The sequence below is a fragment of the Manduca sexta genome, chromosome 9 (assembly GCF_014839805.1).
Source record: "Manduca sexta isolate Smith_Timp_Sample1 chromosome 9, JHU_Msex_v1.0, whole genome shotgun sequence".
Lineage (NCBI taxonomy): Eukaryota > Metazoa > Arthropoda > Insecta > Lepidoptera > Sphingidae > Manduca > Manduca sexta.
Window position 1 is genome coordinate 4258376 of NC_051123.1, and position 144179 is coordinate 4402554.

General features: G+C 35.9%; 10 protein-coding genes across 11 annotated transcripts in view; 7 read left to right on the forward strand and 3 right to left on the reverse strand.

Moving 5' to 3' along the window:
- Window positions 1-10356, reverse strand: part of LOC115447474 (fatty acid-binding protein, muscle) — an 11132-nt gene extending 776 nt beyond the window's left edge. The window contains exons 1-3 of the mRNA XM_030174515.2: window positions 10195-10356; window positions 6346-6515; window positions 5459-5569 (exon numbers count right to left, since the gene is read on the reverse strand). Coding sequence (XP_030030375.1) covers window positions 5459-5569; window positions 6346-6515; window positions 10195-10267 — 354 coding nt within the window. The 5' untranslated portion in view covers window positions 10268-10356. The remainder of the gene's footprint in view (window positions 1-5458; window positions 5570-6345; window positions 6516-10194) is intronic.
- Window positions 10357-15028: 4672 nt separating this feature from the next.
- Window positions 15029-27795, reverse strand: LOC115447472 (luciferin 4-monooxygenase). Its single transcript, XM_030174514.1, has 12 exons — window positions 27695-27795; window positions 27151-27324; window positions 25912-26119; window positions 25271-25469; window positions 24638-24760; window positions 21868-22042; window positions 19916-20056; window positions 18356-18481; window positions 17956-18039; window positions 17158-17304; window positions 16229-16394; window positions 15029-15160 (listed from the first exon to the last, which is right to left on the reverse strand). The coding sequence occupies exons 2-12, from the start codon at window positions 27304-27306 to the stop codon at window positions 15033-15035; spliced, it is 1653 nt and encodes a 550-aa protein (XP_030030374.1). The 5' UTR covers window positions 27307-27324; window positions 27695-27795; the 3' UTR covers window positions 15029-15032.
- Window positions 27796-34432: 6637 nt separating this feature from the next.
- Window positions 34433-41929, forward strand: LOC115447475 (luciferin 4-monooxygenase). The gene is made up of 11 exons (XM_030174516.2): window positions 34433-34691; window positions 35287-35494; window positions 36117-36330; window positions 36780-36902; window positions 37468-37642; window positions 38180-38317; window positions 38523-38648; window positions 39214-39297; window positions 40412-40558; window positions 40917-41082; window positions 41700-41929. The coding sequence occupies exons 1-11, from the start codon at window positions 34533-34535 to the stop codon at window positions 41825-41827; spliced, it is 1668 nt and encodes a 555-aa protein (XP_030030376.1). The 5' UTR covers window positions 34433-34532; the 3' UTR covers window positions 41828-41929.
- Window positions 41930-47406: 5477 nt separating this feature from the next.
- Window positions 47407-67433, forward strand: LOC115447464 (luciferin 4-monooxygenase). Its single transcript, XM_030174506.2, has 13 exons — window positions 47407-47549; window positions 47664-47760; window positions 60121-60277; window positions 60604-60811; window positions 61547-61742; window positions 62470-62592; window positions 63502-63676; window positions 64079-64219; window positions 64380-64505; window positions 64883-64963; window positions 65374-65517; window positions 65900-66065; window positions 66834-67433. Exons 3-13 carry the CDS (start codon window positions 60125-60127, stop codon window positions 66959-66961), a joined length of 1641 nt encoding a protein of 546 aa, XP_030030366.1. The 5' UTR covers window positions 47407-47549; window positions 47664-47760; window positions 60121-60124; the 3' UTR covers window positions 66962-67433.
- A 1453-nt stretch (window positions 67434-68886) lies between these two features.
- On the forward strand, window positions 68887-80089 carry LOC115447462 (luciferin 4-monooxygenase). The gene is made up of 11 exons (XM_030174504.2): window positions 68887-69084; window positions 69681-69888; window positions 71094-71292; window positions 71467-71589; window positions 71782-71956; window positions 73188-73328; window positions 74660-74785; window positions 75363-75446; window positions 76350-76493; window positions 76957-77122; window positions 79562-80089. The coding sequence occupies exons 1-11, from the start codon at window positions 68923-68925 to the stop codon at window positions 79687-79689; spliced, it is 1656 nt and encodes a 551-aa protein (XP_030030364.2). The 5' UTR covers window positions 68887-68922; the 3' UTR covers window positions 79690-80089.
- A 3142-nt stretch (window positions 80090-83231) lies between these two features.
- Window positions 83232-93514, forward strand: LOC119188827 (luciferin 4-monooxygenase-like). The gene is made up of 11 exons (XM_037436839.1): window positions 83232-83469; window positions 83819-83984; window positions 85655-85862; window positions 86773-87094; window positions 88602-88776; window positions 88896-89036; window positions 89152-89277; window positions 90751-90834; window positions 91169-91312; window positions 92853-93018; window positions 93296-93514. Exons 1-11 carry the CDS (start codon window positions 83456-83458, stop codon window positions 93421-93423), a joined length of 1674 nt encoding a protein of 557 aa, XP_037292736.1. The 5' UTR covers window positions 83232-83455; the 3' UTR covers window positions 93424-93514.
- Window positions 93515-96298: 2784 nt separating this feature from the next.
- LOC115447463 (luciferin 4-monooxygenase) lies at window positions 96299-106093 on the forward strand. The gene is made up of 11 exons (XM_030174505.2): window positions 96299-96425; window positions 96686-96851; window positions 98257-98464; window positions 99200-99521; window positions 102716-102890; window positions 103462-103602; window positions 104378-104503; window positions 104734-104817; window positions 105183-105326; window positions 105590-105755; window positions 105890-106093. Exons 1-11 carry the CDS (start codon window positions 96412-96414, stop codon window positions 106015-106017), a joined length of 1674 nt encoding a protein of 557 aa, XP_030030365.2. The 5' UTR covers window positions 96299-96411; the 3' UTR covers window positions 106018-106093.
- Window positions 106094-110272: 4179 nt separating this feature from the next.
- Window positions 110273-118970, forward strand: LOC115447465 (luciferin 4-monooxygenase-like). The gene is made up of 12 exons (XM_037436840.1): window positions 110273-110625; window positions 111483-111645; window positions 112238-112445; window positions 112756-112954; window positions 113507-113629; window positions 114285-114459; window positions 114727-114867; window positions 115632-115757; window positions 116503-116586; window positions 116709-116852; window positions 117556-117721; window positions 118802-118970. Exons 1-12 carry the CDS (start codon window positions 110612-110614, stop codon window positions 118927-118929), a joined length of 1671 nt encoding a protein of 556 aa, XP_037292737.1. The 5' UTR covers window positions 110273-110611; the 3' UTR covers window positions 118930-118970.
- A 7276-nt stretch (window positions 118971-126246) lies between these two features.
- LOC115454350 (luciferin 4-monooxygenase-like) lies at window positions 126247-138214 on the forward strand. The gene is made up of 12 exons (XM_037436842.1): window positions 126247-126367; window positions 132262-132418; window positions 132939-133146; window positions 133506-133704; window positions 134193-134315; window positions 134570-134744; window positions 135628-135768; window positions 136012-136137; window positions 136742-136825; window positions 136979-137122; window positions 137477-137642; window positions 138057-138214. Exons 1-12 carry the CDS (start codon window positions 126351-126353, stop codon window positions 138182-138184), a joined length of 1668 nt encoding a protein of 555 aa, XP_037292739.1. The 5' UTR covers window positions 126247-126350; the 3' UTR covers window positions 138185-138214.
- An 891-nt stretch (window positions 138215-139105) lies between these two features.
- The window catches only part of LOC115447466, a 10787-nt gene continuing 5713 nt past the window's right edge, over window positions 139106-144179 (reverse strand). Inside the window, exons 3-8 of one of the 2 annotated variants that reach the window (XR_003939017.2) lie at window positions 143035-144179; window positions 141921-142009; window positions 141782-141850; window positions 140374-140507; window positions 139908-140056; window positions 139106-139305 (exon numbers count right to left, since the gene is read on the reverse strand). The exon at window positions 143035-144179 is cut by the window's right edge and continues 3335 nt beyond it. Coding sequence is in view for 1 of the 2 variants with exons in the window: in XM_030174508.2 (XP_030030368.2) it covers window positions 139237-139305; window positions 139908-140056; window positions 140374-140507; window positions 143035-144179 (1497 nt within the window). In the remaining variant the exon portion in view is untranslated. The remainder of the gene's footprint in view (window positions 139306-139907; window positions 140057-140373; window positions 140508-141781; window positions 141851-141920; window positions 142010-143034) is intronic. The other variant, XM_030174508.2, reaches the window with a different exon arrangement.

Here is a 144179-nt window from a genome sequence, read left to right on the forward strand (position 1 = left end):
AAATAATAACAAGAAATGTAAGTTACATTAAGAATAGAGCATAATTTTTTGATGCTTCGTTAAAAAATACTAAGGATTCATAGAAAGCAAGAACACTTTTTTTATTACCTCCGATGGCAGACTAGTTTAACGACCATTATAATGGTTAGTGGTTAGTAATGCCTACGGGCACAGCCATGCCTAGCGTAAAATACTTTTTTTTTAACTTGTTTTGTAAATGGCAAATCATGACGCCGAGAAAACAACACCGTGGAACGAAGTTGACAGAGTCTTACTGATAAACTTGTTTTAGTGTTAAGAGGTGGTTAAGAATTGCTCAAATAGTTGTCAAAAACTTCTCCGGTTGCGTAGTATAAACCTTAGGAAGAGGCAAGATGGTGTGTTTGGACTTGCAGCTGATCGAGTAAATTTGTATTTTAACTAAGCATAGCTTTACGAAAAGTTTATAAGTAAGACAGATAGTAGTTATTAACGGACTCTCGTAGTAAACGACGGAAGGAACGACCGAACACGTGTGAACCGACTTTAAATACTAGGACAGCATATTGCGATAAGAGGGTGCGATACCACAGTTTAAATAAAATGCATAAGGGAAATCACCAGTAAAATCAGTATACCAAAACAGTATTTGAATAAATTATTTAGGCCAGATCCAAGATAAAACTGGTGGTCTAGATACAGGATTTATTCTAAAACTAATAAATATTAAACCTATTATGAAAATTAATACACCTTTATTTAATATAAATTAAATCTATTACAGATATTTTCTCAAAACAAACACTGAGGGTATAACGAACGTATAATTAAAGGAATAGTTAATTCGCTAGATAATTTCATACTAGGAAGTAGCAGTTGGTCATTCTCATAAATGTTACTTGCTTTAATTGTATGCATTAGAAAACGAAACAGTTAGATTCCTAGATATTAATTAACAATGAATTAACAATATACTGAATACTAGTTCGATTCTTGTAATTTGATTATACTAGCTTTTGCTCGCTGCTTCCTCAGCGTGAAAAAGTTTTTCCGAGATAAAAGTCCCGCTATATATTTTCCCGGGATAAAATGTAGCCCAGATCCTTCCCAGAAACTTAATCTATATCCATACCAAATTTCATCGAAATCGGTTCAGTATTAATTCTTTCCTAATTCTTTCGTATTCCAAAATTACACTTATTAATTACTATCAAGAATACATAAGTACATCTGGTTGATTATAACATTAGTTATCAACTTTAAAAACTACGCTTAAATTAAGTACACTAATTACATCTACCAATCCGCTCAGATTTTTATCTAAATAGGAAGACGTTATTTCCGTCTTGTTTTTAGTCACTTCAATTAGCATTGGTCAAACTACCTATCGCATAAATATTCAAACAAATATTGTAAATGAATTCGTATATGGTGAAATAAATTGACTGCCTTGGTGGCGTAGTTGTACTGCATGCGCGGTATGACAGCGCTCTGAGGCCCTGGGTTCGAATCCCGGGTCGGACAAAGTGATATTTGGGTTTTTCTGCTCAGTATCAGCCCGGAGTCTGGAATTTGTGCCCGATATGGCGATAGGCTCGTCCCCTATCATATCGTGGGACGGAACATACACACTTTGCGAAAATTAGGTGGCCCTGGTTGTGCCTCTGCATACCCCTTCGGGGATAAATGCGTGATGTTCTGGGTGTGAAATAAATTATGTCCAAAAATATGACGAAAATAGGCGACATTTCGAATATACAAATGGCTGTTACGTAAACTATCGTATGTAAAAAATTGCAATTTTCAGTATTTAGCGTTTCGTTATCTAGGTACTGTTTAGGTACTACCAAACGCATTAAAAATTAAAACCAATAAAAATGTACAAATCTTCATTTATTATTATTTTTTTAGTCGGGAGTAGAAAGTCTTAAGACTACCTAGATGAATGTCTACAGGTTCAAATTCAAAAGGTACCTCTGACTTTTCTGTGTATTCTTTGTGAATTAACGATTGCTTTAATGGTGATAGAAACATCGTGACGAAGACCCCATACCAGAGAAGTTCTCCATAAGGAAACCTAACTAGATTTTCTAACAAATCTTTGTTATCTGATTCAGACGTTCATAAGCCCTTATCAGTTTTTTTTTGTATTGATTCATAGTTTTTATTTAAAGCACATCTAGATAAATGATAAAAATTTGATTTCGATACCATCGGAATCACCTGATGGTTCATAAATTCATTAAAATGTTTGATAGTTAAAATCATTTGTAGCGGAATGTATACGTAGCCGCCACTGTAGAGGAACAGATGGTTGTGCTCCTTTATTGAAGGGAAAGATTTTCAGTCAGGCAGATGCAGCACCTGACTTGCCGCGGCACCTCTGATGGTTCCTATTTTGAGTTGCTATATATACCGAGCAAATTCTGCTATCGCAAGTCAGAACCGTCTATCGCCATCTAGTGTTATTATTGAGCATTATTTCCTAATTGTTAATATTCATGTAGTTCCAGTGATGTTGACGAGATGGCGGTGTATACACTAATTGTACAGCCACAAATTTATTGCCCTTTTTCGACAAACGATTAAAATTTCAAAATAAAATTTAACATATTTACAGAAGAGTATTATTTATTCTTGACAATGATCCAAAGGTTGCAATTGGAATTTGAGCGGCAAAATTTAGTAAAATGTTTCATTTAAGTATCCAAGAGGTGTTTTTGAATCCTTTAAATGGGTGTCACATTTTAGTGAAAGAATATTATAAAAGTTGCTACGTCACTCACAAATCCAAATAATATATTATCGTCTTAGATTAAAATTATATAGATAGATATATCTATTATCAACATATTGCCATTATATTATACCTGCACATCGTAGCGCCATGAAGATAATATAATTTTATAGCTCATATATATTTTTATATCAAATTTTACTTACTGAAATACATATAATTTAAAAGTTTAAAGATACTAAATAATTTGATTTATGTGATCATAAAAATATAAGCACCATGTCATTAAATCAAAATTCTAGATTATTTCAAAATTAAAGTAACTTGTATATACCTAAATACTGTATTATAGCTAATATATTGACATGGATCCTAGCTCCATTGACATATATTCTACCGACAGACACGAACGTCCATATAAACTATTTGTTCAAAATCTGGAGTTAGAACTAAGTTCGCTGCAGCGCTAAAACATCAATCGCCGTCTAACCAAAGTTTTTAAACATGCAGTGCTAAAGCGCTTTAAATAGCGTATAAGTGAAATGGCACCCAAAACGAGATTGCAAACTTAAGTTGAACACAGTGAGTGTTCGGAACGCTAAATGTAGTAGATACGTAATACATATCGACGGTTGAGAGCAATCCTGGATTTGTAAAAAAGCCGTATAGACCGCGGCTTATGGGCGACAGATTTCATCGTATCATTAATCATTTGTTTATTTAACTTTAGTACCTTCCATAACACAAACAAATGGAAAATTATTAAGTACTAGCGACCCGCCCCGGCTACGCATGGGTGCAATGCTGATACTAAATACACTACACAAAAACTGTGAACGTTGTATATAAAAACATAGCGGTCCGCTCTGGCTTCGCACGGGTATAACAAAATAACAGTATTTCTCCACTATTTAATGGATGTTATTATACATATAAACCTTCCTCTTGAATAACTCTATCTATTAAAAAAAAACGCATCAAAATCCGTTGCGTAGTTTTAAAGATTTAAACATACAAAGGGACATAGGGACAGAGAAAGCGACTTTGTTTTATACTATGTAGTGATTTTAGAAACCTACATACATACATAAACCTACCTACATGGGGCGGCGGAAATAATGTGGCCTACACTCATAAAAAATATAAATCCGGCACTGGTTGATAGGCTAATTGTCCTAAGTGACATTCTTTTCGAAAAATTTTAATTACATTAAAAAACATAGAAAAAAGTGCTGTTTTTAATATGTATGCAACTGAGTGTCGAAAAAAATGGCGCTTAAGTATAATGCGATATGAAAAATCGCGGAACATACATGGGGGTGATTCGGATACCCCCTTAGGGTAAAAAATGTCGCTTAAGTATAATGCGATATGAAAAATCGCGGAACATACATGGGGGTGATTCGGATACCCCCCTTGGGGTAAAAAATGTCGCTTAAGTATAATGCGATATGAAAAATCGCGGAACATACATGGGGGTGATTCGGATACCCCCCTTGGGGTAAAAAATGTCGCTTAAGTATAATGCGATATGAAAAATCGCGGAACATACATGGGGGTGATTCGGATACCCCCTTAGGGTAAAAAATGTCGCTTAAGTATAATGCGATATGAAAAATCGCGGAACATACATGGGGGTGATTCGGATACCCCCCTTGGGGTAAAGAAGGTCGCTTAAGTATAATGCGATATGAAAAATCGCGGAACATACATGGGGGTGATTCGGATACCCCCCTTGGGGTAAAGAAGGTCGCTTAAGTATAATGCGATATGAAAAATCGCGGAACATACATGGGGGTGATTCGGATACTCCCCTTGGGGTAAAGAAGGTCGCTTAAGTATAATGCGATATGAAAAATCGCGGAACACATATGGGGGTGATTCGGATACCCCCCTTGGGGTAAAGAAGGTCGCTTAAGTATAATGCGATATGAAAAATCGCGGAACACATATGGGGGTGATTCGGATACCCCCCTTGGGGTAAAAAGGTCGCTTAACTATAATGCGATATGAAAAATCGCGGAACATACATGGGGGTGATTCGGATATCCCCCTTGGGGTAAAAAAGGTCGCTTAAGTATAATGCGATATGAAAAATCGCGGAACATACATGGGGGTGATTCGGATATCCCCCTTGGAGTAAAAAATGTCGCTTAAGTATAATGCGATATGAAAAATCGCGGAACATACATGGGGGTGATTCGGATACCCCCCGTGCGATAAAAAATGTCGCTTAAGTATAATGCGATATGAAAAATCGCGGAACATACACGGGGGTGATTCGGATAGCCGAAGGGGTGCTCTATCTCTGGACCTCCGCTTGACACTACTTTCTGGGACACCCTGTATATCGCAGACTGGGTCCGAATATTTTGTTTCTTTTCACTACGTTTTAATTCCCTTAATCGCCTATTTATCGTATGTGTTTAGCTTGTTATTAGATAAGGAAGTTGATATTTTTGGCGCATCGATAAATAAATTCAGAAGATAGTGTTTTAAGTGTCGTTAGCGGATATCTTTGCCCACAATTATGTTTTTTTTTTTCTTTTCTTCTCTATCTGTTTTGTGAGAGTATGATTAGTTGCTTTTATTGGGCATGTTGTGTTCACATATTTTGGGTTTTACACAGCAACATTATGATTGTACATTAAAAGTAATTTTTAAATTGTAACTTTTTGTTACAGCCAGTATTGTGATACATTAATAAAAACAAAACTAAATAATATAAATATTCAATCTTACCACAGTCATTAATTCCGGTGTGAAATGTCGCACGTGGGTCGATTTACGTCCATTGTCTTCTATTTGAACTTGTATTAATTTATCGCCATCCAACGTCATTACTGACTTCACCTGGAATTGTATATGACTATAATTATTACACAGTCGCGTTACTTTAACATCGATCTTCTACGCGCACATTTAAAGTAGGTATTTCATTGACCAACGACCCAATTATCCGATCACTAGCAAGCTATTCGAATGTAAAGCCAGGTTCGGATGGGCAAGAAAACTTGTAGAAATTGACTTCTGCAAGCGATTTTCAACGACGAATGAGAGATCAACGAGCAACGATTACATCTCGGCAGTCGACACAATTATGCCGGCCAGTTGAAACCGGGTATACACAGGTGATCTTGAACGCGACACACTTACGTGGGCCACTATGGTCGGTTTTAACACCTTGACGGTAGTCGCTATCCGAGCAGATATAATATATATCCTACCGTCAGCAAAGCAACGGCTAGGTCTGCCATGTAATATAAAATCTCATAATTTCCAGTACCTAAATACATACATAACATCACGCATTTATCCCCGAAGGGGTATGCAGAGGCGCAACTAGGGCACCCACTTTTCGCCAAGTATGTTCCGTCCCATGATGCGATAGGGGGCGAGCCTATCGCCATATCGGGCACAAATTCCAGACTCCGGGCTGATACTGAGCAGAAAAACCCAAATATCAGTACCTAAATATCCTCGAAAATTTAAAATCTTGAACTCATAAAATAATATGAATGCCCATATTTTGTAGAATTATGGGTAATAAGATTCCAATCTTTTCTAGTCCAAAGGCAGTCACTTGTCTCCTGAGGAAAGCGAAATAAGAAATGCTATTTAATATATACCTTAACACCATCAGCTCTCTCTTCAACAAACTCCTCGCCTAATTTGAAAGAGAACTTCATAGTTTTGAAGGTAGTTGCCATGGTATAAGTATACACTCCATCATCATCACGCGTTAACTCGCAGACGGGGCTGACAGAGATCGCAGTTTTACGAGATATCAGACCAATTTCTGGAAAAAGAAACAACAAAATTCAAGATTATAGTCAAATTCGTCAGAAACTATGATTTAGACTTGAATGTAATTTTATTGTCACCCTTTAGTCTTCAATCAGTTCTTCAGTTTTTTTGATTATTCATAGCACGCAGTCTTTAGTCTTAGAGATAATGTACCTTTGTATTAGTGAAAGAATTTTTAACATCTGGTCAACTTTCGAGATTACTTTAATCTAAACATTGGCACTTAGAACTTCTCTATACAAAGCATAATCAAATCTGAAGTTTTTGTATACCTTTTTGATTACCTAATAAAATAAGATAAATAGCCATTTGATGGTAAATATTCTGGTTAATCACAAACTCTAGCGGTTCAAGAATTTTATGAGACGGAGTACTTTCGGCACTACTGCGTTCATCAATCTAATATAAGATGCTATATTCATCATGATTATCCTCAGCCTCTGGATGCCTACTACTGAACATAGCCCTCCCCTCAACATTTCCAGACCAACCCGTTAAAAGCGTTCAGCGAGTTTTTGCGACCTGTATCAGGAGCCTTATTCTCTGTTATTTTGACAATACGTAACAAGCAGTCCCGGATCTTAATTTTTTTGGAGACGGATCGAAATCTGGATACTGCCGCTCCCGAACACCTATATTTTTAACTTTGTCATCATCATCATTTCGCGCTCCGCGGGAAAGAATTATTTATGTGTGTAATGTTCACAACAACAAAACATATTAAAAATAATCCATAATGTGATATTGTAATGTTCTGGATGTCTCAGTAGTCAAAGTTGACCCCGGCTTGCCTTCCTATAGATCCGGGGCTGGTAACAAGTTCCTAACGCTCCACGTCGCGTTTAAGGCAAAAGAAATTGGCATACGAAATACAATCCCTCTAATTTCCCGAAGACAACGTGACACGGTTGTGTTACCAGTCTTTTTATTATTGTGGCTCGGAAAAGTGGACTTACTGCACGTGATGTTAAGCGAAGTGAATTCCAAAGAAAGTGCCAACCGGCCAAAGATACAAGCATCCCCGGACAGCCGACAAGAGTTTTACAATGCCATAGAGGATAATGCCGGAGGTTCGTCCACCTAGCCATAATCCCAGTATTATATTGGTTATACCATTGACGTATAATCTATAGACACGAACATCCATATAAACTATTTGTTCAAATACTGAACTAAAATGGCAAACAAAACGTCACTGTGGTAACCTATTTATTCACTTGAACAACAAATAATTTTACTTATTTTACTAATATTTTTTATTCACATCCAGGTTTACAATTGGACTCGAGTTCTTATATTATGAGCATCACTTCATACATAACCCCACGCTGTCAATGTTGAAAAACTGAAATCAGGTGTACGGATTGCAGTACAGTTGAGTCGAACAAAATGAGGGTATAGAACTCCGTATCTAGTACGCAGTACAACGATGGTTATAACCTTTATAACTGTTTACGCTGCTTTAGCGGCAGAAATCGATAATGCACTAAGAAGTTCCGACTTATGGAAGTAGACCACAGCAAGTTCGTTACAATACTCTATCTATAAAATGATTACGAAATCTATAAAGGACCGTTATAAAACTATTTTTGGTCAGCGAAATCTATTACGGAGCTATATTAGGACTGTTTCACAAATAGATTTGATGTGGGCCAAGGAGGCAATTATTTTACCGCAAAAATATTCCATTGCCAGTTTTTTCTGCTGTCTTGCGTTTTTCCATTATAATAATGTTATGGTATTATATCACTTGTTTTTTAAGGTGTTAGGCTCATATTAATGTGACGACGGCAACAAATTTTTAATGTGATTGTGGTATTGACTTGATGGATCTTAAGCGCATATTATAATGACCTCGGCAATATTTTTTTTTATTACACGTAATATCACGATGAGGATAATTGCTTTAATATGTTATTTAATAAAATATACGGCTGATGCAGGCTATATCTTTTGAACAGATAAAAACACGCGATTTTGATACGTGTTTTTAGCTCGTTAAAAGCTATTGCACCTCAGCAGAACCACGTTTGCTGGCTTGAGGATCCTTGTATCTTCCACCTCGGCTGGAGCTAAAAGGTTCATTAACTCATACTATTCCCACATAATTAAACTGTGGTATACTTTGCGAGCATACATGTTTGCACCTTCCTACAACTTGGGGTCCTTAAAGTGTAGCGTAGCAATTAAGTAGGCCGGCATAATTGCGACTGCCCGGGGATGTGTTTATTTCGGTCGGCATTATTTTTCTGAGTTTCACTTCACTTGACAGAGGCCACTTTGTCGAGCTATTGATAATAAAAAAAAATATTCACACTTTCTACTCGTTCTAATATACCTATGTAGGTACAAAGCATCTTTGCTAACTAAAAATCTCCTATAAGGCTTTGTGCATAGTGGTCGGGAAATATCACAACCTCGTAGTTTACAGCACGTCTTAATATGGTTTGAAGTATTTAACTATCGTGTGCATAAGCCCTTATACTTTATAACGCAGAATCTAAAGCCGCACGCACCGTAACATAACTGGTTTCAAACCTAACTGGTTGACTCTAACTCGCTTCGGATGACTAGGCCTAGAAAAAACATTATACAACCGTTTATAACAATAGCGATCTTAATAAGGTATATAGAGAGTAGGTTTTGCAACGACATCTGCATATCCTTGCATAATACAAATGCAATCCGTATTAAAAACAATTTTCCTTGCGATGTTTTCCTTGACATGTGTTATAAAATATGATAGAGATAATTAAGAACTACACTTTTGTCATAACTGCAGCGATTTCGTCACGAAAGGCAACTCGAGGTTGCGGTTCGCGAATATTAGGCCGAATGGGCCGATGTCCTTTGCATTTATAGTTCACAAATCATTATTTAAGACAAACGGCCAATTTTAAAATCGAAAATCTAAAAATCATAACTTAAAACAAAAACAGTAAATTTAAAAACCGTAAAAATTCTAATAATTTAGTGATTTTTGCGACTTATTTTTCACGTTCATTGATTAATCTAAAATTATTTGATTTTGGGTATTTTGTGGACTTCCTGGGCGCTTAAAGCTAAACACTTTGTATTTTTACTGACGTAAGTGTATCTGTTGTACAATAGAATAATTTAATTCGTTACCACATCAATTACCATAATTAGTTTGTATAGTATTTATAAAGAACCAATTAACATGTTTAAATAAAAACCATACTAGTAATAAACCTAATAAGTATATTCAACTAAATTGAAATAAACCACTAGACAATTGATTTATAGCTTGTAGTAATTATTTATTAATATGTAATACACATCCGTTGTATATTTATAAACACATGATTTTCGTAAATAAATACAATTTAATTTTAATAATTCATCCACTAACCGCCAATTCCAATAAATGATTCCAATAGCTATTTTTCAATCTATAGTAAAAATAGACCTATCAAAACAAAGGTTTTTTGACATTATTAAAATGGCGGTAAACTGAAGCTACATTATCTCTGAGTCCTAAAAAACAAACTCAAAATATAACTTCAACATAGATGAAGGCTTCGATAATACATAGTCTATCAACAATAGAGACCATAAAATAATTTACGGAACTGATAAAGTTAACAATAAAAAAATAAAATTACATTAAAGATAATGTTATTTATCTGCAAATTACTGCTAAAACTCACCGATAAAACTCATATATTCTTCAAAATTTTCCGACGACTTCAATTTGTATTTCAAGCCTAAGTATTGGTCCATTTTGACGCACACAAGTCCACGTTAGAACGGTTCGAGTGTAAATAACATTTGCTAGAAAACAAGTCAATGCGGAAAATTACGCGCCAAATAATTTATACAGTATGATGTAGGAAGGAGGACTTTAATTAACGCCTTATACAGTTGTTTCGAGTTACAAATATTGAAACTAATCGTTCAATAGTTGGGCTATAAGTTAGAATTTTAAAATAAATTATAAATTACATTAGAATTAATATATGGTAACGAATTACCATGACAGTGAATTTTATGAATGTTAAAAGTTGTTTAAGTATTCATTGGATTGTAACTGTACCAGTACAAAGATCGTGTTCTTCCTGACTTTGTACCATATTTTTGAATAACTATATACTATTAATGTGTAATATTTTAATAAATTTCTGAGGCTGCATTTACTATAGAGTTTTGAGTGCAATGTGAAAATATTACTTATTTTTCCAACCACTCATATATGCAATTTAGAATGCTATTCCCTACGTTCGTAAGAAAAAGTCACAAATTATACTCCTATATTATTTAGTTTATTTTCAGAGTGCGCCACACCCAGGTTTTCAACAGACTTGAATAGTTTTCAATATTTAATTTTGTAAAGTATTTTATGTGTAACAGGAAGTAATACCAAAAATAAATTCTTCTGTGAAATCAGCATCAAAATTGATTGAAAAATAAAGCAGCTATTCATATTTGAAATATTGTTGTGAGCGAATGTGGGAATGGGGGACATGGTGGGATTATCGCGCTATCTCTTTCTCACGCACGTATCGTTCTGGTCGGTGATGTCACAGTTTGCTGTTATTTGATATCTACCCTTTCCACTAAATGACAAAACTGTACAATACTTATTTATTATTGCGTGGATTTTGAAAATAATTTTTCTGTTAGGTTTCGGACGACATACATTCTTAATAAATGTATTTAAAAATATAGTTAACTACTTTATTGCAGTAAGAACAAAAAAAATTCAAGTCGAATTGATAACCTCCTTTTTTGAAGTCGGTTAATAATAATGCTACTTAATTCTTGTGATTTAACATAGTAACAAATAATCCTGGTGTTAAATAATATCAGTAACGTTGCCGATAAGATATTGAAAATAATCGCGTTCGTTAATTTTTAAATGGCTTTAGGTCTTAAAATATCTTAATATTATTTTAATACCAAATACTTTTAATTTATGCTTCCAAAAATATGATGGTATAATATACATAATATTGTCTTTTGCTCGTGGCTCCGTCCGCTTGAAAAAGTTTTTCCCCAATAAAATTCCTGCTTTGTATTTTCCTAGGATAAAATGGAGTCTATATTTTTAAGTAAGACTGCAGCAATACGTAGATGAAAAGTAGATTCAATTCTACGCAGTAGTTTTTGCGTGATACGTGTACAAACATACATACAGACTGATAAAATGTTTTATAACTGTTTAGGCTTTTGTTGGTATAATAAAGAATTCTATCTAAAATAAAATTAAATTTCTTTAACATGTAGACATGAGTATGTTACAATTTTATTATATTATGTTTAAGTTAAATATTAAAGTGGGGTACAGGTTACAAATTGGTAGCCCAGAGACTCAAAAAGAAATAGAGGTAGGAGAACTTGTAGATGGGAGGACAAAATTAAAAGAACGACGGAACTGTATTGACAAATAGTGACCGTAGACAGACCTCATTGGAAAAAGTTGGAGGAGACCTTTGCGATGAGGCAAACTGAGCTACATGATTCTTAGCTATAATTGAAAATTTGTTTCTATAGCTTGTAAACATCTTTGTAATGGGCTCGGTTAATAAAGGCTATTTTATTTATTACATTACTTAAAGAAAAAATAGTTTTCTGCAAGATAATGGTACCACATCGTAAACTATCCCGAATGGTATGTATTTTTCCGGTCAAAATAACCTTCAATTTCTTATGTTAAGATTTACGCGCAAATAAACACGGAATCTTAATTCGAAAGATAAACATAAATAAAAAAGCGTACACACCTAAAGAAGATTAAATTGGAATCATGTTTTATAATCGCTTCGCCATACCTGGACTACTTTAGTCCATTGTGGTATCTTAAAAAAATACAGCATGTTTAAAAATAATGATGGCGGTTCAAGAAAATATTTCCTGTCAATTGAACAATGGGATAGCATTGACACAAAACATAAATTAAAGGTTACGCGCGTTCAATTGCGTCCCTTCACTTTGTGATGGTCATTTGATGGTGTTTAAGGGTGAAGGGATGTAAGATGTCTATTAACCTGCATTGTCACTTTGCCTTTGATATCAACGCTTGAATGGCAACCATATCTAAGCGACAATCATTGAACTGCTAAGTAAAGCGATTTAAAATGTTGATAATAATAAAATTCATAGCAATTCAGCTGTTTAGGTCTATAAAATTAAAGTCTAATAATATAAAATTGTCCTAATGAAACAAAACCAAGACCAAATGACGCAGAAAAGTCGTATATAATGTTTTGTAGCTATAAGTTTGAGTATATTTAAGTCTATAAAAATTGATCCGTTTGAGCGGATCGCGACGCGTTCCTCCCTTTATCTTTATTAAGATTAAATATATCTTCATAGTCTTTCATTTATATAATGTGCAATATAAAATGCAATGATAACATGTCCTTAGTTATATAAGCGACTTTATTTAAGTAATAATTAAATGTTTTTATGGATCTTAATTTCTAATAAGCGCAATTATGTTTAAGTGCATAAAGCATTTAATTTTTTATGATTGACTATTTTATAACTATCCGAACAAACCAGTAATGAAATAGATTTTTTGGGAATCTTAGAACGCCATATGTGGCGATTATATAAGATCTAGACGTAGTTTTAGATTCTCAAAAGTGATTGCGATTAGTTCTACGTACACAAATATAGATCACGCCTTTATCCTTGAAGTGATGAGCAAACGTGCAACCAGGGCACCTATGTTACCTGTATCTTCCATTTCATGATGTGATAGGGGGCGAGCCAACGCCATACCGGGCCACCTCGAAGTAATTCTTGTGCGCTCGGTCTCCGTACTAAATGCAAGCCCATGCACGGAGGACATTTGTCACGGCCCTAGGCACACAATTAAGTGTGTATACCTCATGGTTGCAAATTCATATTAAGGCATATAAGGGCTCGCGAAGAGTTCCTTAGTAGCCAGCCTTCTCTCTCCGCCCATCCAAAGATGGTTCCTCGTCCTTTCCCCACACTTCATTCCCATCTATCCCTTCACAGTTTCCTCCAGGACCGTGCAGTCGCCAAGCCGAGGAGAACCAGTATACCGTTCGCAGGTTTCCCTTGGTGTTGACTACGGGGACCGATCTCCAAAAAAAAAAGCGCCATATTGGGCACACATTCCTGATTCCGGACTGATATTGTGTACATGATTGCTCGCTTGGGTTCCCACTAGGACCTTCTCAGAAGGAGATATTAGGCAGGCAAGCGGTCGTGTTTAACTATACCGTTTGTGTTATTTGCTTTGAATTGGGTTGCATTGGGGCAAGAGTAGTATGATGGCAATGACATTATCTAAAAGTTTGCTATTAAAACTACAGCAGGAATTGTTGAGATATCTTTATTAAAGTATTTACTACAACAATTTAAGTCTATTACTAATTAAATTAATAAATACGCATTTTATAACTTAAAATAATTATTCCGGCCTAGCTTAGTGCCAATTTCATATCTTAATGTCTAATATTTATTTCTAAAACGTTGAGTAATTCAGGTTTCAGAGATGCAATAATTGGTAAATAACTATGCTATCGTTATTTTTGTTCTAGGTAAGACTTGGTCTATAATTATAATATGTGCCACAATCTCGGCTTAAAATAAATCTCTTAACAAAACCAAACGCCTAGTTCATTAGTGTTAAAAGTTATTCTGAGGTTATTAATATATATTTTAAATATCTTTGCTATAAACTATTAACATAATCATAATAAACATTGATTTAAAATACTGCAATGAACTTTATTTTATGCTTAGATTAATTTGCTGGTGGTAGGATATTTTTTACAAGATGTTTAAACCCGCTATAGTAGCCCATGTAAGTGTGTCGCGTTCCGGGATCAGCTTGCGTACATCCTGTTCCAACAGGCCGGCATAATTATGTTAATTGTCGACGGGTAATCATCTCTCGTCAGACGACATTCTATTGGACCCCACTTCACTTACCATCAGGTGCATTGGGGTCACTTAGTCGTGCACGTACAAAAAAAGCGACAAACTAATAATATTTATGTGAGCCAATATTTCTTATAATAGTTCCATACGGATTTAAACCTTCCCACACCTTTTATCAATAAACGTCTAACCAGCATTTAAGTAATTATTGTTTTGTTGCTATTAAACATAATATTCATTGCTGAACATCGAAATATATGTACTACGTATTAGATTTGGTGTTCCGAACATTCACTGTGTTCAACTGAATTGAACTGTCATCCATTCAAACTTATTTTAATATGGTGTCAATATTGATGCTTGTGATTGTGTTCGAAGTGCCACTCATAATACAAAAACGCGAGTCTAAGTGCAAACCTGGATGTGAATAAAAAATATTAGTCAAATAAGTAAAATTATTTGTTGTTCAAGTGAATAAATAAGTTATAACAGTGACGTTTTGGTTGCTATTTTAGTTCAGATGTTTAACAAATAGTTTATATGGACGTTCGTGTCTATAGAATATACGTCAATGGTGCAAACACTGATTACTTTAAACACTTAAATAATAGTTAAAGGTAATGATTTTCTATTCCCTATCCATAGTAAGCACCATTTCTTTGAGCTTCCTGCGATGCACTTTAGTTGACGCCGTCATTGGGATCTCGTTCACAAAGATGACTCCTCCACGAAGCGCCTTTGCATCAGACAGAGTTTCTATAATCATACGAAAATATTAGTAAAGAATTTATAAGAAAATAAAGTTAAATATACAACGAAATAAAACTAGTTTTTTGGATTTTATCGTGCTTTTTCATACATATTTTAATTTTCTTCTTACGTTTCGAAGACTTTGTAACATTCATGTTCACGGCGCGGCGCAGCCTGAGGTGTTAGTTGTCCGAAAATATGAAATAATTTTAAAATGTACGTAGATATTGTAACTTTGACTTTTCAAACGACCATCGATTGAAAAAATGGTGATAAAATCCGAAAAATAGTTTTATTCGTCTAACAATTACGTGAATATAGGAAATATTTATAATAATATAAAAACAAAATAAAAATATAGTGAAACTTTGGAGGCGTTGCGTTAACATTGTAATGCTTCGTTTGAATTTTACACATAAATTTGCAAATAAATACTACTCATCATCCAATCTCCGCAAATTCGTGTTAATTATCTTTATGTATAATACAAAAGTCATAATATTAATATTTCAAAAAAAAACAATTTGTAAGAAATCTCAAGAAATTACAACATAAAAACAAAACAAATTGGTTCACTACGATCTCCAAACCTTTTAAGGCGATACCTCAAGGTCCATTTTCATACATTTTGTTTCACCTTTAATCTGGGTAACTAAACAAGTATTGGCAAGTAAAGAATTTAAATTCACGTCTAGTTAATTTAATATGACGAAATTTTAAAGGCAGAAATATCCATGATTATTAATTATTTTTACGTTTTTCTTTCAACTGCGAGGACTAATCACTAACTAGACGTGAATTTAAATTCTTTACTTGCCAATACTTGTTTAGTTACCCAGATTAAAGGTGAAACAAAATGTATGAAAATGGACCTTGAGGTATCGCCTTAAGTCAACAATAGACCAAGAGTTATTCTGGCAATGAGTCTTGATAAGTCGTCATCATCAACAACCTTAGTCTTGCAATGAGTGTTCAAAAGTCAATATTCATCATTAACTACATATTTACTCATTTGTTCATCGTCAACGCCTTCTGTTACAAAATAATCATCTGCATGATCCTTTGCTATGTTACCTTTGACTAAATTCTTTATTTCTTGCGCAGTAACTGTTTGCTCTGGTTTAATAACAACACTCGCGACGGGCAAGTCTCCACATTCAGGATCTGGTATTCCTGACACTGCCGCGTCCAGGACTGCTGGATGCTCCCTGATCACTGTTTCTAATTCCACTGGGGATATCTGAAATAAAATATTGGATTTAAAACGCTTTATATCCGATTCATACTGATTGAATGTGGAAGTAACTCTGCTATGCTTTCACGGTTTAAGTACTAAATGGATTTCCAAAAATTCAGCGTGAAGGAAATTTAAACCGCAAGGGATATGAGCTACTTTAAGGTAACAAAGATAATTCTACGTGGGGTAAGTTGCAATTCTCTGGTATATATAATGTTCATAGGCTGCGAGGAATATAGCTTGCCATCAAGTGACTTCCTTACCGTCGACCACAACTATCTGTAATTAATAATACGCAATGTACTTATTATCTTGGAAAATACACATTTTTCTAACTTACTGAAATAAAAAAAAAAAACTTTCGAGTGCCTTCTTTGAATTGAACAGAATTGAATCCCGGATGGGGTATAAAATAATAGCGAATGGGTTTTTCCATCTTAAAATTTACTCGTTTGCAGCTCAAAGTCAGGAAGTTGGCGGTGTGACACTCCCGTGCCTTGGAAAGCACGTAAAGCCGTTGATCCGGTCATGTTGGATTGTCGTCTCACCGGAGTGTAAGAGTGAAGGAACAGAGAGTGCACCTGTGCATAGCGCACACACTTGTGCACTATAATATCTCCTGCGTACGTGGCTGATCTCTGTGGAGATTGACCACCGTGGCCGAAATTCAACTAGGAAGAAATTAATCGTTCTAACTTTAACTTGATCGAAGCCACAAGCAAAGATTTGTCATAAATAAAATAAAAACATTACTAAAGATATTCACTTGGTAACTTTTATATTTCAACAATAACTTAATGCGTTCGACAAAGAAGAAGTTCCAATTTTCATCTCTATAGAAAGTGTCTCCAGTTTTGAACCAACGGTCTTCAGCGAATGTTTCTTCTGTAGCCCCTGGGTTTTTGTAGTATTCCTGGAAGAATATAATATATAATATCAGCCCTGTATTATATACCTACTGTCCCATTGATGGGCGCGGGCCACCTCACTACTGAGAGGGATTCGGCCTTAATCCACCACGCTGGGCTTAATGCGGATTCAAACACCCTCAAAATTGCTATAGAGAACTTCTCAGGTATGCAGGTTTATTCACGATGTTTTCCTTCACTTTTGAAGCAAGCGATAATTCAGAAAGAATACACACATAATTTTAGAAAAATCAGAGGTGTGTGTTCCCTTTGGTATTTGAACCTACGGACATTCGTCTCGGCAGCCCGTTCCACAGCCCACTAGGCTATTGTCACTATTCCTAGATGTATGTGTAACAGTAAATAAGTAAGGGATTCAACTGGAAATACATAAAAAATGATTGTATATAAAGAGTCGCAACATGTAGCTTTGTAATATATTCATAAAAAATATGTCATAAGTTTGCATTATGTTGTATCCCGCTAACACAACAGACTATTTGATATAACATATATTTATATTGATTTATGGCGCGCAGCAACGCAAATACCTAATTAAAAATGAAGGAAGGATGAGTATGAATTTGCTTATCGTTAGTTTACTTTTGTAGTGGTTTTGAAACTACAAAAATCTATTAGAACTATTAAATGTGTACCTTAAAAATTCCAGGCCCTTTCATCCACAACTCTCCTGTTACATTTGGTTCGTAAATGTCTTCCATTGTCTCAACGTTGATCAACTAAAACAAAAAATAATATGGGTAGTGAATCAAACCAATAAATGTCTTACCCACTCGTCCTCACATTCTGACATAAAAAGAAGATATTAAAGAATTTGCCGTTGAACTATGTTCAACAGTCTACTGTTGAACATAGCTCATCAAACTCAATCACCAGCTACAAATCTATCGTAGCTGGTGATTACAATGATGATGATGGTGATGATGATGATGATGGTGATGATGATGATAATGATGGTGATGATGATGACGGTGATGATGATGACGGTGATGGTAATGATGATGATGATGATAGTGGTGGTGGTGATAAACTTACTCGATACTGGTAACAACCCAAAGGTTTCCCGCAAGAGCCTGGCGGCGCGTTGTCTGCATGGAAACCAGTGCATGCTAGCTCAGTCATGCCAAACGTATTGATTATTTCTGAGTCTGGTGCTACGTTCTGGAATATAAAGAAATATGAATAATAAGTGCTCAGTATCAGCCCGGAGTCTGGAATTTGTGCCCGATATGGCGATAGGCTTGCCCCCTATCACATCATGGGACGGAATATACTTGGCGAAAAGTGGGTGCCTTAGTTGCGCCTCTGCATACCCCTTCGGGGATAAAATGCGTGATGTTATGTATGTATGTATGTATGTAAGTGTTATTTATTGATATCTATAAATTCACGTATTTATTGTTTGGTGAAGTCGCTGATAGATTGTTGATAATAACCATAATATAAAAGAAGAATAAAGGAGTTTAGGAGAGATTAAAAAATACACGTGGTTAGAACTGTTCTATGACTTGGTAATCACGTATTTAAAATGGAATGCGTGAATGTAAAATGTTTGTTATGGGCTAAGTAGGTAAACGAGCCAACGATCCGCTTGATGGTAAACAGCAGTCTATGGACTTTTGCAATACCGAGGGAATCGCCAAGCTTCTGTCTACCGAGGGGTGAGCACTCTTTAAGCCTGCTTTATCGAAAGATAGGTGAACTCCTATGCAGGGAGATCATTCCATAGTTTGCATGTTCGCGGTGAAAAATACACTGATTTACATCACGCATAACCGTTAAATTAATGTAAGTGAATTTTTTAAAATTATTTTTTTATTTATTTATTTATACATATATTATAACACCATAACAGTTGATACTATTGCGATGTTATACAGATTTAATCTTAACAATTTATTTCAATACATTCATGAGCTATTTCAGTAAATTCTGACAGATTACATATAAATATATGCAAATTCTGGGATATAGTATTATATTTGACATAGGCCAAGTATTAAATTAAGAGAAACATTATTTTAAAATTATTTCAAATATGGTTATTAAAATAAAACTGTCGATTTAGTAATTCCTGAGATTAGCACTCTCAAACAAACTCTTCAGCTTTATATATTAGTATAAATTTATTCTCTACTACTAGCTTAATTATTTCTAAAATTGTGTATCTTATAAAGGGAAATGTAATTTCTTTTGTGAATACAGTTTCTTTAACCATATTTTTATCCGAGGTTGATGAACAATGAATATTTGTACCTACTATACTGCCGTGCTAAGCTCAGAAGCGGTATTTCAAAAAACATCAAAATCTTGATTTTTATGTCTTCAGATAGCCATCCAATGAGAATACCTAAATAACGGTATTTTGATTAGAACTTGTTAAAAAAACAACCTTAAAAGGGAAGCTCTATCTCAGTTTTACATAATATAAAACTATATTTACAAAACTTAGATTATCTAGAAATAAGATTTCCCTGACATACGGCTTTTGCGCTTAGCACGGCAGTATAGATAAAAAGAATATTCGCGCAACTAAACTGCAAGCAATGATTTACAATAAATACCCTCCAAAATCTTTACTTAAACTTTGTGTACCTGAAGGACATCAACAAGGACCTGGGGCACAGCACTGCCTCCCAGCATGATCTGTTCAAGGCAGGTGAAGTCGCACTGCTCCCGATCCCCTGGTTTCAGTAGTGTTGTCATCACTGTAGGGCTAAATATTGTGTAAGAAGGCTGTAATGAAGATGAAAATACAATTTTTAAAGTAACTGTATGCAGAGATTTTTTTTTTTTTATTATTTTGATGAACAACACGAGCTTGCCGTTCGCCTGATGGTAAGCGATACAACCGCCCATAAAAAGTAGAAACACCATCCAACACCTTGAATTACAAAGTATTATTTGGTATTCCACTGCGCTCGCTATCCTGAGACTCATTTTGTCCAGCAGTTACACTGGCTACCATGTCCTTCAAACCCGAACACAACAGTGAATGTTACTTAGCGTTGAAAAAGACATTGCGGTGGTACCTACCCAGAAGAACTTTCATATATGAGAGACATACCACTAGTTGAGAATATATGAGAATGAATACCAAATCTAAGAATGGGCTCGCCCTTTAATGATTACACGAGGTTTGTGATCGAACATATCAAGCTGCCTACCCCTGGGAAGGAGAAAAGCGTGATGAAGAGTGTGGTTGTTAACATTATAGATATTGTATGTGATAGCTATTCATAAATATTGATGAAGTACGAGAACTGTTGTCCTCAATATATTCACTTATGACAGTTCAAGAAAATAATATGACATTATTATAATAATAAAAAATACATAAATCACTACAGACATTAATTGTTTATGTTTATTTATTTAAATTAATATATTCTTCTAGGAGTTACACCCAAGGCGATAATAATTACATTTTAATATACCCAATTCAGATACATATAGTTATGTATAGGTATTTCATATAGTCGACGCATTATTAGTGAGAGTTTCTATAGCTACCCTTATGAATTCCAGCAGTATATAATTAAAGATTGTTGACGTGAAAGTTGCATCAAAATTAATAATGTCACGTCGGGTTGACAAGTGAGAGAAGAGTCATGCTATTGGGATTAATAGGGAAGAAGTCAGAAGAGTTAAACTAAATTAATATTACTGTCAGCTATAAAAGTAGATTAACAAATTCATAACTTTAAATGATCTTTACATTTTAAACTTGAAATATTTTTTTTCTTTCTGTGACTTAAAAATCCGTTTTGAATGTGTAGGAATACCAACGTTGGTAAGAATATAAATTTGTAACAACGATTTAAAATTCGATTTCTTTTTACATAATAACGTATATATATAATATATATATATTATTTTGTCAATTCTTATTATATTATTTCTACACGCTAAATAACCTTTTTATTAGGTTACTAATGGCTTGGCTTGTGTGGTAAATCCCGTGATGATGACAGGGCTTCGCAATTTAATTTATCAGTAAAAAATAAATATAATATTTACTCGGAAAAATAATAAGATTCATATGAGACAATATAATTAAAATAAAGTAATATCGAGGGCATTAAAAATAATTATATTTTGAATTTGTTCAACTACTAATGTGGGTTACTGTACATCATATAAATTTAGTATTAGAGCTATACTTAATGCTGCCTTTAACCGTCCAAATACCCAAAAGATTGTCAGTAGCCAAGACCGCAATCTTTACGACGCCCATTTTTTGAAATCTCTCCAGACTTTCGCTTCCACCAACGACAGTATGAAAAGACCTCCGTCCCCTATACCTGGTACCAACTATATTCGATAATACTTCTGCATCAGCAAACCTGCAACCCCTGTTACATTAAATTCACAAACCACATCTCATCAGCCTACAACTGTCCACTGCTGAACATATGCCTCCCCTAGAGCGCACCACATTACTCGTTCCTCCGCTCTCCTCATCCAGCGTCACCGGCAATCCTGCGAATGTCTTCGGACCAGCGGGTCGGAGGTCGTCTTACGCTACGCTTACTGAAACCACATACTTTATAAGTATTGATGAGATGGTAAGCATGTTGCTGCGTGACGATTTGTGAGGACTGCAAGCGTGGGTACTTCAGCGTCACTGTCCCCAGGTAATGCAAGATTGCAGTCAGCCATTGGATTGGAGCGCCGATGAGCGCCAACCGCGTTGGTCTTGGGAACGTGAATGATCTTGACCTGAATAATAGTAATGATATATTCAAAATGCTTGCGAAATATCGTTAATACTTAATAATCTGGAACACAAGTTTTGGATTATGTTAAAAATGTTTGTTAGAAGTAAATTCATAAATAGCTGAACTGAATTGCGGAAATGGTTATAAAGTGGTAAACTATAACTGATCGGAATTGGAGAGAATGTTTATCTCTATATGGTAGCAAGTCCCGCATAATTTAACTTAATATAATAGTGAAAACACACAAAAGAGAAGGAGTACCATAATTACCAATAAACAACAATGATTCTATTCATTGTGGTGTTTTCGTATGATTGATTCCATCGGATAGCTACCGTACACAATGTGTTAAAACCCGGCATATAAGTGTGTCGTGTTCTGGGATCAGCCCGTGTATATCAGATTCCAACAGGCCGGCATAATTGTCTCGACTGTTAAGGGGGTAATCATCACTCGTCAGTCGACATTCTATTGAACCCTATTCCACTCACCATCAGCGGTAGAGTCACTCATCCTACCACCAGCAAATTGTCTACTTCACATCCTACTCAACAGTGAGTTTCCTTTATTGATACGGCCTGAATCAAAATTGGGCTAAATCCTGTTTTGTAAGTACATTATCACAGAATTAATCAAAACAATACAATGTCAAAATAACTTTTTTTATCGTGTTATATCCGCTTGATATCATTCCAATTTCAAATCACGGTGATTATGATAATATTTAAAAATAAGTTTTACGGAACATTTTAATCGATTTTAAAGTGTATAATTATATAATATATCTTTATTACTATCATATCTATTGTAAATTTAACGGCGAACGCAGACGGACGCATATTATAATTATTAACTTTTAAACTTAAATTATAATTTAAAATATATACGTACGTACATCATTGAAAATACGAATTTCACAACCACAAACTATAGTGTTATCTGCATTGAAATGTTTTTATATTCAAAGATGGTGCCCATATACGATAATATTAAGAAAGGAAGATATGTCATAATACAACAGATCAAACAAAAAAGAATTCCGTACGCACACATACACATTCTTTTACATTTCATTTCAAATGACGAATGTCGGTTGCCGGCAGACCGCCAAATTCAATAAAAGATCCCAAACGCTTTTTTCGATCTATCTTAAAAATGGACCAATCAGAACAAAGTATTTTTGACATGTTCACAAACGAGTTATTCTGATTGGTTCAATCTCGGAATCGGATTAAACATTGAAATTGGTATCGTTATTTTAAAACCTATAAACGGTCGCCTACTTTCCGCGCTATCATCAAAATATTAAGTACATTGATTATCACGTTTACATAATATCACTGATACGTTAATGAGGTATGAAATAATTTGTTGTTATTGTAAACGAAATCAAATAGGTAAAACGAGAGATACAGTTTTTGTTTGGAGAGTTAGTATCATTTAATTTATAGGTTACTTGGCGTTATTTTTACCAACGCCTTAGACGAGTTGCAAACGTTCTATTCTATTCTCTTTCTACATTTTTCTTTTCTATTCGTTCGAATTTAATGGTCACTTATTGTTAGGATATATATTTTTTTGTTATTTTAACTTTAACGATTGTAGAAAGGCGTCTTGCCTCTGTTGTGAAAGTCAAGTCCCAGGAAAAATATCTCTTGACACTCGGAACATGCCGGCTTGTATAATTGCTGGTGGAAGGATATATTTTATTCACCCAGATAGCGACCACCATACACAAGGTGTTAAAACCCGCCATAGTGGCCCACGAAATGTCTCGCGTTCTGCGATCAGCCCGGGTATATCCCGTTCTAAGAGGCCGGCATAACTGTGTCGACTGCCGAGGTGTAATCATCTCAAATAAGTCGAAAATTTATCGGATCCCACTCCACTTACCATCGGGTGTATTGAGGTAAATTTGCTGTGCACATTTAAAAAAGAAATGCCACACAATAGGGTACCGGACTCATTTTTTTTCTTTACTATTATCAAATATTTACAAAATATAAATAATAACACAGAAGGAATTATTAAATTCCGGTAAGAAATCAACAAGTTATAAGTCTTTGAATTTCGGTGGAAGGGGTAATTAACAAGAAACAGAAAAGAGACGAAATACCCTCATGTGACGTCATCGGGAATTACGACGCGTGCGAAAGAAAGAGATGAAGCGATATACCCACATCGCGCCCACTTCTGCACATTACAATATTTTAAATATCAATTACTCGTTCATTTCTGAACCAATTTTTATGTAGTTTTCGCAGGGGTGCTTCTTTTTTGTATTATTAACCATTACACATAGAATAATATACAAAATCAAGCATAGGCCGGTCCCCTATTAATGTACCTAATTCAAATTTTTGTTGTTTTTGCGGTTTATGGATTGTCTTGTTGCTTACCATCACGCGAGCGATTTGGTCATGTCGTCATTAATATGAAAACATACGCAATTCCTCTATAAGTGTTAGAGTAATGGTCGGTCATTTTCAATATTAAGTGAAGTTTCTGATCACCAGCTTAGCTTTTGTTAAACAAATTATCATAATTGAAGTAGTATAGATAGGTAATTGAAAATTAAGGTTACCTGTTTACTTACCAAATATAGGGTATGGTTATAGCAAAGTTCTTGTACGTGACCGCTGCGGCTTTTGGTAGGCCTGTTGTTCCGCTGGTAGCTATCAGAAATCCAACAGTTTCTTCTGGATCAAAATCACTTGCCCTGAAAATTTATGAGTTTAATAACACAATAGCGGCGATAGCCTAGTTGGGAGTGGAACAGATTACCAAAACAATTGTTTGCAAGTTTAAAACCCAAAGGCATACACCTCTAACTTTTCTAGAGTTATGTGTGTATTCTTTGTGAATTATCGCTTGCTTTAAGGGGGAAAACATCGAGAGAAAACATATACTTGAGAAGTTTTCTGTAAGTACTTTGGGTATGAGAAATCTGCCAACCGCACTAGGTCTGCGCGGTGGACTAAGGCCTAATCTCTCTCAGTAGTAGAGGAGACACATGGCCAGTAGCGAGATAGTATATAATACAGGGTTGATTTTATTTTATATTTAAATAATACAATGTATAGCATAAATATAGTACTTAATAATAGCATTTTATTAATATTAAGCCAAAATGACCAAAAAATGTTAGGATTTTTGCAAAAACGCATAAACAGAAATGAACAGTTCATTGAACATTTCTCTACCATTATGGGTAAAATGAAAATAATACCTAAACTCTTCGATAGGGCTGTCGTCGCCATACTTCACCAGGAATTCAGAAAAGCTGCACAGGTAGTCTCCCTTGTCGAACGTCACGATTACAGCATTTAAAGCCAGGTCGTTAAGGACCAGTTGTATCACTGGTGCTTTGTCGCTCTGGCAAAAGATTATTTTAGGGTTGTCTACACCGAAGGTGTCTCGTAGTTCCTCTGTAATATTAATCGTTTAAATACTTTGATGTTTGAGGAATTGATGGACATAATGATGAAGAAGATGAGGTACATATATCTACTCTATTCTGTCTGACTGTAGAATATAATTTATATGTGCCCGGATAGCGACCACCGTACACACGTCGTTAAAACTCGCTGTGCGGCCCACATAAGTGTATCGCGTTCTGGGATCAGCGTGTGTTTATCTAGTTAAAACAGGCCGGCAAATTTGTGTCAACTGCCGAAGGGTAAGCATGTTTTCGTCCATCAACATTCTATTGGACACCACTCCACTTCACCAGGTATAGGGCGGTTATTTTACATGCCGGGATAAAAAAAAAAAAATTGATAAACTAATCAAGTATTTTCATTATGATCTTTATTGACAATGTATTAGAATATAAAGTAACAGTTAATTTCACGGAAATATTATACTTACTTGTACCCAAAGTCCTGTCAACAGCAGCAACAATAACTCCAAGGTACAATGCTGCGTAGAACGGAATACACAAATCTATATGATTGGGAGCCATGAGGACCATCACGTCACCCTTTTTCAGACCCATATTTCTCATACTCTTGGCGCATTGTACTGTCCTCTTGAACATTGATTTACTGCTCTCCCACTGGTCGGTACCACCATCAATCTAATTACATTTAGAACCCGTTTCAGAAGTTTCAAGTTTTGTTTTGACAGTTATTCTATTAAGAGTTACAGTCTTACTTATAAAAATTTCGCAAAGCTATGCTTAGTTAAAATACAAATTTACTCAATTAGCCGTAAGTCAAAACCCGCCATCTCGCTTCTTAATAAGGTTTAAACTAGGAAACCGGTGATGTTTTGGGCAGCTATTTAAGCAATTATTAAGCACCTCTTAACGCTAAAACAAGTTAATAAGTAAGACTGATAATACAGTAATCATTTCATTACCTTTTATTTGGGAGCATAGATTAGAGAGTGACTTTTGTATTTGATCGGCTTATACATATTTAAGACCAATAGCATTTATTCAGAAGTAGTGAAACAAGCCCTTTATTACAATTTTGTCGATTTAATTATTTAACGGGTTTTTAAGTCCAGAAATTAGTAAAATCCCATTCCATTTTATACTACCGACGAGTAAATTTTGATTGAAATTTGTAAACCTACTTACCTCATTTTTTTTACAAAGGAGTGGTTGAATTTATTAAAAAAAAAAAATCTTCTGCAGCCAAGTTATTATGCTACAGATTTAATGCATCTGGAGCCGTGAATGAAAATCATTTGTTCTTAATTGTATTATTAACACAATTTACTCTGTTATTGGTATATATCTTCATTAATGATCGAAAGATTACTACCATAAATAGGTATTATATCCCAAATTCATTGATAAGACTGGCACAGTTAGAACTGTTTCTTTTAAAAATTAAATGACTACAGTATCTATTATAATATCTGTAGTATCACAATGCCCATTCTTAAAACTGCAATTCAACCAGCACTGGCGAAAATATTGTGCTTTAAAACTGCCTCACCAACAACAATAGTATAGTAATAGTCCCTTTATGCCACTTCAGAAAAAAGTCATGAAATGACTTACTCAGTACACTATCCCATGTCAATAAAGAAAGCAAAATAAATTCCAAATAAAAAAAAATAGTTTACAGCAATATAACAGTAGAAAATTATGTTCACCTGCACCAAGAATTCAGGGTCATCTTTCAAGTTCTGTAGGATTATTTTGCCGAGATGATGCCTGTCCGAGGGAATGCCAGATTCAGCCACAATTCGTGATGTTATTTCATTCATGTACCAATGGACGCAGTCATTAGCTCTCCACTTCTGAGACATCTTTCTCTTCTCTCGCACCTTACGAATAATTCGTTTAAATTATCAGTTAAGCACTCAGCGCAATTTAATTTATACTTCGTCTTTATTTTAATATTTTGTTTAAAAATCTTTCTAAAATAAGTATTTAAAATAGGCTAACGACCATTTCAAAATTATTACGGTTTAAAAAATCAACGATGATCTAATTTTAACTTCATATAGGTGACACATTAAACATTATATTTCAATAGTTTATTTACCCCTTTTTGAACCTTAATAGTTTAAGATATTCAACTTCCAAATAAAATACTCCGGTATCTAAAATTTCTATAACTCTATTAAATGATCAAATGCAAATATTCATAATAGGCCTTAAAAACACTCAAAGACAATTTAAATTCTCACTTACAATAGCACAATAAATATTATAATCACTTCCTCTTTGTTATCAAGTGTCCACTCTCGTGCAAACTGTTTTCTCATTGAGGTCTTCCTTGCCAATGGCCAGTATTGTAACTAACTATAGTTGATAAAGGGCTACTTACAATGACAGCAATTTATGGACAAATAACTACAATTTGCACTCAAGGACTTGACTGAATATAAGTGATTTGTACTCAGGATATTTATCTTTAAAGCTCAATGTTTGTTAATTATAATATTTTTCTTAAACTGTCTGTCTCTCATCCTTATAAAAAGAGATAGAAATAGTTTTAAAATTTTAATGAGTCTAATAAATGCCTGATTTTTGCGAGCATATTATAACCTAACCTAACCTAACTATTGGAAGCAAGTGGTATTATTTATTTGTTACTCTGAAACGTAAGAACAGTGAATTTCCATAAATATTTTTTCAATGGACGTGAATGGTTATACTTCTTTGTACAAGATTTTTCTAATCTCGCGTACCAGCTTAACTATACTCCTGCACTGGTATAGAGGATATCTATGGAAAACAGTAACCATCAAGTTGGCCATCAGCTTGGCCGCTTTCAGAGTCAATAAAAGTATTGTTACAAATTTTCAAGCTCTTAAAATACAAATATGTAACTTTGCAAGTACCAATAACCAGTACAAGCTATAGGCATTATGCCTTACGAAGCGACTTTGAATAATATACCACTTGAATTTAATATTGACCCGTTTTGCACCACTAATTACTTTTACATCCTCACCAGGAGCAACGGATTCGTTCTTAATATTTCGAAATTAATTCTATTTCGAGAAATTATATAACAAAATTATAGTATGCAACCTCCTTAACCAGCTATCGACGTTGTAACTTGTCCCACCATACAAATAATGTAGTGAATTGTACATAATTGAAAACGTAATGGCATAGGTCTTCGTTGTCTTGAAAATTACAGTCTATTTCGATAAAGGGGCTGCAACGGCAGACTATGCATATTACATAACCAATTACGATTGTGTGACTTAGCAAATGTTTATTTGAAGTCGATTTTCAAAATGTCTCTGTGGCGTAGTTTCGTGCATGCGCGCTATGACAGCGCTCTGAAGTTCTGGGTTCGAATTCCGGGTCGGGCAAAGTGATAGTAGGGTTTTTCTGCTCAGTATTAGCCCGGAGTCTGGAATTTGTGCACGATATAGCGATAGGCTCCCCCTCTATCACATCATGGGACGGAACAACTACTGACTCTCCAAATGATCGTGACATATATTTCATGACCTAGTGGTGAAGCTGAGTCTTAGAGAATACTAATCTGTCTTAATCCTGCAATGAAATAAATCAAATGGAAATATTAATTGTCCACGTCGCAGCAAATCGGGAGACAAAATATGCCTCTATTTTATCTTTTCTTATTTGTTTAACTGTTAACGATGGAAATCACGAATAATACACAGCAAGTCACACACTAAAGATTTTAATCACTTTCACAATATTTTGCCTATAAATTATCGAGAATGCTAATTTTCCTTTTGCACTCAACGAACACAGCAACGGCACAAGCGAACACTAATACTCTCTATTTTTTATTTTAACCGACTTCAAACTTCTTTATTTTTGTTTTTTTCCTAGAGAACTCGCTCATTTATGAACCGATTTGGAAAATTCTTTTTTTATTCGAAAGAATATACTTACCTTTGTTTTTTTCGTATATTTGTTAATGTATTTATTTAGTTTAACTAGCAATCATTTTAATTAGGCACCGACTCCAAAATTGGTATCCAGTGTATACCTTTTTCTTTTTTTTTTTTTTGGTTTCGCGGAGAAAGTCCCTTATTACTACCGCCCAGCCTTCGTGGGGGGCGACTGAGCGGTTATGCTGGGGTAACCGTGCCTTACGGCCCGGCGTTGAGCCGCCCGGATTTGATGACGACCTTCGGGCGACCGCCGGGCCGAGTCCCTAACCCTATATACAACTTAAACCTATGCACGGCCTACCAGCTAAAACTCCGCGGTGGCCCTCTTCGGCGCATTAGGGACGGCTGCGGGCTTCCTCTGACGTTGAAGTGTCTAGTCTGCGACCGCAGCCGCCCCTGCGCGGTGCCGCCTTGCGGCCCGTCTCCTATGGGGGGGGCTGAGAAGCCCCCGCGCACCGAAGGACGCCCTCGGCATCTACGGCAGCGTGAGGCCAACTACACACACTGCCGTCCAACCCGGGGGTTAACCGACAAATGTGCAAAGATGCACAGAAATGCACTAGGGCGGACAGCCCCCTGCTGCCCGCCGACGACCCCCTTCGTGGCCCCTATTAGTCGCCTCTTACGACAGGCAGGGAATACCGTGGTGGAATTCTCCAAACGCCCCCATTCCACAGGGCGGGAGACGCCGGTCAGTCGTCCACCCGGCGCCTCCTTCGTCTCCTCTGACGGCGGGAGGGATCGGCCCGTTCCCGATCCCTCTCGGCACTCTCCTTCTGCGAGAGGACCACCTCGCAGAAGTAGGCCACTGCACGCCAGAGCCTCCCGACTGCCGACCATGGAAGCGACCACGGCCGGCGGCGAGAGATCTCCTCCGACGACTGAAACGAGAGCGCTGCGCTCCTCGTCCCAGGCTGGGCAGGACTCCAACGTGTGTTGGGCCGTATCTTGCGGGCAGTTGTCACAATGGTGACACACGGCGCTTACTTCCTTTCGTACTATTTCACACAGGTACTCACCGAAGCAACCATGCCCGGTGAGCACCTGCGTCAGGCGAAATGTCGCCACGCCGTGGCGCCTGTCCAGCCACTGTGCAAAGACAGGACGCACTGCCGCGACGGCCCGAAGCCCCGCTGACGGGGCCTCCAGCCTGAAACGCCACTCCTCCACAGCGGCTCGCCGTAAGGAGGCCCTTTTGGCCTCCACCTCCTTCGGGGCCGGACGCTGCCCATTCCTGAACGCCTCCTCCCTCCAGTGGAAAGTGTCAGAGAGAGATTTGGCGTCCAGATCCCAGGGCAGGAATCCGGCCAAAACACAAGCCGCCTCGTACGAGACCGTGCGGTACGCCCGTATGGCCCGCTGCGCAACGACCCGCTGCGGGCCCCGCAGGAGGGCGACAGAACGCCCCCTCAGGGCGTCAGCCCAGACCGGGCTGCCGTACAGTGCCATGGACCGCACGACCCCGTGGTACAACCTTCATCCAGTATATACCTGTTATTTGAAATATTTTTTTGGTTTTGAGTGCTTTTTGAAGGCGGTTTAATTTTGTTAAAATTATTTTTATTACAAACTCACATAATAGACAATATTAATAGAATGCAACAATTATAATAGATGGCGTTACGTGAATTTTAAATTGTTATCATTGCGGAACTAATTTGTAATTTAGATTTTAAGACATTTCCAAAAAAAAAGAAAATTATTAACAAAATCCAAAATATAACTTGTGTCGCTTACAATTAACAAAGATTTACAATATGTGCAGTCTCCATTTTTGTGTTTTTTGTACACTGGCGAGGGTAGTCATATCTTGTCAGTCAATAATATTTGGACTCCTCGACGGAGTCGCTTCACCATGCCCGAGCAAACCAGACAGTCCTTTTAATTGTTTTTTTTATTATTAGATAAATACCATATCATCCCCAGAAACATTACATAAATATTTATTACTAAAATATCATTCACGTGAGAATATTTCTTGCCTATCACACTTAGCATTGTACAGTCATCTACATAAACAGCTGAGTAATTCAAAATTTCAAATCGCCATTATACTTTTGTATTCCTATCAACAATAGTTTCTCCATTAAAATAAACTTTAGAGGGTTTACTTTATCTAAAGATGAAGAAAAATGAATACTCCGATTGAAGTTAGCTAATTTGTATAAGCGTTTTGTGACTTCATATGGTTTACTTTATTTAAGATGAAAATGAATTCGCCGATTGAAGTTACTAATGTGTATAAGCGTTTAGTGTATGGAATTTGTTCAGTAAGTTTTGTGGCTGATTGTACTTAATGATATAATAATAGGTTTCATAAACTTATAAAACAAACTATCTTTAAAAAAGGTCTCTTATCCTAATTTACTATAATTCCATAAATAGCCGGAAACATTTTATAAAATTGAAACACTCATTAAAAACTTATTAGTATTTTCTTTTTTGTACTTTGAATTTGATATACGTAGTTTTTAATATATATTTTTTTTATTGCTTGAATCACGAGACGAGCTTGCTGTTCGCCTCGCGATACATACATACATAATACATAACATCACGCATTTATCCCCAAAGGGGTATGCAGAGGCGCAACTAGGGCACCCACTTTTCGCCAAGTATGTTCCGTCCCATGATGTGATAGGGGGCGAGCCTATCGCCATATCGGGCACAAATTTCAGACTCCGGGCTGATACTGAGCAGAAAAACCCAAATATCACTTTGCCTGACCCGGGATTCGAACCCAGGACCTCAGAGCGCTATTGTACCGGACATGCAATACAACTACGCCACCGAGGCAGTCAGGCCTCGCGATACGACCGCCAATAAACAATAGAAACACAATCCAACACTAGAATTACAAAGTATTGTATGGTATTCCACTGTCGCCATCCTGAGACATGAGGTGTTAAGTCTTATTATGTCCAGTAAATACATTGGCTACAATATCCTTCATACCGGAACACAATAGCGACTACACTCTGCTGCTTGGCGGTAGAAATAGACATTGAAATGGTACCTTCCCATGCGGACTCTTACACATGGACAGCTACCACCAGGAAAAATTGTAATAACAAATCTATTTCCAAAAAGTTGCACAAATTATAATAAATTTATTTCCAAAATTGTATAAATTTATTTTCCAAAAAGTTACACAAATTATACCAATTAGCAACGAAACATAATAATTAAATTGAATACTTGAGACTCATTTCTTTATGACCTATCTTTTGTTTTTCTGTCATATAAGTCCCACTATATATTATTTTCCTGGGATTAAAAACGTTTTTTTAAACCTGCATGGAAATTGATCCCACTGCACCTGATAGTAAGTGGAATGGGGTCCAATAGAATATCGACTGACAAGAGATGATTACCCCTCAGCAGTCGACACAATTATGCCGGCTTGTTGGTACCGGATATACACAGGTTGATCTCGGAACGCGACACACTGGTGGGCCTCTATGGCGGGTTTTAACACCTTGTGTACTGTGGTCGCTATCCGGACGGATATAAAATATATCCTACCACCAGTAAAGGTGTGTAAACAAACAAAGTTATTAGTAGTATTTTCGTTGCACACAATATTAAATTCTGTGTCCGTATTAACAGAGTATTCTTTACCAGTTCACGAGGAATCTTCACTGATAACATTAGCGTCATTAGCATACGCACATTGATTTTGCGGATGTAGGTATTTATGAAAAAATATTTTGCAACATGCTCTACTAGAGCTATCAATCGTTCAGATATAGATCTTAGATACAGTGGCGGCTTCAGGGTTGGCGAACGCTATAACCGCCCAGGGTCCCGCTGTCTAAGGGGCACAAAAACATTACCCTTCTGCAAACATGTAAAAAGACCTTACATTGCAGCCAGTGTAACTACTGGACATAATGAGACTTAACATCTCATGTCTCAGGATGTCGAGTCCAGTGGAATACCAGACAAGACGTTGTACCTAATTCAAGGTGTTGGATGCTGTTTCTACTGTTTATGGGCGGTCGTATTGCTTACTATCATGCGATCGGCAAGCTCGTCTCGTCATTCAGAGCATTAAAAAATAATAATTATAATGTAAACCTAGATGCCTTTTTAGTTAGGGTCGCTATTACTTAAATGTTTGTAATGCATTCGGCAACAAGTATATGGACTATACATTTATGGAAAACTAGCTGTGCTCGCGGCTTCCGTGTGGAAACCTTTACCCGCTACAAAAGCTACTATCTCACAGTTTTTTTAGTATCGGACTCCGCAGTCAAGACTCGAGGATAGCTACGAATGGGGTACTGGAATCCCCTAGCTTAGCGACTGCAGGCCCCTAGAGGAAAGTTGGGAGGGGATATCGGGAAGGAAGTGTGGGGGAAGAAGAAGCAACTCTTAAGATGGGCGGAAGGGACAAGGCCAGGAAATGTTCGCGAGCGCTCATGGGCCTCAATGTGAGTTTGATAACCATGAGGTATATACACTTAACTGTGTACCTAGGGCCGCAACTAATGTCCCCCCGTGCATGGACGTCCATTGGGTGTGGAGACCGAGCGCTCAATAAATACCTCGGGAGGAGCCTCTCACAGTTGCGATCCATGAAGCCATATGTATAACGCAAGCGCCATCTTTTTAAAAAATGAGATTAAATTTTAAATATTTTACACAGGAGCAAATTACCGGGCTAAAAAGTAATTTATATGTTAGTTCAGGACATGGTCTATTCGTCTGCTGAATTTCATCCAAATATGTTCTTCTCTTTGCGTTTCCTTCTAAACATTTTTACAAATTTTCGCATTTATAATATTAGTAAGAAGTAAGATAAGATTAATTTTATAATCCTACGATTATAAGGCTCCATTTTTTAGCCACTTAAAGAAGACATGAAGAAAGCGTAGGTACGAACAGTGGAAGGCCTAATATAAAAATAACTAAAGCCTAAGTACGGCAATAGACGGACAATTGTGTAAATTACAGTCTTGCAGAGTCTTAGTAAAATTCTAAGCCTGATAATAATCTGATAAACAAATTACACTGAAAAGAAATACATAAAGATATCATCAGGTATAAAATGTATTAATCCGCAGGTATTTTATTGTACTCTGCGAAACAATAATCATCTTATAATCGAAAGGGAAACATTAATTTATAAAATATAAAAAATGTCACATACAATAAAGTATGCTCACGATTCGGTGTTTTTTTATTTGAATGATTTTTCATCTCGTGTTGTGGCGAAGTCAGGGTTACCTGGAGACCGATATCATCTTGGAAAACTAATTTTTCAAGGTTTGAAAGAAGATCAAGATTTTTTATTTCAAGTAAGTATTTATTTATCAACATGAAAAAGAATCGAAATTTTAAGGCGGTTACCAAAAAAAAGCGGCGATAGCCTAGTTGGGTGTGGAACGGACTGTGAAGACGAATGTCCGCAGGTTCAAATCCCAAGGGCACACACCTCTGACTTTTCTAAAATCATGTGTGTATTCTTTGTGAATTTATCGTTCGCTTTAACGGTGAAGGAAAACATCGTGAGGAAACCTGCACATCTGAGAAGTTCTCCATAGGAATTTCGAAGGTGTGTGAAGTCTACCAATCCGCACTAGGCCAGCGTGGTGGACTAAGGCCTTAATCCCTCTCAGTAGTAGAGGAGGCCCGTGCTCAGCAGTGGGCGAGTATATAATACAGGGCTGATATTATTATTATTATTATATTATTAAAAAATTGCTGTAGTGGCTCTCTTTTGCACATTAGAAACAACTTCATTCATTTTAGGTGAAGCTCCAAAGAGAGAAAGGGGAGAGTGTTTTCAATGCAGAAACTTTTGACATTCATGAAACAAAATAAACTTACAAATATCTTAGAAATACCAAGGTAAAGTTACCTTACATGCAAGTAATATTACTTTTATTCCAGATAGACGGTTCCACGAATGAATCAGAAACCAACGGATCAGCGTTACTAAGATCCATAAAATGTGCCAACGCCTTCAGGAATATGGGTTTAAAGAAAGGAGACGTTATAGTTTTGATGGCTCCTAATCACATAGATCTGGCGATTCCGTTGTATGCAGCGTTATATCTTGGAATTGTAGTTGCAGCTATTGATGCCACCTTGGGAATAGGTAAGTAATTTTAACATTGACTTGCTGTTAATTCTCGTGTTTGTAATGCGGATTGCAAGCCGATAACGAAGCTAAGTTAGTTTAGTTTAGCTCGTATTACTGATATATTAATTTATATTTGTGTACTTGTGTATACGAATGTAATTCTCAATATTTCATTTTCTCAGCTACTCTGGTTAAGGTACACAAACGTAATTATGAACTTGGTTTACGACCGGCATAAAAATTGTCTGTAATTTCAAAGTAAAGGCCTTTACTTAAATACATACATATTATTTTTTGTCCGAGATAAGGTTTGTTGAAAAAAACTTATTTTCTATTTTGTAAAATATGACACTTATGATGTAGACACTAAACAGCTGTTTTGAACAGGTAGTGGTGAAAGAGAGAGAATAACAGTCGCAGTCTGTCTATACTAGGCCGATTAAACGTATCGTCTCAATCATTTGACTTTGTTATTCATCTCAATAGGGCATAATCTTTGCAGCGTCGGTAGCAAAGTCTATAGAGAGGGTGATCTCTGCAATTAAAAGTGTGTTAAACCGATCCGAAATTGGAGTTGAAGAAGAAGTAAAAAAAGAGACTTAGCAGACTCTGATATTTTTTAATAAATCTTTTTCAGAGGAACTTAAGGGTTTTTTTGAAATCGATGAACCAAAAATTGTTTTCTGTCATGCTTCAAAGTACAAGGCAGTAGATGCGGCTTTGGTTAACGCTGGAGTTAAGTCAAAAATTATAACGTTTGACAACAACCCCAACTGCACGAATTTTAAAGACTTTGTTTCGTCCAATTCAGACGAAATTCTTGATCGCAAGAAGGTCATCGATGAATTCAAGTAAGTGTACATACGTGTTCAAGCTCCATGTCAATAGTCACAAATAAAAAAATAACTTTCGAACAATATACTACAACTTTTAATACAATAACTTTACCTGCTAAAAAGGCAGCTGATGTTTTTACTCATCACGCCATCACGGATTTTTTTATCAATAATTAATTATGTAACCTTGAAGGATTTATTCTTGATAATCAAAAAAGATCGAAACAAATTATCAATTGTAAAATAATTATGATAATTAGGGATTTCCTGTACCAACAGTGATGTCCCATTAAACTACTATTTCAACATAATGCCGACTTTTATTCCTCCAATGAACTAATTCTTAACTCTTGTAACCTATTTTCTATAATTTCTATCTTAATTTATTTATTCAGTGATGTAACTGTAATATTTTTGGAACCAAAGTCAGTGGTTCTTATGATATCTCATTGTTCCTGTTTTAGACTAGAAGATTTCGATCCAGCAGAAACCTTAGCCTTCCTGACAACAACAAGCGGTACTACTGGACTTTCTAAAGCTATCGCGCTAACTCACAAAAATCTGGCGATAGCGATTCCATACATATGGTAAATTGACATTAAAATTATCAAATATTTCAAATTAGGTTAAATCTGCTGAAAGCAAGTGAACATTTCTTAACAAGAACTGCGGGGAAGGTTGGATCTCATCGGTTTATTTAGAAGGCAGACTTTAGTGGCAGTGAATTAAAATTTGACTCTTCACAAACATAAACAAAACAACCTAGAGTTTTGAATTACTAAGCTACTCATCATCTATTGTCATCCTAAAAAAATAGATGTCAAGTTTCTTAATGACCAATAATTATTCAAGGTAAACAAGTATTTCACACTTCTTTTTAGGGGTAAAGATATGCAGGGATATCGTCTAGAGATTTTTCCTCCCATAGACCCACCATTACAACTCCTGTATGCCAGGATCAGCCGTGGCACGCTTTTTATGACAAGCTCGGCGAGTCTCAGAGAAACCTAATTTGTCATCACCCCGCAACGAAATTAATCAAATAGAAAGATAGTAAGGAGTTGGAAATATTAATTGTCCACTACAGAATAGGAATGCAGTCGCCCCAGACTTACCAATTGAATACGAATCTATTTTTTATACTTCTTTCAGGTTATGTGACACGAACTTCCCGACACCGACAAAAGTAGTGCTGCTCATAGCGCCACTTCAGTGGTTGTCGTCCGGATTCCATTACCTCTTCTCTCCGATGCTGAAGTACACGAGGCTGCAGGTGTCAGAACCGTTATCGAGGGAAGTGTTCGCCAAAGTTGTGAACAAATATAAGGTGTTTAATTTTTTACTGAAATTTTGGGTTTGATTACGTTTTGCTCGCCATCTCGTTTGCATAAAAGTGTTTTTCTTGGATCACTTCCGTACTTTACTAGTCTAGCTTTGTGTTTAATTATATCAAATCCCTCAAGAGTTCTGGAGTTTTTTACTAGCGGTCGGTCTGTCATATGTGAGAGTCCGTCTGCGTATATACCACCGCAATGTCTTTTTCTGCCGCCAAGCAGCAGTGTGTAGTCACTGTTATGTTCCGATTTGAAGATTGTAGCCTGTGCAACTACTGGACTTTACATCTCATGTCTCAAGATGGCGAACGCAGTGAAATGCAAAACAATACTTTGTAATTCAAGGTGTTGGATGGCATTTCTACTGTTTATTAGTAGTCGCATCGCTTACCATCAGGCGAATAGCAAGCTCGTCTCGTCTTTCAAAGCAAAAAAAATCGCTAACCACACTTTCTAATCAACACAAACTTACATCATAAAGTAGCATTAATTTAATAGCATTAAACTAAAGTAGTTTATTTTCTTTTCAGCCTACATACACGGCGATAAGTCCAACACTACTTCAATACTTGTGGAAAATTGAGCAGACCGATTGCGATATGACTTGTTTCGAAACTATTTGGCTTGGAGGAAGCTTTGTACCGGAAGATCTGTTAGAAGATATAAAGGTTTGTTTAAAATATACTCATATCACTATATAGTGACTACCTACCTATTCCAATTACCATTTTCCTGAAGAAGCTACCATTATACTACAAATCTTCCAAAAGAATCTCTTAAATTAATCTCTCTCATTATCTTTCCTACAAAAATAACTGGGACAAGCAGTAAATACACGACAAAAAAAAGCAATAATGTCTTCTTTGTTTATAGAAAATAAAACCTGGCATCAGAACGGCAGCTGGATATGGTCTCAGCGAGGTCGGAGGTTTGGTGTTTTACGATCAGTTCACGAAGAAAGGATCAGTGGGTAAACCTTTAGGAAGCTTTGATTACAAAGTAAGTGAAAATATTTGAAAATAATTGAGTTTATTATAGGACCCTATAACTATATTAAGTTTGTTTAAAAACATATTTTTTAATCTATCATTATGACGAACACTGTTTTTTTGTTCACCGATGAGACAATCAGAAGTACGTAGATAAAGTTTTTTATTTATCGTCCTTCTTACCTTCCGATTTAAAATGGTATTGTATTAACCTAGGGCTGCCATTACCAAAATTGCCGACGCCGGATAAACACAGCAAAAATCCCGGACATTTGGGCGAAATATGCGTTTTCCCCGGACACCACTGAAAAAATAATTATTACAACAAAAATAAAAATATAGTTATAATTTTTATTCATTTATACATGATGAATAATTTTAAAAAGATTAATTCAATTTATCACTTATCTATAAAAAAAACTTGGATTTCCTCTGACAACAAAAGTGTCCAGGTTACACCAGGACACTTTTTAAAAACCCCTGCCGACCGCCCCGGTCGCCCTTGAAACTAGGACAAATCTGGGGAATTCCAGACGGATGGCAGCCCTAGATTATTTTAATATTATTTTTGCCAGCTGGTGGATCCTGAAACAATGGAAGATATCAGCGAGCCGAATGTTCACGGCGAGCTGTGGCTTCGAGGACTACCAGTGTCTAAGGTATTATATCGATAATATATTTTTATAATATAGCCCAGCACTGGGAGATATTAAGCGGTAAGCGTAGCGTAGGACGACCTCCGACCCGCTGGTCCGACGACATTCGCAGGATCGTCGGTGGACGCTGGATGAGGAGAACGGAGGACCGAGCAACGTGGCGCGCTCTAGGTGAGGCCTATGTTCAGCAGTGGACAGTTGTAGGCTGATGATGATGAAGACTGGGAGATATTTGTCGCGGCCCTAGGCACACAGTGCAGTTGTATATTGTGGTGTGACTTCGTGAAATAATTGAGACACGTCAAACCAGTTTAGGTTGCCATTTATTGGTGTCACATAACTATAAAATATTACAATTACGCAAATACATACAAATGCTGACACAAGATATTATAAAGGTACACACTATACTTACACACTACAATATACCTCTTGGTTGCAAATTGCTATTGAGGCCTTTAACGGCTCGGGAACATTGATTTTCCTTCTCCCTCTCCGCCTATCCTAAAAGAAGGCTCATGTACATCTCTCATCCTCCCCTCCGACAAATTCGCTCCCAACTTTCCAATTGTGCCTTACAACTTCCACCATAATAACATTGCCGACTCCCTTCAGTTGTTGATACACTAAATAGTGATGTTATCGAAAGAACCGAATCGAAAAACATATACAACCTCAGTCGAAACACTTGACACAAAGAAAACCTCCACCATTGTACTTTTTGACGCAACGCAAAAAGAACCTAAGAAATATTTTTAAATCACACTATTATTTTTTAAATTACCTATATTGTTAACTTATGATTTTTGATATTTGTTTTTATATTCTCTTTAGTTTATTTCTTTATCTCTGATTTGTACTGTATTTATTTTCTTATATTTGGAATTTTAATATTTTTACACATTCATAATATTCTTATTCTGAATTTATGTATAGTGTTTAACGATTATTTTGTAATGCTATTGCTTTATTTACCGCTCAACAGTCATAGATACTATTAGACCCATAAAAATTTACCGTTACTTTTCCTACTTTCAACTTTGATATTGGCAAAATCATCGTCTGCCAACGATGGAGCCACAATCTAAAAATTGAGTTGAATTGTATTGTTAACTAGGGATACTACAAATGTCCCGAGGCAACAGCGGAGACGTTTGTAGAAGGCGGATGGTTCAAAACCGGAGATATATTCTACAGAGACGACGACTGGAATTTCTTCTTTGTTGAACGCATGAAGTTGCTGTTGAAATACAGAAATCATCAGGTAATAATAATCATCGCAGTATAAATATTATAAAGAAGGCTAATGAAGTCCTAGAAGACTTGCAATAAATCATTACCATCCAGAAGGCATGATAGAGCCCCGATATTATTAAGCATTGCATTATATATTTTGACAGTGCTTAACCATTGTCCTTAAATGTTGTTTTTGGAATATAATCTAAAACCAACCTGTCGCCATGTTTGGTATTGCGGCAGTAAACCGAGGCCCTTGTAAATAACAAAAATGAACAAACATGTCAGATTTAATACTTCAAGTCTTTTAATTAATAATCTACACGAACATGTTTTTGGCTTAAAAACAACTTGCATTTTACTAAAACCTACATCTGAATTTCCAGATATCTCCTATAGAGTTAGAGGCAGTGATCAGACAGCATCCAGCGGTGCAGGATGCAGCAGTGACCGGGCTCCCTGATAAAGAGTGTGGGGAGTTACCAGTCGCATTCGTTGTGCGGAAACCAAACCAGACGGTCACGGCGCAGGAAATTAAAGATCTTGTCATAAGTATGTATGCATGACATTGGGTTTAGACCTTAACGGTGAAGGAAAACATCCTGAGAAAACCTGTATACCTGAGAAATTCTCTATTATTAATTTTCGAGGGTGTTTGAAGTCTACCAATCCGCACTTAGCCAGCGTGGTGGACTAAGGCCTAAACCCTCTCAGCTGTAGAGGAGGCCCGTGCTCAGCAGTGGGACACTACTTATATAATACTGATATTATTATACCTAGATAGCATTATGGTAATATGATATTGGCAATACAGAGGCCGGCATAATTGTGTCGACAGACAAGGGATAAACATCTATCGTTAGTCGACACTCTATTTGGACCGCCCTACTTAACAGATGCAGTGTGGGCGCTTTGCTGTGCACGTATACTTAATATATCACTGTTTTGTATTAAAACTCTGTGTATCATGTACTGTAGTTTATACCTTAAACTGATTTTGAAAAGAGCAACACCAGAGTTTCTTGCCCGTTCTTCTCTGGTGAGAACTGCTTCCGAACTGGTGGTAAAATTAATATTGACGGAATCTACAGAATGTAAGTATATCATTTTACAGGTTCAAATAAATTATTTCAGTTCATTTCAAACTCAAAATGGGTCGTTTCTTCCAGAGTCTGTCACTGACACCAAACATTTGAGAGGCGGAGTGATATTTATAGATGAAATACCGATGACGACAACGACGAAAGTGCACAGGAAGCAACTGAGAGAAATGGCTGTGATGATGAACAGGGAATAATAATTTAGGGGTAAAGGAGACGGTATATTTTATACGCGTCTTTATGCAGTTTCATGACGCACTTTTTGTATGAAATGACAATGTTCCTGACTGTACAGCAGATACTGTGTTTTATTTTATACATGGTCATTTTGACATTGCGTTATTAAATGAAACCACATACTCGTATTCACCTTTGCTAATATTGTGCCAAAAATCATCCATGAATAAAGAATTTTTTCACCAAAAATCGTTTCTAGTTTTCTGATTTTTCTATCATTTTGTAGTTTAATGCGAATATGCGTATGCGTGATTGTATTTCTGACTGAAAGTGTGATGTTGCCACTGCGACGACTTCTCTTAGAGTACTAGTTATTTTGTTCGAATTTTTTTTTATTTTACAACTGCAGCTTAAGTACTTAACTTATTGTAAAGTGTTATTTTCAAGTAGACAAGTATGTGGTTTAATTTAGTAACGCGATGTTAAAATAACCCTAAATAGCTGATAATCATTTCGTTGTTGTAGACTTCGACCGCCCTGCGGCCTTCTCGATCATGTGTGGTTTAAAATACTTAAAATAAATAATTGAACTCACTCCAATAATTATTTAATGTATATTTTAGTTTGGGTTGCAACCCTTTTTCTACGCGTCGTATTGTAATGCTCTTTGACTTTAATGTGCGTGGCGTCGACGCGTTCCAAATATTCCGTCTGCAACTCTTTCTAATTTATTATAATAAACTATGAATATACCTAGTTCCTTTTATTTCTCTTGGGGAATACGTAGGGAAAATGGCAACCATTACCAATTTCATATATTTAAGAACAGTCGTGATAGTTCCGTGAAGCCTTCGTTGAACACTAAACCGCCACGATTGACTTACTATAACTGTTTCAAAAGCTTTTGGAGTAAGTGAATTATCGACAAAAAGTATGTTAGTTTTGATACTGCTATACAACTTAAAATTTCCATTAATTTATTGAAAACGTTGATCATAAACGCAAAAGGAACGGGTCTGATTGTGTTGGTCGGGCTGATACCGCGCGTCCACTCCCGGCCGCTATCCCACTACTGTCCGATACGGGGACTTTTGGCTGCTGGGTCTCCCCCCTGGCCCGGTGCGCCCCTCCTTAGTGAACCTGCACTCCCCAGACTCCTCCGAGGGGTCCATGTTAATACCAGGCTTAGTGCGGACGTCCAGTCAACATGGAGCACGCGACACCAGTGGGTCCCGACCTCAAACCATCCTCCGAGCCCGACCTCCGGGCAGCCGGATTACAGGAGGCGCCACGCTCCCGGTCGAAACACATGGCGAAAATATTAAACGAGTTCGTTGGCGAGGTGCGAGTTCAAATTCAGTGTATAGTTCACACAATAATTAAGTACGTCTCAAAAATTAAGGCGCATATAATATTATAACAACAAAATAATACTTTTAAGTTTAGAAAAAAAGGAATCCAAGTCTTTTCTACAACATGGGTAGAGAACAATTTGTCTATGGTTCAGTTTAGAAGCTCTCACAAAATTAATACTATCAAATATATTCATTTCAATATGGCGGTATGAACATTAAGTAACGACATCTAGCGTCGAAGTTTAGAAGTTTTCGCAATACAACCCTACCAATACTCATAGTTCACTTATTTATGCCCTTAGAATTGTTTTAAACCTGGCATGTTACGATCAAACCTTCACCTCTAGCGACAAAATTTAGAAACTATCTCACACTGAGTGTGTCTATCTATCTCAAAATGGCGAAGACTTTTTGAGCTTCTCTTTTATTTTTAAAATATTTAACCATTTTATAGATAGCCCAGCTTTGTTATCTCAAATTGGTATCAACGTGCCCAGACCATGCGCTAGGGTTGCTAACTACAGATACTTTGCTATTAAAAGTAGTCGTAATAACCTCTCTCCCATGCTCTGAACAAATTTAATAATGTGTTCAATAATAATAATTGTGATATTGACATTTTTCACCTAATGATACAACAATTTAAAAAAAAAACTTTCACGATTATTATAATATGTTTGATTTTATATAAATCTTGCGTCCTATATTAACTATGTATAATGTGTCTGCATAATATAATATACCATATAGAATTTTTTAAAATGATGACATACTATTTTCAATGTTGTTGCATAATGTATTTTTAATTATTTATTTTTAAATAATGTTGAACTTACCTGTAATTTAAACATTTGGCTGCCCACACAGACAAAATCTTTGATAAATTATATGTCCATACATATTCCTAATCAAAGGTCGAAATAATAATTCACTTGTTGATACCTTCCGATTATTTTTATAATTGAAAAAAACCTTACATTACACTTCGTACTTGTGTAAAAGTAATTGAATTAAAACAGTAATAAAGGAAGTATTTTAGTACTTTATTTCCTCTTTTTGAGTAGTAGTATTTATCTTTATAACTTGCATTACAGGAGGTACTTAGATAGAATTGTTTAGATAACAGTTATATGAATATAGTTTATGAAGTTTATTATAATGTTGAGTAATCCAGTTTATACATTTTACCGCTAAGTATAGCTAATGGCGAGATCTTTATGTTCAAAGCAATTCTAAATGCACACTACGCCTTATGGCAGGCTTGTATTGTGAACTCCTAAACTTTAACGATAGATGGCGCTGCGTAAACTTCATACTATTATGTACTACATATTGTACTTTCTGAGGGCTTCTAAACTGCACCATTAGAGACAAATTGTTCTCTACGCATGTTGCAGAAAAGATCAAACGTTTTTGGATCGGTTTGTTAGATTTGCAATATTTTTACATACTAAAAATATATTTTTTTTTATAAATAATATTATGTATCCTTATTTTTTTACGTGTCGTGTAAATTATTCACTGGATTTGAATTCGCTTCCCTACAACGAACACGTTTAATAATTCCGTCATGTGTTTCGACCGGGAGCGTGGCGTCTCCTGTAATCCGGCTGCTCGGAGGTCGGGCTCGGAGGATGGTTTGAGGTCTGGACCTACTGGTGTCGCGTGCTCCATGTTGACTGGACGTCCGCACTAAACCTGGTATTAACATGGACCCCCCAGAGGAGTCTGGGGAGTGCAGGTTCACTAAGGAGGGGCGCACCGGGCCAGGGGGGAGACCCAGCAGCCAAAAGTCCCCGTATCGGACAGTAGTGGGATAGCGGCCGGGAGTCGATGCGCGGTATCAGCCCGACCAACACAATCAGACCCGTTCCTTTTGCCTTTTTTACCTATGTTTATTTATTAATAATTTAAACCTAAAGTAAGTTGTATAGTATAGTAGAAAAACGAAAAATGGTAGTTATCAATTCGTATATCATACATAATATGTATATAATATTATTGAAACTGCAAAATGTTTACATATAGTAATCTAGTAGGGCTCCCAAAAAATATACAAAATTTCATAGGTATGTGTATACCATCCACAAATATCTCCGAAACTAGTAATCGGTTTGTGATCATTCATTTTTCATTAACCTTTATTCAGTTAAACTTGGAGAACAGTATAGATTTAATTAAAATAGATTCAGTAAAACTGTGTTTTGGTTTTGACGATTTTAATTTAAAATATATACTTGTTATTAACTATTTGTTTTATGTTAACATATTTAATTGGAAGTAAAGTAAAAGTATATCCATTCATTTTATTTTACTTTTCTGATATACGATTTTTATTTATTTCACTACTAAAAAGATTATGAATATATATAGGCACAAATACTGTGTTACTTCTGCGGTGTAAAATCTAAAGTGCTTATGACGTTTGGGTTGCCATTGCGAACTTTAGTTCTTACTCCAGATTTTGAACAAATACTTCATATGGACGTTCGTGTCTATTGGTAGAATATACGACAATTCCCACGGAAGTGTGTCGCGTTCCGGGATCGGCCTGTGTAAATCCGTTTCCAACAGGCCAGTATAATTGTGTTGACTGTCAATGGGTACTGGTTTATCATCGGTCTACATTCTGTTGGACCCCACTCCATTTACCATCAGGTGCAGTGAAGTCACTTTTCCATGCTGGTTAAAAAAAAAAACATTCCGATACACAGCTAAACTTCAGGGACAAGGTATTCTTATCTATCTTAGTTCAATAACACAGATAACCATCAAATGTAAGCGGACTGCCTCGGTGGCGTAGTTGTATTGCATGTCCGGTACAATAGCGCTCTGAGGTCCTGGGTTCGAATCCCGGGTCGGGCAAAGTGATATTTGGGTTTTTCTGCTCAGTATCAGCCCGGAGTCTGGAATTTGTGCCCGATATGGCGATAGGCTTGCCCCCTATCACATCATGGGACGGAACATACTTGGCGAAAAGTGGGTGCCCTAGTTGCGCCTCTGCATACCCCTTCGGGGATAAATGACCTGTTCTCAATGTTCTGCGTACTCATTGCTATTTATAAAACATAATGAGAAAGAGAGTTTATGCCTGGTTAAAATAAAAATAGTACAGATAATCCATAAGTCATAAATTAAAACACGTACACACAAGAAGACAGACACATTAACGAGTTACGCCTGTTAATTTGAATCGACAGGTAGAGATGCATGCATGCATCCATTTTTCGCTGTATGTACATAGATATTCCGCCTCGTTATAGGACGTGAGCTGGTTAAATCTGACTCAAACTACAGACTAGGCTGACACTGCAGAAAACCCCAATATCTCTTCACCTTAGAGATCGGGCCCGAGATCTCAGCAGGCAGTACTACAATACAACTATGGCACCAAGGCGTTGAAAGGACCTAGTTTCATCCTTCGAGTTCGGGAGCACAGAGCCGATTTAAGTCTCCAGAGATTTTAGTGCGCTTTTCAACGTCCGCGTTTCCTTATACCACATCATGGGGCGGAACACACATGTGAAAAGTGGAGGCCTTAGTTGCACCTCTGCCACCACTTCGGGGATAGAAGTACGTGTGTGTGTGTGTGTGTTTTTAACGTCCGGTGAAAACACACACACATACGTGCTGGTGCTAAAACGGTGATTATAGGGAGAATCTTCCTGGTGGTAGGTCTCTCATATGTAAGAGTGCGCCTGGGTTGGTACCACCGCAATGTCTATTTCTGCCGATAAGTAGCAGTGTGTAGTCACTGTCGTTTTCCGGTTTGAAGGACATTGTAGCCAGTGTAACTACCAATATCAAAGAATACTTTGTAATTCAAGGCATTGGGTGGTGTTTCTACTGTTTATGGGCGGTCGTATCGCTTACCATCAGATGAACGGCAAGCTCGTCTCGTTATTCACAGCAATAAAAAAAAACTTCCATAAAGTACTAATGCGATAAACCTTATTTATGTTATTAAAAAAGTCACCAGATAAGGGCCATAAAAGATTCTTGGCTCAGTTGTTTGGCTAAAAAAGACCGTGACTAAATTCAATTCATATACAAATCTCTGGACAAAACAAATCGATTCTCCGCAATATCTATTGCTTTCGTATATTCTCCAGTTTTCTTGCCTCCTCGTAGTCCTACACCGACTATCAAAGCTTTGACTTATTGAGAATGATGTTTGTCCTCATATGACCTTAGGTGTTGATGACTTATCGTGAGTCAATACACATGTACCATACCTACACGTACAGAGTTATTTACGTTTCATATGGACGGACTTCGACCCCGTGTCGAAACGTTCGCTGTTGTGAGCTGTGATTCCACAAAATTGTTCAATAAAGTTTTAATATTCGTTTTAAGTGAAAGTTCAATGCTTGTCAACGAATTTGATGTTGGTAAATTGTGATTTAAATACAAATTAAAATAAAACATTCATAACAATTAAAAAGTGCTATAAACTAGTTTTAGTGTCAGCGTTTTATTATGGTTTTTAATATCTTTGTAGGTACAATATTGTGCGTGAGTGATTAAATGTATTTTAGTGGTATTATGTAATGATTTAAAGTTATTTTGAACTAACATAACCTTCAGTAAAATAATTGGTAAGTGATCATAGCCACTTTGTATTATTAATTCATATTATGTCAACATGTGGATAATGATGTCGGTTAAGTGCGTTCGGGTAAGATCGGATACGAGGTAAGATCGTATAACGAAAAAATACCACGAATCTATGGTTATTTTTTAGTTTAAGCTATGTAGGCGGCTACGCCGTTTCTTTTTGCCCCACCCTATATACCACAGTTGGTGTTACGACTAAGAACGGGTGCGCTATGTGCATTGAAACGAAAAAGGTGGATTTCTCTCTTCTTAACATTTTTGAGACTTCCGTTTGATTTTGCGGACCTTATCATACTAGCATTAGAAGCGTTATTGGAACGGAGTCCGAACTTACCCCGCAAAGGTCCGATCTTTTCAAGGGTTTAAATTTCTATACAGATATTATCATCTATTTTTAAGCTTACACATAGAGAATTGGAAGATGATTAAATTATCACATAAAGTAGCATTCGTAATAATCAGTTTCATGTATAAAATGTTGATATCGTTTAAATATTTTATGAGAAAAAACATATTTTCGAGACTCATCGCAACACACCGAAAAACCGTCCGAAATTAGCCGAACGCATTCTATATGTTTTTATGTAAACTTAGATTAAGATTAGTATTTAATATTCCTTGAAACGTAACCGTTTATTATTTACAAATAAAAATAAAAAGATCACGTATTCAAAACGATACAATTATTGCGTAATATGTTGATCGATGTCGCTTAACTATAAGCACCTATAGGACGATATTACACGCACCATAATATTCAATTGCATAACGTTGGCGAACATATCGACGGTTGAAAGGCTAATTGACTTAGCCTTATTAAGCGACATTTGTTTGCGATACTAAGTGTCATACATATATAAAATCAGCATTTTTCTACGTTTTTTTAACCTAGTTAAAAACATCGAAACCAATGTCGCTTAAGTCAATTAGCCGTTCATCCGCCGATATAGAATCCATATTGCGCGCATTGTTGTCTATTGAATACAAAAGCTTTAAAAATACAGTTTCTTCCATTATACATGGTCATTTTGACAATGCGTCAATAAATGAAAGCACATACTCATATCTACCTCTGCTAATATTGTACGAAAAATCATATTTTTCAACAAAAATCCTAATTTTACTTCTCTGATTGTATTATCATTTTGTAGTTCAGTGCGAATATGGCATGACGGTGAGTGTATATTTGACTGAAAGTGTGATATTGCCACTGTAACGAATTATCTTAGAGTGATAGTTGTGGCATAATGGCGTCTACAATTAAAATTACTTTTAATTTGTAATTTACTTTATATAATAATAATAATATCAGCCCTGTATTATATACTCGTCCACTGCTGAACACGGGCCTCCTCTACTACTGAGAGGGATTAGGCCTTAGTCTACCACGCTGCCCTAGTGCGGATTGGTAGACTTCACACACCTTCGAAATTCCTATAGAGAACTTCTCAGATGTGCAGGTTTCCTCACGATGTTTTTCCTTCACCGTTAAAGCGAACGATAAATTCACAAAGAATACACACATGATTTTTAGAAAAGTCAGAGGTGTGTGCCCTTGGGATTTGAACCTGCGGACATTCGTCTTCGCAGTCCGTTCCACACCCAACTAGGCTATCGCCGCTTTACTTTTACTTACTTTGTTAGAAATTTAAATTTGTTTATTTTACATCTAAGGTTCGAGTAACTTATTGTAAAGTGTTATTTTCAATTATATAAGTAGGTATGTGACTTCATTTAGTAACGCAATGTCAATATGACCCTGTACAAGGCAAGTTGGTATAAGACCGGAATACAGAGTAAGAGCCGATTATAGGGTAAGACCGAATAATGTGTTAAGACCGGATTATGGAGTAATCCTACTGTTTATGGGCGGTCGTATCGCTCACCATCAGGCGAACGGCAAGCTCGTCTAGTCTTTCAAAGTAATAAAAAAAAATACTCACCTTCTTTTCTTCATGAACTATATCTACAGGAAACCACATATACACAGGCAGAGCAAGTTTGCAATTGTTGGTGTTGATGTAATCATACATATAAATAAACAGTATTTCTTGAAATATCAGTTACATTGTATTGAGCCTTCATTGTGAGTACACATTTCATTGGCTAAATACTGCAAAACAGGTATAAGTAAGTAAGAAATAGTTTAATTATAACCCGTTTATAAGCTTTTATATAAGTCTGATTTTTAACCGACTTAAAAAAAGAGGTTCTCAATTCCACGTGTATTTTTAATCAGCAATTTGAATAACGAATTGAGAATGGCGGCGTGTAGTTGCGTTGACGGTAGAAGCGGTAGAAAATAAAATTCAAACCTTTTTTTTTTTCTTAAAATGTAAAATGATATTTTAATCTTGGCCACAAGAAATATTGAATTAAATTACATAATATACATTATTGATTAAAAATACGGTACCGATTTTAAAAAAAATTAGATCTACTACAACCATCTTGCTACTTGCTATTACCTCAGCTATATCCCACATTTTTAATTAAAATTATATTATTATAAACATATTTTTTTAGGTAATCTTTATTTTATCAAAGTTGTTTCGGTAGCAGGATAGCGCAATTAAGTCTTATTATTTTCACATACGAAGTGCCGGTCTAAAGATAGATAATATTTTGTGAGCAAAAAAGGCGATCAGCGCCGCCAGTTACATTTCTTCATTGGAACAACTTAAATCAGAAAATCGATGCATTGTTTGTATTTGCTTTTCGTAAAGTCAGCAGTGCCGTAGCTGGTTTTTATGCGCACGGTACCAGCCTTTTTAAAAGATCACTTTCCGAATTGAAAATCCCTTTATGTATTTTTACATTTACACCATATACTTAATAATAATTGTTATGTCGTGAATAGGTGCGGAATGAAAGGCGGTTATTAGAACACTGGCTTTTAATGAATGATGCGTGCCTTATATATACCTATGCATACACAACAATAATAATAAATGTCGTTTAGTGTTGCCCAAATGCAAGAACAAGACGAGACTTAGCCAGTCTTGGTCTTGGTCTTGCGCCAATACACCTGATCTTGGTCTTGGTCTTGCGCTCCTAGTCTTGGTCTTGGTCTTGGTCTTGCAGCAAGAGTCTTGCAAGTCTTGCAATTACCTATTAGTCTATTACTATTTATTAAAGTTTACTTTAAATCTTAGAAAAACGTATTAGAATTGGAACATTGTGAGCTTGAATTAACATAGCCATAGTAAAGATCAAGCAGATTAATAAATAACTGAAGATTTGATAAGAAATTCGAAAAATCAACTGACCTATATGTCGTTTTCCATGGAAGTAACTGTTTCTTAATAAACACTTATGATTTATAAGCTTACATTTGCTAAAACATGTAAAAAAAACAAATTAATTACAATAACTTGACTGTATTTTTAAAGAACAATACTTATCTGTCTAAAAAGAGATTGAACCTTCAACTTATAAGAAATTTAATAAAAGAGTTTTACGATTTATCATTGTATCCCAAAGTAAAAATGAAAAATTATTATTAATATTTCCCAATTGGGACCCGAGTGGGGCCAAAGTGGGAAAATCCCAAAGTAAAAATGAAAAATTATTGTTAACATTTCCTAATTGGGGCTTGAGTGGGATTTAAGTGGGAAATCCCAACGTTGAAATAGTAAATTATTGCTAATAGTTCCGCTTGAATAAATCTAACTAAGATAAACGAAAAAACAGAAACAAATATTAAACATTTAACCGCAATATTAGTAATATCATCTAGTTGATTCGATGTACATCAAATAAAGCGACGAATGTAATATTCCCGCTTGGACCAGTGGTAACGTGAACGACTGATGATCAAGAGGACCCGAGTTCGAGCCCAACTGACGACAAGGATGCATTCAACCAATAGTTCACTTTCTAATCGAAATATAAAGTTATAGTACCATCAGAGTCCGTAATTCAAAATTATTTTAGATTTTTTGAAATTTTAGATTTTTTATAAATTTAGATTGGGATCTGATGGGGATTTCCCAATTGGGCCCCATTTGGGCTTTTCCCAATGGGGGCCCATTTGGGATTTCCCAATGGGGGCCCAAGAGGGCTTTGCGTGACATCCCAAAGTGGGCCCCAAGAGGGAAGCCCAAGAGGGGCCCCATTGGTCGCACTTTTAAATTTCTAGTCGGGCTATCCTTACCATTTTATCCCAATCATAATACTACTTGCGTGATCAGTATAATGTATTCATTTTCATTCTAAGCACTCTGAAACTTATTTATTCTTTGGAACACCTGTAGGTACTCTTAAAATTCGAAATTATTTTGCATGAGTATACCTACGCCCTATGGCGGCAATCAAATAGTGTCAAATGTTATGATTTCGGCGTGGCGGCAACGATTGTTTTAGATTTCAAAAGAAGCCGCCGGCGCGTGTATCATAACCATGTACTTCCGAAAAGCGGCAAATTTCTTTGAGAAGTAAGTACAAAACCTTTGATGCCGCATTATCAAAGTGCCGATGGTTAAAACATAGCTATGCATGCACTCAGTTTGATTTTTAATAGATATTTTTTATTCGCTATGTTTATGGTATTAGTCGTAATGCGCATAGGTCCAGTTTTTCATATTCTTTGATACAGTTTTTGCGTCTTATAGAATTCCTAAGCGTACCTACCTATACACCGAACTGTTACACCTAACTACTCAGTGAAATAGCGCTAAGTCCTAGCTGCAAGACGCAAGAGTCTTGCAGGCTATGTCTTGTTCTTGCTCAAGTCTTGCACGGTCAGTCTTGGTCTTGGTCTTGCTAAAAATACGCGGTCTTGTTCTTGGTCTTGGTCTTGCAAAAACGCAAGAACAAGACCAAGACTGCAAGACCAAGACTGAATTTGGGCAACACTAATGTCGTTGCATGGATTGATACCAAAGAGCCTCGACCAACATAACAGAAGCTCCCAATTGGCCGTTCGAAGGCCAGATACAGAAGGCAGTATTGCTTGACACGGCGCGCATTGTGAGAAGATTCCTCACTTTAAATCTCTAACTGCGGATGGCTTCGGTCGTGAGCTTCGCCATCTGAGGGTCATTAATTTTTTTTATATTTTTATATGGATTTTATTTTGAATATACAGGGTCACTCTGACATTACGTTACTAAATGAAACCACATACTCGTCTTCACCTTTGCTGACACTGTGCCGAAAATCATCCATTAATAAGGAATATTTTCACCAAAAATTCTAGTTTTAGTTTTTTGATTTTTTTATCATTTTGTAGTTTAATGCAAAAATGGCGTGTGCATGAATGTATTTTTGACTGAAAGTATGATGTTGCCGCTGCGACGAATTCACTTAGAGTAATACTAGTGCCATTAGGGCGCGTACAATCAAAATTACTTTTTATTAATATTTATTTTGTTCGAAACTTACACTTTTTTATTTTACATCTACGGTTCAAGTAACTTATTGTAAACTGTTATTTTCAAGAAGATAAGCATATGGTTTCATTTAGTAACACAATGTCAAAATGACCGTATAAGTATATGTAAAAATGTAAAAAAAGAACATTTAAAATAAAGATAATAATAATAAAAATCCTTTATTCAGACACAATTTACAATGCGTGTTAGTAGTTGTAAGTCTAGTTGTTAGTTACTCGACATAGACATCTTGGTCTGCCTGCCCCACTTTGGTAAAGGTCTGCTCCAATTCTTGCCATTTTACCCTGTTAAGCACTGTCTTGGTCCGCGTTCTCCTCGCTGTTGTCTTTACATCGTCTTCCCATCTTCCTAGCTATACCATATGTATATGTACATAACCATATACTTACACAAATTTAACATATTGTTTAACGCTCTTTTTACAGTAAACATTATAATTCTCCTTGGTAAACATTATATTAGCAAAATAATTACAGAATACAATTTTAGACATTTTTTGACAACGTTCAACCAGAGAGAATAATAGAATAGTCGCCGCGTGACATATTTTCTCTTCTGCCAGCCAGACCGCGCAGCCGAATACTTCCGGAAACGCCCGATGTCATCGACTAGGATAGCGGCGCATAACAATTATACGTATTTAATAAGAAAGATAAGTTAGTACTATGAATTATATTTGTCTGATAGTTAAAAATGAGGCCATAAAAGTTGATTAAAATTGTTTTTCGGTGTCACAGACCTTTTTTCTGTTTTCCTATTAGTTATCAAAATCTAAATACGAGTTTTATTCATATTTGTTTGTTTACCTGAATATGTTCAGTTCATACTTACCTAGTTTGTGAAGCAAACTTACCATCTGTATTGATTAATTATCCATCTTTTTACTAACAGAGAATAACTAGTTAAGAAGAAACACGTTTTACCAGAAATCTTTTTATCGGGTAAGGTCAAGAGCCGTTATTCCGTCTACGGAGGCAAATTTTTAGGAATTTCGCGCGTTCTATTCAAAGGATACCTTTGATAGCCGTATAGTTAAATGTTGTTTTTTTTTTTTACTAAGAAATCAACCTTTAATAAGCAGCCATGATTGCAAAAAGAGAGATTTGCCCTCGCAGATGGAATAATCCTCTGACCTTTCTTAAATATAATATATATACTTAGATAAAAATTAACTAGTAATAAATAAATTATAATCTGATTATAAAAGTCAGATAATTGATTAATCATTTTAACGTAACGTTTTGTTATTCGGTGGTTCTCTCCGTTCGGGGAAATCGTGAATCGGAACAATTTAAAAATACTTTCCATGTGAATATTCGAACAATTATTTTTTATAGTAATCTTTGCACCCCACGCCTTATTAACCAGGTAATTTTAGAACATTAAAATACGTAGTAACTGATATAAAAATTATAATATGCCCATTTTCTCACTACCCTCAGCGGTCCAAAACGTACCTTGCCCTAATAATTTTTAAATATCTTTCAAAAACATTGTTCATAAATCTTGAATAAAATATATTTTACTGACAAGACATTAGTGGCAGTTTTTAGGTATAAATCATATAAGATATTCGTTCAATTATTCTTGCACTGATTTTTAAACTTTTACCACAATTTTTTTCTCATTTAACTCAGCTGACTTTGTCACTGCGATTACTAAGTTCTATTTATTTTCTATAATCTGTGACCCGACCTATACCCTAGCGGCGGATCAGTCGCGCCGACAGCGCCGGCGAGAACGGACGTAACTGTAGTGTTGAATAAATTATAGACCATTATTACGTGAGTTTTTAAGATTACCACGATCGGCTGCTCTTTACCATCCACGCAATAACCAGGTAAATACAGTACTATGTTACTCTATTATTTGATTATTTTATTCCTTTCGTGAATGTACATAACGCTAATAATATAAAAAAGGCTTTATACTTATTGTTAATTAATTAAAAATCAAAATGATGCCAAATCTCATTCCACTCAATCTCATTACCAGGATTTCCTCTCAGATTTATTTCAGGCGGTAATGAGAGTGTAAAGATGGTTATGAGACAAAAATGCACGAAAAAATTTTGTTGTTATTTAACCTTTTTTAACGTTATAACAAATATCCAAATATATTTTATAGTTAATAATTATAACTTTAATAAAAGTAACTTTAATAATTACAGACTTTAACAACCTCAGAATTAATAAAATTGTTCTTTTTCAGTAAAAAATACTAGACAGGCAATGGCAAAACCAAAAAAAGTTATGACTAAGGAAGAAAAAATGGAGCAGGCTAGACTTCACAAAAGACAAGTTTATGCTGAAATAAAGAAAAGATCCTGAAAAGTATGCTCTACAGAAAGAAAAGGATAGGCAACGATATCTCAAGAGAAAAGAACAAAAAAATCAAATTAGTTGGAGACATGACGCCACGACAGAAGAGAAATCAAAGAAAACAGTGGAGGGAGAATTCACGACGTTACTATGAAACAAAGAAGAAAAGTAGAACCATTCAAGAACTAATAATTGAAGATTTGGATTCTTTATCGAGAAATACAGAAAGTCCAGCAACGACTGTAGATCCATTAGCTGGCCCCTCAAACCTTACTCTGGATACCAATAATGAAACAAATAACCCCAACACCTGTAATAAATGTCACAAGAAAAAAATATATATTAACAAATTACGTTATCGAAATAAAAGAAAAATTGGAATATTAAACGCCCAAATAGAGAATCTACAGAGAGATAAGAATAACCTTAGAAGAATCCTGTTAAAATTATTACAGATCAATAGAAAACAAAAGAAAGAAATAAAAACACCTATACAAATAAAAATAGAAAATATTAATAAATACGTAGACGGACAAAAACTTGAAGAAGTGAAGAAAGAACTGGCTTTTGGAGAAATTTTAAATTCAAGTTTAAAGGATCATTACAAACAAATTAACAAAAAAGGAAAACGTTTATTTAGTGATGCCATACTAAAGCAAAGAAAGCGGCTCAAGAAATATAATATTTTAGGAAAAGTAAAACCATTTACAATTAAAAATAAAAAGGAGGCATCTATTAGATCTGATAAGAGAACTGACAATTTGAAAGTACTGATAGAACATTTCCTGGAAGAGGATGTTAATAGTAGAATTTTGCCAGATAAAAAGGAATACATTACAAGAAAAGGTGTAAGAAAACAAAAAAGATACTTGAACGATAATCTACTTCATTTGCATAAGAAATTTTTAGCGAACCATAATCAAAACGTAAGCTACTCGACGTTCTGTAAATACTGTCCGTTTTGGGTATTACGCCCAAATAACACCGATAGAAATACCTGCTCTTGCAAAAAACACGTAAATATGGATTTGATACTAAAAAGTCTTCAAAGATACAATATTTTAAAGGAAGCTAACGGAATGTCTCTTCTTCTTAGCTTATGCTGTAATATCAATGAAGAGAATTGTATGAATAGATCATGTGAATGCTGCAAGGATAGAGTTTTAAATTATGGAGAATTTGAAAATGACAAGACGATAAAATATTATCAATGGTGTACTACAGTTGAGAAATATATGTCTAAAGGTCAAGAAAAGAAGAAAGTCGTATCCAAAAAAGTACAGTTACAAGATTTACCTTTGAATGTTATAAAAAAGCTAGAAGATTCTATTCCCGCCTATTTTGCTCATTGCAACAACGTCATGCGACAATACAATACCATCAAAATGTTAAAATCAACCATAAGTCTTGCAGAAGCGGTTATACATGTTGATTTTAGCGAAAATTACAGCTTGAAATACAATGAAGAAATACAAAGTGTCCATTTTGGTGGCAGCCGCAGTCAGATAACTTTACATACATCTGTTATTTACTTGTTAGATCCAGAATTGGGAACACATAAAACACAAAGTTACTGTACTCTTAGCGAGTGTAATAGGCATGATGCGGCGGCAATTTGGGCTCACCTTATTCCACTTATAGAGTATATATTAGACATCTCACCCATGTTAGACGGTTTACATTTTATCTCGGACAGTCCATCTAGTCAATACCGGAATAAACATATGTTTTATGCCATCAGCCAGTTATACCGAGACTTTCCTCAGATTAAAACAGTAACTTGGAACTACTTGGAAGCCGGCCATGGCAAGAGCGCTCTAGATGGAGTAGGTGCGACTTTAAAAAGAACAGCTGATCAAATTGTTGCCTTTGGTTCTGATATTGCAACATTCGATGATTTTGTAAAAGCTATTAAAACGCGGATCAAAAATATTAAAATTAATATTGTGACTGAAGCAGAGATACTCACAAGGACTTTTCCCATCGAAATCAAATCTTTTAAGGGAACAATGTCGGTACACCAAGTATTATGGTCTGCAGGATGCCCTCGCATGTATTTTAGAGAGTTAAGTTGCATTATCTGCTCCAACGATACCATATGTCGTCATGGGTATCATATTGGCTGTCTCGATACACTTGGTATGATAGATACAAATTCACAAAACGATAACGTTTATCTCGAGCAGTTCATTGAAGAAAATACATCGGCTGGTGCACTTCAAGAAACGATTAACTTCAGTAATATATTAAGTCCTGTTGCTAGTAAATCAGATGTTTCAATAAAACCAAAATCCAATGTGACAGATATTAATGACATAGAAAATATTGGGATTAATTCTACTGCTGAGCTTGAAAATGAATCTCGAGTGCAAATATTATCAAATATAAGATTACCTAATTGGTCAAACACTAGTTTTTATGGACGAAAAAGTAAATTAGCAAAATTTCAGCAAAATGTTGAAGAGTTTGTGTCCAACAAACCCAGTGATAGTAAATACTTTGAAAAACCTCGTTCATTTAGTAACATCAAATTTAATATTGTGAGTGACAGCGATGACGATGATGATTTAAAAATTTTCTAAAAAGGCTTTCTATACTTACTACTATAATTTTTGTTGAACGTCTACTAATCTAACCGTCTCAACATCTACTAATGTTAGTGAGTTAAAATTAAAATTAGTTGTTTATTGAAAGAATAGTTAAATCGGAATAACTATTGTTTTACTGTTGATTACTTATTATTAAAACTGCATCGGTGTTGTTTTCAATTAGATTGAAATGGATGTAGAACATTACAGTCATAAGAAACTTCATAATATAAAAGACTGATTTGTTTGTGATAATATTATTAATATACTAAGACATTTGTGATGATAAGCATTTATGTAGTACCTATACGATCTTAAAGTCTGATTCTATGTTTCTAATAGTTGATTATATAATATGTAAGTCAATGAGAATAAACACTTGTCAAGTAAATTTGATAAAAAAAAAGTTTAAGTATGTTAGTATTTTTGGTATATTTTTTATTTTTAGGGCTAATTTCTATGAATAAATACAATAGTACTTACTTAATGCTATTTTATTTAGTTATAAAGTGTAGAATATACATTTTCATCAGATTTTCTCATTACCGGCGGCTTATTTCACTACCGTCATTGGTACATTCATTACCGTAAACAGTCATTCTCATTGCCGTTTTAAACACAAATTTCAATCTCAATTATCTCAAAAACTATGAACACCATCCTTGTAGAAACCATTTTTTTATATTCTTGCATACCTAGATTTCGTGAATAAGGCAAAATAATGCATATCTATGATATTCTTTCACGATTTGAAAAAAATGCTCAATTTCCCCGAATTTTGAGAATCACCGTATTAAATTTGTTTGCTATCTTATATGCAAGGCATGTGTACAAACAAATTTTATCTGATTAATAAATCAGTCCTTTGAAAAGGTCAAAAGAAACTAAACTAAAACATAACAAATTAATGGTCATTTGTTATTGTTTATTATAGTTACCTACTTAATTATTAAGTATCTGATAAATTTAATGCAAACATATTTATTGTAACTCAATGTAATACCAATGGTTTCCAAGATACAAGCACTTACTTAGTTTAGACTGTGATGTTGAATTGAACAATGGTTTACCATACCTATGGTTTATAGTTTACCATAATTTAATACGCCCTGAAATCTAGATGACCATATATGTAACTTTTATATACGGACACTATTGGTAAGTAGAGGTGTGACTAACTGGCGACTGACGAGAGATTAGTCCTTGCCAATCGACACAATTATGCCGGCCTATTTGACACCGTACACAAGCTGATCCCGGAGCACGACACATGCGTGGGCCACAATGGTGGGTTTCTTTTGTAGGGTTATCGCTACCCTGACGAATATAGCTACCAATAGCACAGGCGGCTTATGAGACGAACGGAGCAACGGCCTGAGCCCTCTCGCTTACATAAGCCTCGTGTGGTGCCTTGGCCTCACATCCGTTCACATCACATCACAACGTTTGAAAGCATTCGAGATGTGGACTTATAGACGTCTGATGTCGATATCTTGGATTCAGAAGGTTACCAACGAGGATGTCCTACGGCAGATTAGTCAAAACCGCTAACTTTTGAATACTATAAAAAAAAGGAAAATTGCATATTTGGGACACGTACTAAGACATGACAGAAACGCGTTCCTTCAGCTCATAATGATGGGAAAAGTGGCAGGTAAGAGAAAAATCGGCCGAAGGAAAAAATCGTGGTTACGGAACATCCGCGAGTGGACGGGGATTGCAAGCGCTGAAGAAATATTTCGCCTTGCAAAGGACAAGAGAAAGTATGCTGAGCTGACCGCCAATCTTCACTAGTTGGAGAGGCACTACAAGAAGAGAAGAAGAAGGTGCCTTGGCGAACTTTTTTACGATCTCACCGACGAAACTGTTAAAATCGGGTAACATTTGTTGCTCCGCCCGAGGGCTCGAGTCAATTTTTACTTTCGCATGGGCACTCTTGTCATTTAGGGCCGCCACTGACCACCAGCAGTTACTTTTTTTATATATTCTAGTGTCGAGGATAACAAATATACTTTTTTTTTTTTTATCTTGTCCAGAACAATGTCGCCACGCATTCGATACAATGCTGTACATTGGTACATGAATGATCTGACATCGAAGATCGTCGCTGAATCCGGCGTCTCGACAGACATATACCATCTTGGAAAGATAATATTCTACAGCATGAGAAGCGATCCAGACTTAATTTTACATGTAAGTAACATTGTATAGTCAAAAAGTGTACACATAATATAAATAATATTATCAGCCTTGTATTAGCTGTCCCAATGCTGGGTACAGACCTCCTCTGCTATCGAAAGGGCCTTAGTTTACCACGCCCTTGGGTTTTGAACCTGCAGACATTCGTCTCGGCAGTCCGTTCCACACCCAACAAGGGTATTGCCGCTTAACTGTATTTATATGTACTAATAGACTTCAGTTTACTATACTTCAATGTTCTTGTATGTTAATCTAATTTTCTTTATATATCTATGTTTTTTTTCTTAAATAAAGAATACAATTTAATACATTTACAACAGATAGATGGAGTTACAAGCGAATCGGAAACATTCGGAGCTGCTTTAAAAAGAACAGTGCACTGTGCCAGAGCCTTCAAGGAGATAGGTTTAAAAACAGGCGATGTTATTGTACTCATGGCTCCTAATCATTTGGACGCGGCAATACCATTATACGCTGCACTGTATCTTGGTATAGCGACAGCACCTATTCACGAAGGATGTAGTGTTAGTAAGTATTATTTTAATGTAATAATATCAGCCCTGTATTATATACTTGCCCACTGCTGAGCACGGGCCTTCTCTACTACTAAGAGGGATTAGGCCTTAGTCCACCACGCTGGCCTAGTGCGGATTGGTAGACTTCACAAACCTTTGAAATTCCTATAGAGAACTTCTCAGATGTACAGGTTTCCTCACGATGTTTTCCTTCACCGTTAAAGCGATTTTATGTAACTGCTAGTAAATGATACAGTAGTGTCAGTAACTAGCGCGCCTTATTTGAATAGTTCAGGAGCCTTAGATATTTAGTGCACCATATAAGTATTTTCAGCGCCTTGTACACTTCTGGTGGTTTCGTGAGTCCAAAAATAACCTGGCAAGCAAATTCTTTTGTGTTCCAATTTGAAGGAGATTGCAGTCAGTGTAATTAAAAAGATTTCAGAGTCATATTTGGTTTCAAATTTAAAATTTATGGTGACGAGCGGTTGACCTGTCTCGTCATTAATGGTATGGAAACTATGTCATTAATAACATAGGTAATCGTTGCAAAACCGAATGATGGCGCGGCCTAAAAAAAGAGTTGTATTATTAAGCATACCTTCTACGCACTTAAATATAATGTAAATTTCTATAACGTACCTAATTTAGTAGAGATCAGTAGATTACCACATTTAACTACATTTAAACTTATAAACAAACTTTGCTTAAGTATTTACAATATTTTAATATAGATTTAAAAAAATAGGTGAGCTAGAAGACACACTCAGAATCACGGAACCAAAAGCAATATTCTGTCAAAGCAACAAAATCAAAGATGTACAACAAGTTCTCGGCGATCTCAGTTTGAATTCGAAGGTAGTGCCATTCGATAAGGGAAGTCATGAGTGCTTCCCGGACTTTCTAGAAACATACGGAAAGGGACAGACTGTAGAAGAGTTCAGGTAATTATATTGTACTTTTTGTCGAGAAACACCACCGTACTATGAAACTAACTGTTGATGAAGTTGCAATTAATTTTAACGTCTACGTAGCGCAATCTTCAACATAATGCAGATGCTCTTGCAAACTTGCTGGCAGGATCTAGCCTTAAATAATATATAATATTTATATGTAATGCCTTAAATAATCTTATATTTTATAGCTATATATTATGGATAATAACGCATTACGCATCATAGTAATAACTTTGACTATTACTAATATAAATAAACTTATTATTCTATCAACAAGAGTCCCGTATTCACAAACGTTGCTTACTTTCTTAGCTATGTATGGAGCAATGTTATAATTATAAGTCAGTTTCTCAGTGCTTTTAGCATGACATCCTTTGCAGTACATAGAAATAAAGGCGCTGTCATTGGATAATGTTCCAATACAACTTTACTTCAGTTGAAAGTCATAAATAAAGCTGAACAAAGAGAAAAAAAAAACACGAAATTGGTGATACATTGCATTTGGACGCTCTGTACGTCCTCATAGTATTGTTTGTGAATATGGGTGTTAATTTTTAAGCTGTAAGGTCAAAGCTTTGCTTTCCAGTTAGCAATTATGATTATGCTAAATATGTAAAATGGTAATGATAAAATGCATATGTGTTTGTAGAATTTGTATAACTTTAATTATAGCCATTTATATTTTATACCTAAACTATCAATAATTAAATTACAGAGCTGCAGATTTTGATCCAGAAGAAACGATAGCTTTTCTAATAAGTACGAGCGGTTCAACTGGATTACCTAAAAAAGCTATGCTAACTCATAAAAACTTAGTCATCACGGGGCCTAATCTGTGGTAAATATTTTATTAAATTGTAGAACATAAGTATAAAACAGTTATAGTACCATCCACCATGACCATCACCATTAGCTTCATACCTTGTTAGAAGTGACAGCTAGTGGCATTTGGATTCGGGGAGATTCAACTCCGCTCTTTTCCTAATGTAGTTTCCTTTAAGTTCGGCAGCGCATTCATAATTCGTTTAGTAATGTGTTGGTTTATTGACGATAGTCACAACATCAATTCATTAATGATATTTGTCTACCTAAATAAAAAGGTGGATTGTCGAAATTAAGGAGAAATTGGGGTCTATAAAAGATGAAATGATATATTTGCCTAGAAATACCACTGACTAATTTGAAATAGCAAAGTCGCCTCTCCACGTGTTTAGCCACACGTAACACGAAGCGGCTCGTTCATATTATAATTAAAACTATTTATGTTGTAATACTAGTTACTACGTTTTGTTTACTTGGGTTCTCAAAAACTATCATCTACACCTAGGGATTGTATATAAAAACTTTCACTCCACTGTCTGAAAATAACATAGGAGAACTTTTATTCATATAACTTACACTTGTAGAAACGCAGTGATGGCCTTAGTCGGTACTATGACCGGGTTGACAGCGAGAGCAAAAACCATATAACGTTCCCAAATTCAATAGTTAAGATACTTTCTTAAGTTAAAAGGGGGTGGTAGTAGTCCTTAGTTAAGTTACCGCGTGAGATTTCTTCTGTAACCGCGAAGCCTCCTTGTAGCGTTACGACCCTCGCCTAAAACGAGGCTTACCCTATATCTCTTATCCTATATCTCCTCCCTCTCCTATCAGCCTGGGCTGCTGGATATGTCCCCCTAAGGTCGTCACTGTTATTAAGAATATATCCAACAGCATCTTCAAAGCTAAAGACATATTTTATTCCCAGGATAAGGTCAACAAAGTTCCCGACACCAACAAGAATGGCTCTAGTGTCAGCACCGCTGCAGTGGGTATCAGCTTTAGTTACCTATATAATGTCTCCGTATATGAAATATCCTCGTATTCAGTCATCGCAGCCTTGCACTCTTGATCACTTCTGCTACCTGATGAACACTTATAAGGTATTTACGAACTCCTTGCTTGTGTTCCACTCTATTTGGGATCGGCGCAATAATTTTCAAGCATAATAAAATATAAAAATAAAGCAACTGAACGGATGTTCTTAGTTATTAGGATCTACGTATGACGTCAGTTCCATGATTTTATTAATACCCATATACTTTGTTGTTCGACCTGGACTACCCGGACCACAGCCCATATTATATATACGCTACTTCTACAACTAAAAGTCAATAATTTTGAATCCGCCATTAAAAAATGTATTGTTGTTTATCTGCCTTTACCACTCATTCATTCATCTCCAGCTGGCATTATACTATAAACACATATAATTTTAGAGTCATATTGTCTCAAAGTAAGCTTAAAACGGAATTTAAGTTTTTCCAATTCTGTTCTTTTTGCAGCCTTCATTCGCCATCCTAAGCCCTACAGTCATGATAAGTCTGATGAAATCTGAGAACGGTGCTAAATGCGACTTTTCTTGCCTCACTGAACTATTCATTGGAGGCAGTGCTGTCAGCAAAGATCTAATTGATGATATAAAAGTAAGTATTCAACTACAGAGGGAGAAAGCACTGAGCAATAATCTTTCAAAATTAAGAATTGGATACAAATTTTTGAGCTGTAAACGCGCTTTTAATTTACAATATTTATCAGGTAACTGCTTTGCTGGAAGTATATAAATAATGTATTAAATAATTTCAGAAAATAATTCCTAACGCTTTCGTAAAAAACCTGTACGGGCTAAGTGAGACTGCCATGATGGTTTTCGAAGATGATGTCGTGCCACCTGGAAGTATCGGACTACGAATGCCTTGCTTTGAATACAAGGTGAGGAACTATATAGGACTAGGTGTTCAGGTTCCCAGCAGATCTGGCCTGAAATAAAAATGCCTCTGCATTTTCCAGGATAAATATTGTATTCATTTAGTTTTGCAGTAAAAGCGACGATAGCCTAATGTTTTCTTAAATCATGTGTGTGTCTTTGTGAATTATCACTTGCTTTAAAAGAGAAGGGAAACGTCGTGAAGAAACCTGCATACCTGAGAAATTCTCTATAGGAATTTTGAGAGTGTGTGAAGTCTACCAATACTAAGTCAGCGTGGTGGACCAAGGCCTAATCCCTCTCACTAGTAGACGAGGCCCATTTTCGGTAGTTGGACAGTACATAAAATAGGTCTGATATTATTATTATATTTCTTTTACAGTTGGTAGACGCAGATAGAAATGAAATTCTTGTACCTAATGTTCCTGGGGAATTGTATTTGAGAGGTCCAGGAGTATTTAAGGTAAAGTTACACCTAATAATACTTGTATAACCTGACCTGGAAGCACTTCGTCATCTTGTAGTAAAATAAACAAATTTCTTGTACGGAAACCTTTAAAAAGAAAATTTAAGTATGGAACTCTAAAGCAGATTTTTTTATTTTCTTGCTCAGGCTATAGACCAATTTAATTTAAATATCATAACAAAAGTAAGAAACATAAATACACCAATTTTATTTGACAGTTATCGTATTAAATAGCTAATTTAGATAGTACTTATTTTATTACCGTTTATTTAGGAGCATAGATTGGAGTATGACTTTTATATTTGGTCTACTAATACATTTATGTGACGAACGTTTGCTAAGAAGTTAAAGAAAGAGAACAGGCCCCTAGAATAATTATTATTATCAAAACTTGAAAATAATTTTAGGGATACTACAGAAACCCAGAAATGACGCAAGAAGCGTTTGATGGTGACTGGTTCAAGACAGGCGACATGTTTTACAGAGATGAAAATTGGTATTACTTTTTCGTCGAACGAATAAAGTCATTACTAAAATACAAAAGCTTCCAGGTATGTACACCTTTGATGTATTTTTAGAAGTCACACGGAGTTTAGCTCCATATGGAATGCTAGCCGTGTTAAGTATATTGATATACTTTGTCACTACACCATTACAACAAATATCATACCGGTATCCCCGAACGGTAAGACAGAGATACAGCCAAAGTATACACTTTTATCCACACCGTCCCATGATATGATAGGGGACAAGCCTATAGCTATATCGGGCACAAATTCAGACTCAACGCTGATACTGAGTTGAAAAATCAAAACCACTTTGCCCATCCCAGGATTCCAACTCGAGACCATAAAACGATGTCTCACCGCGCACGCAGCAAAGCTACCCCACTATAAAAGAGGCGATAATATTAAATCCCATTCTAAATTCCAGATATCTCCCGTCGAACTAGAGATGCTCATTCGTCAACACCCTGGAGTCCAGGATGTTGCAGTAACAGGTATCGAGGACCCTGAATGCGGAGACTTGCCTGTCGCACTCGTGGTTCCAAAACCGGGGACGAAAGTCGATGCACAGGAAATAAAAGATTTAGTTAAAGGTATGTTTTCACTTAACGAATATAAATTAGCTTAAGAGTTACAGGTATTCGAGATTCCATTAAGACATGTATCAGTTTCTATCACATTGACTATTTTTACTCAGGAATGAGGAATTTGCTGTTGGTAGGACATTTCAATTCACCCGCATAGCGACCGTACACAAAGTGCAAAACTCGCCATAGTAGCCCCCGTGTGTTGCATCAACCTGTGTATATCTGGTTGCGAATAAATCGGCATAATTTTGTCGATTGGCGAGGGTTATCCCTACCTTGTCAGTTGATGCTCTTTCTCAACCCCACTGCGATGATGTGCAGCGCGGTCACAGTGTGAAAATAAATTGTGTCGATTGGCGTGGGTTATCCCTACTTTGTCAGTTGATGGTCTTTCTCAACTCCACTGCGATGATGTGCAGCGCGGTCACATTATAGTCAGTCATCACTATAAACCACTAGATATTTCGCTGTCGCACTATTACAGGGTTATACGCTAATACTTATTTATGTTGAAAAATATAGATTAAAACAATTTATGTTAATAGTAAAAAAAATTAAAAGAGAATGATTCACCGTTGCCCCTTTATTTATCTTTGGGGATTATTAGAAAAATAATACTGAAAATATATAGAATCATGTGATATATAATAATACAATTTGTGCAAAAAATTAACATAAAACCTTGTAATGGTGAGTCAGAAATATTTTTATCGCCATTTTAATCATAATGGAAAATTATGTAAATTATATTAATTTATCTTTATTCTAATCCAGAAAAATTAATAGACGCAAAACAACTTCGCGGTGGTGTGGTGTTCCTCGAAGGGTTGCCTCTAACGAAAACAACGAAGCTTGACAGGAAGAAACTAAAGGAATTGGTGCTAGAAATGAAAAGAGAATAATATGAATTAGTAATTATTATAGAGCAGTAAAACTAAGAAAGTATATGTTATTACTAGGAGTTGTTCCCGGCTTCCCACGCATGTAAAGCCGTTCCCGCTAAAAGTCCTTAAATAATACATTTAGAACGAGGAAATAAGTAAGCCGATATTTACACGACTGTATTATAGTGGATATCCTTAGAAATAATAATACAAAAGTAGAAATTTAAATGAAGTCTGCAATAATTACTTAATTTGAAAGACACTCCATGTTTGTGTACGGATTTCTTAGTGTAGAATCTGACTCGCACTTCCCCATTTTTTTTTTGCTTTGTTAATCTGTTCCGTATTGAATATTTATAAATTTATCTGAACGTATTTTTATGACAGAATGATTAAGAATTATCTTTAAGGCGATACCTCAAGGTCCATTTTCATACATTTTGTTTCACCTTTAATCTGGGTAACTAAACAAGTATTGGCAAGTAAAGAATTTAAATTCACGTCTAGTTAGTGATTAGTTCTCGCAGTTGAAGAAAAACGTAAAATAATTAATAATCATGGATATTTCGGCCTTTAAAATTTAATATGACGAAATTTTAAAGGCCGAAATATCCATGATTATTAATTATTTTTACGTTTTTCTTCAACTGCGAGAACTAATCACTAACTAGACGTGAATTTAAATTCTTTACTTGCCAATACTTGTTTAGTTACCCAGATTAAAGGTGAAACAAAATGTATGAAAATGGACCTTGAGGTATCGCCTTAAGCTATAATCTATATCTGCGTTCTATCATGTAGGTACTATACATAATAAATGTAATATAATAATTTGTAAATAAATAATGATTATTGAAATAAAACATAAAAGAAAGATGACATATCATAGTTATTTTCTTTTAAATTTGGCTATGGAAGCGTACTCATATTATGTTACGCACCGCTATCCTAGCCGATGACATCGGGCGTTTCCGGAAGTATGCGGCTGAGCGGTCTGGCTGGTAGAGGAGAAGATATATCACACGGCGACTATGACTATAATGCTCTTTTTACAGTAAACATTATATTAGCAAAATAATTACAGAATACAATTTTAGACATTGTTTTGACAACGTCCAACCAGAGAGAATAATAATTATAATTCTCTTTGGAATAATAGCATCAAAGAGAATTATAAATAGCATAGTCGCCGCGTGATATATCTTCTCTTCTGCCAGCCTGCCCGCGCAGCCGAATACTTCCGGAAACGCCCGATGTCATCGACTAGGATAGCGGCGCGTAACAAAATGTTGAGATAGTCTATGTCAAACTGGAACTTAATAGGATTTTTTTAACGTGCATGGTAAAGTCACCCCACTGTATCTGATGGTTCTATGTTGAGAGGCTCCGTTTTCCACACTTAGCCCGTAGCAAGTCGGACCGTTGTGCGTAATGCACCTGATGGTAAGTAGGGTGGGGTCCAATAGAATGTCGACTGACCAGAGATGATTACCCCTCAGCAGTCAACACAATTATGCCGGCTTGATGGAACTGGATATATACAGGCTGATCCCGGAATGCCAGACCCTAACGTGGGTTACTATGACGGGCTTTAACACTTTGTGTACCGTGGTCGCTATCCGGGCGGATATTAAATATATCTTACCACTAGTAAGGAAAATTAACATTGTAAGGTAGTGTTACCGAAGAGACCCACCAACCATATTTTTTTGTGTTGATACAAAAACATACTAAGTTTTTTGTTATTAAATTAAATAATATTTATAAATATAATTTTATTCGCATCAATTACGTTAAAAAGGTAATTTTATTTATAATAAAAAAAATCCACATACCTTTCCACAACTAAATTATACCCATCCAATTTATCTTTACGATTCAGATAACTCACCATTAAAGTGCATTTACATATCATAGTTTAATCCTATGCAATAAATATGGTAGTTGCAATACGTGGAACTACATTCAGTTTATCCAAGATGGCGCAAAGAGAGCACGTGCACGCCCATGACTCAATTCACTGGTTCATGGCGGATTTGACTTCGAGGGTAGTTGCAAAATCAGGCGTGCCCACCGACATATACCACCTCGGCAAGATCGTACTGCAGAGTTTAAGTGATGCTCCGGATTTCGTTAACCAGGTACTATATTTTATACAGAGTAGATTTCTAGATGGGTTTAAAGGGCTGAAATTTACACTCTGAGGGTAAAAACACAAAGGGAGAGATGGTTGGAAAGGGAAAAGTGATTTTTTTTAGTTTAATAGTAAAATACTGATCATAATATCCGTTACGTATTAGTATTAGTAATATAATATATAAAAAAAAATCCTTCTGCCTTTCCTTATTAAACCCAATATATTCCTGTCCATTGCTCGCTGACAAACTGCTCTTGGTATGTTGGTTTTGAATAATACCCCATGTTTGACATCCATAAGTTAGGACTAAAAGGATGCATCTTTCAAACCGTTCCTTTTTCAATCTCATATCAAAGTTCCTGTCCTTGAACACGTCCAACAACGACCAGAATCATCTCCATGAATTGGCTATACGTCGATTGACCTCCTTCGCTGCCATTCCCTTTATAGAGATAACTTGCCCTAGATAAATATATTCGTCTTGGTACTCTATTTTCCTATTATTCACACTTATCTCCACTTTGTTTAATCTTGTTGGTGTTCATTGTTAATCCTACATTCGCTTTTGTAAAATTCAGGTTCATTTTACAATTTCCTCAGATCGATGGCGCTACAGATGAAGACGAAACAAATGCCTCTGTAATGGACAGATCGATTCGTTGTGCAATTAATTTTAGAAAATTAGGCCTTGTTACAAACGACGTTATTACTATAATGGCGCCTAACCACCTAGATGTAACTGTTCCGTTCTACGCAGCGTTGTATCTCGGTTTGCCAATTGCTTCTGTTGATGTCAATTTTGGAATTAGTAAGTATTTTCTAAATCAATTTTAACACACACATTCACGTCTTTTATAAGGGGTAGGCAAAAGCGTGAGACTTTTCGGTAAGGGACGATCCTACCGCCATATTGGGCAGAAATTATCTTCGAAGGTATAGGGGTAGGCGCAACTGGTGCATCCACTTTCTGCCGTGTGTACTCTGGTCCATGATGTGATATGCGAGCCTACCGCCATATCGGCCATAAACTCCGGGCTAATACTGAATACAAACACTTAATATAACTTTCCTCGACCCGGAGATCGAACACACTGACCGCAGCACTACAGCTGTATCGTAATAAAAATATGCCACCGAGGCGCTGAATATTAACAACCTTTAATAATTTAGAATGCATATAAAAAATTATTAATCACACTCTAATCTACACTCCCAAATATTTGACAGTAATAAATTGAGTACTTACTATCTGTATTAGCTGTTTAATATGATAACTTTCAAATAAAATGTACTTAAAAATTCTGTAACGGACACTTAGGAACCTAAGTCCAAGTTATGTTATAATATTAACACGAGGAAGCTCTATAAATTGTCTAAACACTATACACCGTGTCAGAATGAAACAATTGGATCCATTTTTTTATTGAGACTTTAGAACAGAGAATTATATATATACCTACATTCTTTCCACATATTGCTGTATTACGGCAGAAGATAGCAATATTTCTCTTACAGTAAACTATAGCATCAAATAAGAAATACAAATCAGCGTTATACAGAAGTTAATACAACCATCAAAGTTCAAAGTCCAATTCTTCCTTCGTAATTACTGTCGTTCAAGATGCATTGTTTGTCTAATCTGCATAATATATTGAAGATTAGAATGGATTACCCATTTCAAAGGATTGCGAGCGTTTAAATCGAAAGTCCGGTATTTGTGACGAATTTGCGCAGGTTCAAAACCCAAGGGGAGAAACCTCTGAATTTTCTAAAGTTATGAGTGTATTCTAAAATTTTCGTTTGCTTTAATGGTGACGGAAACCATCGTGAGGAAACCTGCATACCTAAAAAGTGCTCTATGAGGAAAAAAATAATAGGGTGTGTGAAGTCTGCCAACCTGCACAGGGCCAGCGTGATAGACTAAGGCCTGATCCCTCTCAGTAGTAGAGGAGGCCCGTGCAGCAGTGAGACAGTGTATAACAAAGGGCTGATATTAATTATTAACTATTTCAGTGGAGCTGGAGGCAGCATTCCGAGTAAACAGGCCTAAGCTGATTTTGTGTCAAAGTGAAAAGTCATCAGATATTCAAACAGCCTTAAGAAAATGTAATTTGGACGCCAGAATCATTACTTTCGATCAATGCGACGGCTTTTTAAATTTCTCAAATTTATTGGAAATAAATGGTGATGAAAAGGCTGTAACAGAATTTAAGTAAGTGGATATTTCATATTAACTAACTATACGCGTGGGCGTGGAAGTATTCAGTTCCATTCCCAGAAAATAAGTCTCTATGCATATTTCAAATTCTGGCAACATTTTATTGCATCCAATTTTATTTTATCATCGCTTACCGTGCTGAGATAAAGAAGGTATGTTTTCTTCCAGAGCAAATGATTTCGATCCTGTAGAAACAATTGCCATAATTTCTTCAACTAGTGGCACTACCGGGTTGCCTAAAAGCGCTGCCCTAACCCACAAGAACTTAAGGATTTCTGTGGCTTACAATTGGTAAGTACAATATTCGTCTTAGCAATTCAAAGCATAATATATTTTATGACCAGATTTATTGTTTGATGCGCATCCTTGTTACTAAAACTAATCCGTATGCGCAGCACCTTAGGGTTTCCTTTACTTTTTCAAAATAGCATATTATGATTCTAGTTTGCATTTTATAACTTCCCTATTCCCTACATTTCTCAGGTTGTCTTTCGAAACATATCCTTCACCAACTAAAATGGCTATCGTAAGTTTTCCTTTGCAATGGCTCTCAGCTGTGTTCAGCTATATTTTTTCGCCTATTTTGCGATTCACAAGACTACAGTCCTCGAAACCAATGCTTAAAGAAGATTTCTACAAGTTTATTAACAAATACAGAGTGAGTATACATATCTACTTAAATATTATAATGTGGTATAATTTTAGAGTATAATCTAAGTATTAACTTGATTAAAATCATTATTTAAGTTTCTTATTAAGTATACCTAGTGAATGTCGGATTAACATTCCGAAGATGGCAACAAAATGATTGTACTGTTACATAACTTCTACTTGTAGCATGTATGTTTAAACATCAGATTTGTGAATTATATAATTTAAAAAAAAAACACCGACTGGCCTTCAGACGTTTCGTATATTTTATTCATGGTTTTAAAGCCTGAAGTTTTCCATTCGAGTTCCTAATGTAATTTTGTAAAGTAGTGCAGTAAGAAAGTATTTATGGAAAAATTTCACCTCCGAGCATTAAATCCCATCGGAAACTAGTAATTTGGATTGCAACTTATGATTTTATGAAGCAGAACATAACTAGGCACCGGCCTACATAACTGGTGTGTGCGTGTCCGCTACAATGCCATACTGTTGTATCTCTCATTATAATATGCTGGCCCTACCTTTTAGGGCCTATGCACACTGCGTATTTTTAACGCGCCGACGACGCACGTTTTACGAACGCGTATTTGCTACGCTGTAGATGACCAAAAAGTAGATTATCGCATTTGTATCGATTCAGACGGGCGTACAAAGTGATACTAACACATAAGAGAACCGCCTTCAAAATCGTCAGTATTGCGTTTGTTTGTAAATTGTCGATAAAAGGGATATAGGGGAAGGGTTACTACTATTGAAACGTCTGTATCAAAAAGAATAATAATTTACGACGCCACATTTTTTTTAACGTGTGCGAAGGTTTACTGTCTACGTGTGAATCTCGGTTAATGCGCGTTAGCGGGCGTATCTATACGTTGTCGGTGCGTTAAAAACACACTGTGTGCATAGGCCCTTAGAGATTTTAATAATACACGCCTGGCGTGTAGCGGGCTTCACTACAGAGGCCATAGTCAAGATGCCTTTCTGCAATCGTTGACGCTAATAAAATACAGAAAAAATAATGTGTATTACATATTTTATCGATAACTATATCGTTAGCCGTCTCATACATAAAGTTAGCGTTTAAAATTGTAGAAAGGCGTGTCTGCAGCCTCTGGAATGTTCTTATTATAAAAACAATAAATGAGAGTTTCTAGAATCTTGTAAAAACTCTATAGAACTACAAGAATAGTTATAACTCCTGACATACCCCTTCAATTTAAAACTACATTTTATTACAGCCTACTTCATTATTTTTAACCCCTACATTAGCAAGAATGCTTCTGAATGCGGAAGATGTCGATACATGTGATTTTAGTTGTATCGTTCATGCCTGTTTGGGAGGCAGTGCCATTTCACAAGCAGTAATTGATGACGTAAAGGTAAACACCTAAATTGTTACTGTGTACTCACAATTTTTTTACATTTCCTAGAAGATATGATGACAGGTTGGTAAGAACAACGCAAAATCAACAAAAAGTCACAGGGAAGCAATATACGTAATTTCGTTTCCTTAGACGACATACTTTTTCAGTTATTTTAGTTTAAAAACTAAACTACTGTACCGATTTTGAAAATAAAATATGGGGCCAATTTAAAAGCGTATTCTTTCAAATAAAAAAAGATTTTTTGAGATCGGTTAATAACTGAGTTTTAAGGTAACGAACATTAAATAAAATATAAAACACGTCGTATTGAGAATCCTCCATTGCTTGAAGTAAAAAAAAAATTCGCCAGTTATTTTTCGCCGACCCAACAGAAAAGTGAAAGAAGGAAAGGTATAAGCTTTTAAATTAATTATAAAGTTTTTATTTTGTTATGTAAATTAAGAGCACCATTTTGATCGAGCTTTGACGCGGCGAATCTAATCATAAAATATTAAACTATGATTGAGTGAACCATTATCAGGGGATAACGGAATAAAGCCTTATTTTATGTATTGACACGTATATTCATAGCGCGTGTTGAACCACCACGCCAAGCTACGTGTGGCAGTTCCTGGACGCCTTCAATACATACTCATACTAATTCGCATGCCAAAAGCGAGCGAATACGCGAATATCGCACCCAGCCACCGTCTCTGTCTGGAGAGGAGTTGTCTTGCAAATTATTACAGATTTGAATTGACAACATTTCAAAATGTCAGCGTGTCTAAAAAAAATACCGTTTCTTAATTTTTCTACTCTGAATTCGATTATGTATTTTTTATATGTTTTTAATACTTTATTTCGAGGAAATAAATTAAAAACCGAAAAATGCTTGATGACGTCATAAATACGGTTGAATGAAGTTGTGCCTTGGTCCACCTTACTATTTATTTAAAAAACTAAGACACCTTCATTTGTCAATGTCAAATGTTAATATTACAATAGGTCCTCAAAATAGGTCCGTCACAGCTATCACTTCCAAAGAGAGAGAAACAAATAAAAATTGTCGCTTCACGTCCTTTTTACTGAAAAGCAAAGGTCATTACGTCTTGAACCGTATATGTGAGGTAATTTGGTGCTTCCGTTGTTTTAGAATAAAACAAAATTCAAAGTAATAATCATAAATGAAAAATCTAACTTTTAAAAAAAGAAAAAAATATGGGTCACATAATTTTAGATCTACTTTCATAAAATATAAACATTTGAGTATGTTGAAAAAAAATAATATTGTCAGTTGCCAGCAGCTTGTAACTTGATAGAAGTTTATTGAGAACCTTTTTTTACAGAGAACAATGCCTCAAGCAAAGATTATTGTTTATTACGGTTTGAGCGAAGTCGGCGGTTTTACTTTCTACGATGCTTTTCCAGCTAAGTCATCTCTTGGTAGACCAATAGGATGTTTAAGTTATCGTGTAAGTAAAAAGTGAATATCATGCTGATATATGATTTTATTTTCTATTTCTTTTTTCCTAAACTTAATGTCGTACCTGCTATTCGCATTACGTATATAGGTCTGCTAGCCTGCTAGTTATTTCTGAATCTATTTATATTAATAAAGAGCAGCAACGACAGCCGTTGTCCTGCCGAAAAAAAATCTAGAACTTGAGTATGGATCATAACCATAACATCATAACATGTTCAGTGACATGCACATGTACAGAAGAATTATATTTTTACCGAAAAAAAAACAGCTGTCTCGTAAATCCACATTTATCAAAAATCAGAAAAAAATCTTTCTACAATAACTGTTATAAGTATAGGAAAACTTAAAGAACAATATATAAATGAAATCGGTTAAGTTAAAGTTATGGCGTGACCAAAGGAAATAGATTTTTTTATAGAGATTAAATTTGCAAGAATCTCGTGGTATTTTTTTTCTTTTTATATACTTAAAGATTACAATAGCTCACTATATATTTTCTTTTGTACTGGATTGTTTGCTCACTAGTCAGTATCTACCTTAGTCTATGTTAAAATATTTTATTTCAGTTGGTGGATGTAGAATCTGGTAATGATATAAACGAGCCAAATGTCCCTGGGGAGTTGTGGTTGAAAGGACCCACTACTTTCAAGGTAAATAATCATTATCACTACTTATGAAACATATATTTCCAACTCCTTCCTATCCTTATTTCTCATAAATTTCTTTGCGAATTAAGAGTAGTTAGAGTCTTCAGTCTTGCCGAGCTTCACTGCCCAGTGTCATAAAATGCGTGCCACTATTGACCCTCGCTTATGGGAGATATATAGGTGGGAGGCTGGAATAATCTCGTATCTATAAAGAGTGTCTTCATAATATACGAAATCGCGAGAATGTACCTACTGCCTATAGCTGTATTTATTATATAAATATAATTAGGTACGATGCGCTGGCGCCGAATCGATCTTGCCCGTGAGGATTTAGTAGTTGATTGTTTTTGTTGACAAATGCACATCCTTGCGCTCCATAAATATGAAGTTTTGTTTGTCTTTAACGGCTAGTTTTAGTTGTGTGTGGAACGGACTGCCAAGACGAATATCCGCAGGTTCAAATCCCAAGGGCACACACCTCTGATTTTCTAAAAAAATCATGTGTGTATTCTTTGTGAATTTATCGTTCGCTTTAACGGTAAAGGCAAACATCGTGAGGAAACCTGCATATCTGAGAAGTTCTCTATAAGAATTTCGAAGGTGTGTGAAGTCTACCAATCCGCACTAAGCCAGCGTGGTGGACTAAGGCCTAATCCCTCTCAGTAGTAGAGGAGGCCCGTGCTCAGCAGTGGGCAAGTATATAATACAGGGCTGATATTATTATTATTATATTTGTTTGTCTTTGAGGCTGCATGTTAACAGACACACAACGAAAAATACATAATCCTGGTAAAAATTTAAAAGCGCACATTTTAGTGATTTTAAGATTCCAGTAGTATGCATTAAATTTGATTACCGTTTTATAACAGATTATTACTAAATTAATTACAATTTACTGTTTTCTAGGGATACTACAATAACCCAGAAGCAACTGCAGAAATCTACAAGGATGGTTGGATAAAGACAGGCGATGTGCTGTACAGAGACGAGCATTGGAACTTTTATTATGTCGAGCGATTCAAGCAATTGCTCAAGTATAAAAATTATCAGGTAAGCACGAACAATATTACTATAGATGAATTTTAAGAAGCAAAAGTGGACAATGTTAGAAACTTTTTCTAGCCCTTCCACCCTCTACTGCTAACCTAACCGATATTTAAGCATACTCTCGCAAACCAAATAACAAACAATTTAGTGAGTTCTTGGTTCCATGACCAGCCGTATTTACCCATTGCTGGACATATTGATGGTGGTATATTTTATATCCGCCCGGATAGCGACCACCAAGAGATAAGAGTATTCAAGCTGTTAAAACTCGCCATAATGGCCCCCGTAAGCATGTCGCGTTCCAGGATCAGCCTGTGTATATTTGCTTCCAATAGGCCGGTATAATTTTGACGACTGCCCAAGAGTAATCTCTCGTCAGTCGACATTCTATTAGACCTCGTTCTACTTACCATCAGGGGCAATGAAGTCAAATACATATAAAAAACATAATTATTATGCATCCCAGGTGTCTCCTACAGAACTAGAAGAAGTTATAAAACAACATCCAGGCGTTTACGAAGTAGCCGTTACCGGTATAACAGATCCTGAATGTGGGGACTTACCAATCGCCTGTGTGATTCGGAAACCAGGGCACACAGTGACTGCGCAAGAAATTAAGGATTTAGTCAAAGGTAATTTAGTTATTAATCAAAAATTTAGAACCCCTTTTGACTCTAAGTCGGATGAAAGTTTATATCGACGGTTGTAAGGGTAATTGACTTAAACGACAATTTTTTTGCGACACTAAGTTACATACATATTTAAAATCAGCACATTTATCTATATTTTTTAATATAGTCAAAATTATTCGAAAAATAATAGCGCTTAAGTTAATGGGCCTTTCAACCGCCGATATAGATATTTTGTACAATAAAATTAATCATGGCCCTACTTACACATTTGCATCTTTTATTCCTATGGAGGTAAGTAGAGGCGCACCTGGTGCAACTAATTTTCGCCATGTTTTAGTCCAGTGATATGATAGGGGGCGAGCCAAATCGGACACAAATTCTTGACTCTAGATACTGAATAGAAAAATCTTATATCACATTGCCCGACTCGAGAGTGGAACTCGAGACTCCAGAGCGGTAGTAATACAGCGCACGCAATACAACGCCATCGAGACAATCTGATAGAAATTAACAGCTTGTGAGAGATAAATATAGCAGTGTTTTATATCTAGATTAGTTGACAGCGTCTACGCGTCGCCTTATTTTGTAAACAAAAGTATCTAGACAGAGTGACAGAATAGGTGAAAGTCCAAAATGTAATGCCTCGTACAAATAAACAGTATCAGTGGGTAAATAAGTATTTTCCTTACAGATAGCATAATTGCTCTAATTTGCCAAGATATGGTAGACCTCTCATCTATTATAATGCAAAACAACACGAACGAGATAAAAAATGTAAACACGGTGGCCGGTTCTGGGTTATTTTAGACAGAGTTTTATAACATTTGGCAAGTGTTGTAAAATTTTATAAATTCTGCTTGTTATGGCGTCATGTGACATGTAATCAAATTTAAAAGAGCATAAAATAATAATAATAATATCAGCCCTATAGTATATACTTGCCCACTGCTGAGCACGGGCCTCCTCTACTACTGAGAGGGATTAGGCCTTAGTCCACCACGCTGGCCTAGTGCGGATCGGTAGACTTCACACACGTTCGAAATTCCTATAGAGAACTTCTCAGATGTGCAGGTTTCCTCACGATGTTTTCCTTCACCGTTAAAGCGAACGATAAATTCACAAAGAATACACACATGATTTGAACCTGCGGACATTCGTCTCGGTAGTCCGTTCCACACCCAACTAGGCTATCGCCGCTTAGAGCAGCTTTCGAGCATAAAATAAATTAGCTTAATAGGAATCGGTGTTAAGTTAATATTTCGCTATATTAATAAATCGCATGTTTTGGCTCAGCAGATTGTTGAATTGTAAAATTTGGACAACGCCGCTTGAGATGCAAAAATAGATCTCAAAAACCGATTCAGAACAGAAGCCATTAACTAACGAGAGCAGAGAGACAAGGTATCGAGAAAACAGCACAATAATCAAATGACAATTGGAATTAGGAACGCATGATTCCTGAGAGGGTTGTGCACTCATATGAAAATTTAAATTAATGTATTCCTTATTTTACGAGCATATAAATGAACTGCTCTAAACAACAATAAAAAACCAATTGTACTTTTTTCTTCTCTCCTTGTCATGAATTGTAGTCTTTACCTTAAACTGATTTTGAAAAGAGCAACACCAGAGTTTCTTGCCCGTTCTTCTCTGGTGAGAACTGCTTTCCGAACTGGTGGTAGAGTTAATATTGCCGGAATCTAAATAATGTATAACATTTAACGGATTTAAATAAATCATTTCATTTCATTTCATGGCGTCTCCGAACTTGGGGTCCCCCGGAACCGAATTAACTAAAAAAAACTAGTACTAATAGGTCAACCTTGATACATCTCGATTTTTTTAACGAATTATCTACTAAAATATAGTTCATTTTGATTCCATGTTGAGTAGGTGTCACAAACGGCGATCAACCACGCATTTGTTTTTTGATAAGTTAATTTTAATTTATTTGTTACATTCCTTTCCTATTTGTTTTATTTAATTTTATTCATATTTTGATTTCTGAGCTAATATATCTATTATTATGTGAAGTGACTCGTTTTAAAATTATGAAACTTTTGGAATCTATTAAGAAGTTTTTATAATATTATTAATAGTATTAATATAGTTGCAAATTTACTTCTTTATAACGATTATTACATTGGTAATATAAGGAATCAGATATCTGACTCTTCATAAAATTCTTATTTATTGATTAATACACGACTAATATTTTGTAGAATGTTAAAAATTGTTGTGTACATACATATCGACCACAATACGACCACTAGTGGAGCACGTTTTGCGATGTGGTATGGCTGTGGTACGCGTAAACAAACTCTTATAATAATATAAATAGATTACTATAAAAAATACTGGCTAGTATTGTAAATGGACCGTTAATGGCCAGTATTTTTCAACAAAAAGAAATAAGTAAGGAAGTATATGTTTTTCCAGATTCCCTCGCTGATTCTAAGCAGCTAAGAGGCGGGGTGACGTTTGTTACCGAAATTCCGATGACAGTAACTACGAAGATTAACAGGAGAAAATTAAAGGAGTTAGTGCCGAGTTTGAACAGAGAATAATTATTGTAGAGGCGTAGAGTAGTTACAAAGTAGAGAGAGAATAATTATTGTTGAAGTCACCTTCATCCGCGTAGTAGCAGTTTTTGCTGTTAAATGTGAAGGCTTAGTTCTGGTCTAAGATTATACAGATATATCTTATAAATTTAGTGATGTCACTTGCACGGACGCAAGTATGACTTTAAGATGGCATATAGTTACTTATATCATGACATTATTGTGCAAAATACGATTCCAATAAAGTATTCGATACCTTACATTTCTGTTATCAATGTAGCATCACATAGGATTACGCAATTACACTAGAATCGGACACACTTTATAATGTAATCCATGCAAATAATTGGAACAGACTTGACTATCTGATTTTAACATTATATCTACAATAAATTATTTTATTACATTGTAGTTTCTTTTATCAAGGCCCGGATTATCATTATCACTATCGTTATGTGGGATATTTTTTATATTCTAAATATTAATATTATTCTTTTAACACCTTCAGTATCTAGAGGTTCTTTCTCGAGCAAACCGCCTTACCATTCGTTCCATACAATTACTACGCCACTAAGGCTGTCAAAACATACACGAGATGACGAGCGCAATATTCTTGTTACTGTTTTAGTGTTAAACTTATCGTGAGAAGTCAATACAAGAAGTGGGAGTCTTCCCATATAACAAAAAATACGCAGTCTGACTGCTAAACGTCTGGGCAAGCCATTACGTCAAATTTTAACGTAACAAAACAAAAATGCCAATTAAGACTGTGTCTGGTGTATTCGAAAACTAGACATTATAATAAATATAATAATAATATCATCTCTGTATTATATACTTGCCCACTGCTGAGCACGGGCCTCCTCTACTACTGAGAGGGATTAGGCCTAGTCCAACACGCTATCCTAGTGCGGATTGGTAGACTTCACACACCTTCGAAATTCCTATAGAGAACTTCTCAGATGTGCAGGTTTCTTCACGATGTTTTCCTCCACCGTCATAAAGAATACACACATGATTTTAGAAAAGTCAGAGGTGTGTGCCCTTGGGATTTGAACCTGCGGACATTCGTCTTGGTAGTCCGTTCCACAACCAACTAGGCTATCGCCGCTGACTAAACTAGACATTGATAACTTTAATCTCTGATTAAACCGTCTGGATCTTTCCTTAATCATTACGCAATTTTTGAAAATTCGATAGGCGATAACAAATTTATTTTTAAATCTTTCCATTGTTGACAGGAAAACAATTACACATTCTGCAGATAAGGTTTATCAGGACTACTCGTACAAAGGGCGTCAGTAGGGTATTTGACTTATTTTTATTTATAACATTTATAAAATATGAACGTCGAATAAATTCTAAAACAGAAGAAATTATTGAAATCTCGTAGAAAATATACAAGTTATATTCTATTGAAGTTAGGTAGTAGGATTGAGTGTCAAAAAACAAAAAAGGGACGATATACTTGCATGTGACGTCATCGAGGATTACTATGCTTATATGCTTGCGAAAGAAGTTATATTTAGGTTCAATAGTATTAATAACCGAGAGACAGTTCAAAATTCGTATAAATCTATAGTATCTGTCTACCTTAGTATTCCCCAACTACATATTATGTCGCTACACGAGTAGATACGGCTGATTAAACTTCAACCATATTAAATTTAAATAGGGTTGAAAATATTATGCAAGAAGCAATTGTGCGATCAAGCACGAACATCTACAAAAATAATTGGTTGCAGGTCTTTATTTAAATTTGAAAAAAGCATGCAATGTTAAAAAATATACTGAATAGATTTACAAGAGTGGCTACAAAATACTTTAGACATTAAAAACTGCATTTACAGGATTCGAAAAAATGTACAGTCAGCAAGAAAATAGGCAATTTATGCAAAACATTGTTTTATGTCAATTTATATTGTTATTTATAAGGGCAAGAAATTGGGCAATTGATATAACTGCTTTTTTCATGATAACCGCTTCTATTCCTTATACGGATCAAAGACTCTATAGAGCTATTAAATGTTTGAGTACTTTTAAAGCCAAAAATTTCAAAAAATATTCTCCGTACATATTGCGGGATGTGCGATTCTAAAGCGTTTTGAAACATAAAAAAACTTTGTGAATATAAAATAACTGTTTTAAAAAAGTAAAATACATAATGTCTATGAATTATTATAGTGGCGATAGCCTAGTTGGTTGTGGAACGGACTTCCGCAGGTTCAAAATCCAAGGGCACACACCTCTGACTTTTCTAAAAAAAATATTTGTGTATTGTTTGTGAATTATCGCTTGCTTTAACGGTGAAGGAATAAATAGATCGTGAAGAAACCTGCACACCTGAGAAATTCTCTATAGGAATTTCGAAGGTGTGTGAAGTCTACCAATCCGCACTAGGCCAGTGTGGTGGACTAAGGCCTAATTCCCCTCAGTAGTAGAGGAGGCCCGTGCCCAACAGTAGGACAGTATATAATACAGGGCTGTTATTATAATTATTATTATATTATAGTGTATATTATGTGTGCTATAATTAATCATTTAATTTCCGGCATTGATCAACGTAATTTTCATTACAATTTCCGTGTAGGCTTCTAGCGTAATCAGTGCTGGGCCCTTATTCTGTATGATAGTGTAAACGCGTAACGCGGCCGAGTCATGTTATCTTTGAGAAATGTGCGTGGAATGGTATTCTGTAAGCCAAATTTCTATAGTCCTAAACATGATGTGTTGTGTTACGAGCTTGTTACGCACTGTTAAAATAACGTGCGGGATAGAGAATAAGCCCCCTGAGCGTTACGTTGTATGTAGCCAACATATCCTTCTACAATCGTAAACGCTAACGTAATTTGTCAGAGTTTTTGTTCACGGCAAATTGACCCCTCTGCACCTGATGGTTTGTGTAATGGTGTCTAACAGAATATCGACTGATGAGAGATGATTAACCCTTGGCAGACGACGCAATTATGCCGGCCTGTTGGAACCGGATACACAGGCTGATCCCGGAACGCGACAAACTTACGTGGGTCACTATGGCGGGTTTTAATACCTTACGTTGGTCGCTATCCGAGCGGATATTAAATACATCCTACTACCAGCAAAATAACATAGCAATAGACTTATCGATAGGTATTATCATTACCATAATTTATTTCTGGTTTTTATTAGCGTTAACGACTGCACAGACGCATTTTCGCTATGACCGCAAATAAAGCTATTTATTTTATTAAAAATCATACCTATCGGAAGCGGCGATAGCCTAGTTGGGTGTGGAACGGACTGCCAAGACGAATGTCCGCAGGTTCAAATCCCAAGGGCACACACCTCTGACTTTTCTAAAATCATGTGTGTATTCTTTGTGAATTTATCGTTCGCTTTAACGGTGAAGGAAAACATCGTGAGGAAACCTGCACATCTGAGAAGTTCTCTACAGGAATTTCGAAGGTGTGTGAAGTCTACCAACCCGCACTAGGCTAGCGTGGTGAACTAAGGCCTAATCCCTCTCAGTAGTAGAGGAGGCCCGTGCTCAGCAGTGGGCAAGTATACAATACAGGGCTGATATTATTATTATTATTATTATTATACCTATCGGACATCCAACCCACTAAAGATTACAAACTCCATGTCATAACTTGCACGTCGGTACTCAATTATGTCCTAAGATAACTTTTATGTAAACGGTACTGTATGTTGTCAAAGAACAACAAACAGACAGTCTTTATCTAAAGTTGGTGCTGTGAACACGAGTAGAAAAATAATTATTTTTTAAACGATGACTGGATTCAGGTATTTATTTTGGTTTTCGTATATTTAAACGAGTGCACTATAATTGATTTAGACGCAAAATAAATTTATAAACTTTTTAAAACCACAAAAAAGTAATTCGTTTCATTATTGTTAGCTTATTTACTTAACATTATTTTGTGCCATCACAATATTTTTTTATTTTTTACACTAGCACAGTAAAGGGAATCCACTGCACCTGATGGTAAATAGATTGGAGTGAAGTGAAATTTCTTAACGTACTTGCATTTTTACAAAAAACAAACCTTGTATAAGCGCCTGCATTCACTTATCGTAGAACTACCTACCAATGCCACAAGACCTCTGCTAATACCAATAATTACTATTTCAGAGGCAGTAACATACCAAAAACAAGTCACGCAAATGATGCCGTACATTGGTATTTAAGTGATTTAACACATCGTGTAGTAGAAAAATCTGGAATATCCAACGACCGATATCATCTAGGAAAGATCATACTGCAAAGTCTTAAAGATGACCCACAATTACTATCTCAAGTAAGTGATTTTCATATTGTATAATTGAGTTTGTGTTTTGTTTTCGAAGTCAGCGTAAAACCCGTTCAGATGGCAAACATTAAACGAGTGTTAACTACATTTTTATTTATTTATTTCTATTAGAACGGATAAAACAATTACACTAATTAAGTTAATAATTACAATATATAACTATATTAAAATACATATACTCTTATTTGCGCGCAAAATGCGTTGGAATGTGTACATAAGATCTTTGTGCACTCTTATAGGAATTTAATGTTTATTTATAACCTACTAGCTTTTGTTCGCTCTGCTTGCTTCGCCTTCGTGTAGGATTTTCTAGGATAAAATATATGGATATATAGTTTCCCGGGATAGAAAGTAGCCTATAACCTTCCCAGAGTCTTAAATTATCTCCGTACTAAATTTCATAAAATACCTTTAATAAATTTTGAGACAATCCATCACATAAAGACAGAAAAGGGGATTTTGTTTTATAATATGTAAAGATTTTGCGAGTATATATATGAATGAACTGATCTAAACAACAATACAAAAAAACTGGTTGTATGTATACACTGTAGTTTATACCTTAAACTGATTTAAAAAAGAGCTACACCAGAGTTTCTTGCCCGTTCTCTGGTAAGAACTGCTTTCCGAACTAGTCGAGTTAATATTGACTAAATCTCAATAATGCCTAACATTTTACAAGTTCAAATAAATTATTGAACTTCATTTCATATCAAAATGTGTACAAACTACGTGTAGTGGTAAACACGCGTTTTGTTAACGTGCGTCTGAAGTTTATCATCTGAACGGTTTTGGAACATCGGTAAATATTTATAAAATTTTCGACCTTGAGTTTATTTATACACTGAGACCTCATTATCGTCGCTTTATAACAATGCATCAACACAAATAAAGTGCAGGTCAAATCGGTTTATAAAATATGTATTTAGCACTGGTGTTGGGTCCATATAACCCGATCTCTGCCGACTTCGATTTATATAGAATCTAATTATCATTAGAACGATTTGCAAACAATATTCATGCACACCAGTACCTATATGTTATGTCGGGTTCCCTATAAGAAAATTTCACCTTTCGCCACTCATATTTAGTTAAGAAAACGTTACAAACATGGCATCAGACCTTTTCCGTGGTTGGCACAGGTCGTCATCCAAATTTCGTCGACTATCTCACGTTCCATACAATAATTACCATAAAATGTACCAGGTACAATTATGAAGCGATAATAGCCTAGTTGGGTGTCGAACGGACTGCCAAGACGAATGTCCGCAGGTTCAAATCCCAAGGGCACACCTCTGACTTTTCTAAAAAATCATGTGTGTATTCTTTGTGAATTTATCGTTCGCTTTAACGGTGAAGGAAAACATCGTGAGGAAACCTGCACATCTGAGAAGTTCTCTATAGGAATTTCGAAGGTGTGTGAAGTCTACCAATCCGCACTAGGTCAGCGTGGTGGACTAATGCCTAATCCCTCTCAGTAGTAAGGGAGGCCCGTGCTCAGCAGTGGGCAAGTATATAATACAGGGCTGATATTATTATTATTACAACTATGAACGCCGTCCAAAGCAACTATTTTCCTTAAGGCAAGACAGAATCGATCTCCAAATACAACAATGAATTCAGCCACAAGATAACTTTCATTCCGTATTTCTGTTCAGATAGACGGCGGTACGGGAGAGTCAGAAACCTTCAGATCAGTATTAAAGAGATCGGTGCAATGTGCTAACGGACTCAGAAAGCTAGGTCTTAAAACCGGTGACGTCATGATTCTAATGGCACCAAACCATTTGGACTTGGCCATTCCCTTCTACGCAGCTCTGTATCTTGGAATTACTATTGCCCCAATCGACAGGTTATTAAGAGTTAGTAAGTACAAGTTTCCTAACATTCTCTTGGAAAGGTAAAATTTTTGCTGTTAAACTCAGTCATAAATTGCGTAGTTCTAGACTAAACTACTTACCCAAAAGAAATATTAGATTATTATTCTGTATCCTTATAAAAAAAAACAGTTACTATGATGCTATAGCTCGCTTCTACAACAATAATTAAGCTGTAAGTTATTATTCTGAGAAAGAAATAACGTCCTTGCTAGCTTGTGGACCAATCAGAATCTTAGAAAAAGAAAATGACTTGACGGATGATATTTTGAGTTTTAATTGCATCTAACTTCATTTTACACATTCTCATGTCATTCTTTATGACTGTGCCGTACTTCACTTCGTAATTTAAAAATCTTAAAGGTGATAAATTTAATCTCTCTTTGAATTTTACAAATTATGTAATGGATTTAGATCATAGGTTCTCTACGTGGACGGTAACGGCCCTCCATTTGAGAATTTCAAGGGGGGAGGAGTAGTTGACAACCTAGAGGAAATAACGGGGCATTGAGATAGCGTAGAGTGACGTGGGTATACAGTTTCAAAAATGCAAAAAACTACACTTTTACCGCGTACTATACTAAAGTAAAAATTAATATTTATTTCTTGTTATTGTTATCAAATGTGCATAAAAGATGGGGGACTCTAGGAAAACACATATTCTCAAAATGGGCGGTAAGCAACATAAGGTTGAAGAACTGTGATTGAAATATACAGCCTCTTTTTGGAACAAAAATATACACACTATATTATTTCTGTTTTAAAGTCTGAATAAGAACAAAGCAATGTAGCATGATTTTGTTGGTTAATATAAACAAAGATTTTAATTTAAAAAATACGTGTAATTGAGTAAAATACTCCTCTATTAAAGTCTTTTGAAAGTATTTTCTTTATTTCAGGCGAACTCGAAGACGTCTTCCACGTTGATAATCCGAAAATTATTTTCTGTCAAAACGAAAGACTTTCTGATGTTTTGGAAGCTTCTAAAAATTCTGTCGTAAAACCTGAAGTTATTACTTTCGATAATGGTGATCAAGTGCTGAGCTTTGCAGACTTTCTAGAAAGCTATGGAAACGACGTCAGTATTGAAGATTTCAGAGCCTCAGATTTCGCGCCGAGCACAACAATAGCATTATTAATAAACACAAGCGGTACGACTGGCAAACCGAAATCGGCTGCAGTTACACACAGAAGTTTTGCTATATCCATGCCCTGCATATGGTAAGAATTTGCTATTTGCTGGTGGTAGGATATATTTTATATCCGCCCGGATAGCGACCACGGTACACAAGGTGTTAAAATCCGCCACATTGGCCCACGTAAGTATGTTCCGGGATCAGCCTGTGTGTATGCAGTTCCAATAGGCCGGCATAATTGTGTCGACTGTCGAGGTGTCATCAATAATTTCTCATCAGTTTATTGAACTACTCCACTTACCATCAGGTGCAGTGGTCGTCACCTTTACGTGTCCATATAAAAAAATATATGAATTTATTTCTTTCCTTGAATATATTCTTCACAATTTTTATAAAAGTTCTGACGAAAAAAGGAAGTCCCTCGCTTAATGGTAACACGAACCATACATTACAAAACATTGAGCTGCGCTCGTCTCCTTAAATGTTATGATAAAGCCCACTGATAGTATTAGCTATAATATTCTTGCAACTAGACAGAAATTAAATAAAAATCTTTTTAAAATATTATTCTTAGGGTTTCTTACATGAAAAGGACTCATTATATTTAAGTTAAGTTTGATACCTTACCCACAAGCTTCTACAGAACCCTCGGTGCACCAGTCCAACTCGCACTTTCTCGGTTTTTTTATTTACAAGGTCCGTAAAGTATTGTAATAATGCTTTGTATTGCTATGGGTAGTAATGCGTTAACGTAACTACACACAAATATATAAAAAAACGTCATACTACACGTTATATGTTACCAGCGCAACTATTAAACCGAAGATTTTATCAGAGCTAAGGTTCATCACGATGTAAGTAAAGAAATAAACATCATTATGCCAGCAGTTTCTGATGGCAACAATGCCCGCGCACTTTTACCTGGTTGCACAATCTAGTGATCTACCTATCTCTACTACAGTATGTTTACTATATAGGTATAATGTGGTAATTGCGAATTGAGGTACGACCGTTGAATCTAAATTTCTATTAAACCCAGCTAAAATGAATTAAGTTATCAACGAATTGTCGTACTTTACAATATAGAGTAGTTGACTATATTTTAAATATATTTATTAAAAATAAATATTATCGAAAAACTAACGGAAAAAGAATTTTCATAATCCACACCATAAGACATACGTCATAATGCTTTGGAATTTGGTGGAAAATGTAGCTGTCCAATAACAGTAATGGCAAACTGTGACGTCATCCAGCGTCACTGGCCATCACGCTACGTGCGTGAGAAAAAGAGATAGCGCGATAACTTCACCACGCTCCCACTTTTGCACATAACAGTACCTATTTCAAATACAAATAACTACTGCATTTTTCAACCAATTTTTAAGGTGACTTTACAGAAAAATGACTTTTTCGTATTATTTTGTATTACGTATAAAATTAAGCATAGGAAATTTGCACTTCAGGATGTGTTGTCTATGTAAAAGAATGACAGGTTTAGCAGTAACTTAGAATCAATCGCTTCCTGTGATTCGAAATTGTACCAATATCATACTTGTCTGATCTAGTACAACGTTCAATACTTTTTCCAGGGAAAGATTTACTACATTTCCAAATCCAACAAAACTGGTGGTCATTTTATCTCCACTTCAATGGCTGACTGCGATCACGATCTTTCTAGCTTCAGCAGTTTTAAAATTTGCTAGACTACAATCATCTCTGCCAGTGACACAACAACACGCTTACTTTTTGTTCAATAAATACAGGGTATGTACTTTTTGGCCTTTGTTTTGGATGAGGCCTAAGTCTGCGCGTACGCTTCAATAATTTATACCTTTGGTCGGCTAAATGCTGTGGATTATATAAACAAGATATTTTGTTTTCAGCCATCATTCATCATTTCGAGTCCAACTATGATGACAACTCTCATAAAATCTGATGATAGAGAGACATGCGATTTCTCATGTTTCGAAACGATACTAATTGGTGGAAGTGCTGTTAGCAAAACTCTTATTGAAGAAGTTAAGGTAATTATCACCTTGTCCAGTAGGAGCTATAAAAACTATTTTAGTGTTTATGATTTGATATTTTAGAAATATCGAGTTGCATTTTTGAAATATTTACTAAAAAATCTTCTTTCAGAAATTAGTACCAAAAGCAGATGTGTTTTCAGCTTACGGTATGAGTGAATGTACTACAATGATATTCCAACATGGCAACACTCCGCCTGGTTCTTGCGGGATGCCCAGCGGATCGTTCCAATACAGGGTACCTACATTATTTTTACTTGTATTTCGAGGCGTTCTACCCGCATAATACACAATACACTATACGTAGCAGTGGCAAGGGTGTATATAACCCGATTCCTGCCGTCTTGCGTAATTTATGTAAAATCTAATTATCAATAGAACGATTTGCAGACCACATATATATATTAATAATAAATAATAATAATACCAGCCCTGTATTATATACTTGCCCACTGATGAGCACGGGCCTCCTCTACTACTCAGAGGGATTAGGCCTTAGTCCACCACGCTGGCCTAGTGCGGATTGGTAGACTTCACACACCTTCGAAATTCCTATAGAGGACTTCTTAGATGTGCAGGTTTCCTCACGATGTTTTCCTTCACCGTTAAAGCGAACGATAAATTCACAAATACACACATGATTTTTTAGAAAAGTCAGAGGTGTGTGCCCTTGGGATTTGAACCTGCGGACATTCGTCTTGGCAGTCCGTTCCACACCCAACTAGGCTACCGCCGCTATATGTATTATTACCTATATATTTGTGTCGGGTTTCCTTAAGGCAAATAACACGCTTCGCCACTGATACTTAGTAACATTTCTCTTAGGATTTAAATTATTGACCAATAATAAACTTATCCATAAACGTATATTTGCGACCTTTTTACTTCAGCTACACAAAAACCGATTTTGATATTTTTCATACTACTAAATAACAATGTAATGATATTGGTGGTGGGATAAAATATTTTACATCCACCCTACACAAGGTGTTAAAACCCGTGTGTCGCGTTCTGAGATCAGTCTATGCATGCCCGGTTCCAACAGGTGACCATAGTTGTATCGACTGCCGAGGAGTAATCACCTCTCGTCACTCAACATTTTATTTGATCCCACTCCAGTTAGCATTATGTGCAACGAAGTCACTTTGCTGTGCACATATTAAAAAAATATGATTGGCCTGACTATGCATGTTACATCACAAATGACGAATAACTTACCATTACGAGTTGACGAGGGTCTTCGGGGTCAGCAAGTGATCGAGTGCATAGTATCAAGCTTAGATTGTAAGGCAGTCCGGTATAAATATGGTAAACGTAGTAGGGCACATCTTTTTTTAATGATTAACATTATACTATGAATAAAGCGTACTTAACAAGTTTCTGTAATATCTTGCAAGTTTTTTTGTATAGTAGGCATCCCTGCAGTCTAGGAGAAAACTTGAAAACGGCAAACTAGAACCCACTGCCTTAGCGACTCCAGAGGCCGGGAGGAAAGTTGGAAGGGAATTGAGGGAAGAAAAAGTGAAAGGATGAAAGGAGGAGGAATGAGAACTCCTTTAGGGTAGGCGTAGAAAGAGAAATATTCACGAGCCCTCATAGGCTTCAATGAAAAAATATATAAAATGAATGTAAGAAAGGAAATATATGTTTCGTAGTCCTCGACGAGCTACAACTGTGTTGCTTTGTGTAACATTGTTTGTTGGCATTTCAGTTGGTAGATCCTCTAACTGGTGAAGATATACATGAGCCTAACGTTCCTGGGGAGTTGAGACTTCAGAGTCCGGTTCTTTTTGCGGTAAGATTTTTTGTGTAAAGGAACTAAAGGACGTTATTGAAACTTGAGATTACAAATTTTTCAAATACGACATCAAACCACGACGCACAAATTATGTTAATAATAATATCTGCCCTGTATTTTTTACTGTCCTACTGTTGGGCACGGGCCTCCTCTATTACTCAGAGGGATTAGGCCTTAGGCCACCACGCTGGCCTAGTGCGGATTGGTAGACAAATTATATTAATGATACTATCATTTTAGTAAGAAATAAATTTAAATCTAACTATAATATATTTTTTTAATTAGCCTACCTTATGGCATAGCAAATACCTCCTTAGAAATCAATTTCCAGGGTTACTTCAATAATCCTGAAGCGACAGCAGAGACCATGGAAGACGGGTGGTTGAAGACAGGAGACCTCTTCTACAGAGACGAGAATTGGAACTTTTTTTTTGTTGACCGGCTGAAACAATTGCTCAAGTACAAAAGTCATCAAGTAAGTCAAAGATAGAAAAATTCTGATTAGTAATCATTATAAGACGATAATGAATGTTTTCTAAATATTTAACCCGGCGAGCGTGTGGTGAAAAAATGTAACAAGGAGTATGAGGCAGGGTATGACATACCCCTTAAAAAAATTGGCTATAAAACTTGTTTCTGAAGAAGTATTATACCATTTATTTTTTGGTATAATAAGACAATACCATCATAACGCATTGGAAATAAAACAATCGCGCCATTTTAACAATTTTATTTTTTTTACCTCGATGGAAATAAGTCACTTTGAATTTCAAACAAACACTTTCAGTCTCTTAAAAACCAAAAGGAACTAAAGTAAAACCAGTTTTATGATAAAAAAAACTTAATCGTATGATAGAATATGAAATAATTTTCTTTATAAACTAAAAAAAATCACAAAAAAATTTAGGAACATCTTAGGAACTGGAGATAAAATCTGTGCAGTTTTTGCAAAAAAACATTGTTCATGAGTATTTTGTCTTATGATTATTTTTGTTGGGGTAATTTCTACATCTAATAAAATGACCAGGAACATTTTGAGTCGATGAAAGTGATTCGTTGATCTGGGAAGAAATTCTCTGACGTATATAAATCGGAATATATATTTTTTGTCATTTCACATCTTCAGGTGTTCGTAAACTAAAGCCAAGCCTAAGTTACGGATGAAATCGGTCCATTTAGTGTCTTTGCCCTGATTTTCACGAAACATAGGACCCCTGGGGGCCTGTGGGCCCCCTCTCAGGGGATCCGCAAGTAAAATAAAAGTTAAAAGAAAAACTATAAAGTGCACGCTTTTGCACTCTTGTATATCTAAAAAATAAATACAGAAGTAAACTGCTAGTAAAAACAAATTTAAGAATCCAACTGAACAACATCAGCCCAAACATTACGACTTTGGTCGCAAAAAGGTCGCATAAGGTGACATTAGTGGTCCGCACTAAATAAAAGTTTGCGAAACCCTGTTCTAGTAAGTACATCTTCTATCATGGACCGAAGTTGTTTTTTTCTATTTTCAACATCCATTTTCTATTAAAATCTACAATTAAACAAAGAAAATAAGTTGAAATAGCAGAAAAAAGCGTAATTTTAGTTTTTGTCACACCAGCTATGAGGCGGGGTATCACGTACCCGAACTCAGTTTGCAAGCGTGTAACTCGAATGCAGGTTGCCGCGACACTATGATCGCGCCACTATTACCTTCCGCAACCCTGTAACTCCAGCTACTCAAAGAGACTATAAGTTTGAAAGTCAGGCACAAAAAATATACGCCAGTAATTAACATGGGGGGTATGACATACCCCGCCACACGCTCGCCGGGTTAACTTTGCTGCCCTATCTAGATGAATACAAAACCCATATCTCTGGTCCGAATTCTTTAATAGTTCTAGAATATTAAAGGAAATTTTAGTCAAATTCTTTTGAAGTTTTATAAAATTTAAGTCCCTTTTCTCGATATTATAAATATTATCCAAAGTAACAATATCCCGGAAGTTAAACAAAAAGATTTTTTTTCATAGATCTCGCCAGTGGAAGTGGAAGATGTGATCCGACAGCATCCGAGCGTGTTGGACGTGGCGGTGGTGGGGATACCAGACCCCGAGTGCGGAGACTTGCCGGTAGCTTGCGTGGTGCCTAAACCGGGACACACTATAGTCCCGCAACAAATCAAGGACTTAGTCAAAAGTAAATTTATGAAACTTCTGTTGTTTAGCGTAACACCAGGGAATTTAGGTATTTCATAGCATTGCAACTTTATATTAATAAAGATCACTGGCATAAATGAGGGTTGTAATAGTGGATTGCACGTGAAAGTATTTATTTGTATTAAATTTGTTGTAGTGGCTATTCCGAACCAGGAGCAATGTAAGATTTTTACCATTTAAGTATATAAGATTATCAACAAATTATAATTCGTGCAGCTCGTTATAGTTTTGGTTTTAAAACCAATTTTTTTTTTCAGACACGTTAGCCGATTCAAAGCAGCTGAGAGGCGGAGTGGTCGTGATGAGTGAGCTGCCTCTCACCGCCACTACGAAACTGCACAGACAGAAACTTAATCAAATGGTCCTCACCGCGAACAGAGAATAAAATTATGTATATTTATAAATAAATTTAATTAATGTTATCTAACTAATGTTTTCGTTTCTTTATTAATTAAATACACGCTTACATTATCTTACTTCTTCTATCTTATTAATTATTAGTAATATGTTAAATGTGAGAGTGTGTAAAAAATGTTTGGATGTAAAAAACATTTCAAGTGCACGAACAGATTTGGATGAATTTTGACAGGTAAACCATGTCTCAATACATGTTACTTTTTTATCTCTTTAATTTGCTTTTGTATTAAATATTTCTTTATTTATATAGACGGCACTGCGACGACTGTGGCTTCGGCTGGCACATGTTCCTTTTCTTATTGCAGTTGAATGACGAAACAAGCATATCCTTGCCTGATAGTAAGCGATACGACCACCTAAACAGCAGCAACACCATACAGAACTTTGAATTACAAATTATTGCGTGGCAGTTCATTCCGCTCATCGTCCTGAGGCATTAAGACACTAAGATTTTATCTTATAATGCCCAGTAATTACTTTGAAAAAGCGGCGATAGCCTAGTTGGGTGTGGAACAGACTGCCAAGACGAATATCCGCAGGTTTAAATCCCAAGGGCACACACCTCTGACTTTTCTAAAAAATCATGTATGTATTCTTTGTGAATTTATCGTTCGGTTTAACGGTGAAGGAAAACATCGTGAGGAAACCTGCACATCTGAGAAGTTCAGTATAGGAATTTCGAAGATGTGTGAAGTCTACCAATCCGCACTAGGCCAGCATGGTGGACTAAGGCCTAATCCCTCTCAGTAATAGAGGAGGCCCGTGCTCAGCAGTGGGCAAAATATATTATACAGGGCTGATATTATTATTAATTACTTTGACTATCGGTCTTTCAAACCGGACATAATAGTGCATGCCTCATGTCGCTTGGCGGCAGAAATAGATATGGCGTTGGCAGCTACTAAATTAACATTTTATCTCGAAAACATAAGTGGTGAAAAGTGCACTAAAACGGGCTTTCACGCCCATCAAAGGCGCGAACGAATTTTGGTTATCGATAAATTATTGTATCGTGCTTGTTATATTTATTTCCTTTTATTACCTCCCTTATCTCTATTACTATAACTCCGTGGCATATATTTTATATCGTAAGACAATTTAATATCTTGATTTTATCACTGTATATTAAAATATTGTAGAGTTGGCTGTGTTTTTGCTGGTAATGTATGGGAGTCACAACTCTAGCTATTATGAAACTCCAAAGACGGCACTGTATATATTGTATATTTCAAAACTCCAGAGTACGTTTAATACACAGTAGCGTACTTAGATGGTAATAGTAACAAGTCGTAAGACGTACTAATTAAACAAAGGTGTACGTTGCTTTTGTATGGGAGGTATGGTGTGACACAGCGTTCCTGCACAACTACGCACGTGCACTTACATAACTGCGCAAGTGTGTGTGTCCGAACAATATTACCTGTTTTATTTATTAATTTTGAGTATAGGTAATAATCAATGTCTAGGCCGGCCCTTCTTCACAAAAGAGAAATGTAATGTTACATTTGAAAAAACTGGCCGACATTTTGAATTTCCTTTGGGAATTTGAATGGCAGCCAGTTTTTTCAATTCTTACATTAGACATGTCCTTGATGGCAGCCATTGTTTGAGTAGGTATTTTGAGAAATAATTAAATATCTATGTATATCAAAATTAATCTCTATTTCCATTGGTCATGTCATAACTTGAAAACGGCTTAACCGATTACATTCATCATTTCAATAATTGTAACTTCGACTTTTCGGAGAACCATCAGCTTAGTAAGCCGTGACCATGAAGGCTACAAAGTTTTCGAAACGTCGGGAGAAAATCATAATACAAAAAACAATGAGAAAATTCGGAACGACACAGTCGCGAAATATCGACCAAGCTCTTTAAATAAAGATTTAAAAAAAAAATGAGAAAATTGAGATCGAGATTAGATCGTCGAGATGGACCGACGACCTGGTGAGGGTCGCCGGAGTCCGATGGATGAGGGCGGTCCAGAACCGATCCTGTGGCGCTCAATGGGGGAGGCCTATGTCCAGCAGTGGACAAATCCTGGCTGAAATGATGATTATGATTAGAAAATCCGAAAAATAGTTTTATTTAGATGTCTAGTATTCGCATAAATATAAGGAAACATTTAAATCTTAATATGGAGTAAAACATATCAGTGACGAACAAAAAAACAAACGAGGAATAGATAGGTAACCTCCCACCTTTTGAGTCGGTAAAAAAAAACGAGAATTTTATTTTTCTTTCGTTCCTCCTTATGATTACTCATTATAGTAAGCTGATGATTACAAATCCATCATTCATAACGCGAATCCATGTACTAGTGTAGCCAGGATTCCCGATTTGCGTAGGGCGTCCCGATTTTCAGATATCTGGGGATGTGTCCCGATTTATACTTCATCGGGACACTAATTGTCCCGATAAATCAATAAATTTATTAAAAATCATTATTATAAAAAAATTAAGTACGCATCACATCACTAGCGCTGTTGGTATAGTTTTGTTTCGTTCCGTTTGCTTAGAGACGCGACTGTACCGCAATCTATGCTTCGATGAGCAGAAATTCAAATGAGAACCAACTTTAGCATGACTTGCAGTAATTTTTTTTGTGTCCCGATCGACAGTCTTAAACCACGATTTGTTTTACTTATTTGATTTTAAACAAATAAGCAAGATTAGTTAATACATACATGAATAAACTGTATGGCTTCTATCAGCCACACATTATTTATTTTAGTAGATAATTTTCTACCGGACTTTTAACATAATAAAGAGCGATAAGCCGTTTATTTTTTGTTATCGTATGCACATGCCTACTAAATTAATTATCTCCTTAAAAGATAACATTTACTTTCATCATACTCTCTGTTATCAATGCAAACCTCGTCAGTTTTGGCATTCAGTCTTTAAAATTCAAGCCGTGTAGACGTTGAAATACTGTTTCTTTCTTGAATTTACGATGACAACATTCAGGTAATTGGTACCAAATTTATAAATTATTTTTGCACCGCCCGCGCATTACTCTTTCGCAAATTGTCGTATACGATATAAACGAGACCCACAGATACTCTAATTTGTCTATATTTTAACCAAAGATTATTTTTATTGTTTAATTTATTTATTAAATTATAATAAAACAGCAAATACATCACGTAAAACATGCAGTCGTCACATTTCTTCGTGCAATAGTTGTACGTTTTATATGTAAACAAAACCTCGCCTATTTTTTTCAGCGGCGTTAACATACCAAAAGTGAGCCATGTAAATGATGCTTCACATTGGTATATAAGTGAATTAACACATCGCTTGGTGGAAAAATCTGGAATATCCAACGACCGATACCATGTAGGAAAAATTATACTGGAAAGTCTTAAAGATGATCCACAATTTGTATTGCAAGTAAGTGACTTTCATTGGCAGTACTCAGTATACCTACTATGTACAATTCAAGACTCCATTTTGATTCTAAGCAGAATAAAATGTTAGATAGTGAATTTTATAATTTTATAACGACCTCTGCGTTCGATTACATTTAAAAGAAGTCTTGAATTTGTCACTAGAAAAGATTTTAGTTTTACTCAATTGTTCTCTCCGTGTAATACCATGTGCAGACCATTATATTTTTTATTTTTTTATTTTCTTTATTTGGTAATCCAACAGCTCTTCACATGTGTTATATTTAAAATATATTAATAACTAAACATACAGCCAATTACAGGATTACACCATTTACATTATTACTACATATGTTTTTTTTTAATATTATTTATTGTACTCCTATAAAATCCATAGAAATCTTATTCAATTTTAAATTATTTGAAATCGTAATTCAATGAAAATAATACAATTTAAGATGTCTCCTCGAGCAAACGAAGAGCAATGCATTCCTTACAGCGACAGCGTGCAAGTTATTACATGCCAGGAAATTATATCAAATAATAACAATTATCCAGTAGCTACGGTCAAGGTTCATTTCATTTACATACAGATATTGTTTATGTGTGTATAAGCCATATTTAGGTTATAAGGTACTATGGGGTTGGCATATCCTAGCTGGATAAAAACCCCGAAATAAATAAAGATTAAAAAAAAAAAGTTATTACATACGGGAATAAGCCAAGGTTTACGAGTCTAAACAACAAATTTAAAATCTTTTTGAAAATTTTAAATTACCTATATATTATTCATTAAATTGTCTATTTAATAGCTGGTTGAAAATCAAAATGATATGCTGCCGGAGCCCGGTATCAACTATTTTAATGACTTATAATAAAATTAAGGAAAAAATATCTCCATTATAAAATTTTTAAACAACCAAAGTTAGACAGATAAGACTGGTAGAAACAAGATAACATTTATTGCATTAATATAATGTTTGATTTTTTTATCTATAATATCCTACTAATATTATAAATGCGAAAGTTTGTGGGGATGGATGTATAGATGTTTGTTCCTCTTTCACGAAAAAACTACTGAACGGATTTGGATGAAACTTTAGAGTAATATTGGTTTTACATCAAAATAACATATAGGCTAGAATTCATAATGTAATGTGTAATTTGGTCCTAATATAACGATACATTTCAAGTAAGTCGGAAAAAAGTTTTATTCCGGAAAACTCCTTCACGTGGGCGAAGCCGCGAGCAAAAGTTAGTGTTTTATAAATTTCGAATAAATAGCTAAAATATAGTTAGCGCGCTGTTTTGCTGGGGCAGCGCCTTTATCCAAGCCGCTAATAGAACCCGAAAGAACAGAGTCGAACAATCTCAGAAATTAGCTACAACTCAACTTTTATTCCTTATAGATAGACGGAGCGACTGGAGAGTCAGAAAACTGCGGATCAGTATTAAAGAGATCGGTGCAATGTGCTAACGGGCTCAGAAAACTGGGCCTTAAGTCCGGTGACGTCATGATCTTAATGGCACCGAGCCATTTGGATTTGGCCATTCCAATCTACGCAGCTCTATATCTTGGAATCACTATTGCTCCAATTGACAGATTGTTAAAAGTTAGTAAGTATAACCAAAAGTATAACATTTTAAATATTCTAAATATTACAATATTTAAGAAAGATAATAGATAATCATAAATAAATAATATTGTTGATGTAGAAATGTAGATAATGAAGTTAACAATACCTCAACAAGGGTGTGCCTAAGATGATCAGTCTTAATTATAAAAAGTTCGCAACGATATGCTTAGTTAAAACACAATTTACGCTAAAACAAGTTTATAAGTACCTAAGACTGATTGTGTTATGTAACTGTATAGATTTCGTAAGTAAAGACAAGCATTATATATTGTATTGATAATAATTAATTTATATCACTAATAATGTGTCCTTCTTTTTATAAATGCAATGAAAATGTTGCCATATATACATATAATATGTAGATTTATGTTTATTTTATTTTTATATTTTGTCGGTGATGGTCCTGAAATAATCATGATTGGTTTGGAGGCGTGGCTGTATTGTACCTGCGGTAAGAGTTATGACTGCCTCTGAGGATCGGGGTAATTGATATTGATTTCTGATCAGTACCAGCTCGAAAACTGTAATTTGAACCAGCTATGGCGATATATTCGTCCTTTATTATATCACAGGATACACTCGGCAAAAATATTGTGCACTAGTTGCGCCTCTGCCTATCCTTTTGGGAAAAAAGGCATATATTGTAAATACAACGATTCAAGTAACCTCCTTATTTAAAAAGTCGGTTAAAAGTATTTTAAATGTTTCCTTTCAGGTGAACTCCAAGACATCTTTCACATTGATAATCCAAAAGCTATATTCTGTCAAAATGAAAGACTTGCTGACGTTCTAGAAGCGTCGAAAATATTGGACGTAAAACCAGAAGTTATAACTTTTGATAAGGGCGATCAAGTGCTTAACTTCGCGGACTTTCTAGAAAACTATGGAAACGACGTTAGCGTTGAAGATTTCAGAGCCTCAGACTTCGCGCCGAGTTCTACAATAATATTTTTAATTAACACAAGCGGGACGACAGGCAAGCCGAAATCGGCGGCCACTACATACAGAAGTTACGCGATATCTATGCCCTACCTATGGTATGAATCTAATTTATCCTACAATCCCCCCCCCCCCCCGAGCAAATTTTTGTGCGCTTGGTCTTCGCACCAAATGCACGCTCATGCATGGAGGCACATTTGCCGCGACCTTAGGCACACAGTTCAGTGTGTATACCTCATGATTGCTAAATACACTTTGAGGCCTATAAGGGTTCGCGAACATTTCCCCTCCCTCTCCCTTCCAACTATCCTGAGAGGGCTCCTTCTTCCTTTTCTCTTCCTTCTCTCTATCCCCTCCCTTCTTCCTCCCGGGCCCTGTGATCGGATTGTAGTTGTAGGTCGCCAGCATACCGTCCGCTGGCACCCTCAGTGATAACGGTAGGGTACACCAAATCTTCCTAGGGACTGCCGTGGTTGCTAAGCCGGGGGATCGCTTGTACACCGTTCGCAGGGTACCCCCGGTGATAACCACGGCAGAACTCAAAAAAAAATCTTGTCCTACATACTTTTATACACTACTACTACATACTTTTATCCTTAATAATATATTTTTTATTTATTACATCTTAGAAGAACCAACAGATAGTAGCTAATAACTATAAATGATCAATTGAGGTCTTCATAATAGGTTCCTACAACTAAAACTACGTATTAAATATATTGAAATGTGAGCAGTTATATCTCGCTACTACGATAACATTTATAATTATTCAAATAGAAAAGAAAATAATATATAAACAATAGCCACATTCATTAAGGTTCGTTGTCTCTTGTAGGAAAGATATTGCAGATTTTAGGATCAGAATATTGAATGAGATGCTTTAAAACTAATGACAAATTTCTTACGTTACACTAAAATTTCTTACAATTTTTATGCGACCTATTGATGAAAGGAGCAACTTGCTCGTCACATAAGCTTCCCACCTTCGTGTAAGAAACAATGCTATCTAAGCTTTGGTATTACGAAGTTAAACGACTGCTTCGGTGGCGTAGTTGTAATGTGTACGCGGTACGAGTACAAATATCGCGCTGAGGTCCTGAGTTCGAATCCCGGCTCAGGCCAAAATTAATTGTGAATGGGGTTTTTCCATCTTAAATTACTCAGTCGCAGCTGGGAGTCAGGAAGTTGGCGGTGCGTGAAGTCGGGAGAGTACCCCCGCCTCAGAAAGCAAATAATGCCATTGCACCTGCACCTGATCTCTCTCCGGTCATGCCGTCTCACCGCACTTTAAGAGTGAAGGAACAGAAAGTGCTCCTTTGTATTGCGCACACAATTGACAACATTTCAAAATGTAAACGTGCCTAAAACAAAAATACCGTTTCTTAATTTTTCTACTCTGAGTTCGATTATGAATTTTTAATATTTTTTTAATACTTAATTTCGGAGAAAAAAATAAAAACCGAAAAATGCTTGATGACGTCACATATACGGTTGAATGAAATGGTTCCTTGGTCCACCTTATTATTTATTTTAAAAAACTAAGACACCGTCATTTGTCAATGTCAAATGTCAATATTACAATAGATACGTCACAACTGTCACTTTCAACGAGAGAGACAAAAACAAAAAAAATGTCACTTCATTTTTTTTTTTACTGCAAAGCAAAGGTCATTGCGTTTTAAGCCGTATATGCAACGTCATTTGGAGCTTACGTCGTTTTAGAATAAAACAAAATTCAAAGTGAAAATCATGAATGAAAATATCTGCATTTCGAAAAAAGGAAAAATATGGGTCTCATCATTTTAGATCTAGTTTCATAAAATATTAACATTTTGGTATGTTGAAAAAATGAAATGTTGTCAATTGTGCACTATAATATCTCCTATCTACCTGTTTGATCTCCATTGAAATTAGCCGCCGTGGCCAGAATGGGGCGAGGAGGGGGTTTATGGATTGCAAAGGTTTTAACGGTATTGCACTAGCTCGTCTCGTGTTATCATAGCTTTCTTAATATCAGTAATTACGATTAAAACAGTTGTAAACTGTAGCTTAGCGGTAATAAACTGAGGAGTGGCATTTACTTCGTATGATGGTTATCACTTAGTAGAATTTTTACCACTGTAATATATACTAAAATAACTATTATCACCAACAACATAATTGCATTATGATAAGTTAAGATATACACGAATACCGATTCCTGCCTAGGATGATTCGCGAGGCTATTTAAATTAAAAAAATATCCGAATTTCAATAGAGAAGTAGTTGGAAGCTTGCACAAGCCTAGAATCCAGTTCTACATTTAATGAAATCGGAACCTAAAAGACTGTCTGCCAGACTTTAAGACACTGTGAGCTCATTCTACGTAGATCGGACTACCAAAAGATAAAATTTAATAATTGTATAATTTTAAAATGTAGATAGATATTGTAACTTTGACTTTTCGGATGACCAATGCCTTAGTCCGCCCCGTGACCACGAAGGCTGTAAAGTTTTCAAAACGGGAGACAATTACTATATAAATAACCGCGATAATATCCGTAAAATAGTCTTATTCTATAAAAACTATTCGTGAATATTAATTCACGAATAGTTTTTAATTACTACAAAATGGGATATATAAGATGTAGGAAATTTTAAACGTGCAGTTAGATTTTTTGTTGATATGTAGATAACAAAGCTAAGCTATGACTAGTTACATTTCTCACAAATTCTGCACAAAATTATCGACGTAACACGTAGTAACAAATAATATAGATCGTGATATTTACGTTCATTAATGAATACTACATGCTCGTAAAAACGATTATTTAATGAGTAAGGCGTGGTAAAACTTATTAATGTATAAGGCGTAGTAAAAGCTATCAAGTTGTATGAATTTATTTGACCAAAAATTACCTTTTTCAAGCATCATTTTATAACGTATGTTCGATTTTGTTTTGCAGTAGGGTAGCTAGCAGCACTATTTTTAATTTTTGATAACTAAAACAAGTGACTTTTAATATAATAAACCATAGTACAACAAAGCAACAATTTGCTGGGGGTAGAATATATTTTATATTCGCCCGGATAGCGACCACCGTACACAAGGCATTAACCCGCCATAGTGGCCCACGTATGTTTGTTGTATTCCGGGAGCAGTCTGTGTATATCTGGTTCCAACAGACCGGCATAACTGTGTGGACTGTCAAGGGGTAATCATCTCTCGTCAGTCGACATTCTGTTGGACGCCACTCTACTCACCATCAGGTGCAGTGGGGATACAATGTAATTGCATGTAATTTTTTTTCAGGGAAAGATTTACTACATTTCCGACTCCAACAAGATTAGTGGTCATCGTATCTCCACTACAATGGATGACCGCAGTTTTTAACTTCGTCGGATCAGCTGTTTTTAAATTCACTAGACTTCAATCCTCCCTGCCGATAACACAGGAGCATGCTTACTTTCTCTTCAATAAATACAAAGTGAGTATATTCTTCTAGGAAACAAAAATGTAGTAACACTTAATAACATAATTACCAATATAGGATCATTTTGACATTACGTTACTAAAGATAACCACACTTATCTACTTGAAAGGGCCATATTCGATCTAAACTATAAAATGTTAAATAAATCAAATATAATCAATCAATCAATCAAATATGGGATTTTTAATGATAATATTCGTTATTCATGGATGATTTTTAGTATAATGTCACCAGAGGTGAAGACGAGCATGTGGTTTCATTTATTAATACAATGTAAAAAATATAACCTATCAACTTGTGTTGAATATAGAATTATTTTAACTTTTAGCCCCTCCCCATGCCGTTTTGTTCATTCTGCCTTGATGTATATTTATGCTACTTTGCTCATTACATGCTACGCAGGTGGTAATACCAATTTACCAGACCATTGCATATCGTCCCGTATCCCTACTGAATGCGTTTATTGTCGTCCTACTATGGCAATAAGGTTGAGTTTTGCTAAATTGCTTAGAAACTGAACAACTTGCAATTGGTTATAAACTCGTCTTTTTTTATTAAATTTCAGCCGTCATATATGATTCTGAGTCCAACAATGATGACAACTCTTGTAACGCCTGGTGATAGAGAGAAGTGCGATTTTTCCTGCTTCGAAACGATACTAATTGGCGGAAGTGCTGTTAGTAAAAATCTTATTGAAGAAGTAAAGGTAATTATAATCAGTTTACTACAATAACGAAACGTCATATTGCAACAATATTTTTATGCAATAAGTTTGGCGTGCTAGCCTAGTTGATTGTGGAACGGACTTTCAAGAGAATGTCCGCAGGTTCAAATCCCAAGGGCCCATACACCTTTGAGTTTTTTAAAGTTATGTGTGTATTCTTTGTGAGTTATTGCTTGCTTTAACAGTGAAGAAAAACATCGTGAGTTCTCTATAGGAATTTTGAGGGTGTGTGAAGTCTACCAATCCGCACTAGGCTTGCGTGGTGGACTAAGGCCTAATCCCTCTTATTAGTAGAGGAGACCCGTGCAGCAGTGGGACAGTATATAACACAGGACTGATGTTATTTTATTTATAAGTTCGACGTGGATTGGCAGCGTATCGTGTACTTAAAATCTACCAAAAAAAACACGACACGTCTTCATTTAGTTTCATTGTGATTAGTTGAGATACTAGCACTTGACTGACGATTTGGTGTTTCGACTAATCACAAACGTCAAAATTAAACGACATCGACTTACGAGTCTCGTATTTTGTGCTACGAAATAGTAATACGTAGAAAAAAAACTTCTTGGCCCTTTTAAAGCACATTGCACGCATAGAGACATAATATGAGATTTGACATAATAAAAGTCCATACAGTAGTGCAGGAATAAAACTTATATATAATATATTGTGTTAGATATAAGTAAATATAAAATTTGACGTTCGAATTTTGACCACTACTGGAAATAAAATTGAAAACTAATTCTCATTTCAGAAAATAACTCCAAAAGCGGATGTTTTTGCAGCTTACGGTATGAGTGAGTCTACCACGATGATATTTCAGCATGGCAACACTCCAGCTGGCTCTTGTGGGATTCCCAGCGGATTGTTCATGTATAGGGTACCTATAATAATTTTATAAATTAATATTTGGCCTTATGCAAAAACAGTATAGTAACGATTGACAAAACCATTTTAGTTATTGACATACGTATATGTAAACAACGAATAACGATTATTGAAATATAATACTGCTAAAAAAAATATAATATCATTAAATTTTTAATACTTTAAGTTGGTCTTTATCCAACTGCTTCTATCCGAGTATGAAATTGTTTCTTGGTTTTTCAGTTGATAGATCCTCTGACGGGTGAAGATATCCATGAACCCAACGTTCCTGGGGAGTTAAGACTTCAGAGTCCGGTTCTCTTCTCGGTAAGAGGTTTTTGTGGATATTCCATTTATTTTAAAACCTTGATTAAGTTTGAATCGTAACTGTCGGAGCAATAACGGCTAATCAAGCCTATTACTTGCTTAGCTGAAGATCTTCTCCAACAGAGGAACACTATCCAGTATCCATTGTTTCTCTACAAATACTTTGATAACAAAACAAATACAAATCAAGCCTATATGCTCAAAGAGATGCATTCCTGCAACAAGGGCATCTTCTTTTCGCCATGTATATTCGGGCTGCTTAATGGAGTAGGGGCACACGTTGGATACAAATTCTAGACTCAGTACTAAGACTTTATATTTAGGCTTTTGTGCCTTGATATAAATGATTTGATTTAAAATTTTAGGGATACTATAATAACCCTGAAGCCACGGCAGCGACATTGGAAGACGGGTGGTTGAAGACAGGAGACATCTTTTACCCCGATGAGAATTGGAACTTCTTCTTTGTAGACCGACTTAAACAGTTGCTCAAGTACAAAAATCATCAAGTAAGTTGAAAGATATAAAATACACATAAGCAAATAGAGGGCGAGCCTGTAAATAGCTCAGATGAAGCAAAATCTAAAATCTCACATATGTCTCCCAAATTCTGGTCATCATCCTCAAAAAGATATAAACGTGTCTTGAATACATAACTTTGTAAACTTAACGAAGATATCACCGCTCAATAATCTAATTAATACTGGCTTTTGTTAAAAAATGTTAGGTTGTAAATACAAATCGCCAAAAACCAAAGGTTCTTTTTTCATAGATCTCGCCAGTGGAAGTGGAAGGTGTGATCCGACAGCATCCGAGCGTGTTGGACGTGGCGGTGGTGGGGATACCAGACCCCGAGTGCGGAGACTTGCCGGTAGCTTGCGTGGTGCCTAAACCGGGACACACTATAGTCCCGCAACAAATTAAGGATTTAGTCAAGAGTAAGTTGAAAAAACTTTGATGTTTTATTCACCTTGTATCAGTGAATTCTGTCTTCTTTGTGACAAGAGGGAATTAATACACAAACCCGATAGATTTTAGGTGTTAATATCCAATATTTATTACTTACTTTCAGATACATTAGTAGATACGAAACAGCTAAGAGGCGGAGTGATCGTGATGAGTGAGCTGCCTCTGACCGCCACTACGAAACTGCACAGACAGAAACTACAAGAAATAGTCCTCACCGCGAAGAGAGAATAAAAATATTAATGTTAATGTGTATAAACGCCCGCATCAAAACTTATTACAATAAATAATATTAACATACCGATACCACTGTGGTAGTTTGATAATTAATTCCTCCTTTGAATAGCTTCGAAACAACGCCCCTGTTAGAGATTTGCTATACTACATCATAAGTATTTTTATATTCTTTATAATTTTATCTTTGAAATATGATTTATCTTTATAATATTAGGCCAGTATGCGACAATGTTCAATATATATTATTCAACGTACTATGAATGAATTCTACTAATATATTATTTTGGTAAAAATTGTTGTCAAATAAAAACCGTTTTTGGACATCCCCTTTACAGTAAACTGGTTCTGTAACTTTACAAAGTTGTTTACAGCTGGAGTGCTGCTGAAAGAGTTTTCCCTTCCAGTGTTGGTTGTTTTTGTTTTTTTTTTGTGTTACTCTTTTGGAACTACCTCTATATTATGTTTATGAACTGATTTCAATACAGAATATAAAAATAATAAAAAAATGGACACCTAATAGGTGGAAAGCCTTAGAGGGAGGAGTTTTCTTGCCTCGCACGTGTGATTCTTAAAAGATACCGCGTCTGAATGCAATGGCGAGGAAATTCTTACTGGGGTTGTTTAGCAAGACTCACCTCAACTTACTCGCTGCAAGAAACTCGCTTCGTCAAATTGAAGCATAAATACCGAGTTTAGTTTGGCCACTTGCCGTGCTATGATTCAAAATATAGTAATGCTTTCCTACTTTTGAAACAGTAACGTATCAAAAGTAAGCCAAACGACTGACACTGCGCATTGGTATCTTAGTGAGATAACTCATCGCATCGTGGCGAAATCTGGAATAACTGACGATCGGTACCATTTCGGAAAGATTATACTGCAAAATCTTAAAGAGGATCCAGAATTTGTGTTGTAAGTAAGTCACTTGCACAAATTGAAAGTGGTGTTCAATAATTTGTTCTGCTTAATTATCGGAGATCGATGTTTTGCCCCCTCTAACACGACGTTATACATTGAATACGTTGATCGGTTAACTGTTATTAAATTACTTTGCCCTTGAATACAAAAGTAGTACATTGAAATTGTAAATCACTTATTGCTTTTGTGTGCGTGCGTGCGCGTGTGAACCAGCGTATGTGTGTTTGTATGAATGTGTACACGCTGACGTATGTGTGTGTGTGAAGTACAGCAAAATTAATTTACTGGAAAGATTTCCGCATCGATTCCCAAATCGAGTCACACGTTGTGTTTGTCGAACACAATTCGACCGGGTTTGGATTTCTAAAGGCCGTTGACATAAGGTAGAAAATCGATTATATAAAATTGAGCTAAATCATTAATTGCCTATTAATGGTTCCAATAAATATGATATATTATTTACGTCCAGATAGACGGCGGTACGGGAGAGTCAGAAACCTTCAGATCAGTATTAAAGAGATCGGTGCAATGTGCTAACGGACTCAGAAAGCTAGGTCTTAAGACCGGTGACGTCATGATTCTAATGGCACCAAACCATTTGGACTTGGCCATTCTCTTCTACGCAGCTCTGTATCTTGGAATTGCCGTTGCTCCAATTGACAGATTGCTAAGAGTTAGTGAGTATACACTGATATCTAATTTTTCATTTTCCGAATGTAATCTATTTAAGTAGTCTGATTAGTATTTATAAAGTACGTGGTTAATGCATTGATAATGGAGTACGCAGCACTTCAACAAATGTGTGCAATGTGCATTAGATGATAATTATTATTATGTTATAAACTTGGTAAGTGAAGATAAGAATATTGACACGTTGTTGGATGTTAGTAAGTAAATAAAAATAATAATAGAAATACTTTATGTATATAGGAATTTTCCAAATGCTGAACACATGCCTCCTCTTCAACAGACGGTCCCAGCAAAGGGGGAGCATAATAAATTACATCACGATTTGAATAAAAACAAAATGTTTCCGATGAGCTCGAAGACACGTTTCGCATTAATAGTCCAAAAGTAAGTAATATTCTGCCAAAATGAAAAACTATCTGATGTTCTAGAAGCTTCCAAAACATTAAACATAAAACCAGAAGTTATCACTATTAATAAAGGCGATCGAGTACTTAGCTTCGCGGACTTTCTAGAAAATTATGGAAACGACGTCAGCGTTGAAGATTTCAGGTAGATTTTCTTTATTTATTAACTCTTTATTGCACCAAACACAAAAAAAATGACACAAAGAAGAAAAGAAACACAAAAGGCACATGTACAAATGGCGGTCTTATCGCTCTAGGCACTGTCTTCCAGACAGCCATCGGATGGATATAAAACGAAAAAAAAAGGAGAGGATAGTGCAGTGGATTATATTATATTATGTAACCAAACTGCAATAACTGATAGGTTTATGATTTCTACCCACGACATTATTATTCGTGATTGCCTAAAAACACCACATAAGTACTATTTCAGACCAACAGACTTCACGCCGAGCTCTTCACTAGCAATTTTAATAAGCACAAGCGGGACTACGGGCACACCGAAATCAGCCGCCGTTACACACAGAGGCTATGCGATAAATTTACCCTACTTTTGGTAGGAAGCACCATAATTTATAAAAAAAAAAACAATTGAAACTACCATAGTTAAGATAACATATTGATTTTTTTTTTATATGTTTTATAAATGTTGAGTTGATTGCTTCTAAAAACTAAAATTAGTGCGTTGAGGGTAGAATCTTTAACGAAGTATTAACCAATCTCGGCTAATACTACCCACCACCTAGTGATGAGCAAAATTGTTATCTATTGCATTACATTAAGTTATAAGATAATTTATTCCAGGCTAAGGTATACTACATTTCCAATGCCAACAAGGTTGGCTGTCATCGCTTCACCACTTCAGTGGCTCTCAGCGATTATACATTTTATGGGTGCACCAGTATTAAAATACACTAGATTGCAATCTTCAAAGCCAGTTACGCAGGAGCACGCTTATTTTCTATTCAATAAATACAAAGTGAGTACCAACTACCTACTACTACAGCCGGTCGTTACAAGCACACGCTTCCCCACCCCGCAGCCCCGCACACGTCCCGCTCGCTCACAGTGGCGGCACGGGCGATGCGCTTGATCATTAGTCACCCCGCAAGTATTATTTTGGGTGTTTCGACTTTATGGTATATAAAAAATAATGTTGTATATCTAGAGATCATTCTCATACATAACGTTAGCGTTTACGATTGTAGAAGGGCATATTGGGTGATATAGATTGTAAATATTGTAAAGTAAATAAAAACTGGAACTGTGAACACAGGTCTTCCCTAAAAATACCCAAAAAGAGTAACATTGAGTTTTTAAAAGTGGTCTGTATGCAGCGAGTCCCCGCGAGTGACTTCCTTTTTGATTCTTTTATTTTTATCGTATACACAATAAACGATATCTTGATTGCAGTTTTAATTACCTTACATAACCTGTTAAATTTAGTACAAGTAAGTTCTATACATCGTAAAATTTATCGAAGAAAGCTATAGGATATATAACATTATAATAAATAAATTTAGTTATACTGAAACATTAAAAAAAAAATGTGCTCACCTCTTTAAACGGTTCGTCAAAGAATATTACTATATTCAGTGTAAGCCGCCGTTTTTGTTTGTAAAAAAAACAACAAATAATTGTTTAACTGCTCACTGGAGAAGGACCTAAAGCTCCCCCAAGGACCTCAAATGTCGAAAAATTTAAGAAGCAGTTCCCTTTTTTTTAACTGTAGAAGGAAAATGTCGATCACTAGTGCCTGTCGAAGACTGGGGCCACTGCGTTACCTGCGTAACTCATTATCGCATAAATATAATATATTATCAATGATTCATCATTTTAAACTGTATGGCTCCCGGCGTCGCTCACACGACAAATCTTGTGCTACAAAAAACCCTAAAACACTATAGGATGCCAGCACCATGCTTTAAAATAGAGGTTGAAGAATTCCATTATTCCCTTGTGATTAAATTACCCGAATAAAGTATGCCTATTTGTTATCCAAAACAGGTTATACTCGTGTGTATTTTTTTTCCAAACCCGTTAAGCTATGATGATGATGGTATTGAAATAATTACTAAACTTATTATTACAGAGTTTCGTGTTTCTTCTACAATATAAAAGATGGATGAAAAGTATATTGATTTAAGTTCCTCTTTCGTTTGCATAATAATAAGTAGAAAACGTGGTGTTTGTTTTGTCAAACATGTGCCAACAGTTACTATATTATATTATCATCTAGTTTTTCATAAGTATACAAAATTAGTACGACATAAAATTGTCAGGGTGCCATAAACTTTCTTTAAAAATTGCCAACAAAAACCAATGTTTCATGAATATAATGGTAGGTAATTAGATTATTTTTAGTTACTTCCTACTGTGAACTAAATAATTGTACATGTCACCTTCTTCAGCAAATTATTATCTAAACAATATATGGTGATAAATTTAAGATTATCGATAATTTTTGTTATAAAAGTAAATAATTCGCCAGTAATATGTAGTCATTGTTCGAGGGTGTTTAAAGTTCGAGGGTAAAGACTAAAGACGCGTCCAAAAACTGTCCATAAAACGAGTTAACGATGGCTGATCCCAGGTACGTTATTGTGTCTAGATTACTCAACTCTTTGCTATAGTCAGGGGGGCTCTATTCTGTCTAAGGGGGCAAATTCGTTTTTTTTATTTTTTTTAACCTGACACGTTTGTTAGCCCGACAAAGGTCGGCTTATAACATACCAGACTTTTAGTCTTTATTTTGATTCTTCGTATACAGCTTACAAAGCTGTCCTTCGATAACTCCCGTAACTGTAAAAAAATGGATGTCGCCGTCGTCGTTTCGTAGAAGTAACAGGACCCCCTATTTATACGATTGAGTGTTCACTGGTGGTATCTTAGCCCCCTCCTGGGTCACTGCAATGTCCACCTCTACCGCCAAGCATCTCTGCAAGCATTGTTGTGTTCCAATTTGAAGGATATAGTAGCCAATGTAATTACTAGATAAAATCAGCGCTGCAGTACTACTAACGTGGTACGACAGCATCCGGCTGAATGAAAGGCGCCGTTGCTGGTATTTGTTTGTTGTTTTTTTTTGTAATCTTAAGAAACATAAATACTTATTTATATATAGACTTTCTTATTGTTTTTTGTTTTGGGTTTTAATGCCAGTAATAAATATTTCTTTCTTCTTCTTCTATTATTACCAGACTTAACATCTTGTCTTAGATTGATTAGCGCACTTTTGGCACTTCAAAGTTCGAGAGGTGGGTGCTGATTACTAATTTTCAATAGAGTAATTATTGTAATAGATACCTAATCTTTAGTCTTGGCAATAAACATCCTATATGTGGCCTAGAAATCTTAAGGGGAGGCTTCTGTTGCGAAGAGTAAAGATGATGATGATAATGATGGTGATGTTAAGCCATGACTACGGATAATCCACCTTTTACTTTTCAGGCGAAGTAACATAGCAATACCAAGTGACGCTGGAATATTTTACTTAAATGAATTAACACATCGCCTGGTCGCGAAAACTGGAATACCTGACGACAGGCACCATTTGGGAAAGATCATATTGGAAAATCTAAGAGATAAAAACAATTCAGATTTTGTGCTGCAAGTAAGTGATTTGTCCCGATATACTACCCAGTTCCATGAAATAAGTTCACTTCTTTTATCGCTTTTAAATACAATTAGATATCAATGTTTTTAGTAAGTGCGTACAAAGATAAAATTGAAGGTATATTGAAATCAAGTTGGATATTCACACCTAATTTCCCTCCAATTCAACCAATTTAAGTGAGCAAAGCTCGAATGAAAGAGCTGGTCCCAGCAAGTATTCTAAGTCAAAAGGAAACCGCGTACTTCAATTAGATCCCAAGACATAGCAAAAGGAAGCTATAGAAACATAAAACATCTACAGGACAATGGTAACAGTTAAATGTTTTGCAATGCTTGATGATTAGAGAAAATCTGTGCGTTAAACCTTTCTTTTAATCCATATTAAGCAAATCGGTTATATAGAACGGTCTGAAAGACTCGCAATAGATTATATATATTATATATAAATATATATATATATATATATATATATATATATATATATATATATATATATATATATTGTTTGTATATATATATATATATATATACAAACAAACTATAGTCAATATATCTAAGAAACTAAATGACAACTTTTCTAACGCGTACAGATAGACGGAGCTACTGGGGAGTCAGAGACCTTCGGATCAGTATTAAAGAGATCAGTGCAATGTGCTAACGGGCTCAGAAAACTGGGTCTTAAGACCGGTGACGTCATTATCTTAATGGCACCAAACCATTTGGACTTGGCCATTCCGTTCTACGCAGCCTTGTATCTTGGTATTACTATTGCTCCTATTGACACATTGTTAAGAGTCAGTAAGTGCCTTCTTTATTATTTATGAAACAATTTTAATAAATCCAATACAATATTGATTAATGTAATACTGAAATTCACATATTAGGAATAATAAAATTAAGTAATAAGTACTAGCACACCAAGATTTATATATTTTTTTAAATATCATGGCTTGATCATATGACGCTAATTTCGTATTGATATGGAAAACCTAAGATCCATCGAATACCTCTATAAAGATAAGTTTATTACTAAGCGTAAAACAAGGAACACCTCGTAAACGTAACAAGGTTAAATGTGTGAAAAAACAAACTTAAAAAATACTTTCAGATGAGCTCGGAGACACATTTCGCATTGATGTCCCAAAAGTAATATTCTGCCAAAATGAAAAACTATCTGACGTTCTGGCAGCTTCCGAGGTATTAGAGGAAAAACCAAAAGTTATTACTTTTGACAAAAGCGATCGAGTACTTAGCTTCGCGGACTTTCTCAAAAACCATGGCAACGACGTCAGTGTTGAAGATTTCAGGTAGAGATCTTACATTCCATTCTATTGCTAAATTATTATACCAGCCCTATATTATATACTGATCAGCTGAGCCCAGACCTCCTCTCCTACCCTCCCAGGGTAACCCTCTCAGGGTTTAAGCCTTAGTCCACCAAGCTGACCTAGTCCAGGTAGCCAAATTTCACATACCCGTGGAATCATCAGGTATGTAGATTTATTCGCGATGTTTCCCTTCTTCTCATTGATAAAGAAAATTCCAATTCCTCTTCAAATGTCCTATTCAATTTGTAGCTTATATTTTTATGTATTACCCTACTTTCTCGGTGTCTAAAGTTTGTTTATGTTAGGTTAGTTTATTAACGATTTCTTATGGTTACGCGAATGTTAGACATCGAAATAAACGAACACAGTTCAGTCCGTCCAGTGACCATGAAGGCTGCGAAGTCTTCGAATCGTCGGGCAAACTTATAAAAAAAAACCGTGATAAAATCCAAAAAAAAAATTTATTACGAGGTTACTTTATTGTTGTATGAAACACATAATAAATAGTAAGTACATGTTTATTAATTTCAGGGCTTCCGATTTCTCGCCAAGGTCTACACTAGCAATTCTAGTAACCACCAGTGGCACCACAGGCAAACCCAAATCAGCCGCCGTTACACATAAAAGTTTTGTGATGTCTATGATGTACTTGTGGTAAGCTGCAAATTATACGAGAGGAGTTTTCATAGTCTAAGATCCGAAGTAATATAGGCGTTCACCCATCTGCTTAGCTAATGTTTTTTTTTAATCAATTTTTTATTATTATTGTTGAGGAACTTGTTAAGCATGCAATAGATTACTGGAATTAGTGGTTTATTAACCTCTTAAGGTTAATAATGACACTACAGCGTGTTTACAAAGGTTAGTATATACTAAAACATTTACTTGAACATAAAATAGAGCATTCGCCGTTTTTTAAATTTTATCGAACCTACAATCTGACTTTAAAAACTAATGAGGATATTGGTGTCACTCTTTAACGGATAAAGGCATGAGCGCAGGCGACACGAAGTGAGGTGCGTGAGCCGAAGTACGAAGCAGGTAGTTACTTGTTCAAGTTCACTCAGTGATCTTGAGCTTGCTTTGCATTAACTGTTTTTTAGTCTATTTTACTTGCGTCGGGCATTCGCAGGAATGGTACATTATATGGAAATGATTTTGATAACTGACTTTTACCTGTTACTATTCGTGAATCTAGACCAAAGAATTTGCTAGAGCATTACATTGTAAACTCTAGCAAATGTTCTAAGCAAATGTTCTGTAAACTAACTCTTACAAAAATTATAGGTGCAAAGGTTATGTATTTCAGGCAGATCTCTTCTACGTTTCCGACACCGACAAGATTACCACTAATCATATCTCCAATTCAATGGCTGTCAGCGATTGTACATTTCTTGGGCTCACCAGTCTTTAAGTACACTCGACTGCAATCTACCAAGACAGTGACGCAAGAACACGCTTACTTCTTGATAAACAAATACAGAGTGAGTAACTTCCTTTCACATGTATATTTATTCAATTATAAAGTACATAATGATATACAGGATAGATTTTTGAGATGGGACAGTGATGGCAGCTACAGTAACCGCTATGACTACAAGAAAACTTTTTAGAAAATTGTCCAACATTTTATTCATAGAAAATGTCAACAAGAAACTTATAGTGTTAGAGATCCAGCCTCTGTTAAATTTTACTCAAGTAAAGATGATTTCCATTCATCTGAGTTGCATGAAGTTTTTGTTTTATTTCAGCCATCATATATTATTTCAAGCCCTACAATGTTAACAACCCTTATAAAACCTGGTGATAGAGAGAAATGTGATTTTTCATGTTTCGAAACAATATTTATTGGCGGAGGTGCGGTACCTAATAAACTTATGGAAGATGTGAAGGTAAAAATTCCGCAACATTGTACACAATTAAATTAAACTATTTTACGAATTTTATCGCGGTTTTAATATTTTATTTTTCTCCCGACGACGACTTTGCAGCCTTCATGGTCACGGTGGGGACGACGCGATAAAATTGGTAAAATAGTTTAATTTAAATGTCTAACATTCGCGTAAACTTAAGAAACCATTATTGTACACAATACTCTGCGGCATATTTTCATTTTTAGGGACAAAAATATAGATTGCATTTAAAGGTTAACTGTGTGAATAAGATTTGATACTTTCTTGTTGTTTTAAGTGCTATATTTGTAAATAATTTAGATCTATATTGCATTTACTTTCACCCCATTTTACCTTGTCCCTTATCCGCCCTTGATATATCCTGATGTCACAGTTGCGTCATTTGTTGAGTCACAGCGAATTTGTGTTGATTGGGAGACCTTAATTTCGATTCCCAGATTGAGGACACTTTATGTGGGTTTACCTAAAACAATTTGCCAGGACTAGATTCCGTCTAGATGTCATTAATATGAGGCTGGCGGCTGGTTGCAAACTGATTGATTTTTGCAACATGCTGGACGAGAATATAGCATCGAACTTATTTTGAAGGAGAGTAAGAAGTGATGGGAAGAAACAAGATTTTAACCTTTTCCTTGATTCTTGTATTTTATCAATCATTCATCGCATTTATGTGTGTATTTCAGTTTTACATAAAAAACAAACGATTCGAGATATGAAGAACTAAAAACAAATTCGTATTTCAGATATTAATACCTAACGTGAAAGTAACCAATGGTTATGGTATGAGTGAAGCTGTTGGAATGGTACTGCAAGCAATTGGTTCTGTCCCCGGCTCTTGTGGGAAACCTTATGGGCCATTCCAATATAAGGTACACGTTCATTACTTTGATACAAATATAGTATAACGGCTGTAGTGGAACTAATAAAATTATATCTTAACTTAAACCTAAACTTAAATCTACACTATAACTAAAACTTATTTTTATATATACAAACTTATATCTAAAATAACTTTAAATGATTATTAATATATATTACAACAAACACCTTGACGGACTGATACAATATTAGCGCGTACACCTGGTGACCCCGACGTGATCCAAGCTGCCTCAAGGCACGCCTATGATATTTTTTTGTCTGAGATTAAGATAGTTCTTATATGCATTTTGCACTAGGTTTTCTTTTGAATGGTATACAGGCGAAACCGCAGCTTATCAACAGCGGTCCAGGAAGGGAAGTGGGAGAGAAAGTAAGGGAATGGCAAAAGGATCTTGAGTAGGGGGAGAACAAAGACAGAAGAGAAATGCAGGCCTCTTTAGATCTAGATGTGTGAATACTCCCAAGCTAACACACACTGCATTATGGGCCTCGACCTGCGTCAACTTTTATGTTTTCCTAAACATGGCCGTACATTGCGTTTAAAGACGAATAAACATAAAAATTACTATTGCATGCTACTGACGTTGTGATTTGTGCTTCACTATACCTATCGTATCGATTGTGGCATCAAGATTGCTTTATTGATTATAGGTTGTAAAACTCTCCCAAATAACCTTTTAGGCACTCTATAAAGTCAATGATAAATGTGTAAAAAAAAGTTTGTTGATCTTTCAGTTGGTAGATCCTATAACTGGTGAAGATATATATGAACCGAACAAACCCGGAGAGTTGAGGCTTCAAAGCGAAGTTCTTTTTGCGGTAAGCTTGTTATTTGTATAGTAGCGAATACTTAAAACATACAATCTTACTAATTTGTACTACTTACTTATTTAAAATTAAAATTAATTCAATTTGTCTACCACTTAAAAAAACATTTCCAGGGTTATTATAATGATCCTGAAGCGACAGCAGCAATTTTCGAAGACGGATGGTTGAAGACAGGAGACATCTTCTACCGAGATGAAAATTGGAACTTCTTCTTCGTGGATCGATTGAAACTGTTGCTTAAGTACAGAAATCATCAAGTAAGTCGGAAAATACTTACAGAATAAATAAGAAATGGATCAATGGGAGCAGATAGCTATAGGAGGGCTCTGAGCCAATAATTAGGAGGCGTGCTGCTAGGAGGAACCGCGCAAGGACGATGAATGCAGACAGCTGGATACTTTTTACCGGAGAAACCCAAAGCCGTTTCTAATGAGCCCAAGAGGGTCACCGCGGTGCATTTCCAAGTATTTAGAGGCTCGGGCTCAGGCCGTCAGTTGTTTTTTATCTCATCTGGCGCTGTGACGGCACTTTTTCTTACAGTAATTCTAAAAAAAATCACTACCACAATTTAAAACAAAATTAAGAGATTTATTTTTCAGTCAATTATGATGCTTACTCTAAACACTTAAAATCTATTTATTAAGTTTTGTTGTCAAAAAGTTTAATTTGTTACTTTAATTACTAATCATACCCTTCAAAGATAATGTGTGATTCAAAACATGATCCTTTTATTTGTAATAGTTTTTAAATTGTTTGCACTCAAAGTCTGCGAATTGTAAAAATATAAGCTAATTTTACTTGTTGATGTATATGACTGTTTGTTTTCCAAAATAAAATAAAATAACTTCAGTATGAAGAGATTATAATGACTAAATGGTAAATGAACAGAAAATGTATTACGTATATTGAAAAAAGAGTATGGTTTATGTCTACGACTTAAAAATGATCATTAATTCGTAGATCTCGCCAGTGGAAGTGGAGGGTGTGATCCGACAGCATCCGAGCGTGTTGGACGTGGCGGTGGTGGGGATACCAGACCCCGAGTGCGGAGACTTGCCGGTAGCTTGCGTGGTGCCTAAACCGGGACACACTATAGTTCCGCAACAAATCAAGGATTTAGTCAAAAGTAAGTCTATAAAAACTTGATATTTTTTTGACGTGACATCAGATTATCTATACTAATATATAATGCTGAAGTGTTTGTTTGTTTGAAAGCACTAAACTCAGCAACTATGATTAAAAAAAAACATTTAGGAAGCTACATTACTCTTAAGTGCTATAGACTGCTTTTTATCCCAGGCAAATAGGTCTTTTATTTCGGAAATATTTTTCACGCGGGCGGCACCACGAGCAAAAGCTAGTGCTTAATAACAATTGTTTATTAAATATATGAATGAATGAATCTTCCTAGCCGAATTTTCGGCCACAGCGGCCCATCTCAACGGAGAACAGCCAGGTACGCAGGAGATATTAGAGTATACAAGTGTGTGCGCAATACACAGGTGCACTCTCTGTTCCTTCACTCTCATAGTTCGGTGAGACGGCAATCCGACATGACCGCACAGAGATCAAGCGCAGGACTAACCGCTTTACCTACTTTCCGAGGCACGGGGGTATCACATCACCAACTTCCTGACTCCGAGCTGCGACTGGGTAATGTTTTAAGATGGAAAAACCCAGTCACAATTATTTTTCGCCCAACACGGGATTCGAACCCAGGACCTCAGCGCAGTAGTCGTACTTGTCCTGTGTACAAATACTACTACGCCACTGAGGCAGTCGCAAATATATAATGTACATTCCAATTAAATCACTACTGGTGGCAGGTCTCTTGTATGTGAGAGTCCATTTGGGTAGGTACCATCGCAATGTCTATTTCTGCCGCCAAGCAGCAGTGTGTAGTCACTTTTGTGTACCGGTTTGAAGAACATTGTAGCCAGTGTAATTATTGGACTTACTAAGACCTAACATCTCACGTCTCAGGATGGCGAGCGCAGTGGAATATCAAACAATACTTTGTTATTCAAGGTGGTTTTTGAAGGCCTTATATCTTTTTGTCTCTAGTAAAGTGATCCAACTTAACATTCGCGGTACTTAATGCCAAACGATAACTGACTACGTGTGTGTTGGGGAAACGGTGAATTAATGTCCACCATTTACAACTAAATGCAATAAATATTTGAAACACAATTTTTATTACTTTCAGACACGTTAGCGGATTCAAAGCAGCTGAGAGGCGGAGTGAACGTGATGAGGGAGCTGCCTCTCACCGCCACTACTAAACTGCACAGACAAAAACTTAATCAAATGGTCCTCACCGCGCAGAGAGAATAAAAATAATTATTTATCAATACATAATAAAACCGTAGAAATCACATAGTTTATTTTTGCCTTTCTTCGGCTAGTAATCACTTAAGTAGTGTTAGGTTTGTAGGTTAGCTGGGCTAGGGGGCTTTCTTTACCTGCCAGTCCGAGCTGGCTTTTTTGGTTTACCTTATTCTTTTTTATAATTTTAGCCCTTTATTTAAAATTTACGTAGTATAAATAACTATCCAACACTAAAAAAAATTTGCAATTCGAACGAGTAGTTCCTAAGTTTACCGTGTTCAAACAAAAAACCTTTAACTTTATATATATATTTTTTTTTATTGTTTACACAAAAAAAAATACAATAATTATACAATACTAGCATCTATCAAACCACAGAGGTTTATACTAGAGCTGATAAGAGTTTACAACAGTAACGATACATAACTATAGGTACTTAGTATATATATATACAAAAACTGTAATTATTATTCCTTAATGACCGGGTAAATCTGTATACACCATTAACTACACCAAATATACTTAAACTTATTGATTGGTTTAAAGATAGTTTTCAACTTAAACTTATAATTAGATGGTGTAATTTTCTCAATTAGGTCGGTAGGCAAGTTATTAATAAGTCGGGGTATAATATAGTTAGCTGTCCGCTCCCCGTACGCATTGTTAGCACTCGGTTGAAATAACTGGTTTTGAGCGATTACCCGAGTATATATAGGATGTTTAATGACACTTTTTACGGACGTATTAAAATAATAATGTTTAAGTAGGGTAAATTTTATTAGTGAATAAATATTCATTATTTTGCAATGCTTAAATAGACCTTTTTCATCATGAGTATATTGGAGTTTGACATTAGTGGAGACAATCGTTTTGAGAATTTTTAATTGGAGTTCATATATGCGACTAACATAATATGTTTTATACGTACGACCATAGCAAAGAAGGCCATATTGTATATAAGATTCCGCCAGTGTGTTGTAAAGCATTAACTTTGTCTTGAAAGGAATACGCCTGCTTAGTATTTTCATGTTTGCCAAGAACTGCCTTAATTTACTGCAAACATATTCAATATGAAGAGACCAGTTGAATTTACTGTCCATAAACACAAACACAAATACACCGAGGTACATATGTCTGTCAACAGTTTCAATAAAAGGACATTGACAAGTTTTGCAATTAGAAGAGTGTAAACAATTATGATCGTGGGCCACTAGTTTTTTTTTAAATGAAGTAAGTGTGATATATGGCGATTTAATTATTAAAAGCTTAGTTTTATTAGCATTAAACACCAGACCAGAGTCATGGCACCACCTTGCAAGGGAATTTAGGTCAGATTGCAAACGTCCTATAGCTAATTCTGGATCTTTATCGGCTATTAAAAGACATGTATCATCCGCGAATTGGTAGCACGTGCTGTGTTGGATACATTTATTCATGTCATTAACATAGGTCAAGAAAAACAATGGACCCAAAACCGAACCTTGTGCAGTTCCCTGGGTTACTGGTCTAAGATCGCTGTATGTATTATTTATTTTTACAGTAAGCTTCCGGTTTTTGAGGTAGTTATTGCACCATGCGAGCAAGGGCCCACGTATACCACAATTTTCCAACCTCTCTATTAGTTTGCTATGTATTAAAGTATCAAACGCACGTGAAAAGTCGATGAATAAGGTCAGTACATGTCGATACGATATACGATCGAAAATAGAGCTTTTACAAAAACTAGTATCTTGTTATACAAATATTATATTGTTTCGAAATGGCGGTTCCTTAATCATTTGTTCATCGGGGATGGTATAAATACCGGTTTCTAGGTGTTTTTTTTTTTTGGAGATCTGCCGTGGTTATCTCCGGGGGTACTCTGCAAACGGTATACAAGCGATCCCCCGGCTTAGCAACCACGGCAGTCCCTATGAGATTTGGTGGGCCCTACCGTTATCACCGAGGATGCCAGCGAACGGTACGCTGGCAAGCCACGCCTATCCGGTCTGAAGGCCTGGGAAAAAGGGAGGGGATAGGGTGAAGGAAGAGAGGAGGAGGAAGAAGGAGCCGTCTCAGGATAGTTGAAAGGAAGAGGGAGGGGAAATTTTCACGAACCCTTATAGGCCTCAAAGTGTATTTAGCAACCATGAGGTATACACACTGAACTGTGTACCTAGGGTAGCGGGAAATGTGGAGACCAAGTGCAGAAGAATTGCCTCGGGGGGGGGGGGAGCAGGGAGGTTCTAGATTGAGAACGAGTACTTAGTTCATTCAACCGCGCTAAATGGATGGCCGCGGTTAGTTCTAGCCGATCCATACGATGATCTCACTCTGGCTATTCCAAACTAGATATAGTTCTTGAAACTCCAACAATCTACAAGACCGCAGTTCCGTCCTCGCCGCATTCATAGTCCTCCCGACCTTTCTAATGGTTTCGGCCCCTGTGTCGACAAGTAACAGTAACGGATAGTTCTTAGTTCGCTCATTCTATAATTACTGATGTCATTTTTCCTAGTGGTCGTCTTGAGCAGAAGTTCGTAACCCGTTAGTGGGTTGCCCTTGGCATGGTCACTTGATTTCAAAGGGATGTAAGCGCCTAATGAGCTCACCTAAAATTCCGGTGTGTTTGTATAAGGCGACGATAGTCAAGCAAACAAACTGTGTTCTACCATCGATTGCTGTGCTGTTCACTACGAAGCGTAGGTAAAGTAAATATTTACTATATTCTCTTTCAAATAACTTTGAAATACTTATTATCATAATAAGACATAAAATATACACATGTCGATATATATAACTTACAAAAGTATGTTCTGTATTATAATTATTATTGTAAAATTGTACTTCTGGCTTATACGTAACAACAACGGCAATGCTATTAAATATTGTAGTTTAATTTATGTGACGGTATTTTATCTTTTGCAGTTGAATAAACTAATAAATATGTATAACAAAGGGCATATACCTATAGGTACATAGTGTATATGCCACCTATATTGTATAAATGTAAATTTATGAAACCCTCCTAGCCGAATTTCGGCCACGGCGGCCAATCTCAGTAGATCAGCCAGGTACGCAACAGATATTATAGTGCACAAGTGTGTGCGCAATACACAGGTGCACTCTCTGTTCCTTCACTCTCATAGTCCAGTGACGCGGCAATCCAACATGACAGGAGAGAACAGGCGGAATATCAACGGCTTTTCGTGGATTCCGAGGCACGGGGGCGTCATACCGCCATCTTCCTGACTCCGAGCTGTGACTGAGTAATTTTAGATGAAAAAATGTTATCTATTTATTCCGTACAAAGAGTAAATACAAACAATGCTTTTCTTTTACGACGTTGCAAAGGCTGTAATGAGTTTCTCCTGAATCTTGATATTTATTTGTTTTACTCCACCGTAAATAAGGCTAAAGGATAATAATAATATCAGCTCTGTATTATATATACTGTCCCACTGCTGGGAACGGGCCTCCTCTACTACTGAGGTAGACTAGGCCTTGGTCCAACACGCTGACTTAGTGCGGATTGGTAGACTTTACATACCCTCAAAATTCTTTTAGAGAACTTACATATAAGGTATTCAGATTTTCTCGTTAAGTTTTCCTTCACCGTAAAAGCAAGCGATAATTCACAGAGAATACACACATGATTTTGGAAAAATGAAAGGTGCCCTTGGGATTTGAACCTGCGCACATTCGTCTCGGCAGTCCGTTCCAAATAATTCGGCTATCTCTGCTAAAGGATTCCTAGATCAAAACTTTTTTGCTTAGTATGTACTGTATGCGTTCTGAACTCATAATGGCATGACTCAGTATTATTTGTAATTTATACCTGATTACTTATAGGTGGAGGCTTGTAATTAGCGAATGAAGTTGTTATGTAATTTTATTCCACTAGATATGTTATTAGTCTATAAGCCTTCCAGGAAGTAAATAAATAAAATTAGACATATACTTAGGTAAATGGTAAAAAATATTATATTATAATTAAAAATATCTACGTATAAAAGTAAATTGTAACTACTGGAGAAAGGCGGTTTTTGAGCACAAGTAGGCAATCGACATTATCTTTTCGAGCTAAGAATAAACAACCGACTTCTGAAATGACATAATTTTATTTTATAATTACTCGGAAAAATACATTTTATTTTTGACGATCAATAGTGATATCTTTAAACGGTTCGTCAAAGAATATTACTATATTCAGTGTAAGCCGCCGTTTTTGTGAGAAAAAAAAAAATAAATAATTGTTTGACTGCTCACTGGATAAGGACCCAAAGATCCCCCAAGGACCACAATAATAATATAATATCAGCCCTGTATTATATACTTGCCCACTGCTGAGCACGGGCCTCCTCTACTACTGAGAGGGATTAGGCCTTAGTCCACCACGCTGGCCTAGTGCGGATTGGTAGACTTCACACACCTTCGAAATTCCTATAGAGAACTTCTCAGATGTGCAGGTTTCCTCACGTTGTTTTCCTTCACCGTTAAAGCGAACGATAAATTCACAAAGAATACATACATGATTTTTTAGAAAAGTCAGAGGTGAGTGCCCTTGGGATTTGAACCTGCGGACATTCGTCTCGGCAGTCCGTTCCACACCCAACTAGGCTATCGCCGCAAGGACCACAAATGTCGAAAAAATTAAGAAGCAGTTCTCTTTTTTTTAACTATAGAAGGAAAATGTCGATCACTAGTGCCTGTCGAAGAGTGGGACCACAGCGTTACCTACGTAACACGTTATCGTGAAATATAATATCAATATAGGTTTTAACGAATCACTCTTAAAAACACATTAGTAATCAATATTAATAAATAAAGCTGAAGAGTTTGTTTGAACGCGCTAATCAGGAACTACTAAACCCATTTTTTTTTTCACTAATAGGAAGCGGTATTACTCCTGAAAAGTATAGGCTGGAAAAACTTTTACACGCGAGCGGATCCGCAGACAAAAACTAGTACATAATAAAATTGCATATCACAATGACTTGATTGTTATACTAATTATAGCTCTTATGTAACATTACTAGACTAAAGTAACGCCAATGGAACAAGACGTAAATTGTAAACAGAAGTACCCAGGGCATGACAACATTTGGTCACCTTATAACTTTTTGAGTGGTTTTTATTACTTAACGAACGATATACAAGCGAACATAGCAACTGCAGCGGCATACAAAGGGGAAATGGGAATAGGAAGAAGAGGAAGCATGAATAAAGTAGAAGAAATGTTCCTATGATGGAAGGTACGGAATAGAGGAGGGAAAATGTTTGCAGGCCTTTTTAGGACCTAATGTGTGGATGCTATCAAACGGTATACGCACATATTATGTTGGGACACTTCGTAAAGGTTTAGGGAAATATTAACTGGCCTGTCTTAAAATAAACAATTTTTTTTTTTACTAGGCTTATGCAATTTTTTTTCCACAGATTTTGACGAAAAGATACAGCCCGCATGAATATAAGCAATTTATGCAAAAACTTTATTTGATGTATTTAAGAATCAAAAGCCTATAGGGCAAAGAAAGATCAGTGGTTTCTGTACTTTTAAAATAAGAAAATGCAAAAAATTTAAAAAAATAAACGACCAATAAAGTACAATTGAGATATCTGGGTATACATTTTCAAGAATGTTACTAGTACTTTTAAAATTAGATATTGCAAAAAAATAAACGACCAATGAAATAACTCTGTGTATACATTTTTAAAAATGTTATCGACCACTGCAATTGTTTTCACCTAATTTGTTATCTCGGCTCCCTGTTTCTTTTATATACTTAATGATTTGTTAGTGTTTAAAGATGATTTTTTATGTATGTTACAATATTTATTCGCAAATCATTTTATTAAGGAATAAATTCCATTTTCCTATATAGTTATTTTTCAACACGAAAATCTACATAATATGTAACTGACCGATAGAATTTTGTAGTTAAGTGAAATCTCTCAACCAATATCAGCCCAGCCTACTGGGCAAATCATTATAGAATCTTTATTATAGAAACTTTCATGTGAAGCAGAAGGAATGCAATCTATGTATATCTTATATTATCTATACTGCGAAGGCTGCCATGCACTATGCAGTCATCACTGAGAAACAGACTTGTTATCACAGCAATGCTCCGTCCTTAGAAAATAACAAAAAGTTACACTGTTACTATAACTTAATATTACATGAGGTGTGTGCGTTACTTTTTTTTATCATCTTGCGAACATTGGACTAAGTCCCTAACCCTATGTGTACCCTACACTGGTATACCAACCAAAAAGAGCAGTGGCATTCTACGGTGCATATTGAATGCCACCAAGGTATCTTGCACTAAGATAGCTACGCGGAACCGTCCCTGCGTGATGCCGCATTGCGATATGAGGGGGCTAAGATGCCCCCGGTGTCTAAAACATGCCTTGGGCGTCTACGACAGCGGGAGACGTACTTCTATTGCCTACCAGCTCGGAGTCGCTAAGATTGAAGTAGTCGAAAGATCAACCCCCTACTATTCCCCCTGTGACTTTCACTAAGCCTCATTTAATCGCCTACTGACAGTTAATGGTCTAACTTGATGCGTGACGGGCAACGACATATTGCCGCTGGTGAGCGTGCTCCCGCGCAGTTACAAAACATTTAATAAATAAAATATTGACAGCAAAAAGTTACCAAAAAGACGTGTGCATGTAAATATAAAAACATGCTTGTGTTTTAATAATATTTTACCAATATATAAAGTTTAATTATTTTTCGTTAATTTTAGTGACTTTTGAATTCGGTTATTTTTGGTTAATTATTTATAAAACACATTTAATTGAATACAAAAAGAATCGTTATCATCCTATAATATTTTGAGGAATTCTCGACTGTATCGTCGAAGTGCAAAGTCAAACAACAATACTTTTAATTTGTTGGTATGGTGACGCTATACTGAACACAGCACAGACAAAATCATCAATCAGTTCCTTCCGCATCTCGGAGGTTCGAGATCAATCTATGATATCTTTAATATAGGTAATAGTATTTTGAAGCTATATTGAACCCAACACAAAAATAATCACCAACATCCTATTCGATTTTGAAGAGTTCCCTTCTGCATCTTCTAAGTTTAAAGTCCTATATCAATAAATTAAAAACGAGACCATTCCAAATCTATATAAAATTAAACGCAAAAAAAAATAATTAAAATCGGAACACGGTGTAAAAAATTATCGCGGAACAAACATAAATAAATTACGAATACACGACACTTTTTCCTTTGAAGTCGGCTTAATAAGCCAGGCTTTCGTTCTACATACATATACATATTTTAATTATCTCCGTCGTCTTTCGATAAGTAAGACAATAAGATAACTATTATTCGTTTAAGAACGTAAGGAATATCTGATTAAATCAGTCCATATTTAAAGTTCGCGCTGTGAAGTCGCGTTCGAAAGCTAAATTATCGAAGTTCATGATGACCGGATCCAGGTATGTTTTTATTATTAATTATCCAATAAATAACTAAACTATTTCGTTTAAAACTGACGTTTTTATTATTTATAATGACGTTATAATTATTATGGATATTATTCCAAAATCAAACCTTAGATAATTTATTTGGAAATTATCTTGTATAAATAAGAACTGAGTCGCATGAGAAGAAATTTAAATAATAGAAAAAAGAATTTAATTATATTTAAGCCTCGCTTACAACTTCACGTAACCCTTAATTTAATTTTTTATTTTGAAATACACAGTCGAAAAAAATTACACTGAATAACCATTATTTCTATTTTATACAAATCTTTTGTCGTGAATTGTCAAAATCCCTTTCAATCTCTCATATGAGTTGCGTAAAGAACTCACGTCCAAAGGGTCAAAGTCTACAACGGCACCGGTTTGAACCGTGCGTCGTCTCGTCAGCGTTAAAAGTTTTATGTGATACATTCGATGTTCAGTGATAACCGTCATACCAAACTATATAAATCATTAAATATGTGAGTTGTGTAAGTGAAATAGTTTGAAATGTTTATATTCCGTGAGGTAAGTCTTTATTCGGCGGATAATATTTTAATCTAATGATAAACAAACGTCCTTTCAGGGGTAGATATCAATATTATATCGAAGGTTGAAACGCAAATTAACTTAAGCGATATTTATTTGTGACACAATTTCATATATATTTAAAATCAGCACTTTTTTCTGCCTGCAATTAGACTTTCAACTGCGATATAATATTGATGATATAATCTATAGCTTCAAAGCTATCTTACAATCTAGAATGTGGGACGACTATAGCATGTATACCCTTATTTATTATTACCCACTCAAGAATCAGGTCAAATGGATTTAGCATACAAAAGAAAATTGATAAAGGTAGAGAAGAAGTTTTTTTTTTTCTTAGATATTTTCAAATATGCATAGCCCCTTTATAGGATTAGGTATAAAGTAGATGAACTTTACAGATATGAGCACTGTAATATTATAAATAAAGTGTTGTTCCTGGCTTCGCCCCCTAAAAAAACTTTTCCGTTACAACATTCCCTAAAACACTTTAAGAGCCGGCGCATATATGGGGGAGCGCAACGTAGAGAATTTTTTACTGTCAAACTATTATGGACATTGTCTTCATTGAAGTAATATTCAAAAACTATTAACAAAACAATGTAACGCACTTTATTGTTGCCTGATGATAAGCGATACGAACGCCAATAAACAGCAGAAACACCATCTTGAATTACAAAGTATTGTTTGGTATTCCACTGCGCTCGCCATCCTGAGACATGAGATGTTAAGTCTTATCCAGTCTATGTCCAGTAGTTACACTAGCTATAATGTCCTTTAAACCGGAATACCACAGTGATTACACACTGCTGCTTAGCGGCAGAAATAGACATTGCTGTGGTACCTACCCAGGCGGACTCTCACCTTTGAGAGACCTACCACCAGTAAACACAAGAATAAATACAAGTTATTTTTTTTATCCTACGTAAAGAAAGACTCGCTAACCGCTGTTTTCTATAAAAATTCCTAATCTATATTTTCGATCCGAAAATGGTTCATCCAGAACAAACATTTATTAGACATGCTTATAGATTATCAGCCTTACTTATAAAAAAATCGCAAAGCTATGCTTAGTTAAAACACAAATTTACTCGATCAGCTGAAGTCAAAACCCGCCATCTTGCCTCTTAAAGATTTAAACTAGGAACTGGTGATGTTTTTGACAGCTATTTAAGCAATTCTTAACCACCTCTTAACGGTAATATAAGTTTATAAGTACGATTGATAATGTTTTGATTGGTTAGCTCTTGGCATCGGATTGAAGTTTATAATGGGATTATCAATTGATAAAGGCTGCTAATGCCCTGATAATAAAGAATATCATGTTTACTGCAGCACTTAATATTTGTACCTCTTTTTACGAAGAAAAATTATCAGGACTCTATCACTTTTATTCTCAAAGAGGTAGACAGAGAGGGAAGTAGTGCATCAACTTTACTCTGCATATTCTGTCCCATGATGTAAGAGGGGAACCTGTTGCCAAAATTCGGAAAACCTGATAACACTGCCTGACAAGAGATTCGAACCCAAAGCGCAAGTCAATCCGCACCGGCATTACAATTACTAAGCCAAGGTCACATCGTTATCGTCGCGACGTTTTTTATTATAATGTTTCTGTTTTATGTTTATTATCTTATAATAAAACAGCATCGGTAGGTCTCTATATTGAAAGAAAAGTAGCAAAAATAACAGAGATGACTAAAGAAGAGTAACAGAATACAAATTGCCCATTTTTTTATTCTTTCCTTTTTTGTGAGCGCACATCTCAGAAACTAAGCGGATTTCAATGAAGTTTTCACAGGTGGACAGAGCATAAGTGGGAGCTGAATTTAGGCTTTATTTAATTGAAAACTTTAGAAAGAACTCTTGCATCAGGGCCATTTTTTTAATCTTTCCCTTTTTTATGAGCGCACATTTCCGAAACTAAGCGGATATCGATAAAGTTTTCACAGGTGGACAGAGCTGAGTTTAGGCTTTATTTAATTGAAAACTTTAGAAAGAACTCTTGCATCAGATCAATTTTTTTAATCTTTCCCTTTTTTTGTGAGCGCACATCTCAGAAACTAAGCGGATTTCAATGAAGTTTTCACAGGAGGACAAAGCATAAGTGGGATCAGAATTTAGGCATTCATTAAAGACTTTAGAATGAACTTCCTGCATCGGTGTTTCAAGAGCGCTATGACGTCCTTCTTTAAACGTGGTTTAAAGTGCTCACCTCCGGGTAGGCCACGGCTTGGCTGTGCCTTTGGCATTGCTTTAGTCCATGGGCGGTCCATGCTGCTTAATACCAGGCGGACCGTTCGCACGTTTACCTACTAAGGCAATAAAAGAATATACGTGGTCATTTTGATATTGCGTTACTAAATGAAACCACATACTTATCTACTTGAAAATAACACTTTACAATAATTTTCATGAGGCGTAGATGTAAAATAAAAAAGTATAAGTTTCGAACAAGATAAATATTAATGAAAAGTCATTTTAAATTTTACGCGCCCTAATGCCATTACTACTACTGTAAGATAATTCGTCGCAGCGGCAGCATCATACTTTCAGTCAGAAATACACTCACGCACGCACCATATTCGCATTAATCTACAAAATGATTAAAAAATCAGAAACCTAAAACCAGAATTTTTGGTGAAAATATTCGTTATTAATGGATGATTTTTGGCACAATGTCAGCAAATGTGAAATGTGAAGATGAGTATGTGGTTTAATTTAGTAACGCAGGGTCAAAATGACCCTGTATAAAAAAATTAAGTCGAATAAGGAATAAGTTATCAACGCATAGTAGCAGAAGTCGCGGGCGCAGCTCATAAAAATTATAGACTATATCAAGATAAATTTACTGGTGGTTTTCCACTGAATTTCAGCGATATAAAGTAGATTAAACATTTATTATACAATATTATTATATTGTACTATGCAATACTTAAGTACTATTTATAGTACATTAGTACGTGAAGAAAAAATTGTACCTTGAGCGCTTATTACGCATGCATGCGTAGAGTGACATTTGGCATAATTAAAGTTCATGTAGAAGAGTGCGGAAAAATACATTCAATTCGACTGGACGAGCACCAGTAATATAATTAAGAAAAATAGCTTGGTAAAAAAGGTAAAAATGTCGATAAATGTATGGGTGATTGAGAAAATAACACCGATGGGGGCTTAAATTGGGAACCCTTCTTTAGACCTATAGAAGAACAACAATTTCACCATACATTGTATTGTTACCTATATCTGAAAAGACTAGGCAGCGTTTTGAAGAAAAGTGGGCTTGATTTTTTCCGACATATTGAACAATCGTCGTCATATTTCAATCAATTTACACAAAACATTAATGAATTACACACAAACCTTCCTCTAGAATTATATTAACATTTCGAATTCCTCACTATCTTTATATTTGATTAATTGCGTTGAGGAATAAACAAGTGTTCCCTAAGACTCGATGAGGTTCACCGCTCGGTGTTATAAAATGCCGCTGCTGATCCTGGCTTGCAGGAGTTACAATAGTAGGGCGGGAAAGTCTTCTCTCAAATCGCTTCGTCCAGCGGTATTAAACCGTATGAAAATTAGTTCGGTGGTTTTTAAGGTTATCCAGTTCGGATCGCATCAGGGTCGGGTCGAGTGCCAAGAATGCGCACACAAGAATAAGTCACGCAAACGAAATTAAAAGTTACTCTTCAACGTCATATTTGTTAGACTGTTGCATAATTTACCAAAAAAAAAACACATCACGTCTTTACTTCCAAAAAGATAGGCAGAGATGCAACCATGGCACTCATTTGTCGCCGAGTGTGTTACTTTCCATGATGTGATAGAGGGCGAGTCTTATCAACTTTTGAATTTTATGCAAAGGTCATATAGCTGATTCATTGTTACAAGATCCTATGTTATTTTTACGTATGTTGCAAAAATAAGATTTAAAATGTTCATATTGGTAAAAATTAGAAAAGACAATAATTCATGACTCCTCTTTTATTTATCTTTTGAGATTATTGGAATTTTTCACTGATAAAGACTTAGGATAATGTGATACATATAATTCAATTTGCACATCATATATAACGTAAAACCTTGTTATAGTGAGCCAGCGATATGTGTAAAAGTACAAGGGTCTTCAAATGCAAGATTTTTTTCTTGAGAAATCCAAATATTATAAAATACTAGCGACCCGCCCCGGCTTCGCACGGGTGCAATATTTCTCCACTATTTATGGATGTTATTATACATATAAACCTTCCTCTTGAATCACTCTATCTATTAAAAAAACGCATCAAAATCCGTTGCGTAGTTTTAAAGATAAGCATACATAGATAGGGACAGAGAAAGCGACTTTGTTTTATACTATGTAGTGATGTACTAGTTCACATATTATTTTCATTTCTTGAGTAGTATATAGGGATCGTAAAGGTCAAGGCAGACCCGTTTATAGGGCGAACGGGGCGCTCGCTTCAGCTGCCAAGGGTCAGTGGGCGCCCTCTGATTCTTGTTGGCGAAAGCGCCCTTAGTGTCTGTAGGGGAGAGCGGGCAGGGGTTGCCTGTGGCGTCAGCTCTTAGTGAAGACGCCAAAGGTAGAATCACAAAGACATAAACGTGATCTAGGAAGTGTTGCCAAAAATACAGGCGCCAAAAATATTTCGCTCAGGGCGCTCGAAGGGCTAAGGCCGGCCCTGGTGAAGGTTACTCTACTAAGGGTTTGCTCTGTTATTTTTAGGGTTATGTAAAAATCTCTACTATACGTGTTAACTGGTTTGCAAGGGGTTTATTAAAATAGATTTTTTTTAACTATAATTAACTTCGAATAATCAACAATATCTAACATTTACATATTGGTATAAGTGTTAACCAAATCAAAAAATTATTATCTTATAAGACGATTCATTGGGTTCCTAATTGTATAGCCCATAGCGTAATCACTGCAGGGATAAAACATTGTATTAACAGTCGGTATATAAGGTACTCTCTTCTGCTTTTCTCAGTAGAACGTCGCGTGCTGGCATGTGAAGCCACAACTTGACGGTTAAAACCATCACGGCCTGAACCTATTGGTTCGCCATCTCTTCTTTGCCGCACAATAAAGCTTTAGAATACTTTACCTGGGTGCGTGTTCCCTCCTTCCTATAATCCTGGATCCTTCCACCGTAGCGTAAAGAACCTTAGGAGGTCGACATAATTGTGTCGAGTGGCATGAAGTAGCCATCTGTTGCCATTCCATACTTTATCTGGACTGCATCGCACTTACCATCAGGTGCAGTGCAGTCATTCTATCGTGCCAAGAAAAAAAAACACCGGAAATTTCTTTACAGGTGCGGTAACATACCTGTGGCAAGTGAAGCTTCCAAATTCTATCTAAATGATTTAACACATCGTGTCGTCGCGAACACTGGAAGATATGACGATCGGCATCATTTAGGAAAGATCATCCTGCAAAACCTTAGAGACAACCCGGACTTTGTGATGCAAGTAAGTGATTTACGGCCAATTTCAAGAACCAATCGCTTTTTTAATCGCGAAAACGGACCAATCAGAACAAAGCATTTTTTACATGCTTTCAAATTACTTATTTTGATTGGCTTATTGTCGGTGTTGGGCTACGGATTATGATTGGAATCGTTTATTGAATAAAACGCAGTTATTAGTGCTAAAGGTCCTGAGAGATATGTATTAAAAATATCTAAATGAAATTTTTGCATGGGAACAATTTTAATAATAAAAATATCAGCCCTGTACTATATATTGTCCCACTGTTGGGCACAGGCCTCCTCTCCTACTGAGAGGTCTTAGGCCTTAGTCCAGCACGCTGGCCTAGTGCGGATTGGTAGACTTGACAACAATTAACATACAGTGGGTATAATTATGTTGAATGATTTTAATATTGTCGAAGAATGGTTCCCACAAATAATTCCCGTAGTTATTTCTATTTATTAACTAATGTTAAATTATCTGAGAAACTAAATGTTGTATTTGATATATTTTTGTACAGATAGATGCAGCTACGGGAGAGTCGGAAACCTTCGGGTCAGTATTAAAGAGATCGGTGCAATGTGCTAATGGGCTCAGAAAATTAGGTCTTAAGACCGGCGACGTCATGATCATAATGGCACCAAACCATTTGGACTTGGCCATACCGTTCTACGCAGCCTTGTATCTTGGAATTACTATTGCTCCTATTGACACGATGTTAAAAGTCAGTAAGTACATGTTTTTATGAATAAGATCTTATTTCTGATACATGTAACGCCGAAATTCAAAGAATCAGAATATTAAATTAATAGGTATAATCGTATAAGTAGATAAGTAATGTATGCAAAAACAAATGTTCTTTTTTAATCTGGCACAGCATTTTTTTTTAATTCTTAATGAATATTAGAATAAGATTACTACTATGTTTTTCTATCGGTAAAGAAATCGATTTAAAATTTACTTCTTTTCAACTCTTAAAAGTTATTCATTCTGATTTATCTTTATATTTGATAAATTATTAATAAGAAGTAGTTTAACATGATAAGTGATGTACATTGTATTGAATTAAAATAATTATTGTTTTCAGGCGAGCTTGAGGACTTATTTCGTATTGATGTCCCGAATATAATATTCTGCCAAAATGAAAAATTATCAGAAGTTCTGGTAGCTTCCAAGGTATTAGAGGAAAAACCAGAAATAATTACTTTTGATAAAAGTGATGAAGTGCCTACTTTCGCAGACTTTCTTCATAAGTATGGAAACGACGTTAGTGTTGAAGATTTCAGGTAGAAATTCTGCAATCGATTCTATTGCTAATGACACAAATTCAAATTTCGAGTAAATCGCATGAATTTGTTTTAATAATTAGAGTTTATTTAAACATATTTTTCCATGAATGCCGTAAGACAAGTTCTCTCTAGGAAAGCACCTCTTTATCTTCTGTGGTTTCAGATCATTCTTTACAATCAAATAAAATCACTTCATGTTTATTGATTGATGATTTGATGATTGATTATAATTTAACTGCCTCGGTGGCGTAGTTGTACTCCATGCGCAGTACAGCAACGCTCTGATGTCCTGGGTTCGACTCCCGGGTCGGGCAAAGTGATTATTTTACTTAGTATCAGCCCGAAGTCTCGAATTTGTCCCCGATATAGCAATAAGCTCACCGATAACATCATGGAACGGAACACAATTTGCAAAAAAATTGCACCTCTGCATACCTCTTCGGAAATAAATGAGTCATGTGTTTTGTTTGTTGTTTTGATTTCAGAGCTTCTGATTTTTCGCCGAAATCTACATTAGCTATTCTATTAAGCACTAGCGGCACGACAGGCAAACCGAAGTCAGCCGCCGTTTCACACAGAAGTTTCGTAATATCTTTGCCCTACTTCTGGTAAGAAGTTCCACAATAATATACAGTAACTGTAAATTATAATGTATATTAATGATTCTGAATAATTCTGGTCCACTCTACTATAGTAAAGATTTTACTTCTAATAGAAAAGCAAACGACGAAATGGATGTAAAATTAATAAAGAAAAATATTGTGATCATTATAATAATAACTAAATACACAACAGATCAACAAGAACATTTTTGCAGTATAAAAAAATATATATAATTAATAACAAAGTCAATTTATTCCAGGCTAAGGTTTACAAAATTCCCAACACCAACAAGATTACCAATCATCGTGTCTCCAATTCAGTGGCTGTCAGCGATTATACATTACCTTGGTGCACCTGTATTCAAGTACACCAGGCTACAGTCTTCTTTACCAGCGACGCAGCAACACACTTACGAAATGATCAACAAATACAGAGTGAGTTCCTTCTGTATTCTTTGGACGAATAAAATATGACGCAGTAGCTGTGATAACCTTTTTGGTAATAGCTCAATTCGTTGAGCAGAAAACCTCTGATTTCGAATTATCGCTTGCCTTAATGCTCTAATTTGTAGGGAATTATCGTAGAGAAAGCTAAAATATAGCTTTGAATTGTACAAAACCTCCATTTAAATGCTCAGGTCAGATGAATAGTCATAAACACGAGGATGTTACAACTCATTAGGGTGTATACATTACTCATAATTCATATTAATATTCACCCAATTATTTGCCAAGTTATTTGGAAAATTATTCACTAATGCCCAATGGTCATTGGCCTAAGTATTTCGAATATGTGTAAACTGTACAGTCTGCCAATTCGCATGAGACCAGCTTGGAAGACTAAACACTCTCCGCAGATATCTAGAATCGTTCTCAATAAGCCAGATAGTGACACGGCAAGGTCAGGCCTGCAATGAGGCCGGGATGCATGCTAAACAGATAGATAAAAATACTAAGAGTAATTTATATTTTTACTAGGTATTACTCGTGGCCACGCACGCGTGATCTACAGTTCTCGCTACAAAAGTCCTTAGAACATTATGGCGATCCATGGCACCACCTTTACGACGCCAGCGCCATCAATTTAAATATCTAATATAAATTCCGCTATACTCCTGGGAGTAAATTTCTGCGATCAAATTTTTGATCGAGGCCATAATCTACCCGTGGGCCAAATTTCATCCAAATCCGTTTAGCTATTTCTGCGTTGTCTCCTAACGCACATCCAAATACATTCACAAACTTTCGCATTTGTAATATTACTTAAAATTTTGATTCCATTAGATATTATTTCATATATATTTTTATTTTATTTCAGCCATCATACATCATTTCGAGTCCAACTATGTTAACGACTCTTATAAAGCCTATTGATAGAGACAGTTGTGATTTTTCGTGTTTCGAAACAATACTGGTAGGAGGAGGTGCCGTACCCGACAACCTTATTGAAGATGCAAAGGTAATTAGCAATTAAAGGTAATTAGCAATTTAATAATAGCATTGTACGGAGAATATTCTAATCTGTAGAGTTAATAATGATTTGTTATGTTTACGCGAATGTTAGGCATTCAAATTAAACTATTTTTCGGATTAAAGGAGAAAATTCAATTATATAAACCACGACAGAATCCCAAAAATAGTTTAAATTTACTGTAGAGTTAATCTATTTAGCCAGCGTAGTCACGTATATTCTTTATTACAGAAATTTATGCCTAACGCGGATATAGAACAAGGTTATGGTATGAGTGAAGCCACGACGTTAGTATTTCTAAATATTGGTCATGCGCCCGGCTCCTGCGGGAAACCGCATGGATTGTTCCAGTATAAGGTACATGTTCATTACTTTAACACAAATAAATAGCATAAAAGTCTGTCTATATTCTAGACAAAAGTTGCAATTTAGTTCTGTCCTTAAGGTAAGCATATCTGATTTTTGGGTAAGTGTATAATTCGTAAGTTGTCGCTTGCTTGTTGAAGCGAGTTAGTCGAGGACTTGTCAGGGCCTAATTCACCGTTAGGTGAAGTAAAACAATATAGGGCAAGGATGGCGAACCAACGGCATGCTTGCTAGTGGTGGCACGTCACAAAATAATTCCGGCACGTGAGTAATATGCTAAACAAAAACATAGTTGGGTCATAAAAAAAATGCTAAAAAGGGGTTCTGTGATGGATAAAAGCGGTCTTGGATGGCACGTTATATGCCATTTTTTTATAAATAATGACACATTAACCATTAAGGTGTACCATCCTTATCATAGGGAAACCGCCCCATCTCAGAATTCTCCGTAAGGATTTCGTACATGTGTAGTCTGCCAATCTGCAGCAGGGCAGCGTAGTGGACTGTAAAATAATTTTACTGAAGCTACCGATCCTTTAAGGCAGTCTATGTAGTCACCAATAATTTTCTGTATAAAAAATGTTTGTTGTTCCAGTTGGTAGATCCTATAACTGGTGAAGAAATAAATGAGCCGAACAAGCCTGGAGAGTTGTGGATTCAAAGTGAAGTGATTTTTTCGGTGAGTTTCTTATTTGTATCTACTAATTACTTATTAGTTATTTTCTTTTGAGAACATACTATCATAGAACTTATTTGAAAACAAATGTGTGTGGCATATACCTTATTAGCAAGTACTTGTTAAGAGTCCAGCTTTTCATTAAAACATTTTCAGGGTTACTACAATGATCCCAAAGCGACAACAGAGATTTATGAAGACGGGTGGTTGAAGTCAGGAGACATCTTCTACAGAGATGAAAATTGGAATTTCTTCTTCGTGGACCGGCTCAAACTTTTACTAAAGTACAAAAATCACCAAGTAAGTCGAAAAGTAACTAGCAAATATAGAACCGGACTATGAGAGATCCTGATCCAGGGGCAGCTATTCTCCTCTTATAATTTTCTACGTTGCCGTCTTTATGTACTACTTGAGAAACGTTCTATTGTAAAATTTTCTGCTTTCCCCTCTTCCTGGTCACTTTGGATATGTTCTAAATCTGAAACTATCATTGGCTGCAATATCAATTTTTCTGACCAGTAGTACAATTCCTTCGGGGATAAATGCTTGATATGTGTGAAAACTATCACATAAAAACCATGCTTAGTGGCAGTGGTTGAATCATAATTACTTCAATAAGGGTTTTGATAATAAAACACGTTACATTGTTCCCAGGTTTCGCCAGTGGAAGTGGAAGGTGTAATCAGACAGCACCCAGCTGTGCTGGACGTGGCGGTAGTGGGGTTACCAGACCCCGAAAGCGGCGAATTACCAGTAGCATGTGTTGTACCTAAACCGGGGCACACCATTTTCGCACAAGAAATAAAAGACTTGGTCAAAAGTAAGTCTTCGCCAATAATGCAAAATAACGTTATATACAGGGTGCTGAAAAATGGGAGTATCAACTATAACTATAATTGTAATATTCTTAACGAGATATTATATCAAATGAATCTCTATTTCCCTTGGTCATCTGCGATGACCAAGGGAAATATCCGTTCATGCGTGAACGGATGGAACAATTTCGCTAATTCTTTTTGTTGTGTCAATGTTTGTCAGGAGGTGATAAAAGAAAAAGTTAAGGAAGTTGAGTGGATTATTAGAAAATTTAAGAAAACTTTAAAATATAATTTTACATAATATCTGTCAGTTGTTTGAAATAACTGTCAGCGATTGACAGAATTCGCGCTGCAAATTCATAGTTAAGACGGGACGTCGGTCGGGTCAGCTAGTAACCAATATTTTTTTCTTTCAGACACGTTAGCGGATTCAAAACAGCTAAGAGGCGGAGTGGTCGTGATGAGTGAGCTGCCTCTCACCGCCACTACTAAACTGCACAGACAGAAACTTAATCAAATAGTCCTCACCGCGAACAGAGAATAAAAATATTTGTTATATTAATCTTTTTTTATACATCTGCCCAGATTTTTTTTTACCTAACTACATTTATTAGCCTGGCAAATGGTCGGCTTACACAAACACACCAGACTTTTAGGTGAGCGCTTTAGGCACTCGCAACCCTTGAAAATTAATCGACCATGCTGAGGGCAACCCACTAACGGGTTACGAACCTCGGCTCAGGATGGTTACTGGGAGAGGATGAGATATCAACGATTATGGATGCGCGTAGTCAGTAATGATAATAATATCAGCCCTGTATTATATACTGTCCCACTGCTGAGCACGGGCCTCCTCTACTACTGAGAGGGATTAGGCCTTTGTCCACCACGCTGGCCTAGTGTGGATTGGTAACTTCACAAACCTTCGAAATTCCTACAGAGAACTTCTCAGATGTGCAGGTTTCCTAACAATGTTTTCCTTCACAGTTAAAGCGAACGATAATTCACAAAGAATACTTACATGATTTTAGAAAAGTCAGAGGTGTGTGCCCTTGGGATTTGAACCTGCGGACATTCGTCTTGACAGTCCGTTCCACACCCAACTAGGCTATTGCCGCTTTTTATAGTAGTCAGTAAAGCGACCTAACAATCCCTGTTACAGTTTTCGTCGCCACGCAGGTGTGCCCAGATTGTTTGTATTTCATTGTATCGTCCAAAATCTATATTGGTTTGAGTTTTTACCTTACCTACTGCATTTGTAATTATGAATTGATAAATATTTTTTATTCAGGCACTGGTCATGAAACTGGCATATAATATACTGAACGAAAATGAAATAATTTGTATTCATGAATAAATAATATGTAGAACTATTTACTTACAAAGAATACAATGGGTCAAAAAAGGAGTCAGCCAATCGAATAAGAATCTAATATAAAATCGAAAGGTAATAACCACTAACGAATTTTCTTCACAAATATTTAATTCAAAAACGACAAAACAAGTAAACAATCATTATAAAAATACATCAATTGAAAATGCATAACAAGTGTTAATGTATGAACACATTTCGTCAAATTTGGTATTCGTTTTTCGTCATATTTTGATGACAGTGCTATAATTTGAAAGGTTCACCGCACCGCGCAGTGTTTTCTTTTGGAGATTCTGAAAATTAAAATGATTGTAAAAGCACAAGTATATTTGATATTTATTACTAGTTTACTAAATACGTCTTCCATATACTAGAGTCCGGCTAGGTTGATTTTTTTGCATGGTAATGTGACCTGTGCACCTGATGGTAAGTGGAGCGGGGTCCAATAGCAAATCGACTGACGAGAGATGATTAATCCTCGACAGTCGACACAATTATGTCGGCCTGTTGGAACCGGATATATACAGGGTGATCCCGAAACACGACACACTTACGTGAGCCACTATGGTGAGTTTTAACACCTTGTGTACGGTGGTCGCTATCCGAGCGGATACAAATTTCTAACAGCTAATCAAAGAAGCAATATCTTTGAAGTCACAGAGTAAGAGAGGATAGTAATACCACACAGTATTTTGTAAAGTTCATGTTACTACTGTTTATGAGCGGTCGTGAAATACTATCAGACGAGCTTCTTGGTCGTCTTTTTAATCATTCGTAAAGAAAACAAGGTATACAACACGCCATACTGACCGATCCTAGTCAAACAGGCCGGCATAATTGTGTCGATTAGCGAGGTATGAAAATTAAAAATTGTTTACAATGATTGCAGTCTCACCTTTTTGAATATGTTCGCCATCAGCAAATTAGTCTTTTTGATATTTTCCTTTTTAATTTCCTCCTTCTTTCTGACAACTTCCGGTAGTGATTTATAAATTTTCTCCGAATGTTTTTTCATATCCCTTTCACTTATAAATTTTGGAGCACCTGTAACAATAGATAATTTTTATTAAATATTACGGATAACTGAGTAATATAAATGAATTTATGTATACTGAATTAATTTTAACTGTAGTCTGTGAATTATCGCTTGCTTTAACGGTGTAGGAAAACATCGTGAGGAAACCTGCATACCTGAGAAGTTCTCTGTAGGAATTTCGAGAGTATGTGAAGTCTACCAATCCACACTAGGGCAGCGTGGTGGACTAGTGTGGATTACCTAATCCCTCTCAGTAGTAGAGGCCCGTGCCCAGCAGTGGGAGAGTATATAATACAGGTCTGATGATGATGAAAAAAATACATACGGTTTTTCCGTGCTGTATCGATGCCGAAATGTGCCGCTAGATGGCGTATTTCTTGAACATTGAGCGCGTTCAGCGGCAGTTGTTGGTCCAGGTGCATTGACAACAGGTCCCGGTGGGCAGCCCGCTCATTTGCTCTGCAACATTATAGTGAAATTATACATCACGCCTTCATTCCCGAAGAGGTAAGCAGGGGCGCAATCAGCCCTCCATTTTTCGCTATGGGTGATCCGTTTCATGATGTCATAGGGCGTAACCTATGACATCATGAAACGGAGGCTCGTAAGCCTATCGCTATATCTGACACATATTCTAGACTCCGGCTAATACTGAATAGTAAGGCCAAATATCACTTCCCGAGCCGGGATTCAAACCCGGAACCCGTAACTCGAATAACAATAACATTAAGCCACTGATGCAATCACAGAAGCAACTAAATAATTTAAACTATGAAAATAATTAGTCTGCCAACCTCCACAAGCCAGCGTAATGGACTAAGGCCTAAAACTCTGTCAATAGTAGAGAAAGCCCGTGCTTAGCAGTGGACAATATATAATTCAAGGCATAGCATCATTATTTATTTATAAAGGTGTAACTGCACAGTAGTTATGAAACATTCTAAGTGATACAAAGTTTAATGCAAATATATATGTTACAGTTAAAACCTGTTCTCAGTTACAAACGCGTTTTCTCTAGGTAAAATAGATTTTTATTAAAATTTTAGATAAAACTAGTCGTAACTTTATGCCTTAAATTTTTAGCAGCGGTCACTTCTAATTTTAACAATGGCATTTAGTGAAAATTTGCTTAAACTAGAGAAATCGACTTGTAACTATGAACACGTTCTAACTGTAACATATACTCGTATATTGATTCTCAAGTTTTATCGTTACTTCAGATCTCTAAATACTATCACTTGCGACTAACTTCAGACTAGCCATAAATATTAGCGTTACTTGCATATAATGGAATCCTACAATGGCAGTAAGGAGATATGTCCTATCTAAAAACCAAATGGATGACGGGACGAGGATGCCGCTCGCCTGATGGTAACAATAGACTTCCCCGCCCTGACGGCCACCACTACAACTCCTGTAAGCCAGGATCAGCAGTGGCACGCATTTTATAACACCGAGCAGTGAAGCTCGGCGAGTCAGGGAAAACTAGTTTGTCATTATTCTGCAACGACATTAATCAAATAGAAAGAATAAGGGAAATATTAATTGTCATATCCCAAAGCAAAAACAGTTAATAGCAACCACAATTTTGAATTATAAGGCATGGTATAACACTGCATTCGTCACCCTTATGCATAAGATGTTAAGTCACATAATGCATAGTAATTTACACTGGCTACAATATCTCAAACTACACAACAATGCTTTACTTATAAATAGTTCAAACAACTCACCAATTCTTGTTACCTCACTTTGTATATTTTGGCCACATTGGTCATAGCATTGGTTATAATACGGTACACCTACAAAAACATTCGATTGTATACCTTATTTATATGGTATTAAGTTACAAATTACAAGCGCTACAAGTACCTCCCGTACAGTACATATTGGCCATGGGTCCCACACAATTGGGCGTGTGGACGACAACCATTTTCAAACGTGGTGTCGCGTCTTGATCTCTGAAGTAAGAAAACTTGGTGAGTTGTACAATTAACTAGTTTTTTCTCGCAGCTCCGGTTTTTAGTTCAGTTTTTCCGGAATAAATGTTCCGCTTTACATTTTCCAAGGATCAAAAATAGCATATAGCATTCAGGAGTGAGTAATGTAGCTTCCCATTAGTGGACAAATAATTAAAATCTATCCCCCTTATTCATAGACGTTTTTTTATCTAAGGGCGGAGCATTGCTGTAATAAGTCTGTTTCTCAATGCTGACGGCATGGCAGCCTTCGCAGTGCGTAGACATTGGGCCGTTGTGATTGGCTAATATTGACATACAACTTGAATCTAGTTGGCTGTCAAATAAACAAAGCTGAGAAGAGAGAGATAAAAAACGTCTATGAATAAGGTGGTAAGAGATTAGCGCGTTCCAGAAAACTCCAGCTGTATATATTAGAATAGATTATTAATCCCTTCTTACGAGGCTAAATATTTTGACTTTCCGAAGCGTTGCTATAGACTACTTAATACATTCGAAATAAATCTCTCTTTCTCCCCAACCGCTTCACTTACTAACCAATCCCAATAGAAGTTGTGGCGTTAGCTTTATCAAATAAAAAAAATACCAATCTATTTGAAAATTACGACGCAAAATTATGAAAAGTTGGTAAATGTTATGCCAATGCTCGCGAAATGTTACTGAAATTGGACTAAATTCTTTAGACAATGGGTATTTAAATTCTAAAATTTATTATTTACTTCTATTATATTTACTCCAGGGGCCTTATTCTCTATCCCGCACGTTATTTTGACAGTGCGTAACAAGCACGTAACACAACGCATCATATTTAGGACTATAGAAATTTGGCTTACAGAATACCATTCCACGCACATTTCTCGCAGATAACGTGACACGGCCGCGTTACGCGTTTACACTATCATACAGAATAAGGGCCCTGTTCGCGACTTCTATACGGGCAGGTCTAAAAGTGAATTTTGTTTTACGATCCATATATAATAATACGATGTATAAAAAAAAATACATACCTTGATTCACTGATGACCTTCAAATTATTCTGCCGTTGAGAACATTTCTCAACAAAATCGGGCCGATTTATCTCCAAATATTCACGCACGGTGCACGCCTGGGCCCTTTTCAGACAATCATCGTTACTTGACATGTCACATTCATTCGGCAAGCTCCTAGACCTTTGCGACTTGTCACACCGTGGACTGCAATACATCCGTTTCTCTATCTTACTCTCTACCTCTTTAAAAGGCACCTTTTCTACTTTCTTTTTAGACGGGACCTTGACTATTATATTCTGTAATGGCCGGCACTTATTGTCACAAGTTTCCTCACTAATCATACTTTCCGAAGTTTGTATAATTAAGTTGTAAGCGACCGATTTTTTCTGGGCCTTCTCTGCATTAGATTTGGATCTATGATGTTTGCATTTATGATATCGGCAGGGGCAGTGGTGCACGCGACGGCATTGATCACAGCTCACCGACGTGGTACTAGAAATTTCGCATTTTTTCGCAGTGTGTGATTTGCATCGCTTTTGATGGTACTTTTCGCATTCCTTCTTGATCTTACTCAGTACCTTACAAGTGGCAGAATCCGAAGATGTGCCAGGAATATCAGTTGATGTTGGTAATTCTGATGATACTGTACTTCGACATCCTTTATTCTTAGATGATTGTACAGCTTTATCCACCAATGTTTTTGTTTGACAGCATTCTGCCTTTTCCTTCTCTGGTTTGATAGTTTCAGAACTACTTTCAGTACAACTGGTTGTAGGTTTGGGTTCGCGATCTGTAGATTCATCAGTGTCTAAAAGATAGTTCAGAACTGTTACGATTTCTTTGAAACATTTCTTCCTCTTACTCTGTTCTATGTCGTCCTTGGAATACCGCTTTGTGATATTTTTTATCATGCTCAAAACTGGATCTTTGTAAGCTTCTTCATTCTTTTTATTTTTAAAAGATCGAATGCATTCTTCGTTAGTTGTACTTTTAGATTTCTCAGATTCATGACTATCAGTGGCTGTTCCTGAACATGATTGTTGAACTTTGTAATTTGCTGGTATCTTGGATTTTGTAAAAACTTCTGTATTTTGTAATTGCTGCTCACAATTACATGGTGGTTTTTGTGGTATATTATTCCTTTCTTTGATTTTATCTTTCTC

Excerpts from the sequence above, each read along its gene's own strand:
- LOC115447472 (XM_030174514.1), bottom strand. The coding sequence starts at position 27,306 with ATGTCTCAGAAGTGGAGAGCTAATGACTGCGTCCATTGGTACATGAAT. Across the intron at positions 22,043-24,637 it reads ATAACCATACCCTATATTTG|GTCAAGATCATTCACGTTCC; the intron begins GTAAGTAAACAG and ends ACTATTATTCAG. Across the intron at positions 18,040-18,355 it reads TGGGTTGTTACCAGTATCGA|TTGATCAACGTTGAGACAAT; the intron begins GTAAGTTTATCA and ends TTTTTGTTTTAG.
- LOC115447475 (XM_030174516.2), top strand. The coding sequence starts at position 34,533 with ATGTCACATACAATAAAGTATGCTCACGATTCGGTGTTTTTTTATTTG. Across the intron at positions 34,692-35,286 it reads ATCAAGATTTTTTATTTCAA|ATAGACGGTTCCACGAATGA; the intron begins GTAAGTATTTAT and ends CTTTTATTCCAG. Across the intron at positions 35,495-36,116 it reads TGATGCCACCTTGGGAATAG|AGGAACTTAAGGGTTTTTTT; the intron begins GTAAGTAATTTT and ends AATCTTTTTCAG.
- LOC115447464 (XM_030174506.2), top strand. The coding sequence starts at position 60,125 with ATGTCGCCACGCATTCGATACAATGCTGTACATTGGTACATGAATGAT. Across the intron at positions 60,278-60,603 it reads ATCCAGACTTAATTTTACAT|ATAGATGGAGTTACAAGCGA; the intron begins GTAAGTAACATT and ends CATTTACAACAG. Across the intron at positions 65,518-65,899 it reads TAAAATACAAAAGCTTCCAG|ATATCTCCCGTCGAACTAGA; the intron begins GTATGTACACCT and ends TCTAAATTCCAG.
- LOC115447462 (XM_030174504.2), top strand. The coding sequence starts at position 68,923 with ATGGCGCAAAGAGAGCACGTGCACGCCCATGACTCAATTCACTGGTTC. Across the intron at positions 69,085-69,680 it reads CTCCGGATTTCGTTAACCAG|ATCGATGGCGCTACAGATGA; the intron begins GTACTATATTTT and ends CAATTTCCTCAG. Across the intron at positions 73,329-74,659 it reads CAGTAATTGATGACGTAAAG|AGAACAATGCCTCAAGCAAA; the intron begins GTAAACACCTAA and ends CTTTTTTTACAG.
- LOC119188827 (XM_037436839.1), top strand. Across the intron at positions 85,863-86,772 it reads CGACAGGTTATTAAGAGTTA|GCGAACTCGAAGACGTCTTC; the intron begins GTAAGTACAAGT and ends TCTTTATTTCAG. Across the intron at positions 88,777-88,895 it reads TTTTGTTCAATAAATACAGG|CCATCATTCATCATTTCGAG; the intron begins GTATGTACTTTT and ends TTTTGTTTTCAG.
- LOC115447463 (XM_030174505.2), top strand. Across the intron at positions 96,852-98,256 it reads ATCCACAATTTGTATTGCAA|ATAGACGGAGCGACTGGAGA; the intron begins GTAAGTGACTTT and ends TATTCCTTATAG. Across the intron at positions 103,603-104,377 it reads ATCTTATTGAAGAAGTAAAG|AAAATAACTCCAAAAGCGGA; the intron begins GTAATTATAATC and ends TTCTCATTTCAG.
- LOC115447465 (XM_037436840.1), top strand. Across the intron at positions 112,955-113,506 it reads GTCAGTGTTGAAGATTTCAG|GGCTTCCGATTTCTCGCCAA; the intron begins GTAGAGATCTTA and ends TATTAATTTCAG. Across the intron at positions 116,853-117,555 it reads TTAAGTACAGAAATCATCAA|ATCTCGCCAGTGGAAGTGGA; the intron begins GTAAGTCGGAAA and ends ATTAATTCGTAG.
- LOC115454350 (XM_037436842.1), top strand. Across the intron at positions 134,745-135,627 it reads AAATGATCAACAAATACAGA|CCATCATACATCATTTCGAG; the intron begins GTGAGTTCCTTC and ends ATTTTATTTCAG. Across the intron at positions 136,138-136,741 it reads ATGGATTGTTCCAGTATAAG|TTGGTAGATCCTATAACTGG; the intron begins GTACATGTTCAT and ends TTGTTGTTCCAG.